Source organism: Jaculus jaculus, chromosome 18 (genome assembly GCF_020740685.1).
Source record: "Jaculus jaculus isolate mJacJac1 chromosome 18, mJacJac1.mat.Y.cur, whole genome shotgun sequence".
Lineage (NCBI taxonomy): Eukaryota > Metazoa > Chordata > Mammalia > Rodentia > Dipodidae > Jaculus > Jaculus jaculus.
This window is the reverse complement of record NC_059119.1, coordinates 48,454,931-48,599,109: the sequence shown is the minus strand read 5'-3', so window position 1 is coordinate 48,599,109 and position 144,179 is coordinate 48,454,931. Positions and strand designations below refer to the sequence as shown.

At 45.4% G+C, this 144,179-nt stretch overlaps 3 pseudogenes; all 3 read left to right on the top strand.

Annotated features, from left to right (window-relative positions):
* Window positions 1-47,140: 47,140 nt before the first annotated feature.
* On the top strand, window positions 47,141-90,610 carry LOC123455765 (annotated as a pseudogene).
* An 8,949-nt stretch (window positions 90,611-99,559) lies between these two features.
* Window positions 99,560-99,677, top strand: LOC123455847 (annotated as a pseudogene).
* A 1,611-nt stretch (window positions 99,678-101,288) lies between these two features.
* LOC105944120 lies at window positions 101,289-102,480 on the top strand (annotated as a pseudogene).
* Window positions 102,481-144,179: the final 41,699 nt, after the last annotated feature.

Below are 144,179 nucleotides of genomic sequence, written 5' to 3'. Positions count from 1 at the left end.
AGCTGTCCACCACATGCAGCAAAAATCACCAAAGGTCATTTTATGGTAGCAATTGTGACATGAAATTGGTGGTCATGCTACATGTCTAATACTCAGCACAGCTTTATAAATGATGGGCCCCTAGCGACGGCTGTCATTAAGTGCTTTCATCATAATAAACTTTAAACTGTTGGCTTTATGAATCGCCGGCTAGCTTCAGCTGCCCGTTGGATGGAGCTCGCGGTGCCTTAAGTGTGGCAAGATCTATTAGGAATTGCAACCATGTTTGAAGCGTACTTGGCTTCCCCACTCCTGGGGTGATTGCTGCCTATTAAACGGCGTCTGGGAAGATTTTCCTCCGGCAATCTCTGATCAAGAGCTTTTTTGGGGGGCTTTGACCTGCATTTCCTTCAAGACTTTCTCCGAGGAGTTTCTATAAGAGCAAAACTCCAAAGGATTTATAGCCACTTCTGATTAATACCTTTCCAGTTTTTCTAGCGACTCTCCCACTGCTGCATAGAGAAAAGCTTTCATTGTTCCTGAGGTGCTTATTTGTGACCTTTTCTCCGCTTCCCCAGTCCCTCCAACGTGTGCTCTCTCTCTCTCTCTCTCTCTCTCTCTCTCTGTCTCTGAAATCCTCAGGGTGGAACCAAGACAGTCAGTGAACTTGTTACAGCTGGAGAGCCAGAGAAGGAAAAGAGGGAGATATATATGTAATATATATGTATGTATATATACATATATATTATACATAATATATATCTTTATATACTTATATATATAAATAATTTTTTAAGGATTCCATGCAGAGCTGGTTGGCACCGCCCCCTCCATGCCTGCTGTGACGTCACCGGCGCCCGTGGGTTCCCAGCGCATCCTTAATGAACCCTCGGTGTAAATTGAGCCGCCACATAAAGATTTCATGATTCAAATTACACTTTCATTAACCTTTAGCACAGGAAGTCTTTTAGTTGCTATAAATCTTACAGTGGCTTACCGTCTTGTCCTACCAACGTGAATAATACATGTGTAGGGAAATGGCTCTCTCTACACCCAGGTATTTAATTTACGAGAGCTAAATACGTATTTCAGACCCACTTAGCATAAGCTTTAGTTCCTTTCCGTGTTTTGTTCTTGACTTGGAGCCTCACACCTCCTTACTACCCCCCCCACCCCTCCAAAAGCTCCTATATATGTACTTCTCATCCTTCTTCCTTTTTAGTTAAGAAATATCCTAAAGATGCCCAAGGCGTTGGTGGCGCCCGCCTTTAATCCCAGCCCAGGCAGAGGTAGGAGGATCGCCATGAGTTCGAGGCCAGCCTGAGACTACGTAGTGAATTCCAGGTCAGCCTGGGCTAGAGTGAGACCCTACCTCGAAACTCCTCCCCTCCCCCCAAAAAATGTTCCCAAAATGGACTGGCTCAGGTGTGACCATTACACAATTGGAGGGATTGGATTAGATCTCAGCAGGTATCACCTGGGGGACTCTCCCCCCGCCCGAGAGCAAGCCGCTCCCTCCCTATTTTATCCCTGCGAAAGCTTAAGTGATGTCAAGCCCAGGACAAATGACAAATGGGGGGGACTGGTACCTAGGCGTGCCCCGGGCGGGGTGCACCAGACCGTGCGCGCAGGGCTGCCGGCCAGGTGCAGGGGTCGGGGGGGGGGGGAGCGGGCTTCTCCAAGCCCCCAGAACAAAGACACCCCCGGAGTGTGAGGGGGAGGGGGAGCCCGTGCAGAGGTCACCTGCTGCCTCCGGGGCAGATTAAAAAGGCCTGGAGTGGGCATTTAGAGGAAACACGTTGGGGAGGGGGGGTTGGGGCTTCTTTGGGGAAATCAATTCGTCCCACCCCTTAACAGGGCATTTCGCCCTCCCTCTTTTGGGAATCTCGGGCAACGTGCTTCCAGGTCCCCGAATCTTTGGCATCCGGACTGAAGAGGTGCCACATCCCCTTGCCTGCGCGCTTCCTACAGCTACCAGTCTCACTTGCGTTTTCTCTGGCTTACTTTTGGGCTACCCCACCCCCACCCCCACCCCTCAATGCTCCCGGCTCTTTCAGAGTGACGCTGGAAGTGGAAATTTCCCCCCAATCCCTTACTGTGATCCGGCTGCACTTCCCTCCCCCCCCCCCAATTCCCCACCAGCTCCCTGCCTGCCAATCTCTGCAAGGTAGGGCCCCTCTCCATTCTTGCAGCCAGCTCCATCCTTGCCAACCCTCCCCCCCACCCCAGGCCCGGGCCTCCCCAACCCGGGTCTCCTCCATCCTCCACCGCAGCCCACCCACCCCACCCCCTCGCCGAGGAAGGAAGAGGTCTTGTTTAAGGGAATGGCTGGTAAAGGAGGTTTTTAATTTATCCCCGGAGCCACAGAGAAAAGACCTCAGGGACAGGGGAGCGTTCCCCACCATCCCCACCCCACTCTCCAGGCAAACTTGGCAAGGCTCTCTTGTCTTCCTGGTGGGCGCTGTCCTGGGCCAGGGTCTATGATGACAATCACCCCCTTTCCCCCCACTCCTGACCCAAGGATCAGCAAAGTCTCTTCTGCCTTCTAGAACAAGGACTCTTGCTTTTGTGCAAGCTCTTTTGTGTTGTTCAAAACCTACCCATGTGAGAAATTTGGAAGTTTAACGTGATGTTTCCATCAGACAGGGTCGGAGAGAGAGATTGAGAGAGAGAGCTCAGGCCAGGGCTGTGTCGACTTGCAATGGGCCCAGCTGATGGTAGATCTCTCCTTGAGCTAGGAGGAATGTCAGCCGGCCATCCTGACCACAGCAGAGGGGGCATTTAAAAGCTTTGCTCACCTGACCTGTGGTTCCACCTCCAGGTGCATTAGCTTCTCACTCCTGTCCTCGGGGCTTTATTTTTAGGAGGAAGAGGCCACAGCACTGACCCCCCAGCCTATGGGGAGTGCTTGTCTCTGCTCCCTTCTCTCTCAAGCTGCAGCTCCGTCTGATGCCCAATGAGATGAAGCAGCTTGCAGTGCCTGGCTTCCCCTCTCTGCCAGGTCAACCTACTTTCAGCCTTGTCGGACCAGACCCTTGGTGGGGTTGAGTGGCGATGCTCGGGGCCACCATGCGTACAATGCACCATGGATCCACCACCCTTTGCAGTTTGGAGGAGGCAAAAAAAAAAAAAAAAAAAATGACGACAATATTTTACAGGTCCTGCACCAAGAAATGGTGTGAATTTCTCCACTAACTGATTTTTAAGAAATTTGGCTGGCATTGGCCAACTAGGTGTTAGTGAGCATGTTGAGGTTTGAAAAAAAAAAAAAATCGGCTACACATTAGAGTTTGCCCTCTCTTAATGCTGTTGAAACCCAGCTTACCTGGGGGAATGGTCAAGCCATTCAGTAGATATGTGGCTGAGTCACACACACCCCCTTACCCCGCCTTGAGCCAAGAGATCCGGAGACAAAGAGTCCCTGCCAGACCCTGTTGCTGTGGTTGGAACTGGAGCTTTGTGATTAGAGGGGTTACCTAGCATGCCCCAAGTCCTGGGAGTCCACTTCCAGCACCACCAAAAATAAAAACAGGGCTGGAGAGACGGCTTAGCGGTTCGAGGTGGTTGCCAGCCAAGCTAACGACCTGGGTAACCCAGTACCCACCATAAAGCCAGATGCACAAAGTGGCGCCATGTATCTGGAGTGCTGGAGGTCCTGGCGCACCCATTCTCTGTCTCTCTTCTCTCTATCTGCTTGCAAATAAATAAATCTTAAAAGAAAAAGAAAAAATAAATAAAAGACTGGAGAGATGCTTAGTGGTTAAGGCACTTGCCTGCAAAACCTAAGGACCTAGGTTTGATTCCCCAATAGTAACGTAAGCCAGATGCACAAGGTGGCGCATGTGTCTGGAGTTTCTTTGAGGTAGCTCAGGCCCTGATGTGCCCACTCTCTCTAATAAGCAAATAAAATAAAATAGTTTTTAAAATAATAGGAAGCAAAGCTATGTCTGTTTTAGTGAGCCAAGGAAATGAGCAAGATAGCTGCCCAGCTGAGGTCAGCCCAAATTGCCAAGTTACAGTATCCTGAGCCTCTAGCCACTGCAAATCAAACTCCAGATGCGTGTGTCCCCTTGTGCATCTGGATAACGTGGGTCCTGGGGAATCGAGCCTTGAACCCGGGTCCTTAGGCTTCACAGGCAAGCACTTAACCGGTAAGCCATCTCTCCAGCCCTTCTTTGGTTTTTCAAGGTAGGGTCTCACTCTAGCCCAGGCTGACCTGGAATTCACTATGGAGTCTCAGGGTGGCCTTGAACTCACAGCAATCCTCCTATCCTAATTTGTGACATTTAAGCAACTAGGCTTTTGGGGTCATTTGTTACACAGCAACACATAACTGATACAATCTCACTGAGAGACTTTTTCTTATGTCATTAATTGTATTACCTTAAGGTGCTAAAACTTTTGCTGTATTTTGCCTAAAATGGGTTGGATTACATGTAGAAAATACGGAAGCAGAACCAGGTGCCACAGGCCTTACTCACCCTTCAGGAAACCAACCTATTACAAAGGCAGACCCTGCTGAGGCTGCTGGGAGAGAAAGCTCCAGGAGAGATGACAAACTTGGGTTGCCTAAAACTCCTTCCCCGGGCGTTCTCAGTAACAACTGTGATTTAAACCAAGCCCTCTCTGCATCTGGGGTTTCTCTTCTGGAACCCAGGGAGAGATGAACAAGATGCTTTGAAGTCCCATCTCATGCTAACTTCTAAAGTATTTGAGATTAAAAACATTCTACAATCAGGACGAGAGGCTCTGGTCACCTCAGGGAATTAGAATTCTCTGGTACTGTCAAGGAGTTGTCAGACATTAGCTTGCCCCCAGAGAATAATTAATTAGTGCTTCTCAGGGGCCTTGCTGGGATGGGTCCCTGTGTGTCACCTTGTTCTGCCCCCAAGCTGAATAGAGAGGAGCTGCCTCAGATTTCACAGTGGGGCAGCAATGAAGGGGCGTGTGCATGAGCTTGTCCATTTCCATTCACTTACGAAAAAAATAAAAATAAATAAACAAAAATAGCCATTGTGGCTGGGCACTGTGCACTGTGGCCACTGCCCAAGATCTAATAGTGAACACAAACGACCCTAATCTAGACCCTATTATATGGTGAGCCCTAACGAGGAAGACAAAATGGCTCTCTGCAGTACATTATAAAACAATTATAAGCCTTACTACATTGTTTGAAAAACAGATAAGGTCCTATTAGTAGAAAAATAATAGACCTCCCCACTTCAGGCAAGATGGTCAGTGAGAACAGGCCAGTCACACAAGAGACCATGTTAGGGAGTAGAATCACACGTGGAACTCAGAGGCTGCCTCCGACATTGCCTCTGAGCAAAGAGTGTGGTAGAGGGCTCAGGCCAGGAGGACGTGATCAGGTGTACTTTTTTAATGTGATGGGGAGAGAGAGAGGGAGAGAGAAGAGAGAGAATTGGTATATCCGGGCCTCCAGCCACTTCAATCCAACCAGCAAATGGTAGGTTGAACCAGGACCACTAGTGAAACCAGGATGAGAGGCACAAGCCAACTCCAAACTAATAGGATTCCTGTGGCTTCCTCATAAGGTTTCAGGTGAAAATATGGTCTGTCAACCAAAAAGTCGGAGCTCCTTGCTGTGGAAATTCATGTCCCTTGGCCTTATTTATAATCTACCTCTCCCCTCCCCGAGGCCCAGAGGAGTGGCTGGGCGAGATAGGAGAGCAGGGCTGGAGAGATGGCTTCGTGGTTAAGCGCTTACCTGTGAAGCCTAAGGACCCCGGTTCGAGGCTCGATCCCCCAGGACTCATGTTAGCCAGATGCACAAGGGGGCGCACGCATCTGGAATTTGTCTGCAGTGTGGCACGCCCATTCTCTCTCTCTCTCTCTCTTTCTCCCTCTTTCTCTGTCTGTCGCTTTCAAATAAATAAATAAAAATAAACCAAAAAAAAATTTAAAAAATATAGGAGAGCATGGAAGCCCCACCCAGTAGCTCTCCAGGCAAGTGTCACAAACCTGGCAGTGAGGTTCTTGTGTCCCCAAGTCTGGCTTTTCCCCGTTCCCGCTCTGAGCGAGGCAGCCCAAGGCTGGAGCCTGAACCCACTTCTGATCTCTTCATGCCATTCCCAGTCTCACCCGTTGGGGTTTCCAGGTAATCCAGTAGTGTGGTGGAAAAGAGCCAGCGTGGTCCAAACCTGGCCTTTGTCCAGCTCATGGCCCCCGGCAGAGCTTAATGAGCGCAGCACAAGTGGGTGACGAGATCTGAAGAGCACGAGAAAGCTTTGAGTGTCCCTCTGGTAGTAGAATTGTATCAAGAAAACATCTGCCCACCCCGCCCTCCTTTGCTCAAGGCAGGACTGAGGTTCAGAAAGACTCCCTTGGGAGAGGGCAGTGTCCTCTGGTCTTTGGAGGTAACGCTTACCAACAGGCTGTCATGGAGTTGGTTTGCTGTTGTGACACGAGACAGGTGGGGGAGCAGAGGACTAAGTAAAGGACCCCAAGAACTGGAGAAAGGAACAGCCATGGGAGGAGCCAAGTGACAAAAAGCCAGTCTTTGGGGCTGGAGAGATGGCTCAGAGGTTAAAAGTACTTGCTTTCAAAGCCTGATGGCCCCGATTTGATTTCTTAGTTTCCATGTAAAGCCAGATGCACAAAGTGGTGTTTGCATCTGGAGTTCATTGGCAATGGCAAGAGGTCCTGGTGCACTCACATTCTCTCCCTCTCTCCTCTCTCACCCCTGGTGTGCCCATTCTCATTCTTTCTCTCTTTCCCCTCCCCTACCTCCCCCATCTTGTGAGTAAATAATAAATAGAAACTATTAAAAAAAAAAAAAGCCAGTCCTTAGCCGGGCGTGGTGGCACACGCCTTTAATCCCAGCACTTGGGAGGCAGAGGTAGGAAGATCGCAGTGAGTTTGAGGTCACCCTGAGATTCCATAGTGAATTCCAGGTCAGCCTGAGCTAGAGTGAGACCCTATCTCGAAAAACCCAAAAAAAAAAAAAAAAAAAGGTAGTCCTTCCTTTCTCTATATGCCTATTTCTCTCTCTCACTCTCTCAAATAAATAAATAAATAAATAAATACATAAATAAATAAATAAAAATTTTAAAAAGGTGAGCCAGGCGTGGTGGCGCACACCTTTAATCCCAGTACTCGGGAGGCAGAGATAGGAGGATTGCCGTGAGTTCAAGGCCACCCTGAGACTCCATAGTGAATTCCAGGTCAGCCTGGGCTAGAGTGAGACCCTACCTTGAAAAACCAAAGAATGGCTGGAAGGATGGCTTAGCAGTTAAGTGCTTGCCTGTGAAGCCTAAGGACCCGGGTTCAAGGCTCGATTCCCCAGGACCCACGTTAGCCAGATGCACAAGGGGCACAAGCATCTGGAGTTCGATTTGCAGTGGCTGGAGGCCCTGGCGTGCCCATTCTCTCTATCTCCCTCTTCTTTCTCTGTGTGTTGCTCTCAAATAAATAAAAAATAAAAAATAAAAGAAAAAATAAATAAAAAATAAAAAGAAAAATTTAAAGGGCTGGAGAGATGGCTTAGAATTTAAGGCACTTGTCTGCAAAGCCAAAGGACTTGGGTTCAATTCCCCAGGACCCTCATCAGCCAGATGCACAAAGGGGTACATGCATCTGGAGTTCATTTGCAGTGGCCCAGGGCCCTGGCGTGCCCATTCTCTCTCTCTCTATCTGCCTATTTCTCTCTTACCTCTCTCAAATAAAAAAATTAAAATAAAAAAAATTGAAAGCTAGTCCTCCATTTCACAGTGCTCCCTGATGTCAGGAAAGCTGTCATTCGGCAGGGCACATAAGTGGCTGCACAGGAAACTAGGAATGAGGCAGCTGCAGGTCCCTGCCCTGGTGGGCAGATCAGGTCCTCAAATAAGACAGATGCCTGTGAAAGCAAAGGCAGAGGGTAGTTTGAGATGGGGAGAGCAATTACGTTATGGGGAAGAGGCAGAATTTGCCTAAGGCCCTGAGAGAACTGCTGGGGTTATGTGTGAAGAGCTAAGGCCCAGGGAAGGTTTCCAAGAGCGTTTGACTGTAAAATAGAGGGTTGAATGAAATAAAGATCCACCCATTCACTCATCCCACGAGCATGTGGTCAGGTTCGCTCGGAATGAGACCAACAGCCTTAGACCTCAAGGTTCTGCCATTCCAGTAGGAGGAGAAAATCATCGCATGTGTCCACAGATTAGACCAGTTTGGGTGGGACGGACGGAGTGAGGACAGCAAAGCAAGCTGACATCTTAAAATATATTTTATTTATTTATTTGAAAGAGAGAGACAGAGAGAATGAACACACCAGAGTGTCTGGTCACTGCAAATGAATTCCACATGCATGCGCCCCCTTGTGCATCTGGCTTATATGGGTCCTGGGGAATTGAACCCAAGTCCTTTGCTTTGCAGGCAAAGCCTTAACCACTAAGCCATTCCCTCCAGCCCTCAAGCTGAAGTTTTAGACAGCCAGTGATCCTCTATAGGGGTGGGGATATGGCTCAGGGTGTGAAGTGTTTGCAGCACAAGTGTGTGGGACTGGGTTTGGATCCACAGAACCTTGGGAGGCAGAGGTAGGAGGATCGCCGTGACTTCGAGGGCACCACGAGTGTACCTAGTCTATTCCAGGTCAGCCTGGGCTAGAGTGACACATCACCTCGAAAACAAAAAAATCAAATTCTGTAAGCACATATCTGTAATTCCAGTGTGCCTATGGCAAGATGGGAAGTGGCGACAGGAAGTTCGAAGGCCAGCTTGCCTAGCGTAGGGAGTAGTGAACAAGAGACCCGGACTCAAACAAAGCGGAAGTCATGGGCTGGACATACAAAGTTGTCCTCTGACTTCTACACACATCGCGGCACATGCAAAGAACGTGAGTGGGTTTCTTTACATACAAGGTGAAGTTTTAAGGTGGCAACATTTGAGGAGAAAACTAAACGGCAAGCAAAGAGCCAATCAATATTGCAAAGAACACCCCAGGCATTGGTCATGGCAAGGGCAAGCCTACAGAGCCCCACAGGGGGGACAAAGGGAAATAGGCAGTCTGCTGTGAGTCAGGGAATGTGCAGCCCCTTGCAGGCCATGGTAGAAAGTTGGCCTTTATCTATAGGAGAAACATCTGGAGGATTTCAAGAGGAGGGTAGGATCCATGATGAGTTGCTTCTGCCTGAAGTTCTCTCTGGCTACTGAGGGGAGGATGGGGTGCGATCCAGGAAGTAGGAGGCCAAGGAGAGGTACCAAAGTGGTTCTGGCGGGAGGGAGTGGGCGACAGCTGAGGCTAGACGGGTGAAAAAGGGGCATGTACCTGGCCCAGAGGACTGGGCTTCCTCAGGAGCTGTTAGGGAGCCTGGCAGAGCTGGGAGTAGAAGCAGACTTATGAGTGCTGGCAGCTGGACTTTTCTTTCCCTGGACTGCTGGACCCCAGAGTGCTGGCCCCTGGGGACAGAGGCAGGGCCTGGCTCACGGCATCCTACACCTGACTTGTGGCGAGAAGTCTCTCTGAAATTGTTGATGGACAGGAGGCTCAGGGGAGGGAGACAAGTGTCACTCTACCCTCTCCCCTAAGCTGCGTTCAGACATTGGGAATGTCACATACCTCCGAGCTGCAGACCTGAAACTGTCTTCAAAGATCCCATTTTCTGCAAAGGGATCGATGGGAAGGACAGAGGTCTTCAGCTGAGATTGAGGAGGACACAGAAAGGAAACCCCAGCAGCGCTCATGGGCCACTTTCTGTACATACTGTGCGTAATGGTTGCTCTCTGGTTGTCAACTGGACAGAATTTAGAATCACCTTGGAAACAAATCTCTGGTCTGGTCCAGTCCTGTCCATGAGTGATTTTCTAGATTAGATTATGTGAGGTGGGAAGACCCACCCTAACTGCAGGCACTATCATCCTTGGCTCCAGGACTGTATAAAAAGAAGAAAGCGAGTTGCAGAGATGGCTTAGCGGTTAAGGCACTTGCCTTGAAAGCCAAACAAAGGACCCAGGTTCAATTCCCCAAGACCCACGTAAGCACAAGGTGGCATTTGCATCGGCTGGAGGCCCTGGTGCACCTATTCTTTCTTACTCTCTATCTGACTCTCTCTTTCTCAAATAAATGAATATATAAAATATTAAAAAGAAGAAAGCTAGCTGAATATTAAGCATTCATTGCTCTGTTCTGTTTCCTCAATGTGATCAACTGCCATCAAGCTCCTGACATCATGTCTTCCCCACAATGATGGACAAGGACCTGAAATAAATCCTACAAGCTGAAGTAATGGAGATGGAGATGGCTTAGTGGTTAAAGTGCTTGCCTGCGAAGCCCAAGGACCCATGTTCGACTCTCCAGATCCCAAGTAAGCCAGATGCACAAAGGTGAGGCAAGTGCAAGGTCGTACACGTCCACTAGGAGGTGCATGCACCTGGAGTTCGACTACAGTGGCTGAGGCCCTGGTGTGCCAATTCTCTCTCTCTCTCTCTCTCTCTCTCTCTCTAAAATAATTTTAAAAAAATTTAACCAAGTAAATAATAGATGGACTATAAGCTGAACCTTCCTTAAAGTGATTGTTGTCAGGTAAGGTTTGTCTCAGCAAGGGGAAGGTAACTGATACGCTAAGGTATATCTCTCATGCATCACCTCCACATTATGGTTCTGATCATCTTGTGACACAGGGCTCAGAGATGTGACTTCACTGTCCTCAGAGAGGTCAGTGGGCTGCCGACTCATCTCTGTTCCTGCGCAGTTTCTGTAGAGGGGATGGTGTGCCTGCTCTGCCTCCTGCTCAGAGCAAGGGCCCGTCGAGCGAGAAGGTATGCAGCTGAATATAAATGTGAAGCAAGTCGGTGCTCAGTTAGAAGGCTGGTAGCCTCGTCAAAGCAAGTGACCCGCTGAACATTGTGTCTGAGCGAAGGGGCCCTAAAGCTGGAGCCGTGAGGCAGCGGCTCTACCATGCAGAGGCACAGTTTGGCCTCCTAACTCCAGATGGACTCCAAGCTAGCCACTTTCTAAAGCAGTATGCCAGCCTCCCACATGGCATGCGTGCACACGCGCATCCCGAGTGACCGGGATGGGCGGTCCAGCTGTTTAGTCTCTAGAATCAACTACATGAGACCCCGGGCCTCCAGCTCACTGTGTATCTGAGCATGATCTTGAAATTCTGATTCTCTTGCGTCCACCTCCCAAGTGCTGGGATTACAGGCATGTACCACCATGCCTGGTTTTGCCCTGGGGCTGGCTTGCCAATCTCTGGGACGGGCACTGGGAAGCTTGTCAAGCCCTTATGGTTTCAGTAGCTGTTTCCTTGCGGGTTCACTTGTGTCCTGCTCAATTGGACTGAGACTAGTCTCAAGGCTTGCCAGAACAGCAAAGCCAAAAGATGCTCCTTTTCCATGTACCTCCCATCCCCTTTTTAAAAAGAATTTTTTTCTTCCTTGGCAAGGTAGAAACCAAGTGTTTGACAGAGAAATGAGGCATGCCAGGGTGACTCACTCTCCCAGGGTGATTAAGCTTCTAGTGATCCTCTCTGCTAGCTGTAAAGACTAGGCAAATGAAGGGAAACAAGATCGTCAAGGAAACGGCCAGCACTGAACACGTCTGATCACAACCTTTGGAAGGCCGGAACAAAAGATGAATCTCCGCCACGAAACGAGAGGTGTAAAGGAGACCAACAACTAGCTGGTGTGCCCTGAGGATGATCCTGTAGAGCCAATGTGGTTTTGCCTCGCGGTGGGAGGGGGGTGCTCAGGAACCCCCACAGCTCCAACTCACAGGTGCTGTCTCCTTGGCAGCCTGGTTGCCAAGTTGACAAGGAAAAGACAGAAAATTCTGTTCCCCTTCCAGTGCATTTGATGTCACCATGGTCTTTATTTTTTTTTAAATAAGGCACATTTAGACATTTCTTTCTTTCGAAATTTTTTTTCTTATTGACAACTTCCATAACTATAGACAATGAACCATGATCATTCCCTCTCCACTTTCCCCTTCACAACTGCCCTCTCTCATCATGTCCCCTCCCCCTCTCAATCAGTCTCTCTTTTATTTTGATGTCATCATCTTTTCCTCCTATTATTCCGCTCTTGTGTAGGTAGTGTCAGGCACTGCGAGGTCATGGATATCCAGGCCATTTTGTGTCTGGAAGAGTGCCTTGTAAGGAGCCTTTTAAGAGATTCTCTGAAGAAGCAAAGGAGGAGAAAGCAGAGTTCACAGCTTTCAGAGGATCTCAGTGCACTGGAGCAGTTGGGGACATCTCATCCTAGGGCCCGCATTGCTTGTGAAAGACTCCAGACGGATCTTAGTTGGTGGTTTATCTGATCAGTAGTCATATCCTGGAATTAAAAAAAAAAAACAAAAAAGGAGTAAGAGGCATTCTTTAACCTCACTGCCATATTAAAGACTAGAAGCTTCCACATGGTTGCTGGTTGCTAACTTGACACCCACAGCCCAGGACTCTGGTCTGTTGGGAAAGAAAAGATACTGAAAGGAGAGGTGTTTGCACAGCTCCTTCCATTGCAAATTAAATATTCAAATTGGGTTTGTTCTGTGGCATTGTGAAGACTTTGAGCTGTAATTTAATGGAAATGGCATTGTCCCCCCTGAATAAAGGTTTCCTTAGGCCAGCTCCCAAACTTTCCCCATTATCCTCTGGGAGGAAACAATCTGGGTGACAGCCTGCCTGTCATAATCCCCTGCTTCAGATTTATGGTGACAAAAGACTCTTAATACTGAAAATGTTTGGGGAGGAGGAGAGACATTTCCCAAACAAGAACTCTCTCCCCTCCCAGGCCAGGTAACAAAGGGGGCAGGAGGAATTCGGTGGGGCCTCCTGGCCACCTGCTAGTTAAGCCCGTGGTCAGTAGATTAACTGCAGATCTGACTAAGTGTTTAGAAAGGCAGGTTACATGGCTGAGCAAACAAAACTCAGACTGCGCTTTACACATGGTAATCCCAAACTTAATAAAAGCCTTACTGCTAGGAAGCCAGAGCCCAAAGATAGCTGAGGTGTGTGGGGTGCTATTGTTAGCTGCCAACAGCATTGGCTATCGGTCATCTGGGCAGCCTCACCAGGGGTCTGTGGCCCTGGCTAAGAGAATTCGAACTGTCCCCTTGGATGAGGCTGTTCTTCCTTCCTTCCAGACTTCAAAGACCTTTGTCCAGAGACAAGTGACACATTTGCTGTTCCCAAAACCCCTGAAGGAGGTTTGGGTGGTCAGAGCCGTGGGAGTTTCTAGCCCTGTGTGGGCTGTTCAGAACCTGACTTTTTGACCACTAGGCATCCCATGGGTGGCCCAGAGGCTCCGATGAGAACCACGGGAGGCGCCATACAGGCTGCAGTGAAGGCTGAGAAGGTTCTAATTGGTTGTAAGATCTCCAGGGTAGAGCATGCATGCAGTTGTACACTGGACTCGTGGGCTACAGCTCAAACGACCATTGGCTGACGGAATGCATGTCTCGTGGCCATCTTAGTGACATTCATTCCATCAGGAGTTGTTTATTAAGTACCTGATTCATGCCAGGCCTTGGGCCTGAGTGCTTAGGAGACCAAAGGGAGCAGAAATCGACATGGCCCTGCTTCACAGGGATGACAGACCGCGACTTAGTATTGTAAAAGGGAGAGGAATCATTCCACAAGCCCATAGGACAATCCTTAGTTCAGAAGAGGAAGGAAGCGATGAAAGCCTGATGCTGGGGTGCTGGGGTCCCTGGGGACTGACTGCCAGGCCAAGGGTATGAGCAGGAAGGAACGAAGAATACAGAGAACTGACCAGTGTCAAGGTACAAGGAAGCAGGCCCACCTCTATCACACCTTCCAAGACTCAGGGTCCCTTGCGGAAGAGGTGGAGGGAAGAATGTAAGAGCCAAAGGAAGGGTAGGACTCCTTACAACGTGCTCCTCCAAATGCAAAATGGCCCGGATATCCATGACCTCACAGTGCCTGACACTACCTACACAAGACCCTCAAAATAGGAGGAAAAGATGATGACATCAAATTAAAAGGAGACTGATTGAGAGGGGGAGGGGATATGATGGAGAATGGAGTTGGGAAGGGAAAGGGGGAGGGAATTACCATGGCTTATTGTCTATAGTTATGTCAGTTGTCAATAAGAAAAATAAAATTTAAAGGAAGAAAGAAAGAAAACATTGAAAATCCATGAATAACAATTGCTGGGACTTCAGGGGCATCTCCTGGCTTGAGGACACACCAAGCTGCTGAAAAGAAAAAAATAAATAAAAAGATCTAACACTGTAAAGGTGGTGAACACAGTGCATTCCTTTGCCTCCAACCTTTCCAGAAAGGCTGTTGAAATCAAGTTTTAGAATCCACCTCCCCCCTCCCAAAAGACATAAACCCATAATGCTAAGAAGAGAAGTAAGTGTTCAACAGATAAGAAATGTCAGCACATTTCTGAGGTGTGTAAAACAAATGGAGAAACTCTGAGGATAGAGCTGACAAGAACCACACAAGATTCTCTGACGGGACATGGAAGCCAGCTCACCCCATGGATGTCCTCCGAAGGGTTAAGGAGGCTCACTCAGGGAAGAGTTATGCTCATGGCTGTGCGGGGAACACGCCTAGCTACAGTCACTATTGTATTCCACATCGTGAGATGACCGACTTCTGGTACATGCAGAGCAATGCAGAGAGAGAACCAAGAGCATGAAGGAAATAACTGAAAATGAGGGCTGGACATGTAGCTCAGTGCCAGAGTGTTTGCCTAGCATGCCCAAGGGCCTGGGTTCAAGTTCCAGTGACTCAAAAATTACTAATAAAGTTTAAAAAAAAGATAAGCAGAAACATCTCACTTTCTGGGAAAACAAAATGTAAGAAACAGAAGGTTAATTTAAATCTCCTGAGGATTTTCAGGGCTGGGAAGGTAATTGTGATAGTTAATCTTGATTGTCAACTTGGTTGGACCTGGATCAATTAAGAGACATGCTTCTGGGTGGGTCTTTATTTGATTTTGGTTTTCATGGTGTGTGTGGTGTGTGTGTATGTGTGTGTTTAAATAGGGTCTCACTCTTGCCTAGGCTGTCCTCAAATTCATATGATTACTTCTTTCCCTTTCTTCTTCCTTTCTTCCCTCCACCCTTCCTTCCTTCCTTCCTTCCTTCCTTCCTTCCTTCCTTCCTTCCTTCCTTCCTTCCTTCCTTCCTTCCTTCCTTCCTACTTTCTTTCTTTTTATAGGTAGGGTCTTGTTCTAGCCCAGGCTGACTTGGAATTCAATTCTGTATTCTCAGGGTGGCCTCGAATTCACAGAGATCCTCCTACGTCTGCCTCCCTAGTGCTGGGATTAAAGGCATGCGCCCCCAAGCCCAGCCTCATATGATGTTTTCACCTCAGCCGAGGGTCACCCTGCCTTGGTTTGGGCAGGTCTTTGAGAGCATTTCTGCAAAGGATTAACTGAGAGGAAAAGAAGACCCTACCCCAGAGTGGGCAGCACCTTCCAGTGGTGGTCCAGATATAAAGGAATCTGAAGAAGACTGGAGGGATGGCTTCGCGGTTAAAGCGTTTGCCTGCAAAGCCAAAGGACCCAGGTTCGATTCCACAGGACCCACGTCAGCCAGATGCACAGGGGGACGCATGAGTCTGGAGTTTGTCTGCAGTGGCTGGAGGCCCTGGTGCACTCATTCTCTCTCTCTCTCTCTCACTCTGTCAAATAAATAAATGAAAATTAAATTAAATTAAATTAAAAAGGTATGCACTACCAAAAATAAAATAAAAGAAGTCTGAGGAACGCACGGTGCGTGTCTCTCCGTTACTGCTGCTGCCATTCCTTGCTGACAGCAGTCTCCCGCTTCCTGACCCTCCCATGTCAGAAACCAGGCATTCTGAGGCCTTCAGTGCCCTGCTGGCACTGTGGAGGCACTGAGCTTCAGGACTGAGCAGCTACCAGGCTCTCAAAGGACCTGGCCCTACAGTGTCACCGTAGGATTCCAGTAAAACCCCTTTTATAATAGATATGCATTCTGTCACTTTTGTCTAATGCAGTAATGCATTCTAAAACTGAGAACTTGAGAAGAGTGTGTTCTTGGAAATTAAAAGTGCTGTTAAAAAAAACATGATAAATGTGAGGGAGAAAAAAATAAAGTAAAAGATATAGGGAATGATCCAATAGCTAATGAAAAGTTATACTAGAAAGAAAAAAAAAAAAAACGCAGGGTAAAGTACATGGAATTATCCAAGAAAGTACAAAGGATAAATTTCCAAAGCCAGAGGAACAGTCCTTAGCATCAGCAGAGCCTCTGTAGTCAGCACAATGACTGGAAAAGACCCACAACAAGACATAGCCTGACAAACTTTCAGGACATTAAGTAGAATAAAAAACAAGGGGGAAGCCGGGCGTGGTGGTGCACGCCTTTAATCCCAACACTCGGGAGGCAGAGGTAGGAGGATCACCATGAGTTCAAGGCCACCCTGAGACCACATAGTGAATTCCAGGTCAGCCTGAGCTAGAGCGAGACTCTATCACAAAAAAAAAAAAAAAAGGAAAAGAAAAAAAAAAAACAGGAGGGGAATCTAAGAAGGTCCAAAGAGAAAGATCAGATCTCTATGAATGAATCATAACATGACACCAGACTTCTCCACAAAACTAGATACCAGCAGGTAATGGGGCAACGCTCAGAACATCTCCCCTGTCATTGTGCTAAGAAGCTATGTGAGCTGCTGGGGAATAGAAGTCACCGACAGTGTGAACAGTGGATCCCGCAAGCTATAAAATCAACCTGCCAGGCAAGATGGACCCACCGCTGGAATAGCGGCATAGCAGTTATGGTGGTCATCAACTGCTCTCTGATCGGATATGAGGCCTGCTCAGGGTGAAGGAATTCATTCCAGGTACTGAGAACCACGTAGAAGCCTAATGCTTGGAAAGTCATAGACACTCCTGCCTCAGCCTCCCATACACTGGGATTATAGGCATGAGCCATCACATCTAGTTTGGAAAATGTAAATCTTAAGCAATGAAATATTTTCACACTCAGAATTCCACCAATAACCGAAAAGTTGGTAAATGGAGAAATAGATAAATAAACTTTAGGTATCGTGTACATGACTGTGCCCATCATATGGGGAATTCACCTGGGATTGCTAGATAAAATATATTATGGGATATTTGTGACCTGTTTCCCACCATTAATCTGGCAACCCTAGATTCACTGAAAATCAGATCAAGAGGTTACCTCTGATCAGTGGACTAAAGGTGGATGAGGGAATATATTATATTTTTATCATATGTGCATATATATACACACTATCTGATTCAAAATCATATATGTATGTTTTTGGTAACATATATTTGTTCAGTGAATTTATGAACTCATTCCCTTATTTTGAATATATGGGAAGAGATACTTCCTTTTTTAGAGCCAAAGTATCATGTATCCTAGGCTACCTTTGAAATCCCTATGTAGCTGAGGATGACCTTGAACTTCTGAATCTCCTGCCTCCAACTCCCATGTGCTGGGATTACAGGCATGCACCACCATGACCAGTTTATGTGTAGCTGGGAATCAAGTTCAAGGCTTCCTACATGCTGGGACAACACTATCTGCTGAGCTATATCGTTGGCCCTAAGGAATGTGATTTTATTTTTTTAATCATTGCAAGTATTTATTTATTTACTTTGGCATTTATGTGTGCATTTATGTGTGAGGACACACGTATGTGCACAGGTGTGCAAACACATGTGTGCATGTGAAGCCAAAGGACAAACTCCGGTGTTATCCTTAGAAATGCTATCCACCTTTTTTTTTTTTATTTTTCTAAAAAGTTTTATTCAACCAGGGCATGGTGGTTCATGCCCTTAATCCCAGCACTCAGGAGGCAGAGGTAGGAGGATTACCATGAGTTCGAGGCCACCCTGAGATTACATAGTGAAATCCACGTCAGCCTGGACTACAGTGAAACTCGGCCTCAAAAAAAGAGAGTTTTCTTCATTAATTTGAGAGAGGGAAACAGGCAGAGAGAGAGAGAGAGAGAGAATGGTCATGACAGGTTCTCCAGCCTCTGTAAACAAACTCCAGATGCACGCACCACCTTGTGCATCTGGCTTATGTGGGTCTTGGGGAAGTGAACCTGGGTCCTTAGGCTTTGCAGGCAAGTGCCTTAACCACTAAGCCATCTTTCCAGCCCTGTCCATGTATTTTTTTTAATTTAATTTATTGGTTTTCTTTTCAGAAAATACAGGCAGTTTGGTACCATGGTTTAGGCTCATCCATGATCTACCCCCTCCCATTGGACCCTCCTTGTTGATGTAAATGGGTCGTGCATTGTGGAGTTAGCCCACAGTTATTGGTACAATAAATGTCTCTGCATATCATAACCCAACATGTGACTCTGACATTCTTTCTGGCCCCTCTTCTGCAAAAGTTCCCTGAGCCATGTTGGGTTCATTTTTGGTCTGCTTCAGTGCTGAGGTGTTGGGGGCCTCTGAGGCTCTGGCTCTCTGATTTGGTAGGAGTTGATTTTTCTCTGTGTTGGTCTCCTTCCCCTTTGTGCTGGTATCCCGTTCATCAGGAAAACAGCACCCTTGCTTGTTTCGCCAATTGTCCTTAGTTTCAGTCGGGCCCCTTTTGAGGTATGTTGGGGCAGCTCTCTCCTTAGGATCTGCATCTATCTGAAAAAGAGAAGCAGATTCTCCAACGGAGAGTAAGTTAGCACCCGGAAAATTGAGATAACAATAACTTTTTTGATAGAGTTTGATAGTTGTAGGCCCTCTTGTAGCCCGTGATTGATGGTAGCTTGATATTGGAGAGTGGGCTTATGTTTGGGTATGGTTCTGACTTGTTTCCCAGCTCCATCTATGGGTCTCGTACCACTGAGGGGATCAGTTAGCCAAATCAAGAGCAGTTGGTTCCCCACCATGGCTGTGTGCCACTATTGCACTTGTGTGGGCATCACATCAGGTTATTTGTTGCTAATTAGGTTAGACAATGAGTTGCTTGCTGTCCACGTATTTTTGAGACAGAGTCTCTCAATGATCGAGAGCTCATCAATTAGGCTAGATTGGCTAGCCAGCAAGCACCAAAGATCCTCCAGTCTGTCTCACCTGTGTTTGTATTACAGGTGTGCACCACCACACCTGACATTGTTAAATGGCTACGTGAGTGGAAGTTGAGCTCAGGTGAGGTTCTCATGCTTATAAGGCAAGTACTTGACTTACTAAGCTATCTCCCCAGACCTATGTAATTTATTAATAGCATTTAGCATGACCCTGCTTCATTTAATACTTTAATTGCAACAGAGTTTCATTATGAAACTTGGGGCTAGTCCAGAACTCACTGTGTAAATCAGGCTGGCCTTGAACCTACTGTGATATTTTTTGCCTCTGCCTCTCAAGTTCTGGAATTAAATAGGCATGTATCACCATGTCTGCGCTTAATACATTCTAAACCAATATTTAAAAGACTATTGGTTAGACAGGATCCCATGTGGTAAGCCTGTCTGGCTGTTATGAATCTTGGGTACTTTGAGTATGCCAATACTATGGCGGGGGGGGGGGCGGGGGGGAGGTCCTTTGAGTCTAGGAATTTGGAGTTTAGATGAAGAGACAAGATATGCATTCTAGATAGAACATTTAACCCTGTGAGTGAAGTTCATTTCTATTACGTGTTTATTACTATTATTTAAAAATATTTATTTATTTAACAGAGAAAGAGAGAGAGAGACAATGGGTGCACCAGGGCCTCTGGCCACTGCAAACGAACTCTAGATGCAGGTGCCCCCTTGTGCATCCGGCTAATGTGGGTCCTGGGGAATCGAACCTGGGTCCTTTGGCTTTGCAGGCAAATGCCCTAACCGCTGAGCAATCTCTCCAGCCCCATCTATTACTATTATGAATGTTATAGGGGTTCAGCAGGGGGAGAAGACTAGAGGCAAGGCAGGGTTGGCAATGGGGATGACTCTTAAAGAAGGAAGAATGGAATTGCAAAGGGAAAAGGAAACACTCCAGGGCTTGTTTTCAACTCCACTTAGGCTGGGGGCATAGTTCAGTAGCAGAGCATGTGCTTATCAGGCATGAGGCCCTGGGTTCAGTCCTCAGCGCCTACTGACTAATATTAGTTAATAAGAAATAGAATACGCTTTCACAAAGGAGCTCCTGCCTCCTCTGCCCCAAGGCTAAATGCATTCCCAAACCTTAGCTAGGATACTCAACCAGTTGTTAAGATCCTTTCTGAAGTGATAAGGCCATGTTCAAAAGATGATGGGGTGCCAGGCGTGGTGGCGCACACCTTTAATCCCAGCACTCGGGAGGCAGGAGGTAGGAGGGTCGCCATGAGTTCGAGGCCACCCTGAGACTCCATAGTGAATTCCAGGTCAGCCTGGGCTAGAGACAGACCCTACCTCGAAAAACCAAAACAAACAAACAAAAAAGATGATAGGTGAGGTGGGGGTTCTGGAGAGATGGCTCAGCAGTTAGGCACTTGCCTGAGAAGCTTAATGACCTGGGTTCGATTCCCCAGGACCCACGCACAGCCAGATGCACAAAGCGGTGCATGCATCTGGAGTTAGTTTGCAATGGCTAGATGCACTGGTATGCCCCATTCTCTCTCGATTTTTCTTCTTTCTGTCCCTCTCTGCTGGAAAAATAAATATTAAAAAAAAAATTTTAAAAGATGATGGGGAACCACGGCTCCTGGGTTGAGTTTCTCAGCCTTGGCAGAGGTCAAGGTTAAGTTGCAGAAGAAAGTTGCTTATTTGATCAGTGAAGTGTAAAGTGTTAACCTTGTTTGGACAAAAATTTGAAAAACTGACTGTAAAAACCCATTTGTAAGGCAGATGAGGAAACTGAAACTCTGGCTCAGTATTTGATAATATGAAACTACTGTCTGGGCGTGTGTGTGTGTGTGTGTGTGTGTGTGTGTGTGTGTGTGTGTGTGTATCCCAACTGTGTGGCCCAGGCTGGACTTGGATAACAGTATATCCATGATACTTGGCTACTGTTGTGTTTTTTTTTAAATTTTTTTTGGTTTATTCTTACTTATTTATTTGAGAGTGACAGACAGAGAGAAAGAGGCAGAGAGAAAGAGAGAGAGAATGGGCATGCCAGAGCCTCCAGCCACTGCAAACGAACTCCAGACGCGTGTGCCCCCTTCTGCATCTGGCTAACGTGGGTCCTGGGGAATGGAGCCTCGAGCCAGGGTCCTTAGGCTTCACAGGCAAGCTCTTAACTGCTAAGCCATCTCTCCAGCCCTGTTGTGTTTTTTTTAAAAAAACTATTTTTTATTTATTTGCAAGCAGAGATGGGGGTGGGGTGGAATGGGTACATCAAGGCCTCTTGCCACTGCAAGTGAACCCCAGACACAACCACTACTTTGTGCATCTAGCTTTACGTGAGTATTGGGGAGTCCAGTGGCTTTGCAAGCAAGTGCATTTAACCACTGAGCCATTTCCCCATGCCTGTGGTCAATTTTTAAGCTTTTTAAAATTTTATTCATTTATTTATTTGAGAGAGAGAGGAGAAAAAAATGGGCACACCAGACGCCTCTAGCTATTTGCAAACGAACTCCAGATGCATGTGCCACCTTGTGCATCTGGTGTATGTGTGTACTGGGAAATTGGACCTAGATCCTCAGATTTTGCAGGCAAGCACCTTAACCACTAATCTCTTTCACTCTCATTCTCTCTCATATAAATAAACAAACAAAATTTTGAGAAAAAGAAGGAAAAAAAAAAAAGAAATAAGACTTGCAGTCAGGTTCGCACTGCTGGCAGAAAACACCCGACCAAGAGCAGCTTGTGTGTGGGGGGGGGGAATAAAGGTTTATTTTTACAGATTCAAGGGGGAAGCTCCATGATAGGAGGGGGAAATGATGGCAAGAGCAGAGGGTGGACATCACCTCCTGGCCAACATCAAGTGGACAACAGCAACAGGAGAGTGTGCCAAACACTGGCCAGGGGAAGCTGACTATAACACCCATAAACCCACCGGACCATGCATGGCATAAAGATAGCCAATCTCTACTTTCTGCTCTGCCATGCAATAGACGTGTGATGATGGGCAAAGACTTCACCTTTCTGAACTTCACAGTCTTTCATCTTTAATACACGGCTTGGCAGGTATGGAAGAACACCCACATTGTCTCATGGGAAGCAGAAAACATGGCAGTTAGATGTATGGCCTCCATATTGGGCCGTCTGGGTCTAAATGATAATTCTGTTGTCTGTGAATTAATGTAACTAAATTTTCTTGTGTCTTGGCTTCCTCAACTATACGGTGGGTATGGCAATAATAGTATCCATATTCACAGACTTCTGGTGAGGTCTAACTGGGGCGTTTCAAGTCCTTAGAGTCAAGTCTGGTGTGTGGTGATATCAGCTATCAATATTCTTTTCATTATTACTCTGTTGATCTTCTTCCATCAAAATACTCATGTTTGTAGAAAGCATTAGAACTTTTTAGGACTATTGTTATTGTAGCCAGGATTTTCATATCTAGAAATTGGGAGCTGTAGGCTCATGGCTTTAAGAACTCTCTTCCTCCATACACACACACAAAATCTCTCTCTCTCTCCTTTCAAAATACAGGCACGTACACAGTCTTACTCCGGGCCCTCATAACTCTTGGAAATTGCTAATACAACTGTAGGTTTAAAGAGCTCCTCATAGTGATCAATGTATTTGAAGCATGTGGGCTTTCTGCCCCCACCCCACACTGTGAGGTAGGCAAGCAAAGTATTGAATGTAATTAAAGGAGATGAGGAAATTTTCAGATGTGCTAATATTGCTCAAGGGCACATGTCATGGAACCCATAATGAAATTGAAAGATCCTAATTTCTAGTCTAAAAATATTTCCTGGATGATTTTCTCTCTCCCATCCTCCCTCCCACCTCCCCCGCCCCCAGCCCCTTTCTCTCTCTGGCAAAGTCTCGGTATGAAACAACGGCTTCTCTGGTCTGGAACTGGCCCTATATCCCAATCCAGGCTGTCCTGGACTTTACTATCCTGCCTCAGCCAGTGATTTTCTGCAATTACGGGCAGAAGCCACCTGCCTGAGTATCTCTATTACCTGTGCGTCCCCAAAGACCTGAGCAGCCACTTGCTGAAGATTCTCCAGGGGCAAATGACCCCTCCTCCTGTAACCCAGAATGAAACCAGTCCTTATCCAGAATGGAATTCCCCTTCCCTACAAAACTGTTGTAATCCCCTCCCCCCCCGTGCCCCACGTGGGGCACTTAAGAAGATCACCCCCAGTTCTGGACAAATCACACAGCTCTCCCCAAAAGGTAGAGATGGCCACAACCACCCTGCGGGAACATTGTCAGAATTAGGTAGAACATATGTGAAGGTACTGAGCAGGTAGTTAAAAAACAACAACAATAATAACAAAACAACTGAAATCCTTTCTCCACAAGGCCAGTGTGGCTGACCCAGCCAGGTGGCTACCCGGGCGCCCCTCAATGCAGGTGTGGGCAGAAAGGCACCAGGCACTAGACAGGTGACTTGAAGGTACGAGGCTCATAGTCTCCCACCTCTGAGAATTCTCACCTGTGAGCGCGCACCTGCTCTCATCAGTGACCAACGCCCTCATTTAGCAAATAACAGGGTTACTTACCAATTTAAAACCACGTTCAGCCCTCTGCTTACAGAAACCACCACCCCTCGGGAATGAGTTTTTAGTTATGTTTTTAAAATTAGCTGGCGCTTGAATTCCATTTTCCAATCCAAGTTTTTTTTTTTTTTTTTTTTTTTTTTTTGCTGTTATCTTTAAGGTCACAGAAACACGCAGGCCACGCGGACAGTCCAATCCCTGATATTATATTTAGGCTTTCGGAATTAAAAAGCCAAAATAAGTAAATAGATCATGCCCCCGGGGGATTTTATTTATTTATTTATTTATTCTGTGCTGAAAACTGGCCCCCAGACCCCTTCCTTTACACATCCAGGTGAACAGCTGAGAAAGAGGAGGGGAAGGGTCTGTCTATTCCGTGCTCCCCCCACCCAACATCCCCCAGTAATAGGGAAGAATCAGAATGCATTCTGGAGGGAGAAGAAAGAAAAGAAAAGGGGCAAAAAAAAAAGAAAAAAAAAATCAAGTGCTGATTGTCCCTTTAAGCCATTCCAATCACAGGCTTCCCACCGGGCCAGCTACCTTTTCTGCAGGCGAGGTCAGGCCCATCCAGGCCTGATGAACCCCCGCGGGCCGGCCTCTGCGCCCCGGCCTTGCTGGCCACACCTGGTTGTCGTCTGGCCCAGCCTTTCCCCCTTCCTCCCTGCCCGCCTGCCAGCCTGCCGGAACAGGAGCATTTAATTAAAGCCGCAAACCAGCCGGGGCTCCCCTTTTCTAAATCAGAGCTGCAGGCAACCCAGAGATAGCTTGGGTGGGTGGGGGGGCGGCTTTTCGGGAGAAGAGGGCTTCTCAGTTAATTTATGGCGCCCACTGGTCACCCCCACTTGGAGCAGCCAAGCTTCCAGCTTCATGGGGTGGGGAGGGGAGGAGGCAGTTGAAGCCTTTGTCTAAACACTTCTTTTGCCCCCAGAATATCTTAATTTTGCTGTTTGGATGTTTAATAAGGTTTTTTCCTCTCCCCCTCTCTCTCTTTAATTTTAATTGGCATGGTGCAGGCTCCCAGGCTTGGAGGGAAAGGACTAGCTTTTTTCCCAAGGCTGTGAGATATGCCAGCCTGCAGGACAGGAGGCTGTGGCGTGTCCCAAATCCCCCCACACCCCAGCACCCCAGTCAGCGAGGTCGGACATCCCTTTGGCCCAGGGGCATCACCCTTTCCTCTTTACCCCCAGCGCCTTAGGCCTGGCCTGGCACCCGCTTTCTTTCTCTCCCTGCAGGAGGTCGGAGGCAGGTGCCACCTCGTCCTGGTCCATCGTGGGAGAACCTTGGGTGGCCAGGGCTGGGCCCAGGCTTATTTCCGGCTGCAATTACAAAGACACGGTGCTGCCTTAATTAATTTCTCCTGGAAGGGGGCTCTGGGTTTTATTTTCCCCCACCCCAGCTGACATCTGAAACCCCTCAGTGGGAATCACGTGGAAACTAGTTTTTTTTTTTTTTAAAGGAGATCGTGGGCCATCCAAGAAAAAGTTCCTCCTTAAATCTGTCCTTGTCATTTCAAGTATGTAAGACCCCGAGTTTAAACACACACGAGAGAGAGAGAGAGAGAGAGAGAGAGAGAGAGAGAGAGAGAGAGAGAGAGAGAGGAGAGAGGAATGCCTTATCCGAATTTCAAGGCTGCCTGTTTTATTTTCCCAGGGTGGCATATCCAGTCATCATGTTGACAAATTAATGGTAGAGAATTAGTTGTACATTAAAAGATCTCAGTGGCGTTATGCGGCGCATTGTCATAAAATGATATAAAACAATAGGAAAATAAATGTAAATGAATTCCAGTTAGTGACATGTACAGCAACCAGACTGACATCTGTACGTGAGCGTCAGCGCGGGCGGGGCGGTGCCGGGGTGGGGGGGGGCGCAGATGCGGAGCTGGGGGGTGTTGGGGGGAGGTGATCTGCGGTGTCCCTCGGGGAGAAGATGCGCTGACCACAGTGGGCAGCGGGGAGGGGAGGAGGGGGAAATCTCCTCGGTGGGTGTGTGTGTGGGGGGGGGGGGAGAATGTGGAGGGGTGCAGCCAAGCAAGGGTTAAAGTGCTCTCCACGCCCCCCACCTCACCCCCCACACCCCCGGTGGTGGATGGCTTTCCAGGCCCCACCGAGAAAGTTTGCATTGGACGAGGCTGGAGCAATTTCAAGGGGCTGAGCTCCTTAGAAATCTTGGGTTGCGGAGGGGGGGGCAGAGGGGGTGCGCAAGGGCCGACGTGACGCGCAGGGATGGAGGGAGGGATGTGTGCGCGCCCTGCCCAGCCCTGGACACGCTAATTACAAGGATTCGGTTTCCTGACTCTGAAGGAATGCATTACCTGCAGCCGAGCAGGCGCGGGGGCCTCTTCTCCCAGTCGGGAAGGGCCCCCAGAGGAAACCGAATGCTCCAGTGAATTCCAGCCCCATGCCCAGGTTTATAGCCACAACCCCAACCCATGCTGAGACACTAATCGCTTGGCCATTGTCTAGGGGGCTGTTGTCCAATCAGCCCCCTGAATAGACAAACTTCACAATGCCCCAGTATGAATTAGAGAGTGGGGTGTGTGGGGGGGGGAACAAATGTGCATGCAGACTTTTTTTTTTTTTTTTTTTTTGCAACAATACCTAACTGAGCCTTTCAGACAGGACAACGGATGTACAAAAAGCTCGACGGAAATTGGAGTAACTTTTGGAGGCCCTTGTGGCTCTCCCGTCGATACGAGCCAGCTCCTTAATGGTGGCCTGGGCCTCCTCCATCACCTCCTCCCCTCCTTTTTTAAAATTATATATATATAATATAATATATATATAATATAATATATATATAATATATATATATATATTGCAAGGTAGATCAATTGTTCGCGAGGTGGGGTCAAATTGTCATAAAAAAAATTGGGCATTTTTGTTGTTTTTCTCTTGGAAACGGTGGTTCTCTTGTCAAACGCCAGCAGCCAGATGGGTTTGTCTCCCTCCCCCACCTTTTTTTTTTTTTTTTAATGTGTATTGTAGATTTGGGTCATTATTGAGCCCACCGTTAGTAAAGTTCTGACAATGTTCCCTCCCTCCTCTGCCCACCCCCAAAAGAACAGAATGCCTTCTTGAGCTATACAAATGTCAGGTCTCTGTTTTAAAATTTAGCTTTGTTTACCCAACAGAATGGAATTCATTACTGCGTAAAAGTGGTTCCATTTTCTGATCTTTTTTATTCGAAATGTTGAGAGTATCAAAAAGCTCATTTGAAGGTCACAGGTTTATGTCTCTATTCTCTTAAGTGTTTTAGAAATTCATATGGAGGACACAAAAGGTGGAAAATGTGAAAACATACTGTTCATTGTTTATCCTAACCTTGCCATGGTTATTAGATAAATGAGTGTGGGGGGGAAAAATGGCATTAAAAGCCATTGTGAACTGGGAATTTTTTTTCCCCCTGAAGACTGTTAATTTTAGCCCTTGATCTGTAAAGGTCAATTTCTAATTCTTTTTACTGTGCAGTTTATATAACTTCTGCATTTCAAGTCTATAAAAAGCTTTTTCAGACTTTTCATAATGTAAGTAGCAATTTATTTCATTACAGTTTGAATTTTTTATGTAATTCCTATGGACATTTTGATGAAATTGTCAGGCTTAAAAGCTGTAGTGCTTTTCACTGGGGGAGAGTTATGGACTCTTTTTTTCCCCCCTCCAATCCATTCTTGCTGGATAATTTAAAATTAGTAAGATTAATCAGTTCAGTGATTTAAAAGACCACACTTCAGTTGGAACAAGGACTGAGGCAAAAATCATTTTATTTTATTTTTTTTTATTAGTAAATGATTTAAAAGGTCTTTCCAGCTAGTTATCTGAAGCCGATATTTAACTGTTACTTATTCCACTAATTTCTATCTTTTGTTAAAAGAACTTCCCAGCCTATGCTCTGTCCCATGCTAATTGCAGCTTACATTATATAAATGGCTTTTGTAAAGAAAACTCTAACTCTGAGCCTTGAAAGTTGCGTGTTTCTATTTGCTCAAACTTGATGCACTTGTTTGAAGAGGGTCATTGCAGGGAGAGCTGTGTAGCCCGTAAGATAACAAGCTTAAACAGAACCTTTTGTTGTGCCTAGTATTCTCTGGGCTCCAAAATGAGGCCTCCTTTTTCTAACTGCGGGGCTGAAGTGGTTCATTACTGCTGTTTCCCCCGGGCCAGGCCAGGGCTCAGCCATTCCCACTACTGAAGGTCTGTAACTTCCTTAGAAAGGAAGAAGGAAAACATGGCCCAGAAAGGTCTTGTTAGCACTTCCTATGTGAAATTAGCAGCTTTCTAAAAGGTACAACTCCAATTACCTCACATTGTGGAGGCAAGCACAAACCCAACAATATGCACAGCCCAGCAAGTGACATTCTGTCTTTCCAGAGTTACTTCCCTAATTACGAATGAAGAAGCTCTATTCTGCTGAGTGCATCTATTTACAGTGGCCACAATGGTTTAACTTGAGCATCCTTCTCAAAGACCAGTGTTAAAAAACACAAGTGCTCTTTTTGCCGAGCGGGCTATGGGGAGGCGACACATTCCTAACGGTTACGCCCTCAGGAAAAAAATAAAAAATAAAAAAAAAAAGTGTAGCCCCTTTGGCAGGATTGTTAACACTTCAGGATTCATTTTCCACAATAACGCTCCTGCCCAGAGAGCTCTGGGAATTACAGTGGACAATGGGGAGGCATTCTTAGGAGGGTCTAATGATGGAATAAAAAGAAAAATATTTATTGCTTTTGACAGTTCCACAAGGGGCAAAAATCCTTGTCGTGGCTAAAGTTTCCCTAGCTGTTGGAGGAAGGCGGCTCACAGGGACTCAAACAGTTCCTCTTCCTTTGTTAGGAGGCTGAGGACCAGGGCCAGGCTGGGAAATTAAAGATTAAGTTCATTAAGGTAAGATAATTGTGTGGAGGCATTGTTGTTGATACAGGTGGAGGCGATTGGGGGCTGCGGTAAGGAAGCCCATTTACATGTAGGGACGACCTATTAAACCAGGCTTAACAGACATTGCAACGCAAATATATTTATTATTTGCCCGGTGGCTGACCCATGCTTTTCATTGGTTCATTAGACAACTGGCCCCCAAAGGAGAGATCCAGCACTCCCTGCCGGGAGCCAGGTGGAAGAATTGCCAAACACTCTCCACAAAAAGCAAAGAGCCAGTCCCAGGGGTTTTGGGAGAAGACCTCCCTTTTCCCTCCAGCGTCCTTTCCACAAACACCCTGAAGGACCCAGCTGACCCCCTGGCCCAGCCAGGTCGGGAGGATAGTGCCCTCCCACCTGAGGTGCCTTTGGATCTTTCTGGACGCTGACAGGTTGAAACGTTTGTGCAGAAGTCCAGGGGGGGGCTGCCCTTTTTAAAGAGAGCACCCAGCTCTGGGCTGAGTAGACTGTCTGAGTCTTCAATCAGGTCACTGCTCAAATGCTTTCCTTCCCCAGGGTCGTTGCCCTCCTCAGAAACTGATCTCTCCTGGAAATCTAGAATGCTTATCTCTCAGGTGATTCCGAGACAAACAAATCAAACACGATCCCCTGCCCCCGACCACCTCCACCACACACACACACACCTCATCCTACACACGCAGATTGGGACCCCTGTGTACTGGTATTGTAAGCAATGGTTGCCTTGGTTGGGAAGAGCTCCTGCCTGTCCCCTCCCCAATGTGGGCATCCTCAAGTACTGAAAAGAAAAAAAAAAAATATATATATATATATATATATATATATATATATATGTATGTATGTATGTATGTATGTATGTACCAGTATGGTAGAATTCTAGGCTGCAGGGGGCAATTCTGCAGGGATGTGGGGATCACCATACAGATCTGTCTGAAGAAAGAAGGTGGGTTGTGGGGGTTCAAATTGTGGTTGATTGGCCGAGAAGGTGTTTGGGCAGTGTTCAATAGTCATTCCCTTGCCAGCTGCCCTGACGTCCCCGTGTCTTGGACAGGAGCAGAAAGGTTTATTTATTTTGGTAGGATGCATAGGCCATCATCTCTGGTACCTCTCTATATTTTTTCCTGTTTCAGCTAATAAATGAAGAATGCAGTTAAGAGATGGAGATGTCTTTGATAACAGATAATCTTGGGAAGGGGGGGTCGCTTGTTAATTTGGAAGATAGGGTCTCCCTTATTATATAAAAACTCACCTGTCTTTCTGTCCCCTTCTGCCCTCCCTCCAACCCCCTTTTAAGGAAAGTATTGTAATGATTTGGATAAATAGAAATTCTTTTCAAAACCACCTGATCATCAGGAGAGGCATTCTGAGAAGACCTTAGGATTTACTTAGTATTGGTGTGTGAAAAAAAAGGGCTTAATTTTAGAGAGGTGTTAAAAAATATACAACCGCACAGTGAGATTTTTCTGGAGTTAAGAATGACCATGTTTTGATTCATTCAGATTAAATCATGTCTCCATACTTCTTGCTTTCTTCTGAAGGAAAGTTACATAAACTGCTGATATCCTGTAGCCTGCCAGGCAGCTATAATATAGAGTGAAAACTGAGTCCTTTGGTTATTTTCTTAGATTACATCAGAGAACTTTTTGAATAAAACATTTTCAGTGTAATGTGCCTGTGTCATTCTTAAGCAACAGTTACCAAACTTCATGGTGTTTTTCTCTTGCTTATGTCAGGAATTCTTTTTATTTATTTTTATAAAGTGTCCTTTGTCTTTGGGAACATTGAATAGACTTCTTTCAAAGTTATCAGAGACCGGCCTGATAAATCAGATGAGAAATTAGGAACATCTGAGTTATTTTCTAAGCTGGGCTAATGAAGAGTTGAAGATTTGCATTTTCTTTTAAAGACCGAATGAGCAAATAAAACAGTAAAAAAAAAAAAAAAAAAAAAAAAAAAAAAAAAAAAGATAGGCAGGCTCCTCCTGGCCGGCACATTGTGGTTTATCAGAAAGCAGAAAAGGAAAATTTGAGACCATCAAAATTCCGATTTGCAGCTTCTTCAGAGTGTAACTTTTTGAGAACAAGTGTATGAACACTGGCCTTTTTACAGTAAAAACTTTTGCTAGATTGAAAATTCTGTGCAGTGTTCACAGAATGTCCCTCTCCATAGACGACCCTTTCTGGTTTAAAGGAAGAGGCAAAGGGGTTGTCCGTGTTCAGAAAAGAAAATGTTATTCTCTAAACTGGAAGAGATTGCATTTATATTCCCAACTCAAGAGTCAAGATGCTTATCTTACTGGGTCATAAGAGCTTGTTACCAGTGTCCTAAGAGAGAAGCAGGGAGGCATTTTGGAAATTGTAAGCATGTGGTCCTTAGAAATACCACCTTGAAGTTTGAACTGGGGTTAAAGTTGGTGACGGGGTGGAGGCATAGGGATGTAGCTGCTGTCTTGTGGTACAGCTGACGTTTTCAGATGGGGAAACGCTAGCGACATCTTTCTCCTTTCCTTCTCATAGCCAGGGCTCCACGCTGTCTTGTCGCCAGTGGCGGAACTGGGGAATCCCAGCCAAGAGCAGCAAGTAGGGTCTGAAAAACCCTGTAAGATGCTTTAAGGACTTAATATTTCAAGCTATTGGAGATGTTGTTGAAGCTTTTAGTTTTTTCTCTAAGTGATTATAAAAATAAATTGCCTGCTCATAAAAATATTTATGAGTTCTCTCTGTATTTTGTAGTTGATATGCAACTATGAGACTATATCATGTTGCATTTGATGGAAAAAAAAATCACTTTTCCCTAGTCTCTGTAGTTTTTTTTTTTTAATTGAAGTAAAATTTATATACTATACAATGAACCATTTTAAAGTACACAATTCAATGGCATTTAGTATGCTCGCAATATTGTGATTATAGTTTACTTTTTAGTAGTGATTTCTCTCATTTGTAGAACCACAAACAAATCTTTGGAGAACAATTGTTAAATACTGATATTCATTCAACAAACATTTCTTGAATGAAGCGTTATAAAGCGGCACCACTCTTGTTAGGGGATTTAAAAATCAAAAGGAGCTGTCAAGATCTCCAAAAAAAGATTTTTTTTTTTTTTTAAAGAACAGCCAAACATGTGCTAAATAAGGCTGCAATGACTTTGGTCTGGGGATATTTATTGATTTCTGTTAACAAACACTATTCAGACTCCAGAGTTTTATCCTTCTAAAAAACATCATGATATTGCTAAATATTTCCCAGCAACAATAAGCAGTATAATGAGACTACAAAGTGTTCAGAATACTTACTGTGCTATTTTTTTCCCCTCAGGGTGATTTTATTTCCTCTGACGTGCTGCAAAGTTTTCAAAACTTTGTGAGTTGAACTTTGTTCAATGTTTGCTTTGATGGGCATTTACTTTGTTTGGGGTGGATGTATTATTTCAGTGGAAAATTTTCTGTGTTGCTGTTCTGAAAACTTCAGCTTGAGGAAAAGACAGAGGAGGGTCCTTGGGGATAGAGAACGCTTACCTTGCTGGACTCCGCGTGTTTCTGTAATGCAGATATTAAAACATCATGGATGGGAAATCATAACGATGACAGAGCCAAAGAGGTGCTCAGTTTCAACTAGATTTGAAAGATCAAAATTACTGCTTTAGTAATTTAAAAAGAAAAAAACAAAACACCTGGATGTTACTGGCATGCACTTGTAATCCCAGCGTTTGGGAAGAGGTGCAGGCAAGAGGATCAATAGTTTAAAGCTAACCTTGAATGCATGGGACCCTGTCTTAAGAAAGCCAGTAAAGAAAAATTAATTTTTTTAAAAAAATATATGATTTAGGGCTGGAGGGATGGGTTAGTGGTTAAGGCAGTTGCCTGCAAAGCCAAAGGACCCAGGTTCAATTCCCCAGAACCCATGTAAGTCAGATGCACAAGGTGGCAGATATTACTTAGTGTAAAAATGAGCAAAAAGAAAGCATGGTCTACTGAAATATTTTTTCTTCAGAAGAATCCTTCAGATCACATCTGTCTTTTGATGTAATGTAACGGTGATGGTGGCAGGAATAATGGTTGTAACGGTGGTGGTTTTGAGGTAACAGAATCGGTGCAGTGGAGATGTGGTAAAGAATTGCTTATCCCTGGTAGGCTAATACAGCTTTGCATCGCTGGCATGCCCCCTCCTAGCAAAGGCTGTGCTTAGCTTCACATGGAGGGGGAAAAACAGTGGTCACAAGAACTCAAGAGCTACGGGTTCCAGTTCTGCCTCTGTCCCTTCATAGCTAAATGCCTTTGGTAATTGCTTGCTTGCTATGAGCCTCAATTTCCTCATCCGGAGGGACAATAACAGCTTCCTTGCACAGCGGCCCTGGGGAACAGCGGTAGTGTGACTTTAAGTCACATCGTCCATGCTCAGTCACTCAGCAATTGGTAAGCGAAATACACATGTCACCTCTGCTTGCTGTGCTTTTCAACCGAAGAACAAAGTATGACATTCTTTTGGTGTGAGTTTTGCAAATCACAAAACATCAAATTAATCTATCATAGTGTATATAACTTCTGGGGAGATAATTTTGACGCTTTCCCATGGAGAAAGAGAGAAGGAGAATTTTGAATGGGACTTTTGACTATCGAATGCCATCTTTTTTTTCTTCTGCCACGTGAACGCTTACAAATATCACCAGAAAATTTATTTCCATTTACCATCAGATTGGAACCATCACTTTATCCCTGAAATATGTCAAAATGTTGGGTGTTTCTACAATGATAAAACTGATTGGAATTTCCATGTTTAATTAAACGTTAATCCACTGTCATCTCACTTGCTCTCTATTTGTAGGGAATTTTCTATTTTCTATTACCATGTCTTATTAATAATGAAAGCCCTCTTAGATAGTGAAAGCCTGATATTAACTAGATGAAAACAATCTGTCAGGAGTGGGGTGAGGTGACCCTGTTATCAGGACAGGATCTTTTAGGTTGAAGGAGTAACTGCAGAAAAGCCAGAAAGACTACCCTGAACCTAAGGTCCTTCCTTCCCAGTTGTCCCCAGCCTGTTCCCTAACTTGCAAGCTCTGTTAACCACAGTAGATCTGGAAGAAATACAAACATCGTTGCCAAAAAGCACTAAAAGTTATATTCGCCAAAAGGGGCGGAATGCCTGATACGGGCCCCTTTTCTAAGAAGCAGTGTGAGGAGCTGGAGGGTTCCAGTGTGGGAAGAAGGAATGCTATCTTTGCTAAGCTTACAGTTCTATTGAAAATGACCTCAAGCCGGGCGTGGTGGCGCGCGCCTTTAATCCCAGCACTGGGGAGGCAGAGGTAGGAGGATCGCCATGAGTTCAAGACCACCCTGAGACTACATAGTGAATTCCAGGTCAGCCTGGGCTAGAGTGAGACCCTACCTCAAAAAACCAAAAAAAAAAAAAAAAAAAAAAAAAAAAGAAAGAAAGAAAGAAAAGAAAATGACCTTGAATCTAAGGAAAACTGGTTTTCTTCTGTGGGGCTGGAGCCTGAAACTTTGCCATTAAGTAATTTATAATATTTCTGCTTTCTTTCTCCCTTCCCCACCCTTTATTTCTCTTTCCCTTCCTATTCTTTCTTTCCTTTCTTCTTTCTTTCTTTCTCTTTTGCTTATGTGTCTGTAATGTGGGGGGGGGGGTGCAGAGCTCCATGGACTTTCCTGCTCCTCTGCAGCGGGGTGCGTTCATTTGCATTGGCAGTAGCAGAAGTTGGGTGTCCAGCCCCATTTCTCTTCCACCCGTTTGCGTTTGAGCTGGGATCTCTTATTGCTTCGGGAGCTTGCTGTTTTTTGTTTGTTTGTTTGTTTTCACAAGCTCTAGGGATTCCCTGGTCTCTATTCCCATAGGATTGCAGTTACAGGCACGCATAACCAGGCCCAGCTACTTGACCAAGTTTCTAGATCTTCAAATCCAGGTGGTCTCAGGCCCCCACACTTGGGCCTTTCCTGCTGGCCGTCTCTCCAGTCTACGTATCTCTGCTTTCTCGACCAGTGTTAAGAGTTTGGATGGGATTCACTCCTGTCAGATTGGCCACCATCATGAAAACAAATGATCATAAATGTTGGCGGGGATGTGGAAAAAGAGGAACCCTTCTACACTGCTGGTGGGAATGCAATCTGTCCAGCCATTGTGAAAAACAGTGTGGAGGTTCCTAAAACAGCTAAAGATTGATCTACCATATGACCCAGCTATAGCACTCCTAGGCATATATCCTAAGGACTCATCTCATTTCCTTAGAAGTATGTGCTCAACCATGTTTATTGCTGCTCAATTTATAATAGCTGGGAAATGGAACCAGCCTAAATGTCCCTCAACTGATGAGTGGATAATGAAGATGTGGTACATTTATACAATGGAGTTCTACTCAGCGGTAAAGAAAAATGAAGTTATGAAATTTGCAGAAAAATGGATGGACCTGGAAAGGATTATACTAAGAGAGGTAACCCAGGCCCAGAAAGCCAAGCACCACATGTTCTCTCTCATATGTGGATCCTAGCTACAGATGACTGGGCTTCTGCGTGAGAATGAAAATACTTAGTAGCAGAGGCCAGTAAGTTAAAAAGGAGACATAAAGGGAAGAGAAAGGAAGGGAGGAGGGTACTTAATAGGTTGATATTGTATATATGTAAGTACAATGATTGTGATGGGGAGGGGATATGATGGAGAATGGAATTTCAAAGGGGAAAGTGGGGGGGGAGGAAGGGAATTACCATGGGATTTTTTTTTATAATCATGGAAAATGCTAATAAAAATTTTTTAAAAATTAAAAAAAAAAAAAAAGAGTTTGCATGGAAGATCCCTGCCCCCTCAAGGCTCTTGTTTTGAAGGCTTAGTCTCCGATGTTCAGAGATGTGGGAAGGCGATGGGATCTTGAGGGGTCTGACCTGGTGGGTGATGCTGAATTCATCATTTGAGGGCAATGGTGGCGGTCGCAGAAGGGCCACTAGGGAAATGCCTGGGAAGGTTACATCTTGTCATTAGCTCCCTAGGGACTCTTCCCCTTCTCTACTTCCATGAGCTTTGCTCTGCCACACGCCCCCTGACATGTTTTCCTCATTCCAGACCCAGGAGCAATGTTGCACGTGCCCTTGGGCGGAAGCCTTTGAAACGATGAGCCAAAATAAATCCTTCCTCCCTCACATGCTTTTCTCAGACATTTTGTCACAGCGGTGGACGGCTCACTGGCGGAACGCTGGCATGGAGAAGTGAGGTCACTGCTGCGACAATACTGGACCATGTGCTTTAGAAGCCTTTGGGATTCGCTTGGAAAAGTTTGGAGAAGCAGCCGAGGAGGAAACTTGGCATATTATAACTGGGGCTTCATGGGTAAGTCTGGTGGGAGCTTGGAAGACCAGAATGCCCATGGTGAAAGCTACGGTTGGTCATATTTTAGATGGAAATGAATGCTGTTGGAAATTGGACTAGAGATCATTCACGTTACGTGCTGGCAAAGAAGTTGTTTATTTTTCTTTCCATATCCTAAGTTTTTTTTTTCATATTTTTTATGAGAGGGAATTGGCATGCCGGGGCCTCCAACCGCTGCCATCGAACTCCAGACGGCGTGTGCCACCTTGTGCACATGTGTGATCTTGTGCTTGAGTCACCTTGTGCATCTGGCTTATGTGGGATCTGGGGAGTCGGACGTGGACCCTTAGGCTTTGCAGGCAAGCGCCTTAATGGCTAAGCCATCTCTCCAGCCCAATGTCCTAAGATTTTGTGTGATGTTGAGCTCAAGGTGATAACTAACAAATCTGGGGAAAAAAAATTTGTTTTTTTTCAAGGCAGCACAGCATCAGGCTATGCAATGATAAATACCAGCTGCTTTTAGCCAGATTTACAGTGAGCATCAAGAGAAAAAAAAAAAAAAAGCAGAGAATTAAAATCTGGCAAACTTGCAGTTGGGCCATAAAATGCATGTAAGTTGGGGCAAAGGAAAGCACAGTTGCTGAAGAGACTGGTGCGAATTCAAAGAAGACAAGTTCTCTGTTGTGACATGGAAAGGTTCACACGAGAGAATCGTAGGAATTGGCCAGATCCCATATCCATCCCGGGCTCAAGGGTTTACACAGAGCCACTCTGCTCACGCCTAGAAAGTTCTTGCTCTAAGATTTATTTCGCTGTATTCAGCCACCAGGCACTGAAAAGTCATTGCTGGTGTGACTCGGGAGTGTTTGCCTGTTGTTTTCACTCGCTTCACACCATCCGTGTGGTTGATGCTGGGTTTGCAGGGATGCAGAAGCTGAGAGTTACGGGGATCACGGACTCTTCCGGCACGATTTAAAACGGAAGCCAGGCAGTGTGCATGGAGGTTAAGGGTCCCCATGGGCAGTCCCTGAAAGGGTGATTCTGGAAGCTGTAAGGGTGAAATAAAAGGTTCGGCATGGATACCAGGGATGCAGACCGTTCACCAAGGAAAGCTACAGGCAGCAAGCAGAACCATTCCAAGAGAATATGTGGGATGCAACCAGGAAGCTTGTTCAACTAGGGGTGCCTGAGCTCTGCAGAGCTCGCTTCAGACCATCTGCTGGACATAGAGTTACAGGAGGTTTCATTCTTGCTTTGTTCCTGTCCCTCTTTTCCTGTGACAACCCACTCTTTAGAATGGGGAATGAATACCCGCTGTCTTGCACTGATGGTAGTATGCAAAATGTGGCTGTGTTTCTTCAAGGGCTCATAGCTAAGAACCTACCTTCAGTCTTGAAGAAATTAAACATAGACCTTATTTTTGGGGGGGGGGAGGGGGTTTCCGACGTAGGGTCTCATTCTCTAGCTTGGGATGACCTGGAATTCACTCTGTAGTTTCAGGGTGGCCTCGAACTCATGGTGATCCTCCTACCTCTGCCTCCTGAGTGCTGGGATTAAAGGTGTGCGCCACCACGCCCAGCAGGACTTAGACTTTTGAGCAATGCTTGAACTATCAAGACTTTATTGACAACTCTTTAAGGTGGTCTAAATGCATGTTGCAATGTGAGGTAAATGTGTAATTTTTTTGGGGGGGGGTAGTCAGGGTTAGTGTGTTATAGTTTGGATTTGAAATGTCCGAATTTGGAATGTCTAAACTCATACATTGAAGGATTGGTCCCCAAATGCCAGAGTGTTCAAGATGGGGTTTTGGAAGTGACTGGATCTTAAAGGCCCTGGTCTCATCTATGGGGTAATCTTATCGATAGTTTCGTAGAGAATGGCTGTTGAGAGGTGGTAGAAACTGTAGGAGATTGGGCCTGGTGGATGAAGTAGGTTACTAGAGATGTACCCTTGAAGGTCATAGTTTGTCCCAGGTCCCTTGCTTTCTCTTTTCACCTCCTTCCTGCCCGGACGTGAGCGGCCTCCTCCCCACCCCCTCTCTCCACCATGATATTCTGCCTTACCTCCAAAGCAGTGGCATCAGCCGACCACGGCCCGAGAGCCAAACCAAGTCTTTCCTCTAAATTGTTTCTCAGTGACTTTTCTTTTTCTCCACAGCGATACACTAACATAGCTAAAGATGACTGGATACAAGAGCAGTCTCCCTTGAGGTAGAAGAGCAGAATACAGGGTTTGCATTAGGGGGTCCTTAGCTAGGACTTGGGGTAACCATAAGGGCCTGAGTTATCTTAGATCAGACTCAGCCCTGGATCAGGTTCCTCGACCTCATCAACTTTCCCATGTGACTTTCCCAGGGTTTGGGGCAGGGGGGTGTCTTCCTCATACTTCTTCCTCTGCCTTTCCTTACCAGTCACGTTGATACATCCTGGCTCCTTGTCCCCCGGGCTCAGATGCACTGCTGCTCCTTGAGGCTCTTCCTCCTGTGACTTCCTTCTCCTTCCTCGCCCACAGCTTCCCTGGTGGGGTTTCAGGATAGCTACTGTCCACCCACTTTCTTCTTAAGTCTTTGACCCATACCCTTTGGAGCATCCTGACACCTTGCCTAACCTGCAGGACAGTTCTATCCGGGTCACAGAAGCACATCAGCCTTGAGACTTGAGGGCCCCGTTGGAGCTGCTTGTTTTGGAGGCTTGCTGTTCCTGAACTTGTTTATTTGGTTGAAGATTTCTTTTTCCAGCTGGGCGTGGTGGCGCACACCTTTAATCCCAGCACTCGGGAGGCAGAGGTAGGAGGATCGCCGTGAGTTCAAGGCCACCCTGAGATGACAGAGTTAATTCCAGGGCAGCCTAGACCAGAGTGAGACCCTACCTCAAAAAACCAAAATAAAATAAAATATAAATAAAAATAAATAAATAAAAGGTTTCTTCTTCCATCTCCCCAGCCAGATCCTGCTGCAGTAATATTCCCTGTGGGACACTTTTCCTGGCTATTCTAGCCTCCTCTAGTTAAGCCTTTTATAAATTAACATAAGAATACATAACAAACTTTATCACCTTAATTGTTTTAAATTGCACTAATTCAGTCACATAATTGCCTTCACCATGAGCACTGCTCATCTCTAGAACAGTTTTCATCCCAAGTTGAACCCCATTACACACTAGCTTCCTCTCCCCCAGCTCTCAATACTTCAATTCCACCCTTTGATGCTAAGAATTTGCCTATTCGAGGTACTACGTCCTAACTGAATTCTGAACATATTTTGTGCCTGGAGTATTTCACTCAGCATTGTTGCTTCAAAGTTCCTCCATGTGTGGCATGCATCATAATTTCATTCTTTTTCCATTTACTTTTTGTTTCTTTTCAAGGTAGGGTCTCACTATAGCCCAGGCTGACCTGGAATCCACTCTGTAGTCTTGCAACTCATGTTGATCCTCCTACTTCTGCCTCCCGAGTGCTGGGATTAAAGGTGTGCGCAACCATGCCTGGGTAAGAATTTCATTCTTTAAAAAAAAAAATTTTGTTCATTTTTATTTTTATTTGAGAGTGACAGAGAGAGAGAGAAAGAGGCAGATAGAGAGAGAATGGGCATGCCAGGGCTTCCAGCCTCTGCAAACAAACTCCAGACGCGTGCGCCCCCTTGTGCATCGGGCTAACGTGGGACCTGGGGAATCTAGCCTCAAACCGGGGTCCTTAGGCTTCACAGGTAAGCACTTAACCACTGAGCCATCTCTCCAGCCCCAGGAATTTCATTGTTGATGAAGGATAAACAACATTCTCTGGTTGGTATATGCCTTGAATGTATTATCGTGTGTCCACGATGGACATTTAGATTTTTTTTCCCCCTTACCTGTTTTGACTAATGCTGCTATGAACATGGTTGTTCAAGTATCTGTTGAAAATACATTTTCAATTCTTTTAGGTATATACCTCGTAGTGAAATTACTCGATCATGTGGTAATTCTATGTTTAACTTTCTGAGGAAGTGCCAAACAATAATCATTTTTATAGTGAATGATAATTCACATTTACATGACACTTTATGGGGTTACCAAGTGCTGGCTGTTCCATTAGCTCCTCAGAAGAAGCCTGTGAGACAAGTACTGTTATTAATGTCACTTCTATGCAGGTGAAGAAGACGAGACTCTGAGGCTCAATGACTTCATCAGAGTCACTCAATGCATGGAGACTTTGTCCTCAAAATAAAAATGTGTGCTATAGTGCCAACTGGCTCTCAGAATGACCTTCCCATGCAGCACGGTCCCCCTCCAATGTCCTCTCATTGCATTGTCCCATTGCCCAGAGACCCTTTGCTCACCATGACCGTGAACTTGTCTTGACTGCCTTTTTAGACCGTCATCCTCAAAGACAGGTATTATGTCATGATTATTTAATTTAGGGAGAGAAATAGGCAGAGAGAGAGGGAGAGAGAGAGAGAGAGCAAGAGAGAGATGGGCACATCAGGGCATCCAGGCACTGTGTGCAAACTCCAGATGAATGTGTCACCTTGTGCATCTGTCTTATGTGGGTCCTGGGGAATTGAACCTGGGTCCTTTGGCTTTGCAGGCAAGTGCCTTAACTGCTCAACCATCTCTCCAGCGCCCCCCTTTTTTGGTGCACCACCTCCCCCACCCTCATAATGGTCTGCACTGACCCGTGACTGGCACTAACATAATATGTCAGTGTTGCAGTCAGGTCCGCATTGCTGGTAGAAATCACCCAACCAAGAGCAGCTTGTGGGGGAGAAAAAAAGGTTTATTTTGGCTTACAGCCTTGAGGGAGAAGCTCCACGGTGGCAGGGGAAAATGATGACGTGAGCAGAGGGTGGACATCACCCCCCGGCCAACATAAGGTGGACCATAGCAACAGGACAGTGTACCAAACACTAGCAACGGGGAGCTGACTATAACACCCATAAGTCCGCCCCCAACAATACACTCCCTCTAGGAGGCATTAATTCCCAAGTCTCCATGAGTTGGGAACCTAGCATTCAGAACCCCTTAAGTTTATGATGGACACCTGAATCAAACCGCCACAGTCAGTAGCATAGACGGACAGGGATTAGAAGAGAAAGATACCATGACCCAATCATCTGAGAGGGCTTCATGGTACCCCCCTCTCTTGCCCCAGAAACAAAGGCAGAGCTGCTATGTTTATAGTGGCGGTCACCTCTGTCCCCTTATCCTATCTGAAATATCATGTCTTGCTCTGAGTTCCCCGGACGTGGACATTCTCATTCATGAGATGTACCGACTTCTCTGGTTTGTAGTTGTTTCAGGCACATGTATGTTTATAGTGTGGTGTGTACGTATGTGTGGCACATGCAGTATGCGTGTGTAGATGTGTGAGCCCTGTGTGCGGAGGCTACAGGAGAATGTTGATTGTCTTCCTCTGTCACTGTTCTATGTTGTTATCCATAAGACAGAGTCTCTCACTCAGCCTGGAGCTATCATCATCATCATCATCATTATTATTATTTTGGCCAGACTGGCTGACCAGCAAAACTCAGCAATTCTTCTGTCTCCATCTCCCCCTACATGACTGGGATTATTATGTTATTTGTTTTTTTTTTTTTTGGTTTTTCGAGGTAGGGTCTCACTTGAGCCCAGGCTGACCTGGAATTCACTCTGTAGTCTCAGGGTGGCCTGGCACTCACGGTGATCCTTCTACCTCTGCCCCCTGAGTGCTGGGATTAAAGGCAAGTGTTCTTACCCATTAAGCCATCTCCCCAGCTCCAATCTTTTTGTACTTAATTAATTAATTACACATATGTGTGGGTGGAGGGGGGGGTCTGCTGGGATCTCTTGCTGCTGCAAACAAATGTTCACCCAGCTTTATGTGGGAGGCTGGAGAATTGAACCTGGGCCAGCAGGCTTTGCAAGCAAGCCCCTTTGACCACTGAGAAAACTCCCTAGGGCTCTCCACCTTCTGTTTAAATGGCCACTTTGCCCTTGCACCTCCCCAGGGAGACTGTGGATTCCTTGACACCAGGCATGGAGCAGATGCTCATCAATGCTATTGCAGGAACAAGCTCTGGATTGAATGGGCCCCTTCATGCATAAGTGGGAAGGTCGTCAGAGGACTGAAAGCTCGATTAAATTCGAATTTCAGATGAGGAATGAATAGCAATCATGCTTATACTAAAATTTATTTGTTGTTTATCTTAAATTCAAATTTAACGAGGCATCCTATATTTAAAATTTTTTTTGTTTTATTTTACAGAGAGTGTGAGAGAGAGACAGAGAGGAGAGAGAGAGAGAATTGGCATGCCAGGGCCTCAGCTACTATAATGGAGCTCCTGATGCTTGCGCCACCTAGTGGGCGTGTGAAACCTCGTGCTTGCCTCACTTTTATGCATCTGGCTTATGTGGGCTCTGGGGAGTCCAACATGGGTCCTTAAGCTTTGCAGGTGAGTGCCTTAGCCACTGAGCCATCTCTCCAGCCCCTGCATCCTGTATTTTTATTTGCTAAATTGGCAACCCTAATCACCTGTTATTAGTTCTTGCTACTTACTGTCATGACCCTCAAATCCTCAGAAATATCAAAGAAAGAGTAGGACACTGTTCTCCTAGAACTGAAAGCTAGCTACATTTTCATTGTAAAAGTACAGAAGGTGGGAGCATTTTCTCCAACGTGAGAAGCGATTCCCCACTTGTAGCCATTTCTTTCCATTCTGTGGCTAAGGCTGGATGCTCACTCTTCAGTGTACCTGCGTGTGACTGTTCCAGGCATTACTGAGGGCTGGTCCACAGGGGTCTTGCTCACCAGCAGGCTTTTCCTGATGTGTGGGAGATTGATCACCTTCCAGTTCTGATCTTTCCTCTGAGTCTGGCCTGCGTATCAGTTACTCTCTTGTTGCTGTGAGCAAATACACAACCAGAAGCAACACAGGGAAGGAAGGAAAGGATTGACTTTTGATTTACAGTTTTGAGGGAGGTTTGTGGCATGAGCAGGGAAACTGGTTCATCCCCTTAGCAGGCAGGAAGCAGAGTAAACAGGAAGTAAGGTTGGGCTATGAAACCTCAAGGCCCTCCCCCAGCAGCCCACTTGTACCAGCGAAAGCCCACTTCCTAAAGGTTCCAATAACCTTCCCAAACAGCCCCACCCGATGGGGCCCAAGTGCTCAAACTCCTGAGCCTATGGGGACATTTTACATTCACACTATAATTGCTATTAAAATCATAAACTTCCTGCCTTCCTGCCTCCCCAGACTTACTTGGGCACCTGCCTTGGATTCCCTATTTAGACTGTAGTCCTGGCAGAACTACTGCCAAATCTCCTGAACTCACTGGAAAGCCTTTCAGTTCTGTGCATGTGATGTAAAGGAGGCAGGATCCAGGCCGGAGCTCTCACTGCCTGTGACCTCCCCCTTGTCTGCTGGGGCTGAACCTAGAGAGGACAGACAGCTAGGACCGTTAGAAAATAGAGGAGAGGGTTGGAGTCAGCTTAGCAGTTAAGGCACATGCCTGCAAAGCCAAAGGACCAAGGTTCGATTCCCCAGGACCCACGTAGGCACAACGGGGTGCATGCATCTGGAGTTCATCTGCAGAGGCTGAAGGCCCTGGTGTACCTCTTCTTTCTCTCTGTATCTGCTTCTCTCTCTCCCTCTAATACATAAAATGAAATAAAAATTCTAAAACATAAAATAAGATAGAGAAGAGATGGAACAATTTGCCCCCCACCTTGTGTGTTGGTGTGGTGTTTGGGTATGTGTGGTTTATGCAGGTATGTGTGCACATGGGCTGCTGCTCCATGCTCACCTGAAGTGAGGTGTGCTCACCTGAGCTGGCAGGTCTACCTTGCCACTCTTCTGCTGCTTCTTGCTTGAGTCTCTTACGGATCCTGGAGCTTGCTGTGTTTTTGGAGCTGCAGCGATCCCCGGGGGCCTCTGCTCCTCTACGGGACTGGGGTTATAGACGAGATCTTTATGTAGGTCCTGGGCTTGAGCTCAAGCAGTCTCTTAGGCCTCCTCAGGCTTACATGGGAGGTATTCTTCACTGAGCCGTTTCTCTCTAGCCCAGAAGCGGTCATTTTTCACGTGGTGTTTCTTATATCCTTATAAACACTAAATCATAACAACCCCCTCCTGCGTCTCTAAGTCACCTGATTTAATTTTTCCAGGAAACAGTGACTTACACGTCTCAGAAGAGCTGGGATGACGAACAGCCACAAATTTGGGGTGAGGGCGTGGTAGACAGAAGGTGGAGGTGGCCTTGGAGAAAGCAGCCGTGTGAGCGCATAGATGCAGAGGAAACAGGGTGATCAAACAGCTCAAAGACACTTTCAAGAGTCTTAGGTTCTGCTCAGAGTGGAGGGGTGAGGGAAGGGCACAGAGGCCCCACCACTCAGAAGTCTTCAAGTGACCTAACATCCTGAATTTGGGAAATTCTTGGGCTGAGGGATCAATATATCTATGTCTTTGCAGGCCCTTAGTTTCTTCCTGCTATAAGAGTAGAGGACAATCCCCCATGACCAATTGGCCAGGACACAGGTGCCTATAGGAGGAGCAAAGAGAAGCTAGCTCTGTGGGACTGGAGAGATGGCTCAGTGGCTAAGGAACCTGCTTGCAAAGCCTGATGGCCTGGTTCAATTTTCACGTAAAGCCAGATGCACAAAGTGGCACGTACTTCTGGAGTTCATTTGCAGTGGCAAGATGCCTTGGTGGGCCCATTCCCTCTCCTTCTGTCTCCTTACAAATAAGTAAATGAATAGATAGATAAAGAAAGGATGAGAGAAACAGACAGAGAGAAGGAAGAAAGGAGGGAAAGAAGGAAGGAAAAAGAATCTAGCACTATGCACAGTTAGGAAAGCAGGTATCATTAAAAGTCAAGTTGGAATAGATCCATAGTGAATAGGGTTGGTGGGTGCCCTTTGAGACACGGCTGTGTACACACACACACACACACACACACACACACACACACACACATCTACAGGGAGGGTAAGAAACATGGTGGTGCAGTGTAGGTTGAACCATTCTTTGAAAGTTCTGCTGCCTCTGGAAAAGATGGAATTTGCCCCATAACCTAAAACCCCTGTTCACTTCCAAGTCACTCATTTGAGAGGATTGGATGGAAACTGGTTGACCCAGGGTAAGACAGTCCAGGGGAAAATCATCCGGTCCTGAGGGACTTGTCACAAAAATCTCCCCAAATGAGGCTCGGACAGAAAGAGTGCACCTCACAGGGACCTCAATATCTAATGCTTTCCCTATCCCATCACTGGAGGAGGCAGCATATGAGGTGCAATTTGTACTTTTAGAGGCCATGACTACAATACTATATATATATATATGGTGTGTGTGTATATATATATATATACATATATATATATATATATATATACATTATATTTTAAAATCAAAAGATACCTAAGAGGAGATCTATGGAGATCTTCTCTTCTGATTACAGCCTCTTAGAGGATTGTATGGAAGATTTGACATGTGCCCTCTGGCCACACAGTCGAGGGAAGGATGCAAGAGGGGTGAGAGACAGCGGTGTAGAGGGAAGAAAGCAGGTTGGGATTGTGGGGACCACTCTCACCTCATAGCTCATCAGGTGAAGCCTCCTAGTGGGTGCAGAGAACCATCGGGAGACTTGCGAACCTCCAGAAAGTGTCAAAGAACAAACCAAGACATCGTCTGTCCTCGTCCTGTACTTGGGACCTTTCCAGGCCAGACTCCTTCCAGATCCACAAAATGTGAGCATTTTTATGACCATCTAAGAGATCAACTTCTAGGGTTGGTAAACTCACCTCCGCAGTTTGGACCCTGAGCGACAAGCTACGTCCATTGCATGTGGTCACCGCGGGGATACTTTGGCGGTGACAGAGCAGAAACACAAAACTGTCATTGAGGGAGCGCCATGGGCAAGTCAAGTCTATATTTGGGGAGCCATCTGTGTGAAGCACAGGGGAGCAGAAGTAGAGATGGGGGCACGCAGGCTGATCAGGACAGCAGAGGTTCTCTTCCTCTCTAAGGTTTCTATTCTTTTTAAATTTATTTTTGTTTATTTTTATTTATTTATTTGAGAGCGACAGACAGAGAGAGAAAGAGGCAGAGAGAAAAAGAGAGAATGGGCGCGCCGGGGCCTCCAGCCACTGCAAACGAACTCCAGACGCGTGCGCCCCCTTGTGCATCTGGCTAACGTGGGTCCTGGGGAACCGAGCCTCGAACCGGGGTCCTTAGGCTTCACAGGCAAGCGCTTAACCACTAAGCCATCTCTCCAGCCCTCTATTCTTTATTCCCTTCAGCTGGGCCCTTCTCTTCCATCCCTTATTTCTTGTCATTTGCAGGTTCATGATCTGGGGATGGCCGGAGGGGAGCCAGCATGCTGGTCTCTTGTATAATCCAATAATTGGCTATAATCTGTGCCTGAAATATTTGGAGATCTGCCTCTACATTAACGCCTACTTGAAGAATAATCACATCTCCACACACAGGCCTTTGGGCCAAACTCTCCCCTCCCACCTCGGGACTTCCAATCACAGCTTCAACTCTACCAGAGATTATTGCAATTGCCCACACTGTTGCACTTTTAACTCACCGTATGCATGTATTTTAAAAATCCATGCTCGAAGAGAAGACCCTCCTGTTGGTATCTCTGAATAAAGATAGCAGTAAAATTCCTACAAGCTGACAGAACGGATGTCTGTTAAGTACAGCGTGCGTGTTCTCAATGGGACTGGAAGAGGGACTTGGAAAAAAAAAAAGTCCTGGGCGTGGGGGTCAAATGTTGGGGAGGGCAAGGGAGTCATAGGTGTGAAACTACAGCAATGCTTCTGGTCGTCATGGAAACAGCACAGGAGGCTGTTTAGATGTGAGAGGGTTGGCAATGGGAAGGCCTGTTACACTTCCTAGAATGGAGCCACAGCGAGCCAAGGACAGGGATGTGAGTGAAGAGCTGAGCCGGTGCTCTATGGTCCCTTCCCTGGGAGCTGGCCTCTGGACCCTGCTTAGAACTGGCAGCTCCGGGTGGGAAACCACTCAAGGAAGGGATGGAATAAGGGCGGGGGGAGAGGGGGGGTAGGGGGAGAGCTGAAACTCTGAGCTCTTCAGTCCTGGCGATGTGTCCATACAAAGAACCAAAGAACGCTTGCTTGTTGGACCCTCAAGGCCTCCTCGGGGCAGGAAACAGCAGCTTGAAGCAGGGCAGCCCCATGGGGGTGCGCTGCTGCTGTTTTGAGTGTGATAGTCCATCCGTGAGCACAGTTATTGGTTCCTTCAGACAGCCTTATAAGGCCAGTGGACCAAGTGATGACATAGCTGATATATTTGGGAGAGGTTCCCAAAGGGTCTTTCCAAATGTTCCCCTAGCTCTTGTCTCCAGGCCTGGAATACCACCATTGGAGTGCTAGATCCTCCTTCCAACGCTTTCTGTTTGCTGCAAATCCTCCTGGGGGGGGGGTGTGGGTATGGGGGGACATCCCACATTGAGTGACTACTGGGGACAAGTTTATCAAAGGCTGTCAGCATGGAGCAGCCTGGAGCCTCGAGGAGCATGAATATGAAAGGGGATACTGAAAGGAGGAGAGGATGGGGAGGGAACAACAAGAAACAAGAGGTGAGGCGTTCCGAAGGCATCTCTATGTATCACTGGGCCATCCAGTCCTTGATGGGTGGCAGCTGGCATGCATAGTATTTCCTGCCATGCTCAGCTTGGCATCTCTGGGGGTTGAGGGGCGCTACTCAAGAGAGGAGGCCTTTGCTACATAGGACTTGTTTATTGGCTATAAGTTCCCAGGTATGAAAGAAGGGAGAAAATGCTGCTCTCTCCTTGCCCTGGTCCCCAGATGCCTGCAAGGAGGAATGTCTGATTAGATGCGGGCACCCAGTTATACTTGAATTTCAGATTATACTAAGCGATTCTTTTTGAGTGTAAATATACCCTATGTATGGCATGGGGCATAATAATTATTATTATTCATTGTTTATTAGAAATTCAAATTTAGCTGGGTTGTTGTATGTAATTATTTGCTGAATTTGGCAACCACGGCTGTGAGCAGCTGGGAACTCCAGGGCTCTGCCTTCCCTTCCTCCAACATGGTACTCCAGGAAAGGTCTCTGGTGCCTTCCAGCCTTGTACCAATCCTTTTCTATCTCCTGTCCCCTCAAATGCTCCCTCCATCCTCTTTCTTTCCCTTCCTTTCTTTTCTTTCTCTTAAGAACAGAAGTTTTGAGCCGGACCGATTTGTGCGTGTGCACGTGTCATATGTACATGTCTGTGTGTGTATGCATGCAGGTGTACATGGATCTCGATGGATATGCGGATGTGCAGAGGCCCGAGGGCAACATCACTTCACTCCATGCCTCAGTTTGTGAGATAGTGTCACTCGCTGAGCCTGGAGCTTACTGGCTCTGCTAGACTGGAAAGTCTTAGGGATCTTCCCGTCTCTGCTTCTCCAGCACTGAGATTGCAGGGTGTGTATGGCCCTGCCTGGCTTTCGATGTGGGTTCTGGGGATCCAAACTCAGGTCCTCACACTTGCATAGCAAGCACTTTATCCACTGATTTATCTCCTTGGCCCAAAGTTGGACACATCTACCTGCAATCTTTTTTAAAAATTTTTTTGTTTATTTTTATCTATTTATTTGAGAGCAACAGACAGAGAGAGAAAGAGGCAGATATATATAGAGAGAAAATGGGCATGCCAGGGCCTCCAGCCACTGCAAATGAACTCCAGATGCGTGTGCCCCCTTCTGCATCTGGGTAATGTGGGACCTGGGGAATCGAACCTCGAACTGGGATCCTTAGGCTTCACAGGCAAGCGCTTAACTGCTAAGCTGTCTCTCCAGCCCTACATGCAATCTTTGCTTCCATGTTTCCTGGCTCCATTACCCTGGACGTGCCACTATAGTCTGTGGCCTTGAAATCCATAGTCCTATGGAGATGCTACTGAAGCCTCAGGAGGCTGGCATAGAGACTGAATTGGGCTCTGTTTGGAAAGGACCAAGTAGAGTGCCTGACGTGCACAAAACCAGTAGGCAGCATTTGAGTTGTCAGCTCTTCTCCCAAAGCAAGTGCGTACTCTATCTGTCTCTCATGCGCATAAGCTTTGTCTGTTCCCATTCTTTTTCAGCTCAAGAACACACTCTGGCTCCTCTTGTAGGGCCCAAAATCCATGCACATATGTGTGAGAAAAACTTGTTAAGAAAAAATGATATGACACACTTTACAGTCAAACCCCTGACCCCTCTTTCCTCCAGCATCGCTGTGAGGTTTCTTCATTGTTTTGTTGTTGTTGGGTTTTGTTTACATCTTCCCTTTCTAATGTGGAGGGCAGCCTCCTTGCTCCTCAGTGAGGATGTCAATTGACTCATTGAGGGTAATAGCCAATTAGGGGCTGGAGAAATAGCTTAGCGGTTAAGCGCTTGCCTGTGAAGCCTAAGGACCCCGGTTCGAGGCTTGGTTCCCCAGATCCCACGTTAGCCAGATGCATAAGGGGGCGCACGCGTCTGGAGTTCGTTTGCAGAGGCTGGAAGCCCTGGCGCGCCCATTCTCTCTCTCTCCCTCTATCTGTCTTTCTCTCTGTGTCTGTCGCTCTCAAATAAATAAATAAATAATTTAAAAAATAGCCAATTAGCAGCTACTTTCTGCTGTTGGTTGTCTTGCCTCACTCTTTCTATGTGGCCTAGCACCTGACTCCTTCCAATGAGACACAACATGCTCCTGGACGGGAGTTCTGGAGGCCTGATTCTCTGCTTATCCTCGCTTTGTGTGAGACTAGGCAGGAATGAGTCTCACGTCTGTCAGGCTTTTGTTGTTTTTCGAGGTAGGGTTTCACTCTAGCTCAGGTTGGTCTGGAATTCACTTTGTAGTCTCAGGGTGGCCTTGAACTCACAGCGATCCTCCTACCTCTGCCTCCCGAGGGCTGGGATTAAAGGCATGCGCCACCACGCCCAGCTATTGCTATCAGTCTTTACCGGCACTTGCTAATGTAGGGGCGGTTAGTGTTAGAGTTGGCAGATGAGGATACAGGGAGGAGGTGCTCAGAAAGGCTCAGCTAAAGAATCTTGGGCTGGAGAGATGGCTTAGCGGTTAAGCACTTGCCTGTGAAGCCTAACGACCCCGGTTCGAGGCTCGATTCCCCAGGACCCAGGTTAGCCAGATGCACAAGGGGGTGCACGCATCTGGAGTTTGTTTGCAGTGGCTGGAGGCCCTGGCGCGCCCATTCTTTCTCTCTTTCTCTCTCTCTGACTCTTTCTCTCTCTGCCTGTATGTCTCAAATAAGTAAATAAAAATAAAATAAACAAAAAAAAGAATCTCACAAGCCAATAAGGAAATGATAAACAGACATGGGCCCTTTATAATGGAAGAATCTTGTACAATAAGAATTGTGGGGGGGGGAGGCTGGGCAGATGTCTCAGCAGTTAAGGCACTTGCCTGAAAAGCCCAAGGACCTGGGTTCTATTCCCTAGTATCCACATAAAGCCAGATGCACAAGTTGGCAAATGCATCTGGACTTTGCAGTGGCTGGAGGCCCCGGGGCACCCATTTTCTCCATCTGTCTCTCTTCTCTCTTACTTAATAATAAATCAATAAAAATATTTAAAAAAAAAAAGAATTTGGGGAAATCCCTACCTTTCAAGGAACTACAAATGGAAACAAAAATAAGAGGTGGGGCTGGAGAGATGGCTTAGTGGTTAAGCGCTTGCCTGCTAAGCCTAAGGACCCCGGTTCGAGGCTCGGTTCCCCAGGTCCCACGTTAGCCAGATGCACAAGGGGGGCGCACACGTCTGTAGTTCGTTTGCAGAGGCTGGAAGCCCTGGCACGCCCATTCTCTCTCTCCCTCTATATGTCTTTCTCTCTATGTCTGTCACTCTCAAATAAATAAATAAAAAATTAAAAAAAAAAAAAAATAAATAAATAAATAAAATAAGAGATGACTCACCACACTCTGCTGTTTGGCCAAATGGTGAAAAAGTCTGACAACTGGAAGGCAAGCCAGTAGGAATGTCCCTGGGTATGGAATGCTGGAGGAAAATCTAGCAGCCCCTCATTCGCTTGAAGCGCACACCCTAGACAATACAGGTCCACATATTGTGGAAAAACAAACACGTATGCGGTGGCCAAGAAAGCTCACGGATGAGCATAGCATTACTGTTTGTAACAGGACTGTGGCACCAAGTCACCAGTCTTTGGCCAAGTTTCAACAAAGGAGTGAGTTAAGATTGCCTGGAGTATGCACTCCACCCCAGCCCCAGCTGAATCCACAGAGGAACTGGGGAAATGAGCAAGAGCGCTGCTCTCTTAGTGAATCAGATATCAATGCAAGGGTGATGAAGATGGACACTGAGGACGCTCAACACCTACCAAAGCAGAGATCCAGAGGCTCCTAAGTGCCCGTCGCTGAAGTAGACTTAAAATGCTCCCCTCATGGCTCAGGGAATTTTACAGAAGAGGGGGTGGGAAGATTGCTAGAGCCACAAGTTGCACAGAGACGTTGCCTCTCCCCCCACCCATATTGCATGACCCACAATCCCCAAGGGGTTGACCTGCATCCCCAGTGAGGAAGGCCACTTCAGAAAAGGGGCAGGGAGGAGGGAAAGGATGGTATCAACATGGTGGGCAGTGCTAAACATGGGCTGTCACTGTGAGAAAGCCTGGGGCTGTTGGACGTGGCTGGGGACCTTGGGCTGTGGGGGTTGCAGCGGGCCTTATCGGGGGGATCCCACTCTGGCACTAGAGCTGGCCCTCCCTTCTTTCGAAGTCCAGGTGTGCCTCATCTTCGCCCAGAGGAAATGGGACCAGGGGGCCCTCCCCCATCTCCAAGCACCTGAGCATACCATAGTGGAAGGTTCTGTCCCCCAACCCAGTTCCTGGCCTTGTGGCCAGCTGCCCAGGAGACCCTTACATGGTAGTAACAGTCTGCTGCCGTAGCCATCCAATATGCGGCTGAAGTCACTTAGCTTTCCTGGCTGCTTCTGTTATCTCCCTGGAAACTTCTCTCTCACAACTTCTGCCTTCCTACCCCAGCCAATTAGATAGCAACCCATAAACCTATGTATCCAGTCACCTTATAGGCTGCATGTGCCTTCTAAACCCACTCCCCTTTTGAATAAATGAGAAAGAGCACTGCCCATCAGACTGTCTACCACCCTGCTCCCCCCAACTCCTCCTGCGCCTGGGACGTCAGTGGCCAACGACCCCCAGGGATAGCGAGGACCCTCACCATCATGTGTTGTTTACATACTAAATATGTCTATATCTAATTAAACAATAAAAATAAAAAAGGTTGCCTGGAGAAAAAAATATCAGAAGAATATTTTGTGTCATGTCAAATAATGTCATAACAAATTGTTTTTAGAACAGAGCAATACTCGATTTGCAAACTAGTTGTATGTATGTTTTCCTCTCTATTGAGTTAAATGATAGGGCCAAACTATTTCAGGAGATCACAGGGCCCTAACATATTACTATTTGGCCCTTTACGGAAAAGATTGCTGACCCCATTCTAAAGTATGGGTAAGTGAACAGTGGTCCACTTTGAGAACAGAATATCGAACAGAAATGACACATCTATCAAAGGGACAAATCTCTGAATATAAGTTGAATGGACAAAAGGAATTTTCAAAGATCTATAAACATGGCATTTGTCATATAAAATTTCAAGCCCATGAAAATAGCATATATTATTTATAAACATGTACCATAAGCTCTCTTTTAAAATGCCAACTTCAGGAGTCATCTTTGGAGGAGAAAGAAGGGGAAAAGGTGAAAAGACAGTTTTAGCTGATTGGTAACATTTCACTTCTTTTAAAAAGGACAATGTTGGGCTGGAGAGATGGCTTAGCGGTTAAGCGCTTGCCTGTGAAGCCTAAGGACCCCGGTTCGAGGCTCGGTTCCCCAGGTCCCACGTTAGCCAGATGCACAAGGGGGCGCACGCGTCTGGAGTTCGTTTGCAGTGGCTGGAAGCCCCGGCGCGCCCATTCTCTCTCTCTCCCTCTATCTGTCTTTCTCTCTGTGTCTGTCACTCTCAAATAAATAAATAAAATTTAAAAAAAAAAAAAAGGACAATGTTGCAGTCAGGTTCACATTGCTGGCAGTAATCACCCAACCAAGAGCAGCTTTTGGGAATAAAAGGGTTTATTTTGGCTTACAGACTCAAGGGGAAGCTCCATGATGGCAGGGGGAAACGATGGCACGAGCAGAGGGTGGACATCACCCCCTGGCCAACATAAGGTGGACAATAGCAACAGGAGAGTGTGCCAAACACTGGCAAGGGGACACTGGCTATAAGCCCGCCCTCAACAATACACCGCCTCCAGGAGGTGTTAATTCCCAAATGTCCATCAGCTGGGAACCCAGCGTTCAGAACATCTAAGCTAATGAGGATCACCTGACTCAAACTACCACAGAGAATAAGAGGGCTGGAAAGATGGCTCAGAGGTTAAGGAGTTTGCCTGCAAAACCTAAGGACCTGAGTTTGATTCCTCAGTATCCACATGAAACCAGATGCACTAAGTGGAGCTTGAATGTAGAGTTCCTTTGCAGTGGCTGGAAGCCCGGATGCAGCCATACCCAGCCTCTCTGTCTCTCTTTCTTTCCAGTATGAAGTAACTATGCTATAAAGTTTATCTGTAGTGCTCGTGACAAATACTTAAGTGCCTATATCTATAAAGACTACATATAAAATGCTTCGTAACTAAGCTAAGACATTTTAGAAAGGGATTAACTTACCCACTCAAGGTCACCAGCTGATATAAGCCAGTTTTGAAGAGACTGGATTGGAACTAGGTCAGATCCCAGATGTAAAATCTTAACCCAATACCCTATCCACCTTAATTTACTGACACAAATGTTCAACACATGCCTCTTTGTGTGTGTGTGTGTGTGTGTGTGTGTGTGCCTGCGGGCGTGCATGCCTCCTATAGGAGTTCACAAGTAAGATTAGAGGCTTCTGCTTCAAATCTGCTAACATCCTTCCCCTCTCATTGTGGGGGGCCAAACAAAGTAGGAGGGCTCCCGCAGGTGCCACAGACCCTTGGCGTGGCATACACAGTAAAATACTTGAGCCACCACATCCTATCTTTCAGGATGTTACAGTGAAGCCCAGACATTTAGATCTCAGGGTTCCCGCTTTTATGTCTTCACTGTTTCCAGCTCCAATGATCCCCTCTCTTCCAAAAACACCTCTTTTATCTGCATTATCTGTTCTATTTATCCTTTAAAGCCCCCCTTTTTTTTGAGGTAGGGTGTCACTCTAGCCCAGGCTGACCTGGAACTCACTATGTAGTCTCAAGGTGGTCTCGAACTCATGGCAATCCTCCTACCTCTGCCTCCCAAGTGCTGGGATTAAAGGCATGCGCCACCACGCCTGGCTAAAGCCCATTTAAAAAAATTTATTTATTGATTTATTTTAGAGAGAAAGAGAAAGGACACATTGGGGCCTCTAGCCATTGTAAACACACTCCAGACACATGCACCCCCTTGTGCATCTGGCTTACATGGGCCCTGGAGAATTGAACCTGGGTCCTTTGGCAGTGCAGGCAAGCGCCTTAACTGCTAAGCCATCTCCAGCCAGCCCTAAAGCCCCTTTTACGGTTAACTCCTCCAGAAGTCTGCCCACATCTCCAGCCTATCCCAGCCTCTCACTGCGGAACCTTAGGGCTTTTGGTCCAGCGTTGCCATGGATTCCTGATGCATGGCTCGGATGTATGCCTGACCTCTATGAGTGTGCTGGGGGAGTGACTCGACCTCAAGGCCTACATTCCTTGGCGCAGTTTCATGATATCTAATCCATGGTTACGTATTCGATACACATTGTAATGAAGCATATTTGAGTAAATTGGCATGAAGTTCCCAAGGAGAGATAGATAGAGGCCAAAATAGGTAGGTAAGTCAGTCTGCTTCAGTCTGACTTCCAGAAGGACCCCTCCATACCAGCAGCCTGGTGGGGAAGGGGCTGCTTTTTGCTGGACCTGAAGGGCAAGAGAAAGAAAGGGTCATGTAACCCTCAGGTGGATGTGGACTCAGTAGGTGCTGGGTTGAGAGGGGAGGGAGCCTTGACATTGACTTCTTTCATTATATTTGCCTTCATTTTTCTGTTTGGGCTCAATTATCTCAGACAGCGCCCCCCACGCCCCATGCCCTGCTGCCAACCCCCCCCCCCCAAATGGCTATCAAATGTGAAAACAGCTGAAGAAGAAGACAAAAAAAGAAATGGAGGAAAAGGAGGCAAACAGACAGACTTCCCTTTTCATAGGCCTGCACAGTCCCTGGGTTGGAGAATGAAGTTAAGACACAAAGACTTTGCACCAACATCGTGGGGGAAGGCACAGGAGCGAAGCTGGACAGCCATTAAAGCAATTAAGAGAAGATTAAGGTCGCTGGTGGTGGAAGGGGAGAGAGAGAGACCTATTAATCAATAGGCCAGAAATCTCAGCAGGTTACAAAATTATAAAACTAAGGCGAACTGAAGAACTACACAGGCTCACCTCTACCACAGTGCGTGAGTAACTCGAAAACAGAAAACATTATATTCATTTCTCAGGCTTGGAGAGGGCGGGGTGGGGGGGATGTAGTTCTAAGAAGAGCCCTTCCCTTTTAATCAGCTAATGGAGACATCCTGATGTGGAGGGGAGTGGGGGAGAGCACCATTGATTTCACAGCAAATTCTAAAGCATCATCGTCTGAGGAAAAAAAAAAAAAAATTGTAATCATGGAAGATCACAGTATTTCTAGCGAAGCTGTGTAATGATTCTAGAAAGGGTCCCAAGGACAGTTCTACCATCATTCATAAATATTTGCGGCCCCTTCCGGGGAAGACCACACACACCCTGCCCACTAACGGCAGGTGTGGTGATTCACACGGCTTCAGCAATTAGATGTCCTTTCTGGGCAGAAGCTGGAAGAGCCCGGGACACATGATTTGCAACAGCGAAGGAGAAAGTTCTAGATAGATTCTATAATGCGAAGCCAAGATGCAGCAAAGGCTTAGCTAACAGAATCTTGGTGGGGGTGAGGGACTTTATTATTATTATTATTATTATTATTATTATTATTATTATTATTATCATTATTATTATTGGTTTTTCTAGGTAGAATGTCACTTTAGCCCAGGCTGACCTGGAATTCACTATGTAGTCTCAGGGTGGCCTCGAACTCATGGAGATCCTCCTGCCTCTGCCTCCTGAGTACTGGGATCAAAGTCGTGCGCCACCACGCCCGGCTCATTGTTTTAAGCTATGGAGAATGGGGAATATTTATAGTGCTATCTGTCATGATTACTTTGCAATGTGTCACTGCTGCACATTGGCTCTCTATTTCTTTGTAGTTACATATTTGTGTCCATACGTATGTATATATATAAGAATGACATATGGGGCTGGAGAGATGGCTTGGCGGTTAAGCGCTTGCCTGTGAAGCCTAAGGACCCCGGTTCGAGGCTTGGTTCCCCAGGTCCTACGTTAGCCAGATGCACAAGGGGGCACACGCGTCTGGAGTTCGTTTGCAGAGGCTGGAAGCCCTGGCGCGCCCATTCTCTCTCTCTCCCTCTATCTGTCTTTCTCTCTGTGTCTGTCGCTCTCAAATAAATAAATTAATTAATTAAAAAAAAAAGAATGACATATGTACACATATGTATGTATGATCAGTACTTGTGTGTGTATGGGCACATACATATGTGGAGGTCAGAAGATAACTTCAAGGTGTCTGCCTTCTCTTTCTACCTTGATTTTCTTTTTCCAAGGTAGAGTTTCACTCTAGCCCAGACCGACCTGGAAACTCACTGTATAGTCCAGGTTGGCCTCAAACTCATGGCAATCCTCCTACTTCAGCCTCCCTAGTGCTGGGATTAAAGATGTGTGCCCCCACACCCTGGCCCTTCTACCTTTCTTTTTTTTTTTTTTTAATTTTTTACTTATTTACTTGAGAGCGACAGACACAGAAAGAAAGACAGATAGAGGTAGAGAGAGAGAATGGGCATGCCAGGGCTTCCAGCCTCTGCAAACGAACTCCAGACGCATGCGCCCCCTTGTGCATTTGGCTAACATGGGACCTGGGGAACCAAGCCTCGAACCGGGGTCCTTAGGCTTCACAGGCAAGCGCTTAACCGCTAAGCCATCTCTCCAGCCCTCTACCTTTCTTTTGAGACTAGATTTCTCTTGTCTGCTTGCTGTGTGTGCCACACTAGCTGTCTCCTCCAGCTTCCCGATTTTTCTGGCTCTGTCTTCCATTGCCTTAGGCATGTTGCAATCAGATACATACACCATTTTGCAACCTGCTTTGTGTGAGCACCGAGCAGGATTAAAACAGGTTGGCAGGTTATGTTTACTTACCAAGTATCTCCCCAGTCCCTGGCTCTGGATTTTTTTTTTTAATTTTTTTGTTTGTTTATTTTTATTTGAGAGTGACAGAGAGAGAGAGAGAGAAAGAGGCAGAGAGCAAGAGAGAGAATGGGCACGCCAGGGCTTCCAGCCACTGTAAATGAACTCCAGACACGTGCACCCCCTTGTGCATCTGGCTAACGTGGGTCCTGGGGAATTGAGCCCTGAACTGGGGTCCTTAGGCTTCACAGGCAAGCGCTTAATCGCTAAGCCGTCCCTCCAGCCCTCTTTTTATTTTTTTAAGGTTTTTCTTCTTTCTTTATTTATTTGCAAGCAGGGAGAGATAGAGAGAAGAGGGACACAGAGAGAGAATGGGCATGCCAGAGCCTCTACTTGCTGCTAATGAACTCCAGACACATGTGCCACCTTGGGCATCTGGCTTATGTGGGTACTGGGGAATCGAATCTGGATCCTTAGGCTTGGCAGGCAAGCGTCTTAACTGCTAAGCCATCTCTCCAGCCCATCTACTTCTTTTTTTTTTTTTTTAATTTGTTATTTATTAGAGAGAGAGGAGAGAGAGAATGAGCACACCAGGGCCCCTAGCTACTGCAAATGAACTCCAGACCCAAGCACCACCTTGTGCATCTGGCTTGCATGGGTTCTGGGGAATCAAACCTGGGGCCTTAGGCTTCTCAGGCAAGTGCCTTAATGGCTAAGCCCTCCGCTGTCCAGCCCTGGTTCTCTATTTCTTGTAGGCTACATCTTGAACTTTGCTACTACATTAATCCCCTCCCCCGATCCACCTTATGCTCTCTTCATTTCTTACATGAGTGGCTTCCTCTTTGCAAAACTCCCTCCCCAGCCTCTGATACTTTGCTGAACACGTTTTAGTGAATTAGGTTCCCTGTGTTAAGAGATCTGAATTCCTCAGGCCCTTAATCACATCCTCTCTGACACCTACTGTGTGAAGTCATTTTGAATCATTTCCAACTCAAAGCCATCCCTGAGCCCACAGCTTATAAAGGGTACCACTCAGATAGCACGTGCTCCTGTTGAACGAATACATCATCAGTACTTACTCAACTGTGGGCATAGTATTCATATCTTTATATATATTAGGACATTTAATTCTCACTTAATCCTATAAACACGGGGGAAAGAGGGCTGGGGAAATGGCTTAGCGGTTAAGGCGTTTGTTTGCCTGTGAAGCCTAAGGACCATGATTCGATTCCCCAGGTCCCACATAAGCCAGCTGCACAAGGGGGCACATGCATCTGGAGTTTGTGTGCAGTGGCTATAGGCACTGGTGTGCCCATTCTCTTTCTCTCAAATAAACAAATATAAATTCATTTTTTAAATTTTTTTGTTTATTGGGCTGGAGAGATGGCTTAGCAGTTAAGCGCTCGCCTATGAAGCCTATGGACCCCGATTCGAGGCTCGGTTCCCCAGGTCCCACGTTAGCCAGATGCACAAGGGGGCGCACGCATCTGGAGTTCGTGTGCAGAGGCTGGAAGCCCTGGCGTGCCTATTCTCTCTCTCTCCCTCTATCTGTCTTTCTCTCTGTGTCTGTTGCTCTCAAATAAATAAATAAAAAATGAACAAAAAAATTTTTTTTTGTTTATTTTAATTTATTTATTTGAGAGCAACAGACAGAGAGAGAAAGAGGCAGGGAGAGAGAGAGAATGGGTGCGCCAGGGTCTCCAGCCACTGCACACAAACTCCAGATGCATGTGCCCCCTTGTGCAGCTAGCTAATGTGGGTCCTGAGGAATCAAGCCTTGAACTGGGGTCCTTAGGTTTCACAGGCAAGCGCTTAACCACTAAGCCATCTCTCCAGCCCATAAATACATTTTTTAAAAAGGCAGGGAAAGAAATAGGAAAGGATTTACGCACGTGCTCAAAGTTGTTTTGATTTGGACACATGCTCAATGTTGTATTTACTTGCTCTGGAGCCTCTAAATGCCTTCTGGGTTTTCTAACAGCCAATAGACAGAGGAATATATTAGCTACAGAATCAAAGTGGGGCTGGAGGGATGGCTTAGCAGTAAAGCCAAAGGACCCAGGTTCAATTCCCCAGGACCCATGTTAGCCAGATGCACAAGGGGCACAGGTGTCTGGAGTTCGTTTGCCCTGGCGTGCCCATTCTCTGTGTCTCTCTCTCCTTCTTTCTCTGTCAAATAAATAGCTTAATTAAAATAAAATGTATTTAGAATCCAGGCTTCGGAGGAGTTGCTTGGAAGCAGTGGCAGCTTGTAGTATAGGGACAGAAACGGTCGCTGCAGCGTGAGTTCAGGGAGGTCAGGACCCGCACATCAGAGAACAGGGCTGTGTGTCACGGATCTGCGTGAAGGTAGCATTTCACCTAAAACGGTTTGTAAGGAAGATTCCAGTGGGGGCCGCTACTGGTCCTGAGACTGTCTGATGCAATGAGAGCCTTGCCACCCTCCAGAGACCAGCTTACCTCAGGGGCATCGCAGACAGGCTCACCTGTTATCAGCAGCTCTCTCTGCTGATCTGGCTTGGCCAATTTTTTTTTTTTTTCAGTATATAAGTACATTTTTCAGCCCTTGGAAAAGGAAAGGAGCCCTTTGTGCTTAATAATAAATAAGTGTAAGATATCTCTCCCCGTGGGGGAGCCCAGGACAAATACAGAGGAATGGGGAGCTGAGGAGCACATGCTGGGCAGGAAGTGGGGGGGTCACCCATGTCTTCTCCCCGTTGTGAGATATCAAGGCAGCTTCTTGTGGAAGCTGAGTTGCTTAAGACTCACCTGTCAGTTTCCATCCACGTCCCCCTTCAAGGGAGCCCAGGAGAACTACTGTTCTTCGGGAAGCACTTAGGGCTGAGTCCAGCGCAAGACACGTGGTGTTCCAGTGAAGAGTCCTGGGGTCTCCTTCTGATGGTGAGCCAGACTGTCTAGCATGTTTTCTACAGCAGGTGTAACCAGATCTCCAACCACAAGCCTGCCAAGAAAGGCTTCAAGAATGTTTGCCCAGACTGCCCCACACTTCCTGGTGTGTCCCTTGGATGTACTGCATGGAAAATGAGCGGCACTGTAACCCCATGGCGTGGGAAGCTGACGTTGTATAATCAGCCCGCGTTGCTTTCAGAAGAGTCTTTCTATTTCCATTCTTCATGGTGATAATCAACAAAGAAAACCCACGGTCTGTTCAGGCCATTCCCAGAACACCTATTTCCTAAGTACCTGCACCGCAGAGCCAGGGCTCCTAAGCCAGCCTCTGGCCCCACCACCTCCCAGATGGGCAAAGATTTCAGCTTGCTAAGCTTCTGCTTCTGAAGGGGAGGGGAAAAATATATCGATAATGATTGACAATTTGCTCGCTTCACCAGCACGTTGTGGGAGAATGCATCGGTGGACTTGCACACAGCATGAATATTCCTTGCTGACATTATTTGTATGAACGTGGTAGCATCTCCACCATGAAGTCATTCTTTCTATTTTTTTTTTAAAAAGAGGGTAGTTTCTTTTTAAAAATATTTTTGTTTATTTTTATTTATTTATTTGAGAGCAACAGACAGAGAAAGAGGGAGAGAGAGAGAGAGAGAGTGGGCGCATCAGGGCCTCCAGCCACTGCAAACAAACTCCAGACACGTGCTCCCCCTTGTGCATCTGGCTAACGGGGGTCCTGGGGAACTGAGTCTCGAACCGGGGTCCTTAGGTTTTATAGGCAAGCGCTTAACTGCCAAGCCATCTCTCCAGCCCAAAGTCGTCCTTTTTACTTTCTGTCCTCCACACAGCTCCCGTGTGACTTCCCTCCTCCAAGCCTTGGAGTGCTGTCATTGCTTCGGTACTGAACAGCGAACCCCCTTTTTGTGGCACCCTCCTCCCCCCCATCATGTACCGCTTCGGCTCTGGCATCAGACATTCTTCCGGTCAGATGGTTTCTCAGATTCTGGGGTGTTGTCATTGAGTGGAGTGGGGTGGAAGGCTAGCAGCACCAGGACCCTTCTGAGAAGGGAATCCCCCCTCCTCACCCTCTCCAGTTCCCTGCCAACTCCCAGAGAGAGTGAAAATTGGGATCAGCTGATCCTGAAGGATGAGCTTGGGGAAAATGTCCTTCCAGTCTCACTTCATTTAAAAAAAAAAAAAAAAAAAAGAGGAGCCAAGCATGATGGCGCACACATTTAATCCCAGCACTCGGGAGGCAGAGGTAGGAGGATCGCCATGAGTTCGAGGCCACCCTGAGACTACATAGTGAATTCCAGGTCAGCCTGGGCTAGAGCAAAACCCTACCTCGAGAAAAAAAAAAAAAAAAAGTCAGATCATCCTTTGATCTGTAGCATGGTGGAGATTGCAAGGGCAGATTTAAGGACGTTTCTGCCTTTACTTTCGGGGACCCAGTCACCCTAACTGCCTCATCTGTTCACTTTTAAGAGAATGTTAGGTTGGCCAGTGTGGTGGCCCATGCCTTTAATCCCAGCGCTCAGGAGGCAGATGTAGGAGGATCGCTGTGAGTTCAAGGCCACCCTGAGACTACATAGTGAATTCCAGGTCAGCTTGGGCCAGAGTGAGACCCTACCTTGAAAAACAAAACAAAACAAAAAATTAGCTGGACGTGGAGCCGGGCATGGTGGCACACGTCTTTAATCCCAGCACCGGGGAAGCAGAGGTAGGAGGATCGCCATGAGTTTGGGTCCACTCTCAGACTACATAGTGAATTCTAGCTCAGCCTGGGCCAGAGCAAAACCCTACCTTGAAAAACAACAACAACAAAAACAAAAACGGGTCTGTGAGCTGAGAAAGGCTGGTTGTTGATGACGTTGTATGGAATGAGACAAGTCATTTCTGAAATGATAAGGGAGACTCACGGGCCTCTATTAAGAGCAAAAGGAAAAGGCCGCAGGCCAGGGTGGGGGAGTGCACCCCTGCCTTCCTCAGGCGCTCCTCTGCCCTCATTAGCATGCCCACACTGAGAGCTGCTGGGAGCTATACTTTATGGATTATCGAGAGCTAAGAGTAATCCCCAAATTCATGAACACAGGCTCTAGGACTTAAAAAAAAATAAAAGATGAAAATTGGGCAGCTAGGCGGAAGGGGTTCTGACTACTTCATAGGCAAACATGTCCCCATGACAAGTTTCTCAAGCTTTTTGTCCACAGAACATCTTTTCTCCCTCTTCTGTGTGGCCACGTAAGCTGTAACTGTTGATATTGATTGCGGTAGAAATCTGAGAAATGTTACAATATTTCATCACGGACTTTTTGACATAACAAATTAAGCCCATCGTGTGTTAGCATAAATGCTCTGTTTTATGAAAAAAAAATTAGCTATATTTTTTATGGTGGGGGGGCGGATATCCGGGGAGAAGAGTGACAAGAGATTTGGCAAATCTCTTCTGTGTGTGGCTTAGCGGACGACAGCTGGACTCTGGTATCTGTGTCTCTGCAGCGGGTCTCTTGTGAGATCGCATGTTGCGTAGTGTTTGGAGAACGCCATTGTGTATTCCTGAGAGGGTAATAGTGAGTGGCAGATCATGTCTCAGTAGTATTATGAATACAATTTTGATGTCGGGACTCACTGAAAGGGTTTCAGGGAACCCCCCCCCAAGGGGTCTCCAAACCACGGTGTGTGTGTGTGTGTGTGTGTGTGTGTGTGTTTTCATATGTGTGAGTGTTTGTATGCAGACACCAAGGTACATTTTATGGAGGTCAGAGGACAGCCTTGAATGTCAGTCCTTGTCTTCTAGTTCATGCTGCTTAATGCCACACTTGCCTGGCTAGCTGGTCTACCAGCTCGCAGGTGATCTGCTTGTTTCCACCTCTCTTCTTGCCCTAAGTGCATTGGGGTTACGGACTCCACAGCTTCCAGCTTTACATGGGATCTGGGGATCCGAACTCACATACTCACTCCAGTAAGGCAAGTATGTTTTATGTTTTGACACTATTTCTTTTCTTTATTTTTTTGTTCATTCTTATTTATTTGAGAGCGATAGACAGAGAAAGAGGCAGAGAGAGAGAGAAAGAGAGAGAGAATGGGCGTGTCAGGGTCTCCAGCCACTGCAAATGAACTCCAGGTGTGTGCGCCCCCATGCGCATCTGGCTAACGTGGGTCCTGGGGAATCAAACCTTGAACCAGGGTTCTTAGGCTTCACAGGCAAGCACTTAACCGCTAAGCCATCTCTCCAGCCCTTGACACTATTTCTATAGGCGACTAAAACCAGGACTAGAGAGACTAAGAGTCTTAACTAAGTCTGTGGCTGGTACTCAAGCTCGAAGTTCTTGGAGAGAGAGAGAGAGAGAGAGAAGAAAAAGGGAATAGAAGGGAAGGAGAAAGGGAGGGAAGAAATGAGAAAGAAAGAGATATGAAATGGCATAGCTGGACAATCCTTTCCGGCCCTGGACTTCTGGGAAAGTTCTTGGTGGTCTTGTCCCATGCAGAGTATAAACTACATGTTTGGCAGGCTAGCAACTCCCTTCTAGGAAATTTCCAGTGTGCTATCCTACAGTAGAATGGTGAGCCCAGATCTGCTGTTAAAAGTTCACAATACTTGGGCTGGAGAGATGGCTTAGCGGTTAAGCACTTGCCTGTGATGCCTAAGGACCCCGGTTTGAGGCTCGATTCCCCAGGACCCACGTTAGCCAGATGCACAAGGGGGCGCATGCATCTGGAGTTTGTTTGCAGTGGCTAGAAGCCCTGGCGTGCCCATTCTGTCTCTCTCTACCTATCTACCTCTCTCCCCCTCTCTCTCTCTCTCTCTCTCTCTCTCTCTCTCTCTCTGTCACTCTCAATAAATAAAAATGAACAAAAAAAATTAAAAAAAAAGTTCACAATACTTTCATAAGATGAGGCTGAGAGAAACTTAAAAAAAATTCTTTTTTTCTGTAAAGGAAGTCAAAAGGGTGGTGCATCTTCAGGGTCACAGAATACTTCTCCATTGCTGCTGTGTCACCCTTGCATTCAGAGATCCTTGGGTGGGGAGAAGGTTCCACCTCAGCCCCTTTGCATTTCCTGCTACAAGGTACAAGAGCAGTTCCTTGCAAAGGAGTAATCAATGGCATAGTAAAGAAGCGAAAGCACATATCGTCTCTAAGCAGAATTGGTTCAGGCAGGTGCAGTGGAAGATGAATGAAATGGGAGACAAGTGGGAGGGGAAGGAGAGCCTCAGAAGATGGAGTGAGGCTGATTGAAAATCCATTCCTTGTAAATCACTCCTTCTTCGTGGAGACTCTGGTGTGTGTGTGTGTGTGTGGACAGAGAGCGCTACACCGTCTAGGGAAAGCTATCCTCCTCACAAGCTGGGGAGAGACACCGAGTGTGTGTGTGTGTGTGTGTGTGTGTGTGTGTGTGTGTGTGTGATGAGATAAGAGCAGCATAAAAAGAGAAATAGATCAACAGAACAGTGGGGGCCATTTGCTTTTTCCACCTTGTTCTTTTTTTTTTTTTTTTTTTTTTTTTCCTCTTTCCCTGTGGGTTCTGATTAGTTCCGTGGCTTGCTGGGTGATTTAACAGATTCTTTTTTTTTTTTTTCCTAAACTTACTGACAAGGAAGCTCTAAACTTCCAATAAACCTGCCACTGAAAGTGAGCTGAGACCCAGGGAGGGAGCCACAAGCGTGGTTGTGACTGCTTGGCTCTCTAGGGAGGCCTGCTGAGGGTCCCGACGCAGTGATCCTCTCTCAGCGTTTCCAGTGACAGTCTGGCTGGCCTTGTCCTGTCCTACAGGGCAGCTGGAGTTTGGCCAAAGGAGTCAGGGAGAGAGAGCTGGAGATGTGAACTGGTCTTGAGCTTTGCTCATTACCCGAAGCTATACCTTCAATGCAGGACCAGGCTGTACCTGATCATTAGCCCAGGTAGCTGTTATCTTGACCAGTGTAGAAAGCTTCATGTTGCTGGGATGAACAGCTAAAACAGACATGGTTTATGGGGTGCAGGGGGTTACTTCAAGCTTACAGATTCAAGGGGACGTTCCATAAGTGGCAGAGGAATCTGCTGCCATCCGTCCAAGCACAGAGGAACAACAGCCAGTGAAAACCAAAAGGAGCAGCAGTGAACTGGCATCAGGCAGTGGGGCCCCCACCAGAGCTCAGATTGCTCTGGATACCTTAGGACTGGATATCAGAGCTGCCCCCAAACACACCTTAGGACTGGACCCCCGGATTTACCTGCAGTGACATTTCCTCCAGCCAGGTGGCTCAAGATCCAAGTTATAAGTTTTAACAAAATACCTGAGTCAGCCAGGCGTGGTGGCTCACACCTTTAATCCCAGCACTCGGGAAGCAGAGGTAGGAGGATTGACATGAGTTCAAGGCCACCCTGAGACTATAGAGCGAATTCCAGGTCAGCCTGAGATAGAGTGAGACCCTACCTCAAACACACACACACACACACACACACACACACACACACACACACACCTGAGTCTATGGGGGAACATATATTAAAACTATCGCATTATGCTCCTGGCCTCAAATAGATTCATGACCTTCTCACATTGCAAATTGTTTTCAGCCCAACTTTGAGGTTCCCCATAGTTTTCACTAACTTTAAAATTGTTCCAAAATACCAAGTTTCATCTGAGATCTAAGACTGTCTCTTAACTGTGAGTCCTTTAAAATCAAAACATTATATATTTCCAAATATAATGGTAGAGAGTCAACATACCCATTGCTATAAGGCATCACCTGGAGAGGTTAGACCAATGCAAAACCATTAACAATCAGGTAAACAACCAAAACGTCTTCAGTTCAAGTTCTAAATCCATAGCCAGTGATGATGATCTCTGGATTTTCAATTTCCATCCCTCCAAACTGGGGCTGAGTAGCCAGGGAAAACTTCCATCCCAATCCAACAACACTTGGCAGCCCCTCCACAGTCCTGGTATTCCAAAACATTTTCAGGCCTCTATTGCAAACCATGGTCCATCTTACAAGGGCCTCATTGGTCTCCAATAGAGGGACATCGCCCTGTTCCATATGCCACATCTCAGCAATGGCTCCTGGAACCATGTACACTTTGTGACCCACTTCCATCATTTTTTTATGCTTCTATTAATACCAGGTGTGTAAAGACACAGCTATAACATTAATTCCTGGGGAGAGGGGAATAAGTTGTGACCTTGAAAAGCAGGTTCCTTCCTTTGTAAAGTGTTTTTGTTTCTACCATTCAGTTTTTCCTGAGTGGCATCACCTCAGCCATCCTCTCCATTGTTTTAATGTACAGTACTTCAAGGTACTAATCTATTTGACAATTGTAGCTTTAGCAACCTAAAACCAGTCTCTGTGCCTGGAACTTTATACATTTATGATTTTCCCCCCCAACTTTATATCTTTTAATTCTATATCTTCCATCAAGGACACCCACCAGTCCATTACTTTTAAATTCAACCTTGATCAAACTCTCTGAGTGTGGGCAGCAGAATGCAGCCAGCCTTTATGCCAGTATCCCAGTTCCAACAAAGTTGTCTGTGGTCCTTTCTTCCCCTTTGAAAGTTTTTAAGCCAAGCCTCCAAATGCCATTCTCTCTGCACTTAGCAGTTTCAAACTCTCACCAGAAAAGCCCATAAAACTTAGCTTAGCTCTCTGGAAGGCGTCTTCAGTTGCAAGTACCAAGCCCATGCACATTCCTCCAGAACAAAAGTTCAAAAAAAGACCCAAATCCACATGGTCAGATTCATTGCACAGTAATTCCCAAATCTTCATCAGCTGGGAACCTAGCCTTCAGAACATTTAAGTTTATGGGGGACACCTGGATCAAACCACAAAAGCCTTCAACATCAACAGACAGAGTGGTTAATGTGGTAGTTTGATCCAGGTATCCCCAATAAACTTAGGTATTCTCAATGCTAGGACCTCAGCTGGTGGCAACTTGGGAATTGAAGCCTCCTGGAGGCAGTGTGTTGTTGGGGGCAGGCATATGGGTGGTATAGCCAGCTTCTTCTTGCCAGTGTTTGTCACACTCTCCTGATGTTGTTGTCCATCTGATGTTAACCAGGACCTGATGTCCACCCTCTTCTTGTGCCATTGTTTTCCCCTGCCATCATGGAGCTTCCCCTCAAGCCTGTAAGTCAAAATAACCCTTTTTACCCCCATAGCTGCTCTTGGTCAGGTGTTTTCTGCCAACAATGCAAACCTGACTGCAACAGTAAAATTGGTACCAGAAGAGTGGGATTGTTGCTGCTAGAAACCCGATTGTGTGGCTTTTTCCATTTTGGAGCTGATTTTTGAGGAAGAAATGTGGAAAGATTTGAAATCTTGGTCTAAGAGACTCCTTTCAGTGCTGTAAGTACAGCTTGATGGACTATTTTGATCAGAGTTGAAAGACCTGAATGCATAAGAACTATGGACTGTGAGGTTTAGTTTACGAGGGTGAGAAAGACCTTTGTCTGGACTGGGCTAGAAGCAGTTTATGTGAGAGGCTTGCTGTTAAACCTGTGTCCTGAGAACTTGTGCAGAGTTGCATTGCGTGGAAATGGGCTGGTGTGAGTAGAAGGACATGGCTCAGAAATAAAATCTTTGGGCTGAAACATCTGCCTGTTCAGCTGCAATTGTAAGAGAGATTACAACCTTTGAGCTTAGGCCAGCTGACTACATTGGGACAATAGGCAGAATGCAGGCTTCAAGAAGGGGCCTGAAAGGTCAAGGAGTGCCCTGTTTTTCAAAGTCTGCTTTACTCCTACCTGGATTAACAAATTGGCAGCCCACCTGGTATTATGGAGTATAATGAATGCAGGGAAGAGAGGGTCATTGAATTTGCAACATGGATTTGTTTTTTGGAAATGGCCATGGGCAGTGTGAAGCAGGCTTGTTTGGATTACTTGCATGTAGACCCAATGGAGCCATGAGGATGGACCATGGGTTGCAGTGGAGACCCAGTGGAGATGCCAGGACTATGGGATGGCTGCCAAGGAGAGCTGCTGGCACCAGATGAAGTTTTCTGGGACAGTGAGTAACCTAGCTGGAGGGGCAGAATTGGAAATCCAGAGACTTGTCACGGGTTAGAATTGTTGGACTTGGAGACTTGGAGACTTGTCACTGGCTAGAATTGTTAGACTTGGATCTGCAGAGTTTGATGTTTGTCCTGTCTAAATTTTGTATTGGTTGAAAATGTCTTTGCTATGCCCAATGCCATATTTTGCAGTGTGAATATTTACATTCTATACCATTATGGTTTGTTTGTTTGCTTGCTTTTTTTTTTTTTTTTTTTTGCTATTATGGCTCAGTTAAAAGATCTTGGACAATAAGGATGTTTGAATATCATTGGGATTGATAAAAACTATGGGACTTTTAAAGTTGCATGGAATGCATTGTATTGTACATCATATATGGTTATGAGTTTATGGGAATCGGGGTGAAATGTGCTGGTTTGATTCAGATGTCTCCCATAAACTTATGGGTTCTGAATTCTAGGTCATCAGCAGGTGGCAGTTTGGGAATTGAAGCCTCCTAGAGGTGATGTGTGGTTGGGGGCAGTCATGTGGGTGTTATAGCCAGCTTCCTCTTGCCAGTGTTGCTGTTGCTATTGTCCACCTGATGTTGATCAGGAGGTGATGTCCACCCTCTGCTTATGCCATTGTTTCCCTCTGCCATCACAGAGCTTCCCCTTATGTCTGTAAGCCAAAATAAACCTTTTCCCCCCACTACAAGCTGCTTTTGGTCAGGTGTTTTCTGCCAGCAATGCGAACTTGACTGCTCGAGAAACATTTTCAATGCCCTCTTGTCTTCTTGGAGACCAGGTGCGCTTCCCAAGGGTGCGGCCTTCATTTCTACTTCTATGACCTGCTTCCACGTACTTCTGCTGACCAGGCCTTTTGTCAAGCTTCTGTCCCTGTGACCATTGAGTTCTGACTCAAACATGATCTTGGCCCCTGTGGCAAAATGGGCAGCTTAAGAGAGTAAAGGTCAGCTTCCTCTGTGGAGGGAAGCAGGCAGGCACTGAGGGACAGACCCAGGCGCAGGGTCTAAAAATTAGAGACAGGGCTAGGCCTGGAGAGATGGCTGAGCGGTGAAGGTGCCTGCCTGCAAAGCCAAAGGACCCAGGTTCAATTCCCCAGGACTCATGTAAGCCAGATGCACAAGGAGACACAAGCATCTCGAGTTCGTTTGCAGCTGGAGGCCCTGGCATGCCCATTTTCTCTCTCTCTCTCTCTTCAATAAATAAATAAAAATGTTAAAATGTTAGCAACGGGGCTAGAGATATGGATCAGCAGTTAAAGGTGCTTGCTCACAAAGCATGAGACCCTAGGTTCAATTTCCCCAGTACCCACATAAAGGCAGTAGCACAAAGTGGTGCATGTGTGTAGTGTTCTGAAATGTTTTTTCTTTTTTGCAATGGCAGGAGGCCCTGGTGCACTCATACTTTCATTATCCGCCCCCCTCTCTCAAATAAGTAATAACTAAATGAAATTTAAAAATGAGAAACAGGTTATATGTGGAAGTCTGGCAGTTTTCAGTTGAAAGGAGATGGCAGGGAGCTGTGGCACAAGAAAGGGCACAGGGCTGGCGAGATGGCTCAGCAGTTAAGGCGCTTGCCTACGAAGCCTAAAGACTCATGTTCAATCTCTCTCCAGATCCCACATAAGCCAGGCACACAAAGGCGAGGCAAGCTCAAGGTCTCACGTGCCCACGAGGTGGCGCAAGCATCTGGAGTTTGATTGCACTGGCTGAAGCCCTGGTGCACCAATTCTCTCTTTCTCCCCCCACCCCCACCCCTCTCTCTCTCTCTTGCTTTCTCTAAAAAAGTAGGGGAGGGAACATAAGGGGAGAAAGGAATTGGCTATACCAAGATAAGATTCTAGTTTTGGAAATAGTTGATTGGGATTCATGCAAATGGATTCCATCACGAGAACTGGGGCCACCATCTTTTAAGGAGTCTCTCAGAAAAAGAACACCTTTAAGACAACCAGAGGGACCAGGGAATGGCTTAGTAGGTAAAGCACTTGCTTTATTATTATTATTATTTTTTTCCGAAAAGACTCTCATAGTTAAGTCGTACATGTAAGTTCTTTTTCAGTATTGGAACTTGAACCTAGGGCCTCATGCATGCTAGGCAAGTACATTGTATCACCAGCATGATTGAATTTTTAAATTTTATTTATTTATGCTCTTTTGGTTTTGGTGGGTTTTCGAGGTAGGGTCTCACTCTAGCCCAGGCTGACCTGGAATTCACTATATAGTCTCAGGGTGGCCTTGAACTCAGGGTGATCCTCCTACTTCTGCCTCCTGAGTGCTGGTATTAAAGATGTGCACCACCACACCTGGCTCTGCTTTGGTTTTTGTTTTCGTGGTAAGGTATTGCTCTAGTTAAGGCTGACCTGGAATTTACTATGTAAGTCTCAGGTTGGCCTCGAACTCACAGTGGTCCTACAAGTACTGGGATTAGAGATGTGTGCCACCTTGCCTGGTGGTACATCATTGCATTTTTTTTTTAATTTTTTTTTTGGTTTTCAAGGTAGGGTCTCACTCTGGCCCAGGCTGACCTGGAATTCATTATGTAGTCTCAGGGTGGCCTCAAACTCATGGTAATCCTCCTACTGCATCATTGAACTTTAACAGCACAATATCTTCTGGAACACTAAAAATAACTTTGAGAAGTACTGCCTTACTGAAGAAGCATTTTAGCGTAAGTAATATTTAAACTTTGCAAATGAAAACAGGAAGGAACATCCAATTCCCTCACATGCTTTGATTATTGGTACAAAGGAGTTGCTATGGCTAACTCATTTCCTCTAAGGATTAGGAAGCTCCAAGTCCAATCCAACGTGGCTGGAACCTCCTCTGTTTCTAGCCAGGCCTGACCCTGCTTAACCTCCGAGATCAAATGAAATTGGACACATTCAGGGTGCCATGGCCATGAACAAAATTATGCAGCAGCCCTTGAACTCCTGATCCTTCTTCTGTCTCTGCCTCTTCAACAATTTCCTACTAGTTATGTGCCACTACAACAGCTATCTAACAGACATATTCCTCTTTGGCTGTTAAATCTCATTATTTATAGAAGTTCCATGCTATAAAATTGTTTTTGACATCAAACTAGCAAATACTGAGCCATTGCTCTTAAGGGAAGGTCTCAGCTACTTTCTGTGTGCTATAGTAAAATGCCCAACACAATTAATTTAAGGGCGGGGGAGGTTTATCCCACTCACAGTTTCAGAGGGATTTCAGTGCATCCTGGCAGAGGACCAGTCTCCATAGCAGCAGGAGTATAGAGTCACAGCTTCTCACATGGTGACCGGACCAGGAAGTAAAGAATGGGTTGGCAATAGGCCAAGGCTCTAATCTTCAAAGGCCTATCACGTCATAGGTCCAGTGACCCACCTCTGCTAGCCAGCTCCATTTCCCAAGGGTTCCGTAACATCCCCTTCTCAAAAACAAACAAACAAAAACAAAAATAAACAGTCAAAAAAAAAAAAAAACAGCACCACCAGCTGGAAATCAAGTATTCAATTACATGAGGCTGCTAAGGCCATTTCACATTCAAACCGTAACAGGAAGGTTAGGGTTACTTTTCTGCAAGCATCTGGTCACTACATTTTTCATTAACCAATCAACACACAGCTCTGTTTTATGCATGCTTTTGTTTAGAGATGCCTCATTTAATATATTATTATGCATTCATTAACACTGAATGCACTGCCAGTTTATTTAATGTATGCGTTTCTATAAGACACCGTTGGTTCAACTGTACATATAGGTATTTCATGGGTTTTCCCCATTTCCAGGACTGGCTGCTATTTCTGCTGCTCTGAATACTCTCTCCAACTCTCCCACTTCATGCTTTTCCAACGGTTTACCCTGCCCTCGAATGCACTGCCATCTAGGGAGAATCTACTTGCTTTTGAAACTTGGCTCCAACACTGCCTGTTTTGTGAAGGTGGGGCTGAAAATCCAGAGACATTGATTCTTCCTTTCAAGCTTTCCCGACACTGGCGTTAGAACTTTCACCACACTGGTGGCGAAGTTCATGTGTGTTCCTCCTCAAAACAATGTGAGTAGCATGGGTTAAAGGTGCTGCATGGGTGACTGGGGGAAAATGACCAATATCTGTCCAAGCAACTCATGGTCTAACCTACATAGCAGCAAATAACCTGTTGTGATGCCCACACAAGTGCAATAGTGGCACACATCCATGGTGGGAATCCAGCTGCTCTTGAGTCGGCTAACTGATCCCCTCAGTGGCACGGGACCCATAGCTGGATCTGGAAAACAAGTCAGAACCATATCCAAACATAAGCCCACTCTCCATTAACAAGCTACCACCAATCGTGGGCTACAAGAGGGCCTACACCTATTAAATTCTCTATAAAAAAAGAAAGGTTATCTCATTTGTCTGGTGCTAACTTACTCTCCACTGGAGAATCTGCTTCTATTTTTCAGGTAGATGTAGATCCTAAGGAGAGAGCCACCCCATCATACCTCAAAAGGGCCCCAGCTGAAACTAAGAACAACTGGCAAAACAAACAAGGGTGCTGTTTTCCTGGTGAACCGGGTACCAGCACAAGGGGAAAGGAGACCATCACAGAGAAAAATCAACTCCTACCAAATCAGATTTTCAGAGACCCAGAGGCCCCCAACACCTCACCACTGGAACAGACCAAAAATGAACCCAACATGGCTCAGGGAAATTTTGCAGAAGAGAGGGTGGAAAAAATGTCAGAGCCACATGTTGGGTCATGATATGCAGAGACATTTCTCCTACCCATGACTGTGGGCTAACTCCAGAATTCATGACCCATATACCTCAACAAGGAGGGGCCAGGGGGAAGGGGGTAGGACATGGATGAGCCTAACAATGGTACCAAACTGACTGTAGTTGCTGAGTACAAAACTAATTAATAAAAAAAAAATAATAAAAAAAAGAAAGGGGATAAGTATAGTTATTCAAGAGACTCCCTTCCCTCCAAGATAGGTTCTCACTCGACCCCAGGCTGACCTGGAATTCACTATGTCATCTCAGGATGGCCTGGAACTCACAGCGATCCTTCTACCTCTGCCTCCCCAGTGCTGGGGTTAAAGGCGTGCGCCACCACGCCTGACCTCAGGAGACTTTTATTTATTTATTTACTTTTGAGAGAGAAAGAGGCAGGGGGGAGGGGGGAAGAATGGGTGTGCTAGGGCCTAAGCTACTGTGAATGAACTCCAGATGTGTGTGCCCACTTGTGCAAATGTGTGCTTTTGCATGCTTGCATCAGTGTATGCCTGGCTACATGGTACCTGGAGGTTTGAACATGAGTTCTTAGGCTTCGCAGGCAAGCGCCTTAACTGCTAAGCCATCTCTCCAGCCCATCAAGAGACTTTTTAAAAAAATATATATTTTATTTTTATTTATTTATTGGACAGAAAAAGAGGGAGAGAGATTAAGAGAATGGGCACACCAGGGCCTCCAGCCACTGCAAACGAACTCCAGACACATGTGCCCCCTGTACATCTGGCTAACGTGGGACCTGGGGAACCGAGCCTCGAACCGGGGTCCTTAGGCTTCACAGGCAAGCACTTAACTGCTAAGCCATCTCTCCAGCCCTCAAGAGACTTTTTGATGGCTATAGCCCTCTTCTTAGCCAAAGCATTCATGAGGATCCCACAGTGAAAACCAATAACCCCCCTGAGGAGGGCCCTCAGTGGAACGGAGGGAAGGGAGAGGGGATAAGAGTGTATCTGATGGGAATATAACCAGCCTGCAATATGTTAATATAGTAAAGTTCATAATTAATTTTTTAAAAGGGGTTTTTTTGGAGAAGAGAAAATTCTTATAGCAGTAGGGTAAACATCATACCTGGTTCCCAATAATCAATAAATACCCAATGTTGGAACAACAGATGCAGGGAGGGTAGCTGGTTATGAAAGTCTTCAGTGGACTAAATAGCGATTCTACTTAACTGAGTCTCAGCAAATTGACACGGATCGGACTTGGGCCTATGAGAGGCTGAGCTTGCAGAACGGGATCTGATGAAAAGAGTAGGGTAGAGACCTTGGCAGGCCTGGCCTGGAAGCTTCGTTCTTGCAGATAGAGGATCCAGGGACCTGCCGTGGAGGGGCATTCATGTCCGCTCACAGCGTGGACATCCAAGTTGTAAGCATTGGATAGTTACTGAGCTAGTGAGAAGTCAGGGAAGTGTTCCTTCTGGAAATGGACAAAGTGCTTGCATGCAAACGCACTGACATAAAAGAGCAGAGGAATAATTTGCTCATTAACATAATAATAACTCTGCCAGTTGCATTCCTTGGCAGAACACTGTTCCCATCAGCAGGGAAAAGGCCCAGAGGTCCTTCTGCCTCATGGTCAGTGCTTGCCAAGTGGACATTCTGTGTCTCTGGGTCTTCCTCCTCTCTGTTACGTAGGACAGCCTGTCTCACCCGACTGGATGGAAGCACCTTGGCCCAGGCACCAGCGAGGGAGGCCTGAGTGACAATTTCTGGCATCGAGAGCCCATGGCTCGGCTCCAACTCCTGTGCGAACCGTCTGTGAATTTCTGAGGTTCATTTACCTCTGAGACCTCAGGTTCCCTCCTGTCTGGACAAATGCTTTCTGTGAGGCCCTGGAACCTGGCTGTGGAGAAGCACGTGGCTTTGCTGACTGGTCCCACCTTGAGCCTCTCACCATGAATCTCAGGTGGGTCCTCAGAACCATCTGGAAGTTCCAATAGTCTTCCAGGCTCTTCCTTTCCCTTCTTCCAGAGGATTTATTTTCCATTGCCTCTGCTCTCCCTAAAGCTTACCCCTGGTCATTACTCTCAGCTAATAATAATAATAATAAATGCATATATTTAATTTTTTGTTTTGTTTTATAAACTATTTATTTATTTGAGAGCAAGAGAAAGAGGCAGATAGAAAGAGAGAATGGGCACGCCAGGGCCTCCAGCCGCTGTAAATGAACTCCAAACACATGCACCACCTTGCACATCTGGCTTATATGGGTCCTGGGGAATTGAACCTGAGTCCTTAGGCTTTGCAGGCAAAATGCCTTAACTGCCAGGCCATCTCTCCAGCCCTAATATTTTATATATATATATAAAATATATATATATTAGTTATCTGGAATTTTCTTTTGGAATGGTGTCTTAGTATGGCCGTTCGTCTCACACCTCTGAGTAAATCTCACTAGCACATTAGGTTCACAGCCAGTTTACCCATCTTTGAAAAACAACTGCTCCACCTCGCATGCCTTCCGTCGCCCCCTTGTTCTTTTTTTTTTTTTTTTAATTTTATTTATTTATTTATTTGAGAGTGACAGACACAGAGAGAAAGACAGATAGAGGGAGAGAGAGAATGGACGCGCCAGGGCTTCCAGCCTCTGCAAACGAACTCCAGACGCGTGCGCCCCCTTGTGCATCTGGCTAACGTGGGACCTGGAGAACCGAGCCTCGAACCGGGGTCCTTAGGCTTCACAGGCAAGCGCTTAACCGCTAAGCCATCTCTCCAGCCCCCCTTGTTCTTTTGCTTGCCTTTTTGGCTATGCTAGCAGCTGGCCAGGCCTCATCGCCAGCAAAGTGCCCCTCTCCTCAGGCAGGTGTCCACCATCAGCAACAAGAGCCGCGTGCCCGTGGGCCGTGATGGCTCACCGATGTGAGCCACAGCTTAGTGTGTGACATCCGTGAATACTGAGGGTCTGACGCGCAAGGCTCATTTGGTTGTGGGTTGGTCACTGTTTTGCAGCAGGTGTCTGCCTCCACTCATCGGTGCATCCTAGAACCGTGGGCTCTTAGTCAGAACACCATACGTGTCCAACGAGTGAGCAAATAACTAAATGCAGGCATGAGTTACAGGCTCCAACCACAGTGGCTACACAGGGGCAGCGCCTCTCTGCACTCTCGCTTTGGCGAGGTACTTACGTAGACTTCCGTGCCACATCTCCCCTATCTATTGCTGTGTGACAATTTATCTCCCTCGTGGTCTTTATTCGTAAAGCTCTCTGGTCCTCTGTGTGTAGCCTGTGCCCTCCATAGCATCTGCAGCATTCCAGTGAAGATGTGTCAAGCACATTAGCCAGTGGCATAAATTATGATGCTCCTAATGGGAACTCTCTCATGTTTCTATGAAGAAAATCATGACCCCTTATAGGATCTCAAACCATAAAAGAACAATGGGGACTGGGGGAGATGGCTCAGTGGTTAAAGACACTTGCTTGCAAAACCTGCTGGCCCATTTTCAATTCCCTAACACCCATGTACAGCTGGAAACATAGAGTGCTGCATGCACCTGGAATTTGTTTTCAGAGGCAAGACTATGACATGCCTATACTTTCTCTCTCTCTCTCTCCCAAATAATTTAAAAAAATAAAGAAAGAAGAAGAAGGGATTAAATAAGAGAATGATAGAAGCCCTTTTTCTTTTTCCCAGTGTCTCAACTATTTACCTAGCCAAAGGCTCAGGGCTGACAACCTTTAGGGGAACCAGAGGGAGCTGGAAGCCAGCAGTGACAACCACTGCCCAATGCTTGGGACATGGAGTCTTCTAGGTTTCCTGGTATATTTGGGAAAGAAAGAAAGAAAGAAAGCGGGCCTTAAAATAGAGGGACAAACCCGGGCATGGTGGCACACACATTTAATCCCAGCACTCAGGAGGCAGAAGGTAGGAGGATCGCTGTGAGTTCGAGGCCACCCTGAGACTCTGTAGTGAGTTGCAGGTCAGCCTGGGCTAGAGTGAGACCCTAACCTCGAAAGCAAAGAAAAATTAGAGGGACAGAGTGAGTCTGCCCTTTGTACATTCTTCCCAAATGTCTCTTCCTCTGAGGTTTGGAACATTTGGCTTTGGTACAGCAGATTTCCTACCAGAGCATCATTTCAGCCCCTGCCCAGTTAGATTGGGTCTCTTCCTATTTTGTTCCCTTAAAACACTGGCCCCTCACACCTGCATCGTTCCTCCCCCTCCCTGCCTCCAGAGGAATACCCGCCGAGTCACTTTGGTACCAGCCTCCAGAAGCCTTTTAACCTTCCCCATCCATAGCCTCCATTTTCTCCTCCCCCCCGCCCCCCCGGGAAAGGGCACCTGCAGCCCCACAGCCATCCTGGAAGTCAATTTGTGCGGCTGGTTGCGAGCATTTTAGCATATTGAGTGGTCCAAATATTTAAATATCTATGATATAGGAAGCATGGAGACCATTAAAAACCACTTTCTCCCTGCTGATTGCAAGAGAGGGAAAACACGGCTCCTGCTCTGCTTCGCCGTGGCAGAAACTGCTGGCCTAATCATATTGCCTATGTAAAAGAACCTCTCCTGCCTTCTCTAGCCTGGCTTTAGGTTACTTCGACTGTAAACAAAGATGTAGGGTTTTTTTTTTTTTTTTGGTGGGGGGGGCGGGTGCTGTTGGATGGAGTTTATTGTTTATGTAAATCTCTCCGAATGTGACTTAGCAAGATAGCTTCCTGTGTCGTGTTGATCCACATTTTAGGCCAACAGCCAAAGTATTTTATCTTTTTTCCTTCATTATAGTGATCTTCCAATTAGCCGTGGTCTGTAATACCCTGATTTTGGTGGCGGTGGTTTGGACAGGATTGTTTGATAGTTCTGCTCGAGAGGCAAAATAAGGGGCCTTATTATGGAAGTGCAGAGGTTGTGCAGAAACTGAGTTCTGTTGCAAAGTTTGCCGATAAGGGGAAAACCGGCCCTTAAGCGTCCATTCTGTTCCGTATATTAGCGCTTCTAATCTGCACTGCTGATAAAACTGCAAGCCATTTGCCTTTGGAAGAATTAGTTCTGCCTCACTTGTGAAACCAGGCGATGGTGATTAACCTTTAAACTGTCCAATATTCCCAGCAGTCTCCTGCTCTAGATTAGAAACTATTTAGTTATGACCAACTAAATTAACAACACTCTCTCCGAGCTGTGGAAGGTGGATGCACGTTAAGGTGGAAAATGTGTTTAGAATTGGTGATCCATCCTCCTAAGGTGTTTATTTCCCTGTCCTTAAGGTGCAGACTGCCACCCTAGGGATCGAAGGTTTGCCTGGCGGAAGGGAAGGGAGACTGGAAGGGAGGAAGAGCAGTTGTCCCGGTTGGGTTTGCAGATGTAAGGTTTCCTGAGCACAAAAGAAACCTGTCTGGGTTTATAGTTCCTTGCTTGTGAAAGGGGGGACTTTATAAGCAAAAGGCCCTGGGTTCAATCTCCAGCACTAGAAGAAGAAGAAAAAAAGAAATTTTTTTAAAAAAATGGAAGAAAGAAAGAAAAAGAGACAGAAAAGGACTTTAGCTCTGCTGCCAGACCCAAGCCACGCTAATAGCAAGATTGAACATTGGTTCCTAATGGGAAGATTAAGAAACAAAGCAGCTCCCTTACTCCTCATTTCTTCCTGGAGTTGAATGTCAGAAAAAGATGTGACACTAACTTCCATGTTCCAAACTTAGGGATCTGACCACCGCAGGTGGCAACTACCCACGTGAACTGCAGCCGGGCTAGCCATTCTAGCTCAGCCCTCTCCTATGTGCCCATTTCAAATATATAATTTATCAGTCGAAACATACCCTCGGTGGTGAAGGCCAGGCAATTATGTAATCGTGTCATGCCTCAAATCCCCAAATTGTTGGTCCTCCCAGGATAACAAATAAGATGGAGCAGCAATCCCCATTCACCATCCAGGGCTGCAGTAACCTTCTCTGTTTTACCAGTTTCGTATTAGCTACCTCCTTAAGAACTGTTCATCTAGATATTACATTAGTAGGAATGTCAGTCAAGCCACAGTCCATGGCGAAGCCTTCTTCATATACCCAATTTAAATCATTCATGGTCTTTTCTTTGGCATTATTCAAAAGATCATAATAATTTTCTTGTGCCCACAGCACAAAAAAATCAATTATTTCCCCACAAAGACTTGAAAGTACTTAGCGAGTGCGGCAAGAAAAGCTGAGGGTGATATCAAATTGAAATTGCACTCATTACATACAACACAATTAGTTGCCACTAGCCTGGCCGGGCTTTAATTCTGAATGGCATATCTTTATTATTACAGAAACAAGCATGCGAATGGCATTGTTCAGGATTTGCCGAAATCAATAGGATATAGTGCTGTGTGTTTGGTGGCCGCTGTCACTTATGCTGCTGTGGATGTGAGATAATGTGTGTGTTTGAATTAATGAAGGGAGCAGGAGACATCATAAGTGACACCCAAATAAAAGAAATGGGTACATGATATTTGTAATTATTCTACTTGTGTTTTCGTTGTAAATACTTGTGCTTTTTGTTTTTTAATCAAAGGATTAATTGCATTTTAATAAGGCATTATGATTTGCAGAGCTTTAGTTAATTAAAACTTGTAGTATATAATTATGAAGTGATGCTGAGATTTTTCCTAAAGATCACCCATATGTTTAGAATATGTATAATTTTTCTGTTAAGCAGTGAAAACCTTCCCCCCACCCCACCCCCGCGCACCTCTTTTTTTCTTGGTTCCTCCCCCACTCACAAAAAGGCATGGGTAATGTATATGAGATATTGGACTGCCGATTCAAGGTACACTTTTCTAAGTACCAACTCGAACCTGAATTAGATGATCTCCTTTAAGCTTAAAATGCCTCCAAGGCAGCACTCGTGTGATAAAGTACGGCCGAACACTTTCTGATTGGCATTTATTTGCCTTCTGGTTGGTTAATCATCTCCAGATGTAGTGCCTGAAAGGTTTGGGGAAGGTGAGGAAGAGATAGAGAGCCAACAAACACTGGGATTTGAGACTTGGGCAAGGTCATGCCATTGAGCGGTAGGCGCTGGTTGTTTCTCTGGGGCCTTGGGCAGGAACCCAGGGGAGTTGCTGAGTCCCAGCCTCATCTCCTGTGCCACACAAGGGCTGATGTGGGAGGAGCGGGATGGGAGAGGGGATGCTGAAAGTCAAGGGAGTTTGGAATTCCCTGGTGTTCCCACATTAGTAATTCACAGTGGAATCCAGCCCAGAGACGTGTAATCGTTTGTCTCCTGTCGGTGTGTGTTAGATGAAGACTGATGGATTAATTGCTAGATAGATGGAATAGAGGTAAAGGTAAAACATTATTAAAAAGTTTTTAAAATCTTAATGTAACATCTTTTTTTTTTTTATGAAGTTTTGCTTTGGGGAATTTCTTTCATTTCCGTCTCCTTCTTTGCCATTTTCTCTGGGATGATGGTTTGCATTGTCTTTCTGAGAGCTTGTGGTGAGGTGGCTTCTTATTAAGGCTCCACGAGGGCCGGGAGATGCTAGAGCTGGTGGCTGAATTTTATGTGGCCAGTGCTCTGATTGGATAAACCCACTGTAAAATGCTAGGCCTCACTTACCCTGTGGATGGTATTGTGTGACCACCAACAGCCTCAGTTGCCCTTTCTCTACACAACCAGATACTGCAAGAGAAACATCAAGAACATTGACACGCTATCCACAAGGCAAAGTGAAGAAGGATGACGTTGAGGGACAAGACTCCTGAAATGTTCATGGCCCTGAACTTTTTTTTTTTTTTTTAAAGAAAAAAATTTTTTTTTCCATGATGCCCACAATAGTACTCTAAGTAGGATGGCCCAACACTGATTTAAAATCTAATATGATTGGGTTGGTCACGGTTTCCTATTTTAACTCTGAACACCTAGAGCTTGAAAAAAAGAGAAAAAAAAAAGGTGGTTTCATTCAAAGCTTGCTAAAATATTTGCTCAGCAGCACAATGGCGTGTGATGGAAAATAAACTCTTGTGGCTTGCTTCCTCCTATCAGCCTCGGCCGGCAGCAGGGAAAGAATGAGGGAAGGTCAGTCAATTATGTGTGGTAATCACCGTAGGCATATTATCTGAGACACAGATGTCTTCTATGACCCCACACGACATGGCTATTAACCTCGGAGCAATATAAAAATGGAGTAGGCCTGGGGGGGGGGGCAGTTAAACCAGGCTTTTCAGTGTATCCTTGTGCATGAGCTCAGGGAACGGAAAGTTCTGGACATGAAGACTTTTTTTTTTTTTTTTTTTTAAGGAACTAAGGCCAACAATCTGACCCCTGCCCACTGTGGTCAGATCCTGTCATCACCCTCCTTCTCAGAGACCTTTCTGTGGGTTTTGTCTTGTGCATAAAGTACTTGTTGTATCTGAAAATGGGGCTGATACAAGTGTCATCTCGGGTACACAATGATCCTGCAATGCTGCTTTTCTGTCCACCAGAGGAGAAAGGAGTTAGGGAAAGGCAATTGGAGTATTCGGCGTGTGTTTAAATAAGTTTCTTTGCACTCCCCCCCCCAAACCCCGCCAAGTCTTGAATGTGAGTGGGGAAGAAAGACAATGGGTCACCCAGGCAACCAGGAGGGGACCCAACTAGTTCACCCAGGGGACACGGACTGGAAGTCACTGTTGTTATTTATTTATTATTTTATTTATTAGAGATGGGGAGCGGGGGAGAGAGAGAGAGAATGGGCACTCCAGGGCTTCCAGCCACTGCAAACAAACTCCAGATGTATGTGCCACCATGTACATCTGGCTTACATGGGACCTGGAGAATCGAACCTGGATCCTTAGGCTTCACAGGTGTGCACCTTAACTGCTAAGCCATCCCTCCAGCCCCAGCATCATTATTCAACTGTAATGGAATTTTTTCTTGCCCCTGTATGTATCTCCAATTCTATGGTCTCTCTGAAGAAGCTCATAGTGGAGGCTGGCATGGGACAGGGTACAGGGTGATTAAGGCTCCCTGGTCCAGGATTCACACATATTTAGGGAAATAGCCACCCTGTGGTGCACACTGAACCAGGCTCTGAGAACCCAACACTAAATACAAAGAGGTCCTGCTCTGTATGAACTCCTAGCCCATAGTGGGGGAGGGGGCAATGGGAGTAAGCTTAAGTAAAAGTAGCAACATGCCACAGATAGCGGAGCGGGCATATACAAAGGGTCTATGTAGAAATGAAGGGATTCTGATCGAGTGAAGGGCTTAGAAAATTTCCCTTTGGTGTCTGGCTAAATGTATATACTATGCTTATCAAACTGCCCAGTAAGCACTTTTGTTAAAGTTCATACCCTTATATTAATGCTACTCTCACTTTTGGTTGAGAATCTTCTCTTTTCAGATGGCAGTGACCTTGGGACGACTCAGAAGGTACCATGGTGCTGGAAAGAAGTGACCACAGTGCTCAGTACTGCAATATCTCTATCACACCTTCCAAGGCTCAGGGTCTAATGCGGAAGAGGTGGAGGAAAGAATGTAAGAGCCAAAGGAAGGGTAGGACTCCTTACAACGTGGTCCCTCCAGACACAAAATGGCCCGGATATCTATGACCTCACAGTGCCTGACACTACCTACACAGACCATCATAAGAGGAGGAGAAGATCATGACATCAAAATTAAAAGAGAGACTGATTGAGAGGGGGTGGGTATATGATGGAGAGTGGTGTTTCAAAGGGGAAAGTGGGGGAGAGGGAGGGTATTACCATGGGGTATTTTTTTATAATCATGGAAGTTGTTAATAAAAATTTGGAAAAAAATTTTTAAAAAAATGAAAAGTTAAAAAAAAAAACCAAGAAAATTTCCCTTCAGGAAATGCTGTTTGAGGTGGGGTGCACTGTCCCAGGCACTCCCCTTGGGCATTGTCCATGTCTCACCACAACCCTTCAAGCAGCACCTGATCCCGTCAGAGGCTCGGGGTTTCGAGGATAGAGGTCTTCCAGCTGGCCAGTGGTAATAGGAAGATCAGAATCTGGCCCGAGCAGACCCAAACTTCACTAAAAAAAGGATGGGTTTGCCTGGCTGAGAGAGACTGCATCTGAGCTGAAGGGGGGTATGCAAGCAAGAGCATGGCATGCCCTGAAGGACGGGGCCAGCTGTGACCATGGCCAGGCGGGAAGGGTGTGGCCAGCAAGCTAGAGAGGCGGGCTGACCCATCGCCCTGCTGGCCACAGAGGGATGGCACTGCTTGATGTGTCTGAAGATTCGAAACAAGCACCAGATACGGAGCACTGTAGCAAGTCTGGGTGCAGATGGTGACATAGGCAGGGAGAATGTTCTAGAAGGGTCTAGAGGCACTAGCAGGAACGACTACAATAATGAAGAGGCTGGAAGGAGTTTGGACGACTGAATCCTTCCCAATCCCTTATGTGTCTTACACTAGAAAATTATTGGCATCTCCTTTTTTTTTTTTAACACAATATGAGAAAAAGAAATGCAAAAACACATAACACACACACACACACACACACACACACACACACACACACACAAAGATTACAAGATTAAGCCACTTGTCCAAGATCAGATGGTTCATGTTTTGTTCAAGCAAGCTTGCAGTTAAGTTCCTGGCTTTGCAGGCAAGGCTCTCAGGCTTTTAGCAGCTCGTCTCCACCAGTGCATGTATGCATATATGCATATACGTGTGTTCATGTGTGTGTACCCATGTACACATGCGCATATGTGTGTGTAGAGAGAGCACTAAATTTCTCCTCGGACATTGATAACCCACAATCACCTGCCTTTTCCTATGCTTCCTCTCTTCTTCCCTTCCCTAGGACCTCTCTGTTAAAAAAACTCAGTGAGGGCTGGAGAGATGGCTTAGCTGTTAAGCACTTGCCTGTGAAGCCTAAGGACCCCAGTTCGAGGCTCGGTTCCCCAGGTCCCACGTTAGCCAGATGCACAAGGGGGCGCACGCGTCTGGAGTTCGTTTGCAGAGGCTGGAAGCCCTGGCGCGCCCATTCTCTCTCTCTCCCTCTATCTGTCTTTCTCTCTGTGTCTGTCGCTCTCAAATAAATAAATAAATAATTTAAAAAAAAAAAAACAACTCACTGAGGTGTTATCAAAATGGCAGTGGTAGCCCCAAGTACTTTTGTATTTTTAAGCCACTATGAACAGATGATTGTGCCAAACTGAGTTATAGAAGAGACCACACGGTAATACGTTTTAGAAGAAACTTTAGACAGCCTGACATGAATTGAGTTTTAGTTAGTATACCATGACGTGGTATGTTATAGATGACCTTGCTAAGTATTCTTTTATAAATCCATAGCTGACACAATTAGGTGTCTTTTCAGCATCCTCTCTACCACCCTCACTTCCCTAACAGAGAGGATTTTTAAAAAATTGTTTATTTTTATTTAATTATTTGAGAGTGACAGAGAGGAGGAGAGAGAGAGGAGAGAGAGGAGAGAGGGAGAGAACGGGCACTCCAGGGCTTCCAGCCACTGCAAACGAACTCCAGACGCATGTGCCCCCTTGTGCATCTGGCTAACGTGGATCCTAGGGAATCGAGCCTCGAACCGGGGTCCTCAGGCATCACAGGAAAGCGCTTAACTGCTAAGCCATCTCTCTAGCCCCAGAGAGGATTTTTTTGTTTAGAGGAATACCCTACTTCAAGTAGCCTTAAATTCAAAGGGAGCAGTTCTATGTTCCTCCATAAGGGAAAGTCTTGACTGGTCCAAACTAATCATTATTGTTTCCATAGCTATGAGCAGGTGACAAGGGAGATGCTCAATGAGACATGGGTAGATATACAGGGAACCTTCTGGAAATCGTTTGCTCTCTCCTAAGGAAACTTAGGTCTGTCAGCGTAAGCTACTTTAACACCATACCTTACACTGGGTAGTTGATAAGTTACACAAATTTATTATTTACTGTTCCGGATGCTATAAAGTCCCAGATCAAGGTGCCAGGAGGTCCAGAGCCTAGTCTGCATGTGTGATACCTCTATGAGTCCTTATTTGGTGGAGGGGCCTAAGGGATTCCCCATGCCTCCTTCATAAACACATTCATCTCGCCCGTGATGGCTCTACACCCTCATGGCTTCATTACTTACATAAGACCCCATCTTCCGGTGTCATTCCCTTGGCCATTAAATTCCAACATATGAACTGGGGAGAGGACATCCAATTCACAGTACGCCACTCTTGTTTCTCATGTCACACTGGAGTGCGTGTCTATAACTGGTGCAACCACCCTGTGGCCATGAATAGAGCAGGTTACACATGCAGTGATGGCCTAACAGAAAGACGCAGTGATCTGGGGTGACCGTGATGTGATCCCAGAAACTGTGGGTGACCTCTGGACCCTGTGTGGCATGTGGCACAACTCCTGCATTTTTACATGTGTCATTTTAAACATTGTGATTAAAAAAAAAATCATTTTAAATGTAATGTGCATTTGGGGGCATTAAAAACATCCACATTGTTGTACCTTTAGGACTTTAACGCCCCAAAACTGTAACCCTGTTCCCACTAAACAGCTCCCTTCTCCCAACTACCGGCAGCCACCATTCCATTTTCTGATTCTGAATTTTTTTTTTGTTGTTCATTTTTATTTATTTATATGAGAGTGACAGAGAGAGAAAGAGACAAATAGAGAGAGAGTGAGAATGGGCGCGCCACGGCATCCAGCCTCTGCAAACGAACTCCAGACGCATGCGCCCCCTTGTGCATCTGGCTAACGTGGGTCCTGGGGAATGGAGCCTCGAACCGGGGTCCTTAGGCTTCACAGGCAAGCGCTTAACCACTAAGCCATCTCTCCAGCCCTGATTCTGACTTTTGACTAGTAAGGAACCTTAGAGGAATCAGATGGAATCCGGGTCTCTGACTTACTGTCTGGGAATTTGTTGTTGTTGTTGTTGTTTCGGTTTTCCAACCAAACAGTCTCGCTGTGGCCCAGGCTGACCTGGAATTCACTATGTAGTCTTGGGTGACCTCGAACTCAGAGCAGTCTTCCTACATCTGCCCCCGGAGTGCTGGGATTAAAGGCGTGCGCCATCATGCCCGGCTTCTGTCTGGAAATTTTAAGCGAAAGGGAGAAGCTAACAGCCAGACCCATTTGCTTTGTCCCCCAGCTGTTCTGGAAGGGACTCCAGCCAATCCCTGCTTTAAAGCCCACCTCTGTCCCTACAGAGCTGCTTCGTGACTGACTGAGGAGGCCAGGGTGAAAGATAGTGTGAGAAGGTTGAAGATAGGAGTCAGAGACACTGGGAGTGAATGTCTGTCTCGAGAAAACAAAGCAAAATAAAAACAAAAGAGCCTGCCTTCCAAGTGTGCCTTTTCAAGGTGAGATCTAGACCCAACCTCACAGCGCACGGAAATGTGCATTTGGGGTGTGGTGAAGACATCTCTTTGGGTGAGCCCCATGTAGCTGCCAGTGGCAGGAGGCGTGCAAAAGCAGTTTTGGAGACCAATTCCTCGCCATCTACTTGACAAAAATGTTCCTATCTACAGGCTAAGGCCCAGAGTGACTGTTGCCCTCCGGCACCCCAGCTGGACAGAAGGGAAGCAGACTCGGGTTTTGCTTGTGGGAGGGAAGAGAGAGGGAGCAAGAGCCACTAACCACAGAACAGCTTTCTGATAAATGTATATATGGTGGAGGGACAAGAAGGAGATAAAAGATTAAAAATGTAATAGAAGATTTGCTTACAGTTCTTGGAATGGTAATTAAATTTATTTATAGTTATAGGAAATTTGGGGAAGGAAGGAAAAGCAATTTAAATTCAGAGTTTTCACAGGGCAGCTGCAAATGGCTTGCTTTAACAACGCCTTAGGAGGTTAACAGACAGGCAGGGAGGTCGGACCGAAGTGCATATGATAAGTGACAAGTGTTAACATGGCAAATCATGTATTTAAAATTACTCTCAGCTTTATCAAATGTTTCCTCTCGAAAATAAACTATCCTGCAAGGAAAGGTTAACAGAGAAAAGAGTGTTAGTCGGGTGTTCCCGTGAAGGCTAGCAAGAGGAGGAGAGAGCTCTGTAATATAAGAGAGGTGGTGATAAATATAAATAGGTTGGTATGTTATTCATGGTGAGGAAACAAAAGTATTCCAAACTTACGCTGCACTATGAGGAATAATAAGAAAGTGTTCCTTTTTCTGTCATTCTTCCTACTTTCTTTTAGCAAAGCCGCTTCCTCATTAGCCTCCCAGATGGGAAAAGAGGGCAGAGCAGTGAACGCTGGTTAGCTAACATCTCCCTCCAGAGCCGTGACTGTCTGCACATCAGTAAGAGGAAGTCACAGGATCCTCTGGGAGCTCCTGTCCACTGTTTCTCTTGCCCGCTGTCTTGGTCTATTCCTGCTGTTATAATGGAATCCAGAGATGAAGTAAGTGAACAAGAATAGTGGTTTATTTAACTCCTTTGGAAAGTTCAAGAATGAGGGGGCACATGACGTGATGAAATTCATCATATGGCAAAATAACTCACAAGACAGACAGCTTGTATGTATAAACATAGCTTGCATGTATGTGTATATGTATGTATAAATTAAAATTTTGTTTTGTTTTGTTTTTCAAGGTAGTGTCTCGCTCTAGCCCAGGCTGACCTGGAATCACTATGTAGTCTCAAACTCATGGCGATCCTCCTACCTCTGCCTCCCGAGTGCTGGGATTAAAGGCGTGCGCCACCACGCCCGGTTTATTTAAATTTTTTGAGACAGGGTCTCATGTAGCCTAGGCTGGCCTTGAACTTCTGATATTTCTACCCCCACCTCCCTAGTGCTGGAATCACATGACTGTGCCACCACACTGAGTTTTGTTTTTTTTAAGAGAGCTCACATCCATAATAAAGCTACTCCTGTGATAACCATGCCTCTCCCAAGACAATCACATTAATCTATTCATGAAGACAGAGCTTCTGGACTTACCAAACCTCTTAAGGATCCCACTCCTTTATAATACCATCACAGTGGCAATTTAATTTAACATGAGTCTTGGGGGGGCCATTTAAACTATCGTCGCTGGTCTCCAAGTCTCACAGGCTTCTCTGTCACCTTGCATGGGGGGTGAGGGAAGGAACAAAATGGGCAGGTAAGCAAAGTAAAGGCATGTTCACAAGCCAGCCTAACTGATAGCACAAGCTACCATCCTTTAGTGAGGGTCATGGGCTTGTCTCCATCTTTCCCCCTGTGCTCCTCATCTTACTGGACCCAAACTTCAAGTGCTTAGATAGAACAATAGAGACAGTTTCATTAAAATCAGAAACATCTCAGAGTTCCCTGTTTTGACTGGTTATTAATAATTCCCAGATAGGGGACCTAATGAAATTACAAAGATTTTGCACCGCAAAGGACACAGTGAAAAAAACAAAGAGGCAACCTACAGAATGGGAAAAAATCTTCGCCAGCTATATATCTGATAGAGGATTAATATCTAGGATATACAAAGAACTCAAAAAGTTAAATAATAAGGAATCAAACAAGCCAATCAAAAAATGGGCTATGGAGCTAAATAGAGAGTTCTCAAAGGAAGAAATACGAATGGCATATAAGCATCTAAAAAAATGTTCTACGTCACTAGTCATCAGGGAAATGCAGATTAAAACTACATTGAGATTCCATCTCACTCCTGTCAGATTGGCCACCATCATGAAAACAAATGATCATAAATGTTGGCGGGGATGTGGAAAAAAAGGAACCCTTCTTCACTGCTGGTGGGAATGCAATCTGGTCCAGCCATTGTGGAAAACAGTGTGGAGGTTCCTAAAACAGCTAGAGATTGATTTACCATATGACCCAGCTATAGCGCTCCTAGGCATATATCCAAAGGACTCATCTCATTTCCTTAGAAGTACATGCTCAACCATATTTATTGCTGCTCAATTTATAATAGCTGGGAAATGGAACCAGCCTAGATGTCCCTCAACAGATGAGTGGATAATGAAGATGTGGTACATTTATACAATGGAGTTCTACTCAGCGGTAAAGAAAAATGAAGTTATGAAATTTGCAGAAAAATGGATGGACCTGGAAAGTATTATACTAAGTCAGGTAACCCAGACCCAGAAAGCCAAGTGCCACATGTTCTCTCTCATATGTGGATCCTAGCTACAGATGACTGGGCTTCTGCGTGAGAATGAAAATACTTAGTAGCAGAGGCCAGTAAGTTGAAAAGGAGACATAAAGGGTGGAGAAAGGAAGGGAGGAGGATACTTAATAGGTTGATATTGTATATATGTAATTACAATGATTGTAATGGGGAGGTAATATGATGGAGAATGGAATTTCAAACGGGAAAGTGTGGGGGTGGGGAGGGAGGGAATTACCATGGGATATATTTTATAATTATGAAAAATGTTAATAAAAATTAAAAAAAAAAAAATTCCCAGATAGGGCTGGAGAGATGGCTTAGCGGTTAAGCGCTTGCCTGTGAAGCCTAAGGACCCCGGTTCGAGGCTCGGTTCCCCAGGTCCCACGTTAGCCAGATGCACAAGGGGGCGCACGCGTCTGGAGTTCGTTTGCAGAGGCTGGAAGCCCTGGCGTGCCCATTCTCTCTCTCTCCCTCTATCTGTCTTTCTCTCTATGTCTGTTGCTCTCAAATAAATAAAAAATGAACAAAAAAAATTAAAAAAAAAAAATTCCCAGATAAACTGTTCAACACAACGGATGCAACCAGTAAACAAAACGATTGTTCCCAGTTAAGAAAAAAATATTCCCTAAAATAATCTATATATCCCAATAAAATAAATGGTTTTGCTATAGGGAGGATTATCGGACAAACTGACACTAAATTTCACAGGAATGAAAAAAATGAACAAGCAAGAGTATCAAGAAAAAATCTATAAAACCGATGAGGGAGAACTAGACAGGCCAAGCTGTTAAAACATATTACAAAGCTACAACAAGAAAGCAGACTGGTGCTAGCGTGTGAGTAGACTTAACTCTAGAAGCACACACAAGGTACTGTTTGGAAGCCTGTTTGTAATAGCAAAACGGGAAACAACCGAAATGGTCCTGACTACAACACTGGTTGAAACCATTATTGTTCTTCTAGGCAGTGCTATGGAACAATCCTCAAGATCTGGTGGTCAGGGCTGGAGAGATGGCTTAGCGGTTAAGCGCTTGCCTGTGAAGCCTAAGGACCCCGGTTCGAGGCTCGATTCCCCAGGACCCACGTTAGCCAGATGCACAAGGGGGCGCATGCATCTGGAGTTCGTTTGCAGTGGCTAGAAGCCCTGGCATGCCCATTCTGCTCTCTCTCTCTCTCAATCTCTCTGCCTCTTTCTCTCTCTGTCTGTTGCTCTCAAATAAATAAATAAAACTAAAAAATAAAAAAAATAAATAATAAAAAAAAAGATCAGTGGGCAGGGGCTGGGAGGAACCCACCTGTGGTTCTTAGCTGCCAGACTGTCAATATCATCAATGCATACCTGCTTCTGGGAAGAGCCTATCCCAGTGGACTCTGCCCTATCCCTGTACTGCCTCCACCTGGCTGAAGTTGACATCTGACAACATGAAGCAGCAGATTTTTTTTTTTTTTATTACTTATGTACACAGTAACGTTGGTACCATCATTAGCCTCCTCCCTGTCTTCCCTCCTTCTGCTGGGACGTTCCTCATTGGGGAATATGGGTCATGCATTGTGGGACTAACCATCACTTATGGGTAAGAGGCAATGACTCTGTGCAGAATGACCCAACGTGTGGCTCTAACATTCTTTCTGCCTCCCCGCCCCCCAACCTCTTCCACTAATTTCCCTGATCCATGTTGGGTTCATTTTAGGTCCGAGAAGCAGTAGATTTACAAGCTGGCCAAGACAGACCTTACTCCCTCACAAATAGCTGTGATCCTGGGGGACTCCACATGGTTTTGCACAAGTATGTTTTGTGACAGGCAATGCAATTGAGAATCCTTAAGTCCAAAGGACTTGCTTCTGATCTTCCACCATTGAATTGAGAAAGTATTTGCTGTTCACAAGCATCTTGAGAGGAACATGGAAGATAAGGATGCTAAATTCTGTCTGATTCTCAGAGAGATGAATTCATGGATTGGCTCATTGCTAGAACACCAAGCCAATCCTCTCCTATCCACTGGACTTACAAGCCATCCACAGCCACAGTGGCATAAATGTATCTCTTATGTACGTGACCCAGTAAACTCACTTTAAATAATAACAATAGCAGAGTACTACATTCAAAGACATGCGTGAACCTTTTAAAATATAACATTGATTAAAAAATTTTAAAGGACACAAAATATATACAGCATGATGCCATTACTATAAAGTTTCAAAACAGGCGAAACCAAACTTTACCATTTGGAGATACAGTCAGATGAGGCAAAACTATAGAGAAAAATCAAGAAAATAAAAATACAAACATGCCAGGTGTGGCGGCGCACGCCTTTAATCCCAGAGCTCGGGAGGCAGAGGTAGGAGGATCACCGTGAGTTCGGGGCCACCCTGAGACTCCTTAGTGAATTTCAGGTCAGCCTGGGCTAGAGTTGAGACCCTACCTCAGAAAACCAAAAATAAATAAATAAAATAAAAAAATAAAATCACCAGCATGAAGATAGTGGTCCCTTCTGTAAGTGGATGCTGGGTGAGGAGAAGACAGGAGGATCTGGAGTACTGGGGCCTCCGATTCCCTGCACACAGGTGTAGCCTTTGTAGTTATGTATTAACCGCAGTAGATACTTTTGCGTCATCATGACAAAATACTGGATAGAGGAACTGAAGGGAGGAAGGATTATTTTGGCTCACAGTTTAAGAGGCTCTCAGCTCCTCATGGTGGGGCAGGTATGGTAGAAAGTAGCAATTCAGCCTCTGGGCATTTATTTACAACATCACAGGGCTGGGAAAATGGCTCAGTGGGTAAAGCACTTGCCACACACGCGGGAGAAAATGCATTCAGATTTCAGAACCCACGTAAAGCCATCTTCAGGTGCTAACAAGAGACACTGCTTCAAACAAGGTGGAAAGTAAGGACCATATACATGCAAACCCACATAACCCTCCCTCCCCACCCACACTGTTTAAATAAAAACAAAAGAACATTAGGCTGGAGAGACGGCTTAGTGGTTAAGGAAGGCCAAATGAGCCAATGGGTGCAATAGTGCCACATCTGTTATGGGGAAAACCAACTGCCCTCTAGTTCCTTTGTTTTTTTCTGCGGGGGAGGGGTCTTTTTGCGATGTTTGTCTTTTAATTTTCAGTGCTGAGGACTGAACCCGGGGCCTTGCGCTTGCTAGACTCATCCACTGAGCTAAGTCCCCAACCCCTCAACTGCCCTCCAATTGGACTGGAGGCCCGCTCCATGGGAAAGGATACATCCCTGATACTGAAAACCTACAACAGGGGCAGTCATTTTCTGCTGTCTGGCTAAATGTATATACTATGTTCACCAAACTGCCCAGTAAGCACTTCTCTCAACGTTCATACCCATACGTTAATGCTGCTCTCACTTTTCGTTAGAGAAGCTTCTCTTTTCAGATGTCAGTGACCTTGGGATGACTCAGAAGGCACCAGGGTGCTGAGAAGAAGTGACAGAGGAGTGCTTGGCACTGAAATATCTCTATCACACCTTCCAAGCCTCAGGGTCCATTGCAGAAGAGGTGGAGGAAAGAATGTAAGAGCCAAAGGAAGGGTAGGACTCCTTACAACGTGCTCCCCCCAGACACAAAATGGCCTGGATATCCATGGCCTCACAGTGCCTGACACTACCTACACCAGACCATTGTAAGAGGAGGAAAAGATCATGACATCAAAATAAAAGAGAGACTGATTGAGATGGGGAGGGGATATGATGAAGAATGGAATTTCAAAGGGTAAAGTGTATGTGGGTGGGGGGGATCACCATGGGATATTGTTTACAATTATGGAAGTTGTCAGTAAAAAAAAAAAAAAGTAAGAAAGAAAAGTAAAGAAGAGGTACTGCTTCAAACAAGGTAGAAAGTGAGGACCATGTACATGCATACCCACTCAGCCCCCCCACACACCATTTAAATAAAAATAGAAGAACAATGGGCTGGAGTGATGGCTTAGGGGTTAAGGCATTTGTCTGCAAAGTCTAAGGACCCAGGTTCTATTCCCTAGTACCCACATAAGCCAGATGCACATGCTGGTACATATATCTGGAGGTTGCTTGCAGTGGCTAGAGATCCTGACATGTCCATTCTCTCCCCCCCCCCCTTTCTCTTTCTTTCTTTCCTTCTTTCTTTCTTTCTTTCTTTCTTTCTTTCTTTCTTTCTTTCTTTCCTTCCTTCTTTCTCTCTCTCTCTCTCTCCTTCTAATAAATAAATAATATTTTTTAAATACAATAACATGACAAAACAGCTGAACAATAATAATCATGATAAATGGTCAACTCAACTTAAAAAAAAAAAAAACTACAGCTGTCACATTAGACTTGTAAAATCTACATATGCACTGACTCAAAATAGAACCCAAGGGCTGGAGAGATGGCTTATCAGTTAAGGTGTTTGCCTGCAAAGCCAAAGGATCCCAGTTCAATTTTCCAGGACCCACGTAAGCCAGATGCACAAGGGGAAGCATGCATCTGGAGTTTCTTTACAGTGGCTGGAGGCCCTGGTGCATTCTCTCTCTCAAACAAATAAATAAATAAAATATTTTTTTAAAAAAATAGAACCCAAACCAAAATTATAGATATATTGAAACCAAGTGTGTGTCAAAAAGTATATTGAACAAATATTACTCAAGATAACCACATCAGACAAATTATAATTGAACTCAGGAAACACAAATAAGAGGCATAATATTGCATAATAGAAAGGCCAGTTCTCAAATAAATATGGCTCACACCCCTTATCTGAAATGCTTGGGACCAGAAGTGTTTCAGACTTCAATTTTTTTTTTTTCAGATCCTGGAATGTTAACATATGTGTAATGAGATATCTCAGAGATAGAACCTAAGTCTAAAAGTGAAATTCATTGTTTCTTATGGACCTTACAGGCTGGAGGTTACTGATGGAGTATTTCCAGGGCACATATTCTTTCTCTGTGACCTACCAAAGTCAGGTTTGAACTTTCCACATCATGTTGGCATTTTAAAAGGTTTAGAGATGATTTGATGTACCTAATAATTTATATTTGTGGATTTGAGATGCTCAGCTTGAATAATTTTTATTGAAGTGGATAAGTTAATTGACATTCACCTCAAAAATATATGAAATTAAAACCCAACAGTCATTTTAAAAATACATAATTTAGGAGCTGGAGAGATGGTTCAGTGATTAAGGCACTAGCCTGCAAAGCCTAAGGATCTGAGTTCGATTCCACAGTACCTATGTAATGCCAGATGTACAAGGTGGCACATGTGTCTGGAGTTTGTGTTTGCAGTGGCTGGAGGCCCTGACGTGCCCATTCTCTATCTGCCTCTCTCTCTCTCTCTCTCTCTCTCTCTCTCTCTCTCTCTCAAATAAATTTTAAAAAATACAAAATTTGATGGCTGCAGAGATGGCTTAGCAGTTAAGGCACTTGCCTGAGAAGCCTAAGGACCCAGGTTCAATTACCCAGATCCCACATAAGCCAGATGCACATAGTGGCTCATGCATCTGGAGGTCATTTGCAGTGGCTAGAGGCACTGCCATGCCCATTCTCTCTTCCTCGCTCTCTAATAAATAAAAATAAAATATAAAAGATACAGACTTTGAGGAAGTTTTAGTTACTTCTATCAGATTAACTGGTCAAATGGAAAACAGAATATACAAATAATAGTATTTAGTGGCAAAGGGGAACATATTATAAATGCAAAAGAAATTTACAAGTCATTAAGTAATTTGTATATAACTTTATGCCATTAAAATTGAAAACTTAGATAAATGGAAAATCATCAAAACTAACTCAAGGAAAATTGATCATTTAAGGGATATAAAATCATTTTCAAATAAAGGAAATTAATACTGATTAAGAACATCTTCTAAGTAAACTACCAGAGAATGGAAAATTATTGTATAAAGTTAGTTTAACCTTGGTAATAAATCTGGTACAAATGGTAGAGGAAAAATAGAAAATCATATGATGGTGTTACTTGTGAACATGGATGTAAAATAAAATACTAACTCAAATGAAATTCAGAATTGGTTAAAACAGGCTGTGGAGATGGCTTAGCAGTTAAAGGCACAGTTTGCAAAGTCTGTGTGTCCATGCTTGATTCCCTAGTGCCCACATAGAGCCAGATGCACAATGTGGTACACGTGTCTGGAGTTTGTTTGCAGTGAAAAGGGACCCTAGGGCACCAGTTCTTCCCACCATGCAAGTAAATAAAGCATATTTTAAAAATATTCTTCTATTAATCTTTTTTAACACTTTTTAAAATTTATTTATTTGAAGGAGAGAGAGAGAGAGAATGGGCATGCCAGGGCCTCCAGCCACTACAAATGAATTACAGATGCATGTACCACCTTGTGCATCTGGTTTATGTGGGTCCTGGAGAATCTAACCCAGGTCCTTTGGCTTTGCAGGCAAGCACCTTAACCACTAAGCCATCTCTCTAGCCCAGTTAAAAAAAAAAATTTAAAAAAGAATTGCTTAAAACCAGAAACATATTGTGTGAGAAGGATATGCATGAAGGTATCACTCACGAGAATAAGATATAGCATTGCATCCAGGCGTGATGGCACATGCCTTTAATCCAAGCACTCAGGAGGAGAGGTAAGAGGATTGCCATGAGTTCAAGACCACCCTGAAACTACATAGTGAATTCCAGGTCAGCCTGAGCTAGAGTGAGACCCTACTTCAAAAAACAAAACAAAAAAAAAAAAAAACCAAAAAAAAAGATATAGCAGTGCAATTAATCACTCACTAGATTAAAGGAGGGAAATTAAAAAAAAAAACAAACAAAACAGCATCATCCAGGTATATGCAAAGCATATGTGATAAATACTACACTGACATACTTATTAACTAGAAATCTCATAAGCAATATCATCTAAAAATATTACAATGATATCTTATCTGATGTTCAAGTATCAGCAGGACGTTTTAAAGTCAAGAATAAGCAATGAAGGCAAGAAATGTAGTTCAATGGAGGAATACTTGTTTAGCATGTGTAAGGCCCTGAGTTCAATCTCCAGCATTACACGAAAACAAAAAGTCACAGCGAGATGGTATGGCAGCACACAACTTTTTTTTTAAAATTTTTTAAAAATTATTTATTTATTTATTTGAGAGCGACAGACACAGAGAGAAAGACAGATAGAGGGAGAGAGAGAGAATGGGCGCGCCAGGGCTTCCAGCCTCTGCAAACGAACTCCAGACGCGTGCGCCCCCTTGTGCATCTGGCTAACGTGGGACCTGGGGAACCGAGCCTCGAACCGGGGTCCTTAGGCTTCACAGGCAAGCACTTAACCGCTAAGCCATCTCACCAGCCCAAAGCACACACCTTTAATCTCAGCACACGGGATGCAGAAGAAGGAAGATCATCATGAGTTCAAGGCCATCCTGAGGATACATAGTGAATTCCAGGTCAGCCTAGGCTAGAGCCAGACCCTACCTCAAAAAAAGGGGGGTGCTGGAGAGGTAGCTTAGCAGTTAAGGCGCTTGCCTGTGAAGCCAAAGGACTCACATTCAACTCTCCAGATCCCACATAAGCCAGACACACGGTGACAAGCATGCAAGGTTGCACGTGTGCACAAGGGGGCGCATGTGTCTGGAGTTCAATTACAGTGGCTAGAGATCCTGTTGTACCAATTCTTTCTCTCTCACTCTTGTATTAAAAGAAAAGGGGGGCTGGAGAGATGGCTTAGCGGTTAAGCACTTGCCTGCGAAACCTAAGGACACAGGTTCAAGGCTCGATTCCCCAGGACCTATGTTAGCCAGATGCACGCGTCTGGACTTCGTTTGCAGTGGCTGGAAGCTCTGGTGCTCCCATTCTCTTTCTCTCTCTCTCTCTCTCTCTCTCTCTCTTCCTCTTTCTCTCTCTGTCACTCTCAAATAAATAAATGAAAACAAACAAAAAAAAATTAAAAGTACAAAAGAAAAAGAAAAGGGGAGGCAGTCTATTGGGCTTGCCAGCATTTGGGAGGATGAGGCAGAAGTTTTGTCAGTTCCAGGCCAACCTGATCTACATAGCAAGACTCAGTCTACCTCCAAAAATGAACAAGACATAAATCATTATTGTTCTTCTTAAACAGTATTATACAGGCGATCATAGAGAATGCGGTAATATTAGGAACAAAATAAGCTTAGAAAGAGAGAAAACATTTTATTTGTAGACCTCATAATTATCTACATAGAAAATCTAAAAATCAAACTCTAAGTCAAAGCATTTAGCTGCAGATAGCACCAATACATAAAATTATTAGCAATTTCTAGACACAGATAATAGCCTATTAACAGTGAAGACTTAATATTTGATAGAATTCCAAAGTTTGAGTGGTATTTATTCACAATATTTAATCTGATTCTAAGATTTATAAGTATGTAGGAAACCAAGATAAGACTGAAAAAGAAAAAGAAAAAGGATTTGCTCTGAAAGCTATCAAGACATATTATGAGGTTGGCTGCATTCACCAAACACCAGTTTGTCAAGCAGCCAATTCAATGAATGCCCAGTTTGCCAAAAGCCAATTTTCCAAAAGTCAATTTGCTGAAGGATTAATTCCACAAATGACTGATTCACAGAAAATGTGTTTTAAGAAATATTCTTGACATTTACTTATTCTTAGGTATTCTTAGAATCCTAAGCAAGAATATATCTAACATTATAAGTATCATCAAAGATATAGTCAAGACATACTTCAGACCTATTCTTTTTTTTAAATTTTGTTAAGGCATTTTTAAAAGATTTATTTTTATTTATTTATTTGAGACAGAGAGAAGGAGAGGAGAGAAAGAGTGATATTGGGCACACCAGGGTCTGTAGCCACTGCAAATGAACTCCAGAAGCAAGTGCCATCATGTGCATCTGGCTTATGTGGGACCTGGAGAATCAAACCTGAGTCCTTTGGCTTTACAGGCAAGCACCTTAACCGCTAAGCCATCTGTACAGCCCCAGACTTATTCTTTATGAATATAATTAATGACTTCAAAGTAAAAAGTCCCACTAACATATCCTTATAGGCAATGTATACAAGATCAAATATACACATGAGCAATTAAATATTTCATATTGAATATTAAGTGTTGCTGAGGCCAGGGGTGGTGGTGCATGCCTTTAATCCCAGTACTCGGAGGCAGAGGATTGCCATGAGTTCGAGGTCACCCTGAGACTACATAGTGAATTCCAGGTCAGCCTGAGCTAGAGTGAAACCCTACCTTTGCTCTAAGAAAAATATAATTTACAATATGCAACATGATTATATGTGATTATAGTCTCAAGAATATTTTCATATTTTAATCTATTCAAAAAGGCTATTTCTTTAAAATTTTTTTTGGTGTGTCTATGTGTGCACATGTGTTCATGTCTGTGAATGCAAGTACATATGTGCCACAGCGTTCATGTGGAGGTAAAAAGCCAGCTGGTGTCAGTTTTGCCTGAGGCAAGATCGCTTTTTGTTCGTGGCAGCATTTTCCATATGAGCTTCAGGGAGATTCTCCTGTCTCCACCTCCCATCTTGACTCAAGCTAGGATTAGAGGTACTTAGTCTACTGCATCCAGTTCTGTGTGTGTTATGGGGACATGAACTCAGGTACTCAGATTTGCCCAGCGAACATGTTATCTACTGAGCCATTTCCCCAGCCCTTATTTCTTTTAAATTTTTTATAAATTCAAACATATGATAAGTTTAGCAACTTGGACTTTAGGTAGAGTAGCTTACAAACTGGTTTTCGCAGATGCAAATGACTGTACATTATGAAATTCAGTTCATAGAATTTGTCTAGGCAAGGTCAATGGTAGAGAGTAAGTTGATTGGGGCTGGAAGGGGCTGAGAAGAGTGGGAACTATGTCCAGAGGGCATGAAGGAGGGTCCCAGGGTGTTGAAATAGTCTAAAGCCAAGTTGTGATGATGGCACAAGTGTATAAATTTATAAATGCACACTTATGATGAGTAAAATAAAAGTATAACTGGATAAAGCTCTTAAAGTGGAAAATGATTTTCTTCTTCACATGGACGTGTCTCAGCCAGACCAGTGTTTACTACGTGTGGACGTGTCACACTCAGACTAGTATTTAGGTGGTGTGCCAAAGTCAGGATTTTTATTTACCTACTTACTTCTCTATTTTAAGATGAGTCTCACTTTGCAGCCCATGCTGGTCTGCAACTCAAGCTGCTTTTGAACTTGCCTCTTGTCTCAGCCTCCTCAATGCTGAGATTACAGGTAAGAGCCTCCATACCTGGCCAAATTCAAACTTTAGAACATTGAAAATGGACAAAATCTTGAGAGAAGCCACTTCAAGGGATATGCATCAGTTAGGATAAATGTGAAATCCAACCTTTTCACAAACCATTCTAGAAGAGAACAGAGTGAAATAGAGAAAAACCAAGGGGAGCCCTCACCAACCCAGAATTCTGTATCCTGCCCAGGACATTTGTTTCCAAGTACATTTGTAGTCAGATCCATGTGTTGCTAGTTGAACTGCCATGCTAAATGCAATGTTAAAATATTAAAATAAGCTTTCAGAAAAAAAGGAAACATGAAGAAAGGAAGCACATAAAAGCAGAATAAGTCAAAATAAAAGCAAAACCTTTCTTTTTATTTATAACTGAGCTAATAAATAATTTTCTCAAAATGACAGTGATATATTCAATTATACACATGTATGAATCTAACATGCTATGTATGTGTGTGTGTAAAATGAAATGAATGACAGCAATGACACAAGGGAAGCAAAGTGGTATTTAAAGTCAGGCTGGGGCTGGAGAGATGGCTTAGCGGTTAAGCGCTTGCCTGTGAAGCCTAAGGACCCCGGTTCAAGGCTCGGTTCCCCAGGTCCCACGTTAGCCAGATGCACAAGGGGGCGCACGCGTCTGGAGTTCGTTTGCAGAGGCTGGAAGCCCTGGCGCGCCCCTTCTCTCTCTCTCCCTCTGTCTTTCTCTCTGTGTCTGTCGCTCTCAAATAAATAAATAAATAAAAATTAAAAAATAAATAAATAAATAAAATAAAGTCAGGCTGTAGTCTACGGCCATACCACCTTGAACACACCTATCTCATCTGATCTTGGAAGCTAAGCAGGGTCAGGCCTGGTTAGTACTTGGATGGGAGACCGCCTGGGCATACCGGCTGCTGTAGGCTTTAAACTTAATTTCTTTTCCATTTGTACAGGGGTAATGCATGGTATTAAACATATGAGGTCTTATCTACATGGGTTTGGTTACAGAAACTAATAAAGTATTCTCTAAATTAAAAAAGTGGACTTTAGTTAGTTGTAAATGTATATTGAAAACTATAGGGTCACTACTAAGGAAGTATAAAAGGAACTAGGATTAATAAGCTTAAAAATAGAGATAAATGGGACTCTATAAAATGCTCAACTAAGGGCTGGAGAGATGGGTTAGCGGTTAAGCACTTGCCTGTGAAGCCTAAGGACCCCAGTTCAAGGCTCAATTCCCCAGGACCCACGTTAGCCAGATGCACAAGGGGGTGCACGCATCTGGAGTTTGTTTGCAGTGGCCGGAGGCCCTGGGTCGCCCATTCTCTCTTTCTGTCTCTCTCTGCCTCTTTCTCGCTCTGTCTGTTGCTCTCAAATAAATAAATAAAAATAAACAAAAAAATTTTTAAATGCCCTATTAAAACCATAAAAGGCAGAAAAAGTATGAAAGACCAATATTAGGAGCAAAGAATAAAGGCAGCAAATACAAACCAGAAACTCAGATATTTTTTATATCAACAATTATCTGTAATGCCAATGGCCTAAGTATGCTAATTAAAAAGCAAAAGTTGTCAGTGTAGATAATAATAATGACCTAAGACCCAATTATATGTTGTCAATAAGAAACCTATTTCAAATATAATGCAGCACATATAGATAAACATGAATGAATGGAGAAAACTATATCATGCTAATACTAAGCAAGGAAAGTAAGTATAGCTATAACAATTTCATAAAAGGCAAACTTCAGCGCAATAGAAGTAACGAGAACTGTAGAATACAGAGGGATATAATGATATCAACTCTAATTATTATTAGCAATAAAATATTAGTAATATTGTGCATGAAGTCTTAAGTTTGGATCTCCAGTGCTTCACAAAAAAGAAAAATAAATTCCTGGGACTCATAAGGGATTTCAGCAGCAAGACTGTAAAATACAAAGGTAATATACACATTTCAATTGCTTTCCTATAAACCAGTAACCAACAAGTGAAATTTGAATTTAAAGATACATTAGCATTTATATTAGCACCTCCAAAAATGATACATGATAGGGATAAATCTAAGAAAACATGCACAGTGGGAAAAACCATAAGTCTGATTAAAAATATAAAAGAGAAACCGAATAATAAATACATCAACTCTGACAACTGAGGACTTTCAATCAAGCTACATTAATAAGACAATGTAGAAGTTGTGGTGGGTTGGGGAGACAATAGGTTAATAGGACATAATACAGAGTCCTGAAATAGTCCCACAGAGAGCTGGGACTGTTGTGCCCTCTTGTAATCCCAGCACTCGGTAAGTAATGGCAGGAGGATTCCAAGTTCAAAGTCATGTTGCAAATTCCAGGCCAATGTAGGCTACAGAGTGAGACTACTTTCAACAGAACCCAAAAGAAAGAAAAGGGGAAAATGAAGATTAAAAAAAATGTACTCGTTTTCGACAAACAAGGAGAACAATGAATTCCAGGTCAGCCTGGGCTAGAGTGAGACCTTACCTCGAAAAACCAAAAAAAAAAAAAAAAAAAAATTTGTACTGATACCTTCCACCACCAACTCTTCCATCCAGAACAGCTCATCACAGGCAAGGAAGATGCTGCCAATAACTATGCCCATGGGTGGGCACTAACTACACAATTAGCAAGGAGATCTTTGAACTCATCTTAGGCTGAATTCATAAACTGACTGTCTAATGCACACACCTTAGGGGCCTCTTGGTTTTCCACAGCATGGAAGGGGGTATGGGCTCTGGTTCAGGTGTCACCTCCTTACCAATCAAATGTCTATTTGATTATGACAAGTAGCCCAGTCTGGATTTCTCCATTTAACCAGCACCCCCTCCAGGTTCTCACTGCTCTAGCTGAGCCCTACAATTCTGTTCTCACTACTCACACCACCCTGGAGCATGCTGACTGTGGCTTCACTGTAGACAACGAGGCTGTCTCTGAAATCTATTGTAGAAACCTCAGTATTGAGCTCCCCACCTACATTAACCTGAACTGCCTTGTTAGCTAAGTAGTGTTGCCCGTCACTGCTTCCCTCAGATTGGATGGAGCCCTGGAGGTTGATCTGATAGAATTTCTGACCAACCTGGCGCCCTTACCTGGAAATCCATTTGCCTCTGGCCTCCTAAACCTCTATTATCTCTGCTAAGAAAGCCTATCCTGAACAGTTTTCTGTAGCAGCCATTTCCAATGCCTGCTTTGAACCAGTTAACCACACGGTGAAATGTGACCGTTGCCATGGTAATTCTCTGCCTGTTGTCCCACGGTGACATGGTCTCCAAGGATGTCAGTGCTGCCATTGCTACCATCAAGACCAAGCAGAGCATCCAGTTTGTGGACTGGTGCCCCACTGGCTTCAAGGTTGGTATTAATTACTAACCTCCCACAATGGTACCTGGCTAAGATATACTGGTGAGCTGTATGCATACCATGACCATTGCTGAGGCCTGGGCATACCTGCACAGCAAGTATGATCTGATGTATGCCAAGCATGCCTTTGTGCACTGGTATGCGGGTGAGGATATGGAGGAAGGAGAATTTTTTCTAAGGCCTTGGAGGACATGGCGGCCTTAGAAAAGGATGAGGAGGAGGTCGGTGCGGATTCTTTTGGAGGAGAGGGTAAAGAAGAAGGAGAGGAATACTGGTCATCCATTTCTTTTAGCTGTGTAGCCCGCCACACTCCCAGAACCTCAGATGCAACATTAGCAGACAGCCATTAATGTTTTCTGATAATCTTCACTCTGATCATGTCTTTATTGGCGTGGATCTACAAGATTTTCCCATGATGTCTCAAAGAAAGTGTATTAAGAATAGCAAACACAGGCTGGAGAGATGGCTTGGCGGTTAAGGCACTTGCCTGAGAAGCCTGAGGACCCATGTTCCACTCTCCAGATCCCATGCAAGCCAGATGCGCAAAGGTGAGGCAAGCACAAGGTCACACATTCCCACTAGATGGCACAAGATCTGGAGTTCAATTTCAGTGGCTGAGGCCCTGATGTGCTAATTCTCTCTCTCTCAAATAAAAAAAAAATTAAAAATAAAAAAGAATAGCAGATACTACAGAGAACTCACCAAGAGAGCCTGGATTTCAATCTGGTGTGGCTGTGTGAGATTTTGAGTGTGTCTTCCTGGTGATAGGCATGAATACATTTTATTAAAGTTATGAACATACTTTCCACTGAATGTGTGGACAGGTGTATTCCCAGCACTGGGGACATGGAGACAGAAGGATGAGAAGGTGAGGTCATGCTCGGCTACATAGTGTGTTCTAGGCCATCCTGTGCTACATGGGACCCTGTCTCAAAAATAAGCAACCAAACTCGTTAACTGGATACAAATAAAATTCACTGCAGTGGTTGCCTAGGAGATGGATGTGACTTAGAAGGTATATTAGAGAATCTGATAAAATGATCCTGCTATATGAATATTTAGGGGCTGGGGAGATGGCTCAGTGGGTAAGGCTCTTGCTGTGCGAACATTGCAAACCCAAGTTCAGTTCTCCAGCAGCCATGTCAAACGCCAGGTGTGGCAATGCACGTCTGTAATCCCAGTGCTGGGCGACAGACACAGGAGAATCCCTGGGACTTGCTGGCTGGCAACAGTAGCTTAAGTGGTGATCTCTGGGTTCACCGAGAGACCTGTCTCAAACGGTAAAGTGGGAAGCAGTCGAGTCAAACACCCAGGGTAAACCTCTGACCTCCATGAGGACATTTGTGCACACGCAGACACATGGACACACAAGGCAATATTCATGCATACACCCACGCTCATATCCACACACATGCCACACAAACGTGCAAAAAGATAGGAATTAATATGACCAAATATTTTCCTGGTTGGGATGACATAGTTCTCTGTGACTTTTTTTAAAAATGATTTTGAGAAGGAGATGGGACCCAAACGATGGCCCATGGATGAAAAATCAACCAAATGATGAGAGTGGGGCTGGCAAGCAAGGGGCTGCAGCTAAGAGGTTTCTTAAGGCATAGTGTCTCAGAATGAAGAGACTGGATGGCCTGTGGGTTAGCTCTATCTCTATCCTCTGCTCTATTCCTCTAAACACAGTTCATGTTCCTCCCTCTCTTTACTAAACTATGGCAATTCTGAAAGCCTGACTTGTATATCACTAACTCTTTATTCCATGAGCTCTCAGGCATTTTACTTGCTTGTTTCCAGTGCTGGGAACTGAACCCAAAGCCTTATACATGTTAGGCAAATGCTCAACCCCTAAACAGCCTGTCTAACGCCCGTAAGTTTTAGATATCTTAAAGCAATGAGGCCTAAAATTCTATGAGAACTGCTGGAGTTTGTCAGGAACTGCACCCCAAGCACATAGTTTGGATTAGCTAGGAACTCTGGTAAAGGTTACCATTTCGGATTGGGCCTTACTGTTTTATAGTCTCCCCCCAGTCCAAGGCCTCTCTATTGCTTCCCCAACCACAAGCCCATTAAGGAAGAGAGTCTCAAACATCACTTGGCCAACAGCACGCAGCTGGCAGACACCGGCCCATTTGCCACAATTCATCAGGTCCGGCTCTCAGCTCGGATGAGCCCTGATCCCTGCAGAATGCATTTTTCCTTTTGTGTGGTATATGTAAAGCACCACTAATGTGAGAATCCTTGGAGAGAGCTCACACTGCCCATCTAAGTGTTTTTTTAAAGAATTGAGCTCTTACCTTTTAAAATTACACCGGGGTGGTATTGTTCAAATATGTAAGACTGACTACTCCAGAGAGTGGCAACAACAGGATACAATGCACTAATTTTACCCCACTTTGACTTAGAAAAATATAATCGGTACTTAGAAAAATTGTAAATACTAAAAGAATCAAGGGAATAGGATTATTCTAAAATAGGGCGCTAATACATCAAGCAAAATAGCTTTTGCTAGTCTTAACTGAAGGCTATTATCTGTCAGAGGAGATATACCTCTGGCCCTGATAATGTAAAGAAACACAAATGACTAAAGAAACCCACCAATATTTCTGGGACTGGGAGGAAAGGAAAGAGTGGGAGAGGCCGAGTGATTCCACAGAGTAGAGTAGGGGACCAGTGTGCTGGAGAGGGTGAAGGCCCTACCCAGTTTAGTTTCCCAAATCCTAAGAGCTCTCCACCTCTCCCCTCTAAGGTCTTCTGGGATCCCTTATCTGTCACGGTGGTGTACAAATATCGTATGTTGTCCCAACTACTATGAGGAGAAAGGATGCTTTCTATTCCTCCCCTGTGTCAACTCATATCATCTACTCCCCTGCCAGCAAAATCAACTCAGATTGGCCCACACAGTAGCCTTCAGCCTAGAGAAATAGTCTATCTCCTCATCTTTCTTTCTGCCTCCTCCGATATGTGGAAAGGACTTCGAGGCTATCTTCCATGCAGTTGCAGTGAGATATAGCCCAGTTGTCTCCCCGAAGGGATGCAGACATGAATCGGAGGGGTCCGTTCTGAATTTTAATTCCAAGGTAGTGAGGTAGGGTATTCTTAATGTGAAGTAGTCTCACTGGGAAGCACTACTGAGGCACATAGCAGATTCAGTGTCTAGAAGTCAATAATTTGATTGTAGCAGGGACAGAAATTGGTGGGGAGTCAAAGGAAATGTGTGCAGAGAAGGGTCCTCATCACATTGTCAGAAAGTTGAAGGTCATTGGCAATGACCAATGTTAAAATCTTTTATACACAAAATGCACACATATGTGTTAAGCAGGTAACTTATTTAAGAGCATTTGAATATGCTAGCCATGTGAGGTGGAGATCCGAATGAGGGTTACCTATTGTGTCATAGAGGCTTTAGGACCAACAAAGATTCTGGGTGACCTCTGCTGTAAGTTTCTGTTTTGGTCCCATGCAAGACTTATGTTCCCACCAACTTTGTGTGCATATGTGTATGTGTGTGTTAAAATACATATCACAAAATTAATCGCTTTAATCATTTCATGTATTTTTAAAATAAATACAAACTAGCACTCATATAACTTGTGTTACTTTTTTGGTTTTTCCAGGTAGGGACTCACTGTAGCTCAGGCTGACCTGGAATTCACTATGTTGTCTCAGGGTGGCCTCGAACTCATGGCGATCCTCCTACTTCTGCCTCCCAAGTGCTGGGATTAAAGGCACACACCATCATGCTCAGCTTAATTTGTATCACTTTTTTTTTTTTTTGGTTTTTCGAGGTAGGGTCTCACTCTAGCCCAGGCTGACCTGGAATTCACTATGGAGTCTCAGGGTGGCCTTGAACTCGCAGTGATCCTCCTACCTCTGCCTCCCGAGTGCTGGGATTAAAGGTGTGCACAACCATGCCTGGCTCAATTTGTATCACTTTTAAGGCACTTTATGATCATTCCTTCTCTGCATTAATCTACAACTTATCTGAGTTTTTCTAAGATGGCAAGCTTGGCAAGGTAGAGTCACTCATTTCTTTTCTTTCGTGAGTTACAAGGCTCAAAACAGAGCTGAGTACTTAATAGGGTTTCAAAATGTGCTAAGTAAATGGATATATGAGTAAATGACAGAAATCTCAATGAGGTGCTTGCCTCATGTCATGTAGTGCTAGAGAGTTCCAGAATGCCTTTCAAACTGCTTCGTAAAGGGAATGCCATTTTACCAAACTGATTATGGTGGAGGTGTTCTGGGTGATCATAGGGGGTGGAATGGATGCCTTCACCTCTGAGTTTCTGCAAGCTTCTGTAAATTTCTCCAGACTAAAGAAAATGTCCTCTAGGATAAAGCCTTCCTATGAAAGACATTTCATTTTTCCTGGCTATTGGGACATTGCTGTGTGTTCTAACTTCCATCTCTAGCCCTGTAGCAAAGAGTTGATCACAAATCGCGAGATACTCCTTCCGTCAGGGCAAACAAATCCCAGCCATTTACCTTTTCCCTTGGAACACCTTCTAAAAGCAGTAACACACCTTGCCTCTCCCAGCCCCTGTCATGGTTCTCCCAAACGTTTGTACTCTGCATTCTGCACAAGTGCAGAGAAAGACTGAAATCGAGGCCAGGATTTGAAATCAAGTGTGTGGGTCCAAATCCTATCTCACTGCTTATGTGACCTTGGACAAATTGCTGCACTTTTATGACTCACGGTGCCCTTTGCAAAATGGAGTTGATGACATATACCTCTCAAGGTGTGGATAATGTACTTGATACTACCAGCTACATGGTAGATGCCAGATCGTGCTTGGATGTCTCAGTGTCACTTAGCTTTGGCCTCTGCTTGTGGTTTTCTTGCTTTTGGATGTCCTTTCTGATCCCCTGTGGTTCTTGGTGAAAACAATGTTAAGCTATGGTCACTTCAAGAATGTTGTTTTGGGGGCTAGAGAAATGGGTTAGTGGTTAAGGCGCTTGCCTGCGAAGCCTAAGGACCCAGGTTCGATTCTCCAGGTCCCACATATGCCAGATGCACAAGGTGATGCATGCGTCAGGAGTTCACTTGCAGTGGCTAGAGGCCCTGGCATGCCCGTTCTCTCTCTCTCGCCCTCTCTTTCTTTGTCTCAAATGAAAGTAAATAAAAAATTAATAAAAAAAAACCATGTAATGCTTTTAAGCCTGTTTAAAAATTAAAAAAAAAAAAAAGAATGTTGTTTTGGGCTGGTGAGATGGCTTAGCAGTTAAGGCACTGTCCTATAAAGTCAAAGGACCCTGATTCAATTCCCTAAGACCCACATAAGCCAGATGCACAAGGAGGCAAATGCATTTGGAGTTCGTTTGCAGTGGCTGGAGGCCCTGGCATATCCATTTTCTCTTTATCTGCCCTTCTCTTTCTGTTTTCTTCCTTCTCTATCTCTCCTTTCTCTCTCTCTAGTAATAAATAAAAATTAGCTATTTTACTAAAAGAATGTATGTAGCGTTGAATCACTGACATATTTTGTCATATGTTGGTTTCCTTCTTACAGATAAGGGTTTAGATTTTTGCTATTTTCCAAAAGGCAGTTGGTGAACAGACTGTTAGATTAAGTTACCTGACTAGTGAACTTGCTGTCCATGACCTGTCACTTGCTCTATGTATGAGAAGCAGTACAAGGGCAGATATGCATGAGTTCTCTGGGGAATAACAAGGGGCTTCATAGAGTTCAGGTTGGGAAAACTACACAAAGATTGTTAAGGAGTGATAGTCTTGGGGCTGGAGAGATGGCTTAGTGGTTAAGGCACTTGTCTGCAAAGTCTGAAGACCCAGGCTCAGTTCCCTACAACCCACATAAGCCAGATCCACAGGGTGGTGCATGCATCTAGAGGTCATTTGCAGTGGCTAAAGGCCACTGGCGCACCCATTCTCTCTCTCTATCTGCCTCTCTCTCTCTCATAAATAAATAATTTTTTTTAAAAGAGTGACATTCTTATGACATGTAGTGGGAAGTATACTGGAAACCACATAAAGTGGATGTAGGAGACGGCCTAACATTGTTGGGATGAACTTCCAAACCAGGCACAGTTGTGGAAGGAAGGAAATTTATTTGAAGCTTGCAGATCCAGGGGAAGTTCCATAATGGCAGAAGAAGTTGTCCCCCTTTACACAAACAAGCAGAGAGGGGGAAAAAAGCCAAAAGCCTCCACCAACACCATAAGCAAGCACACTTTAAGAACTCAGGCAGAATGCCCAGCACCTGGCATATCTTAGGTTGGAATTTAGATCCACTCCCAGTGATACCCCACAGGTAGCTGGAAATACCAGAAGCTTTAGCAAAACTCCTGAATCTATTGGGAGACATCCATTAGAACTACCACAATGAGGGAAGGTAAGATAGGGAAGAGATCCTTGCTTCCAAAGCAGACCAAACAAATGCAACACAGGTTGATTAACCATCACATCCTTTTGCCATCCCTGCCTCTTTTACTGTCACCATAGATGATTCTGAACTCCCCAGGACAAGATCAGCTTCCTGGAAGGTTTTCTCTCTTTCTCCTTTTTCCTCTTTATTTTCTTTTTTGTTTTAGCCAGAGGAAAGGTTAATGAGGAACTCCATCCTTGAAATCTCTAGCAGCTTCTTAGAAATCATTAATTATTTATTAAACAAACATGTATTGCATTGTGGTTTGAATGTGAAGGTATGTCTCCCCCATCCTATAGCCTCAGGGATTTCTGATTAAAGCTAAGCTTCCTGCTGAAGTCGCTAGCAGGTGGAACCATACTAGAGGTGAGTCACTAGGGACGGGTCTTCAGTCCAGCTCTACTGGGAGTACACAGAGGCAGGCTTGAGCTCTGGCTGTTCATGTTTGCTGCCCATTGGTGGGATCTCTCCGCTCTGGGTCTATGGAAGTTAGCCAATGATGATCATGCTTCTGAATTCTGTCAGCCTGAAACAAACCCTTTTCTCCCATAAGCTGCTTCTGGCTGGATGTTAGGCCCCCAGCAACGAGAAAGTTAATGGAAGCACGTTGAAAGATAAATGGGTGGAATAAGCAGATCCTGTTTCAACTAAGAAGTCAGCCTGACTGCTTCAGGTCTGAAAAGGAAACTTTCCTTCTACTTTTTGGCCTTACCAATTTTCTTCTTCTGATGCTATCATAAACCACTGGATTCTAAATTTCAAATCAACTTAATTCCAAGTTGCCCGTGAGGTACCTTGTTAGGCAGCATTATATTTAAATCATAGCTACCAGAAGATTTCAGAAATTCATTTTTCAGCTTTATAACACCTCCAGTTGCAAGGAGAATGGAGGAAAGGTGGAGTGAGCCGGTAAGAAGGCGGGCTCTGGGACAGGATTCAAAGATGTGTAGAGTTTGTTTTTTTTTTAAGTTGTTTTTTAATATTTTATTTTTATTTATTTATATATTTGACAGAAAAAAAGGGAGAGAGAGAGAATGGGCACACCAGGGCATCCAGCCAGTGCAAAAAAACTGCAGACATGTGTACTCTCTTGTGCATCTGACTAACGTGGGTCCTGGGGAATTGAACCTGGGTCCTTTGGCTTTTCAGGCAAATGCCTTAACTGCCAAGCCATCCCTCCAGTCATAGAGTTTGTTTTAAGATGGAATATTTCAAGGGAAAGAATTCATGTCTGGTGAAGAGGAAAACTGAGGAGAGGGCAAGAAGAATGGCTTATTTGAACTGAACTGGAATGGACATGCTAACTAACAAGGCATGATGCTGATATTGGGCTGGAGAGATGGCTTAGCAGTTAAGGTGTTTTCCTGTAAAGCCAAAGGACACAGGATCAGCTCCCCAGGACCCACATAAGCCAGGTGCATAATGTAGCACATGCATATGGAATTTGTTTGCAGCATCGGGAGGCCCTGGAGCACCCATTGTCTCTATCTCTATTTCTCTATCTGCCTCTAACTCTCTCTCAAATAAATTAATAAAAATAAGATATTAAAAAAAGAAGGTGTGGTGTGCATAGGAACTTGAAGGACTGTTTACAGGAATCTGAATTTGAGCATACAGATAGAGGAAATGAGGGAGATATTCTTGGTAATTAAGCAAGTTAAAAAAATAATCTAAAATTCCTGTTCCTATCATCATAATCAGTATGCATCTATTAAATGGTGATCTACCCTCAGCTTTTCTCCAGTTAAGATTTACTAATATGCTACTACTGTGATAATTACTGACACGATTTTACTGACTTGATAGCTTCAGCTTTAGTAGGCAGTCCGAGAAATACAGGATGTTTTAAAAGCTAGAGGATACTCATTTTCACCCAAGAAATCTATATATAATTAAACTATCAGTTAAACAAAAGTATGGAATAATATCTTCATTAATGTAAGAGCACAAAAAGTTGACTTTCCCCTTATCTTAGCTCTGCCGTGAAGCTTCTGACAGAGAAAAACATTGTCACCGTCAGCTTCACTTTGCCGGCAGAAAACACCCAAGCAAAAGCAGCTTGTGGGAGAAAAGGGTTTATTTTGGCTTAAAGACTTGTGGGGACAGCAGGGGAAAACAATGACATGAGCAGAGGGTGGACATCACCTCCTGGCCAGCATCTTGTGGACAATAACAACAGGAGAGTGTGCCAAACACTGGCAAGAGGAAGCTGGCTATAACACCAATAAGCCTTCCCCTCAAGATACACTGCCTCCAGGAGGCTCAATTGTCAAATTGCCACCAGCTGGGGACCTACATTCAGAACACCTAAGTTTATGGAGGACACCTGAATCAAACCACCACAGCCACAAAAATGAAAGCCATCGGATTCTAGGTAAATGGAATCTAGTGTAAGATGAAAGCTAATGGGGTCACCAGAACTATCATAGGAAAGATTTGCATAGCCTAAGAAACAATTAGTACAAATTGAAGAAGAATGGCAAATAGCTATGCAATGGAGGTCTGCAGGAAAAAATAAAATGATTAAAATTCATATTTTGATCATATGCAGAGAAGATATAACATTTAGGAATTAATTAGAATTATCTGGAAGATTTTGTAAAAAGAAAAAGTAGATCTACTCAAAACAAAGAAAACAAATGAGAAATAAAAATGTAACCAATAGCTCCACAATAAATAATGTTTTTAAAATTTTTTTTTCTTTATTTGAGAGAGAAATAGGCGGGGGGGGGGGGAGAGGGAGAAGGGGAGAGAGAGAGAGAATGGGTGCACCAGGGCCTCTAGCTGCTGCAAATGAACTCCAGATGAGTGCGCCCCCTTGTGCATCTGGCTGACGTGGGTCCTGGGGAATCGCACCTGGGTCCTTTTGCTTTGTAGGCAAGAGCCTTAACCTCTAAGCCATTTCTCCAGCCCTAAACAATGTTTTCACAATCCTAGTAATGTAGACCCAAGCCACTGACTCTATGGAATATTATGACTACGTTGTGAGTTATGGGAACAGTAAAAGTATTGGTAGATAGAGGAAGGACATGCATCAAAGAGGTTGTGGGGGGGGGGAGTGGTGTGTGTAGGAAGGCAAAATCCTCGTAGTCTTTAGCAGAAAGTAGTAAACAGTGTCTAAGACTGGAAATCACGTTAGATGTGTGGGAGAGAACAATAGAGGGAGCTTCGAAGGAGTGTGAAAAGGGAGTCAAGTGTCTGGCCTTACTGCATTACATGGCTCACATTTCAGTGATACACCAGTGTAACTGAATGAAAATTACGTTTCACAAAGGTTTATAGTAAATGTTTTAGGTTTGGCTTTCTGATCACAGGTTTCCTGTCCCCAAATCTCTGCAAATTCTAACACACTTCTATATATGAGCCGCCAGCTGTTTGCTAGCCATTTCTATGAAACCACAGCCTCAGGAAACCAATAAACTGCTTCTGTGTGTGTGGGGTGGGGGGGAAGATTCAGGAAAGCACAGTCACATTTCTAAATGTTCCCCTGGCTGTGTTCTATGTGGCAAGACTTCCTTTTGAGCTCTATGGATTTTGTCTGTTTTCATTCAGGAGAGCAGGAAAGCCATTTGTTCAATATCAGAAATTTAGAAAATGTTTCATTTTTCTGAGCTCCCTGTTCTTTGAGAAAAAAAACCAAAACATGATTTTCTACAATTCCTTTCCTTCTTAAGCAGCATAATGCTCCAGTAAAAGGCAAAGATATTTCCTTGTCTGAATGATTGCCTCCATGAATAGATGGAAAAAAAAAAAATATATATATATATATATATATATATATATATATATATATGTTTGTGTGTGTGTGTGTGTGTGTGTGTACATGTAATATTTTTTTTCTAGGTAGGGTCTCACTCTGGTCCAGGCTGGAATCAACTATGGAGTCTCTGGGTGGCCTTGAACTCATGGCGATCCTCCTACCTCTGCCTCCCAAGCGCTGGGATTAAAGGCATGCGCCACCACGCCTGGCTTTATATATGTAATTTTATCTCAACCAGTAGAATCTCAGTCCATGGAGGGGCATTGAGTTCAAGGTTAAGGGCATTCTGAGTCTCCAAACCCAGAGACTCATAAAGCTCTGGTCATTGCTCCCTGTTGGAAGGGCCAGGAATGAACATGTGATATTGCTGCAAACACCCTTGGCATATAGGTTCACACGAAATAAATGCAATCAGATAGCCCACGTGTGGGCGCAACTTAAATAATACAGCTGGCAATATGTGAGGCTTTAAGGGGTGTGATCTCAAGGTAGAGTACTTGCCTAGCTTGTGTGAAACTCTGGGTTCCACATCCCCAGCACTGGCAACAGAAAAAAAGGAAGAAAGTGAGAGAGAGAGAGAGAAGGAAGAAAGGAGGGAAGGAAGGAGGAAAGGAAGGAAGGAAGAAAAGAAGGAAGTAGGGGAGGGAGGGAGGGAGGAAGGAAAGAAATAAAGAAAGAAAGAAAGAAAGAGGAGAGAAAGAAGGGAGGGAGGGAAGAAGGAAAAAGAGTAAGTAGGAAAGGAAAGACCACTTTGGAGTGAAACTGGTCAAAGCTCAGCTTAAAGTGAGGTAAGCCTGTCTCCTTATCATTAAAACAGGGAAAATAATAGCGCCCACACTAGAAAGTCTTATGAGGATGCAATGACACCCTGAAGCCTTGAATTTAAGGGTAGTCCAAGTAGAGGAGTGTCTTACTGGGCTGTTTCACTCCCTTAGGGAAAGCTCTAGCACTTTGTTCTCCTTACTTCATGCCAACCACCATGAAAGATTCTGGAAGGAATGTCCCAAATGCCCAAGTGACAGAGTGGGGGAAAGGTTCTGATGCCCTTTTCCAACCCAAAGCTTAGCATGTGGGCGGAGCCCAGGTGCCAGGATGTTTGGTCCCAGAAAAAAAAAAAAAAATTAGCATCTGGTGGCCCCAGGGAGGAGGTCCTTACCAACATGCCTGATAACACTGAACAGGCCTTCAAAGTGAACTCTACCATGTCGGACCAAGCTACAGGAGGGAACCCCTTTTCCATCACAGACTGACGAGTCTGGGCTGCAGTTTACACAAAGAGTCCAGGTTATATAGCAGCTCTTGCCACCAAGCAGTTTCCAATTCACCCCGCAGAATAGCACACGCATATATTAGCAGGCGGCCGATGAATTATTACTTGGAAAATACTGCTGGGGTCTCCGATGAGGGGCGTGGTTCTAAGGACACGACTCTGTCCTTGGGGGCATACCTTCTAAACTGTCTGGCAGCGGTCACACCAACAAGAGGCGGAGAAGGATCCCATGTGGGTGGATGCGGGCACAGCCCAGGCTGGCCTGGGGCTGTCACACCCGAGCTTTCAAGGGGGCAGCACTTTGACCTGGACTCGGGGAGACAGCAAGTGGTTGAGAAGTGAGGCGCTGAGGGGAGCAGTCGCCTTGGGCAGCTGGTAAGCAGTGGGTTCGTCTTCTCGGACCAGCAGGTCTCCGTGAGGATGAGATGGACGACGTGAGCTGACAGGTGGCCAGGAGTCTGTAGGGGCCACAAAGGGGAAATCCGCATCTGTCAGCAGTGGAGAGGAGTGAGTCGAGGGCTCAGAAGGTGATGGGAGCCCAGGTGTGGGATGATCACAAGGGATAGGAGACGGTGGGGACGTGGCTGAGGGCCATCGGGACAGCCTAGATCAAGGAGATGTTAGCTGACACTTGGTGAAGGGAAGGGCTTGAGTGGTCAGATAGACTGAGCGGCAGCTCCAAGTGTGATCGCTGGAAAGTTACTTTACCGTGTCTGACCCAGTTGTGGCCCTGTTTCACACAGAAAGCGTCCAGGGTGCCAAGAAATGGCTGGCACGTAGGAACTTTCGCCTAAGACGACTCGTAGATCAGTGCTGTTGTTACAGGTTCAGCACCCCTAATTTGAAAATCCAAGGCCAACGTGCCCCGCAATTTCAAAACTCGTTGAGCGTCGACATGAAACCTAAAGTGAAAAAAAGTCCACACCTGACCTCATCTAGCCTGAGACTATTTTCAGGTGCTGTGTACAGAGGTCCAAAAGCAGTCCCTGTGGACGTGGAATGCCTTTCCAAGACATCTCATATATATGTACATTGACTGACAAGCGCTTAACCACGAAGCCATCTCTCCAGCCCAAGTCACTGGAGCTCCCTGGCCAGTCGGTCTAGCCTCATTGGCAGTTCTAGGCCAGTGAAGGACCCTATCTCAAGACTACAGAGTGAGTTCCAGGTTCGCCTGGGCTAGAGTGAGACCCTACCTTGAAAAAACAAAACAAAAACAAACAGCAACAACAACAACAAAAAAGCAAGAGTATTCTGTACTTGAGGTTGTTTTCTGGTCTCTCTACACATGTGCACCCTCCACCCCCACACAAAAGAAAATATACATATATATGAGATGTCTTGGAAAGGCATTCCACGTCCACAGGGACTGCTTTTGGACCTCTGTACATAGCACCTGACAATAGTGTCAGGCTAGATGAGGTCAGGTGTGGACTTTTTTTCACTTTAGGTTTCATGTCGACGCTCAGCGAGTTTTGAAATTGTGGGGCATGTTGGCCTTGGGTCACTACTTCTCCCCTCTAAGCTCATCATGACAGTCTTCTTTGTTGAATGTGGATTTCAAGAATAAGGGGGCTGGAGAGATGGCTTAGCGGTTAAGGTGTCTGTCTGCAAAGCCAAAGGATCCCGGTTCAACTCGCCAGGACCCACGTAAGCCAGGGAGCGCACGCATCTGGAGTTCGTTGGCAGTGGCTGGAGGCCCTGGTGTGCCCATTCTCTCCCTCCCTCTCTTTCTCTCTCCCTCCCTCTTTCTCTCTCTCAAATAAATAAATAAATAATATATTTAAAAAAAAAAAAGAAAAAAGTTCAGGATTGGAAGGATGCCTTAGTGGTTAAGGCACTTGGTCGCAAAGCTAAAGTACCCAAGTTCAATTCCCCAGGACCTACCTAAGCCAGATACACAAGGTGACACATGTGTCTGGAGTTTGTTTGCAGCCGCTAGAGGCCCTGGCGCGCCCATTCTCTCTCTCTCTCTATCTCTTCCTCTTTCTCTCTTTTTGAAATCCATAAATAAAATAAAATAAAAATAAAATGCAGATCTTCATGCTTTCAAGCAAGCAAACTTGACTGACTGGGTCATCTCTCCAACCTAAATATGCAAATATTCTATAAGACAAAATCTGAAGACAGAGTTGAGGACATGGCTCAGTGGTTAAAAATCACTTGCTGCACAAGCCTGACCATCAGGGTTTGGGATCCCCAGAGCCCACGTTAAAGGCATGGGTCGACAATCCCCATGTCTCCATGGCAACAGGAAGGAGAGTCAGGAGAATTCCAAAGCTCAGAAGCCAGATGCTCTGGAGTTCGCAGGGGCCAACGAGAGGCCTTGTCTCAAACAAGGTGAAAGGTAAGGACCTTCAGCCAAGGTTGTCCTCTAGTCACCATGAGCACACCGTGGCCCACCTGTACACACACACACACACACACACACACACACACACAACAATACATTCTGAAGTCTTAAACACTTTTGCGCTCAATCATCCCAGACAAGAGGTATATCCAGCCTGTGTGGTTTTCACTTTATTTATTTATTTATTTGTTTGTTTGATGGGGGATTTCAAGGTAGGTTCTCATCTGCTGGGATTAAAGGCATGCTCCACCAGGCTCTGCCCAAGTTTTTGCTTGTTTGTTTCGGGGTAGGGTCTCACTCTAGTTCAGGCTGACCTACGTAGTCTCAGGGTGGCCTCGAACTCACTGTGATCCTTCTACCTTCGCCCTGTGAGTCTAGCTTCATTGGCAAGTTCTAGGCCAGTTAGAGACCCTGTCTCAAGACTAGGGTGAGTTTCAGGTTCGCCTGGGCTAGAGTGAGACCCTACCTTGAAAAAAGTGCTGGGATTAAAGGCACGTGCCACCACGCCTGGATTTAACTTTATTTTTATTTATTTGAGGGAGAGAGAGTGGGCGTGCCAGGGCCTCCAGCCACTGCAAATGAATTCCAGACACCTTTTGTGTCTGGCTTACGTAGGTCCTGGGGAATCGAACCAAGGTCCTTTGGCTTTGCAGGCAAACGCCTTAACCACTAAGCCATCCCTCCAGCCCTGTATTTTTATTGATGTAGGAAGGAGGAGTTAGTGACCTGAGACTCGGAGTCGGTGAGCCTAAATAGGGGACGCACACATGGTGCTGGTTAGGGAAAGAGATCTACAGCCTCAGTGTGCCCTGTGGGAGGCTGAGGTGGGTGAGTCTAAGCCTTTGCAGAGTGCGTCTTCAGAGTAGAAATCCCACCCTAGTTGGGGAGCCTTCCCTTCCTCCCGCTTGCAACCACCCTGCCTCTAGCTTCTAGAAATCCAGCTTCATTCTCAGTAGGATGAACACGTGGCTTCTTGGAGGAATCAAATTCAACCTGAAGAGACTTTATTATTATTATTATTATTATTATTATTATTATTATTCTTTCTCCCCATACAAGGCTGGGATGGGGGTGAGGGAGGGGTGTCTGTGGAACCTGGAAATGCTAACATGAGGCAGCCCTGGGGGCTCTGCCCCATGCACTGCCTTGCAAGACAACTGGAAGGTTTTTTTCCCCTGGAAGAGTCAGTTTCAAATATGAGGTTGATTTTATTTTCCCCCGTTGCAATTAACTGAGAAAAAAAAATATTTCAAAGCTGTATAATTAAAGGCCGGTGTTTTATTAGGGTTTAAAATCGTCGCTATGAAATTTGCTCCTGCCACTGGTAATTACAGAGTACATCTTAATATCCCCCCGCTTGCCAGCCCCGAGATAACAGAACCGCGCACTACATTTGGCTGTGCAGAGAAGGTAGAAATCCTTATCTTATCTCCATCTGCACACAACAACCAGCCTCTCTTCCAATTCAACCCTAATCTTCTTAGTAAATAATACTGATATTTTCCACCATAACAAAATGGAGCCAGTGCCAGATTCTCACTGATAACACCTCTCCTTTACACACCATTCTCTGTCCAAATCGGCCCGATGTTTCTTAATCTCTTTAACTTATCAAAAAAAAAAAATACTTTTTTTAAACATTCGGCCATAGTAAATTCTTTTCCACAAAATAATAATATTATAAATAAATCCCTTTGCCTGCAGCTGGCTCATTGGAAAGACACTTAGCCCCCTCATTTTCTTCATGAAGGGAAATTTTCTGCTCTTCAGTTTTGCTCCAAGTTTGAGGTCTGCACCTAGGGAATTGTTCCCACATAGGCCCTGAGCCATCTTTGTATTTTCTCTGGGTGTCAGCATGGTTCAGGGCTGCGGGGAACAGTGCTTTCTTTTCATTGTCTTGGCTCCCTTCTCCATCCATCCACCTCCAGCCGGTGCCACTCAAAGAAAATGGAGACTTCAGGCCAATCCTGATGGGCTTTTCCTAGGCCAGTGGACAGCCCTCACATGGGGGGGGGGTGCAGCTTTTGCTCAGAGCCCCAGCTTGGCACAAACCAAGAACCACTGCTCTCTCCTTCTGCCTTCCAGTGCGGGTTGCCAATTTGTCATGTAACCCTGGAAGGGAAAACTCTGAAGTGTTCCTCATACCGTGGGCATTGATTGAGCACTTACTGTTTGACCATTCCAGGACTAGCCTTGTAGGGATTCCAGAGATGGAAAATTGTAACTGTGAGCCACCAGGAGCACATTGGATATGCAGTAGGCTTTCTCTGAGCAAGAAGAAAACTTCTAACATAGGAAGACTGGAGTTTAAGGCACTTAAGATATTACAGGGAAAAATAGGATGGAGGCAGGAAAGATGAGAAAGGACCCTAAGGGGCCTTTTGAATGTTTTGAAATCAATCAGAAAGAATGAGACGGCAACAGACGTTATCAATGACATTTTACAGTCCAGATGAAGAAGAATGGGCACTGTGTGTGGAGGTTCCAATGTCCGTTTCCAATTTCCCTGGGCACCAGAAGCTTCCGGCGCTTTCCCTCTCCTGCCGCTTCCGTAATGCGCTTCTAAGCGTGCTTTCCTTGGTCGCGGAGAATGAATGCCAACTGGGGCTTTTCGTCCCTGCCTTGGTCTTTCTGTGGGTCCAGTGCTTTGCATTTTGTCAGTCCCCAAGAGTTGGCAGCCGCCTCTTGTCTCTGCAGCCTGCACTTGCCTGGAGTGGGGTTCTCCCCACCTCCACCCTGACCTAAGACCTCAAAGAATGCACATACATGCTTGAGATAGGAAAGATTGGGGCTTCCTAGTGTTTTCAGCTTTTTTGGACCCACCAGTGCAGGCTCTGTCCATGGTAACTTCTTTTTTCTTTTTTTTCGAGGTAAGGTCTCACTCTAGCCCCGGCTGACCTGGTAGTCACTATGGAGTCTCAGGGTGGCCTCGAACTCACGGCGATGCTCCTACCTCTGCCTCCCGAGTACTGGGATTAAAGGCGTGCGCCACCACGCCCGGCTCATGGTAACTTCTTGCCAAAGTGTGTGGTACCCAGTCCTCCACGCAAACACAAGGGTGCCTACCTACAACAAGGTTTGCTGTTTCTTTTGTAAGATGCTTTTTGTCTTCCTCTTTGCCTTACATGCCCTTTCATTCTTAGCACCTAGTGGCTTCATCATCTAGGGGGTAAGAGTGTATATTCATTAAGAATCAGGCCAGGCATAGCACTTCTTTAATCCCAGCACTCGGGAGGCAGAGGAAGGAGGATCACCAAGAGTTCGAGACCACCCTGAGGCTGCATAGTGAGTTCCAGGTCAGCCTGAGCTAGAGCGAAATCCTACCTCACAAAACAAAACAAAACAAAAATATCAGGACCAGGGGCTGGGGAAATGACTCAGTGGGTAAAGTGCTTGCCATTCAAGTATTAGGAGCTGAGTTCAAATCCAGATTCAGTGAGAAACCCTGTCTCAAGAAATAAGTTGAGGAAGGATTGAAAGAAACACCCAACATTGATCTGTGGTCTTCACACACATATGCACATGTACCTACGTAATGTAAACATGCACATATACATAACATATGCCACACACACATACACATGCGATAAAAAAAGAAAGAAAACATTTTTTTTTCTTTTTTAAGAATCAGTACCAGATAGACCTGGATTCAAACCCTAGCTCTGCTGTTTGCCTGTTGGTGACTTTGGACAAGTTACTTGGCTACTCAGAGTGTCTGTTTACTTACCTATAAGACAGACATAATAATAGAACCTCCCGGGAAGCCAGTGTCAGATATTTTAGCAATCATCTCCGCATGTGTATGTCATGGTGGAGACATAGTAAGTGACACCTGTGGTTAATGATGATGTTAACTGTCACTCCCCATATAGTTTTCTGCATGATGGTCCTTAGCTGGGAATCTATTCAGAGTGAATGAACATGGGTCATATTAAACCGGACATTTTTAAAAATTTTCTTCAGTTGACAATTTTCATACATGGACACAGTGTATTTTGATTATTACTTAAGCCCCTGTCCATATAGGCACGTTCTTAAGAGACGTCCTGACATCTTAATTTGGGGACATCATCAGAAACATCAGTGTTTGCTGGACCCATTGACTTTTCTTTAACTTTTATGTATTTATTTGCAAATCAGAAAGGAGAGAGAGAAAGAATGTGGACACCAGGTTCTCTTGCTATTGCAATCATACTCCAGACACATGTGCCACTTTTTATGTCTAACTTTATGTGGACACTAGGGTATTGAACCTGGCCCAGTAGGCTTTGCAAGCAAACACCTTTAACCACTAAGCCATCTCTTCAGCCACTGCTGGTAACACAGGCAGTGTAATAACAACATTTCCCCCGTTGCTGTTGATGATGATGATAGTAATAATAAATGTGTCATGTGTGCCCTTTAAAATGAACTTCTTTCTAATCATGATAGAGGTCCATTTAACCTAAATCATACCTACCGTGCTCTCCAAGGTCTTGCAGCTGCCGTCCACAAGTTTTTGCAATTGCACTGAAATGAAGTTAGATGTTGGTGCTAGATCTATATCTTTCCCTATCTTTATAGATACTCCTAGGCCTTCCATACAGCCACAGGATGGGCCCCACCCCTAAACCCTCTCCAGTAGCTTCTCAGAGATTTCTTCCCTCCAGATGCACATGGGTGCATCAGGTGATATGATAACCCAGTGTGTCAGAAGCTCACTGGTAGCTGCTCCTGGCCAGCTCATAGCTGCTTCTTCTATACCAGGCACCAGGCCCTGGATTATTGTCTGTCCCTCTCTCTCTCTTTGGTTTTTCAAGGTAGAGTCTCACTTGAGCCCAGGCTAACCTGGAATTCACTATGCAATCTCAGGGTGGCCTTGAACTCACAGTGATCCTCTTACCTCTGCCTCCTGAGCTCTGGGATGAAAGGCGTGTGCCACCACGCCAGGCTGGATTATTGTCTCTTTAATCATTTTACAAGCCTTTTACATAGGTAGGTCAATTATTCCAGTTCTGGGGTGACAAGTATGCCACCTCTCCTGGCATTTTACATGGGTACTGGAGACCTGAGCTGTGGTCAAGTATGCCACTTCTCCTGGCATTTTACATTGGGACTGGGCACTTGAAGTGAAGTCCTTGTGCTTGCCAGGCAATAATTTTACCCACAAGGTCCTCTCCCTGCCCACATTTTGTACTTTGAAAACAACCCTTTACCAGAACACTACACTCCAAGTTGGAAACATTTGCTTGAATTAGTTTGACAGGAAATTGTCCTTGATAGCCTTCGTTATGCAAACATTGTGAGACCCTTTAGTGACATCATCTGTCAGGGGAAAGCCTACCTTCCTCACAACAGTTTTCTCTCCCTTCCTTAGAAAAAACTTGTGGACAGCAGCTGCAAGACCTTGGGGAGCACGGTAGGTATGATTTAGGTTAAATGGACCTCTATCATGATTAGAAAGAAGTTCATTATTTTTTTAAATTTATTTTTTATTTTTATTTATTTATTTGAGAGCAACAGACAGAGAGAGAAAGAGGCAGATAGAAAGAGAGAGAGAGAGAGAATGGGTGCGCCAGGGCCTCCAGTCACTGCAAACGAACTCCAGATGAGTGCACCCTCTTGTGCATCTGGCTAACGTGGGTCCTGGAGAACCGAGCCTCGAACCGGAGTTCTTAGGCTTCACAGGCAAGCGCTTAAAACCGCTAAGCCATCTCTCCAGCCCAAGAAGTTCATTATTAAGTGAGGGAACCCGCAAGGTTCCCTCACTTATCCCCCCACACACACTCCTTAAATAGCTGCTATATCTATTAGATTTCAACACTTGGAACTTCAACTAAACAGGATCCTCCTATATGTACATCTTGCCTTAAAATGAAAGAAATTGCCTGTGGAGCTCTGGGGCTTACAGACTTGTCCTGAATCTGGACCTTGTGTGATGAACAGCACCTGCCCCAGGCTGCAGAATGACGCAACAGAAGGAGGTGGCTTGTGGGAAGCTGTGTGTCTGGGTGAAAAGGTGAGGGGCATCTGGGGCAGAATAGGGCTTCACTCAGCTGGATGGTCCTGGTGGGTGGCCACCCACTTCCTCAGGCAGTGATATAACTCGATGGTCTCCTGAACAGTCATCCGGTCTCTCTGATGCCCTCTGCATTTTATTCCTGGTCTCTATTGTTGTCTCCTGCAGCCCTCCACCCGGCCCTCCATTTCCTTCTTTCTGTCCGTGTGAATATGTATTTAGCTGAAGAGGTTTGCATGCATACACGTGTGCGTGTGTGCGTGCGCACGCATGTGTGTGTATATCATGTGTATGTGTGTGTGCATGTGGAGGACGAGGCTGAACTGCCACTTGAGATATGGTTTTTTTTTTTTTTTTTGAGGTAGGGTCTCACTGTATCCCAGGCTGACCTGGAATTCACTATGTCGTCTCAGGGTGGCCTCGAACTCACAGCGATCCTCCTACCTCTGCCTCCCAAGTGCTGGGATCAAAGGCGCATGCCACCACGCCTGGCAAGATTTTTTTTTTAATGACCACATGAAAAGTGTTTTCCAATGGACTCACATCACTGTGAATAGATCTCACTGTTGACCTGGCTCCCAGAACCACAGGGTAAGTCCGGGTGCTGAAGAGCTCACTTCAGAGACCTCCTGACCCTTTCCAGTGATGCTAAATGAACTTCGGTCCCCAGGATCTTCAGCTCAGAGGTCCCATGTGGACTTCATCTCTTGGGCAACCTTCCTTGCTTAGCCATCTTTTATCTGTACCTCTCCTCCCTCTGCTTACCTAGTATTTACCGATGGGGAGGGAGCGGGGCTGTACTCACTGCTGTGTGGTACTATGATGGGCCACTATGACTTCCTGTGATCTATCGTTTTGTTTTTTTTTTTTTTTAAGAAAGAGAGAGAGAATTGACAGGCCAGGGCCTCAGCCACTGCAATCAAACTCCAGACTCTCGCGCCACCTAGTGGGCATGTGTGACCTTGCGCTTGCCTCACCTTTGTGTGTCTGGCTTATGAGGGATCTGGAGAGTGGAACATGGGTCCTTAGGCTTCCTAGGCAAGAGCCTTAACTGCTAAGCCATATCTCCAGCCCCTGTGTTCTATCTTATTTCCTACAGTTGATCACAAGTTTACTAATAAGAGTAAACATCCCTTAGGTGACTCTGTTTAGCATTTGGCAAACGGATCTCATTTATATCCAAATTACTTAAAAAGGAAGTTTACCTCTCCATTTTACAGATGACAACTGAGCCTTGGTGGAGGCAAATAACTATTGGAGCACTATACTATAGTCTCATTCATTCATTTAATTGGGACAGAGTTTCATGGAACCCAGGCTGGTCTCAAATTGGTCTATGTCTATGTCTATGAGGTAGTGAAGGTTGACCATGAACTCTTAATCCTCCTGCCTCTACCTCCCAAGGATTGGGATTATAGGTGTGTGCCACCATGCCCTGCCTAATTGTCCTCTTCTTCCCAGTCTCTGCAAGAGCAAGTTCTGTGTTGTGGAAGAGGTAGCAGGAAGAATATAAGAGCCAAAGGAAGGATAGGGCTCCTGACAATGCACCCTTTAGACACAAAATGGCCTGGATATCCATGACCTCACAGCGCCATCCACCAGACCTCCACAAGACCATCATGATAGGAGGAAAAGCTGATGACATCAAAATAAAAGAGAGACTGATTGAGAGGGGGAGGGAATATGATGGAGAGTGGAGTTGCAAAGGGGAAAGTGGGGGCAAGGATTTATCATGGTCTATTGTCTATAATTATGGAAGTTGTCAGTAAATAAAAAAAAAACATTTTAAAGAAGAATTAAAAAAAAAACAAGAGCAAGGTCTGAGCCTCCATCCTCTGACTCCCTTTATCCAAAGCTTTCCACAGCCCACTCACCTGCTGCTGGACTGTGCACCCCACCCCGCCCCCAAGTCCAGAAAGCTCCCAATCCAAGTCTGCTGATGCGTATCTCTGCCTTCCTGTAGCCGTCACGGAGTGCAGAAATGTCAGCATGGTCCTGCCCCTTACACGCTGGCCCACGGTGCGTCCCCAGGGTAACACGCAAGGTGGTGAGGGACAGCAAGGGATGGAGGGGAGACTGCAGATAGACCTGGGAAGTGGTGTTTGCTTCCATTGAAAGGTGAGGCTTACCAAACATCTAAGACTGGAAGCTGGCTGGAGTGGTCACTGTGCCCGTAGCAGCTGCAGGAGCCTCAGCCTGGTACTGCTGGAGACTCGCTCGGAGTCAAGGGCTAAACCTCTCTAGCTCTGCCGTCCCTATCAAGTGTGGCCCCGCCCTGTGTGTGGCAGCCTTAATTGGACCCTCATTTATTATTGTAATGAGGAACCCTTTTTCTAATGCGTTTTCCTAGCCCTCATGTGGTTGAACTGTTATTTTTCTCACTTGACTTTTTTCTTTTTTTTTTTTTTTGCCTATGAAATGTTTTGGATAAATACGCAGCTGAAATGGCTTGTTACTGACTGTGTACATTTTCGGCTGAATGAAAAGTAAAGAAATACAGCATTTCGCATATAAAATATTCCGTTAATGTTATATAATTTGGCTGTGGAGTATCATTTTGCTTTTATGAAAGGGTTTGGTGAAACCCTGGGGAATAGCAGATGGCTAACATGGGGTAATTATTGGTTACTAAATATCACTCATATCATACTGATCTATTCATACAAGCATAGCCATGATATATAGATATATGTATGTATGTATGTATGTATGTATGAAGGATATATATAGATATATGTATGTATGTATGTAGGAAGGACAATGTGTAATGGGAGAGCAGGGTTTCAGGAACGAGGAGGATCTAAGGTGTAAGAGATTTTCAGAGCCTTGTCTGGCCACAGCTGAACCCACTACTCCACTCTGCCCTTCATTCCATCTCTCTGCCCCTGTTCTGGTTTTATTGCAGGAGCTGGGCTCTGCCTTCCCACAAACAGCTGGGTAGGGCGGGAATGTGAGGAGGGATATAGCCAAGAGGTCAGCACTTGGGCAGATGTTTTGAATTCCCTGCCTGGAAGCGGGTATGTAGGACAAGCCACAACTTCCATTCTTGATGTCATTTCTGTCTGGCTGTGAGGCAGTGACAGGCTGGTTGCTGCATAGTCTCCGGATGATTCTTATTCCCCAGACAATGCCCTTGGAAGATCACAGGCCTTCCAGTTCCCCTGTCCCTGCTTCCTTGAGTACATATGTGCCCCCCCCCCCCCACTGCACAAAGCTGCCTTCCTTTCCAGTCCTTGTCATGTTATGACAAAGCTGTGTGTGGAGAGCGAGGGCGGGGGCGGGGGCTGCCCAGCGTCAAGCTATTTGGATCTTTCAGCCACCAGGATCAAGAACCAAGTCATCTTGATTCCCCAGGACCCATGTAAGCCAGATGCACAAGGGGGCGCACGCATCTGGAGTTCATCTGCAGTGGCTGGAGGCCCTGGCACACCCATTCTCTCTCTCTCTCTCTCTATCTGTAGCTCTCAACTAAATAATAAAATACCCCCCCCCCCAAAAAAAACCATTTTGGGCCTGGAGGGATGGCTTAGCGGTTAAGGCGTTTGCCTGCAAAGCCAAAGGACCCAGGTTCGATTCCCCAGAACCCACATTAGCCAGATGCACAAGGGGGTGCATGCGTCCGGAGTTCATTTGCAGTGGCTGGAGGCCCTGGAGCGCCCATTCTCTCTCCGTCTCTCTCTCTCTCTGAAAAATAAATAAAAATTTTAAAAAAGAACCAAGTCGTCCTCTGTCCTGTGTAAGGTGCCAAGCAAGTACCATATATATATATATATATATATATATATATATATATATATATATATATGTGTACAGACCCACATAAAAAATCTGTTTAACAAATATGTCTGTGTGCATGTGCACATGTATGCACATGCATGTGGAGACTAGAAGACATGGATTAATTTTGTTTTTTTGTTTTTGTTTTTGTTTTTTTTTTTTTGAGCAAATTCTGCCATTGGCCTGGAGCACATTAATAAAAAGAGACTAGCTGGCAAGTATGCCCCAGGATCTGCTTGTCTCCACCTCTCTAGCATTGGGATTACAGGCAACCTATAAACACCAAGCATCTTGAATGAGTTCTGGACATGAAATTCAGGTCCTAACGCTTACACAGCAATTTTTAATAATATATATAAATATATATAATTTTTATTTATATTTGAGAGAGGAAGAGAAAGAGACAGATAGGAGAGAGAGAGGGGGAGAATGGGTGCACCAGGGCTTTCAGCCACTGCAAATAAACTCCAGAAACACTCGCCACCTTGTACATCTAGCTTACGTGGGTCCTGGAGAATCGAACCTGGGTCCTTTAGATTTGCAGACTTGCGCCTGAAGTGCTAAGCCATTCCTCCAGCCCAGGTCCTTTTTGGTTTTGTTTTGTTTTGTTTACTCAACGGAGTCTTTTCCTCAGCCCTAAATCATTCTTCTTCTTCTTTGGAATGTGCTTGTGTGTGAGTGTGTGCGTGTGTGTGGTGGGCCTATATGTATACATATATGTATGGGTGAGTGTGCATGTGTGTGTGTGCACATGTATGTAGAGACCAGAGGTTGAAGTGAGGCATCTTCCTCAATCACACCCCACGCTGTTTCACAGAGGCGGGATCTCTCACTTGAGCCTAGAACTCACAGAGTGATGTGGTCTAGCTAGCCAGCTCACTGCAAGGATTCATTGTCTTCTGCCTCCTGAGTGTCGGGATTGGAGGAGGGCTGCCGTGCCCACCCAGTGGGTGCAGGGCATCTGAACCCTGGTCCTTCTAGCAAGCGGTTCACCCAATGAGCTGTCTCCCCAGCATCTCACGAATGCCATAGCTTCCTGTGACATGGACCCAGCGAGAGCGCCCACTCCAGGGGAGTGCTATGAATGTTAGTAAGCAGAGATGGGGGTGCTCCTGACCATGGGTGCACACGGAGGCAGGTCCTCCTCAACGGGCAACCAACTGCTGTCATTTCTAGGCCCGCTCCTGGGCCACCGTGGGCTTCTTGGCAGAGTTTCTTTCCCTAAGCTTTACTAGCTCAGATGTTATTCCATTTTGGCTATTGGCATTTGGTCAATATTGGTCCCCTTCAACACCATGGTGCCCCATCCCTCCCCTACACGCCCACATTCTTTCCTCTCTCCTGTATGGTTGTCCCTACATGGATGCAACAGGAAGACAGGGGAGAAATAGGAAGGAAAAGGAGGAGGAATAATTTGGAGAAGGGAGGGATCAAACTAGACAGAGGGAGATTGCCTTTTTGTTTGTTTGTTTGTTTTTAATTTTCTATTTTATTTCCATTTGTTTATTTGAGAGAGACAATGGGCATGCCAGGGCCCCCAGCCGCTGCAAATGAACTCCAGATGCATGAGCCACCTTGTGCATCTGGCTTACGTGTACACTGGGGAACTGAACCTGGGCCCTTTAGCTTTACAGGCAGTACTTTAACCACTAAGCCATCTCTCCAGCCCCCACCCCTCTTTTTTTTTGAGGTAGGGTCTCACTCTAGCTCAGGCTGACCTGGAATTCACTATGGAGTCTCAGGGTGGCCTCGAACTCATGGCGATCCTCCTACCTCTGCCTCCTGAGTACTGGGATTAAAGACATGAGCCACCACCTCCAGTGGGAGGCAACCTTTTGAAGTAGGGAGTAGGATGGATGAGAAAAAAAAAAAAAAAAGTACTCGGAGAAGTCTTAGTGGAGGACAAGCAGGAGGAAGGTGACTAAAGATCCAGGCAGGTGGAGCTGTCAGGGAGGCTGACTGAAAACGGCTTTGCTCTTGGGACAGGCTCTCTGAGGGGGACCTGACCTCTACACCTCACAAGTTCAATCCTATACACTGCTCAGTGACCTGGTCTCTAACCCAGCCTCTCTAGTATGGTTTTTAACCACTGGCTAAAAGCTATGAGCACCAAGTTCACAGGCCCCAGGGGCATGGCCCTCCTTAGACACCCTTAGTCTCTCTGACGATGTTGGGTGTTCTCAGTGCCAGGGTGGGAGTGAGGGTCAGAGGCCAGGGACTGACCAGTCACACTGAGATAGTGATAACTACTGGAGTCTCACCCTTGTTCTCCCGTGGAAGCACCAGGAGACCTGGGAAAAGAATCCGTCAGCCTCTCTGAACCCCTGTTTCACACTTTTTTTAATGGAGGAAGTCACACCTGCTGTAATTGATTCCACAAGTTCACAAGAAAGGTTTGGAGAATAGCAGGGGCCACCCCAGTACCCGAAGTGTTCGCTGCAATAATTTATTTGTTCTAAAAAAAAAAAAAGAGATGATAAAATTTCAGACTGGAGAGCTGACTTAGCGGTTAAGGCGCTTGCCTGCAAAGTCAAAGGACCCAGGTTCGCTTCTGCAGGACCCACGTTAGCCAGATGCACAAGGTGGCGCATGGGTCTGGAGTTTGTTTATAGTGGCTGGAGGCCCTGGAGTGTCCATTCTTACTCTCTTCCTCTCTCTTTCTCAAATAAATGAATAAAAATATTTTTTTAAGTTGATACAGTTTCAAGCCAGGATAGAAAACCCTTTGGAGAGCTCTTCCTAGCTTCCAAATACAAAGGCGCTGTCATAACTGGAATTAAAGGGACAGTGGAAGATGATCAGGTGGGTGGAGGGAATAAACTCTCCCGGGAGATGTGAGGGGCAAAACAAGCCAGATGGTCTGCAAACAGTGAGACCGGGTTGAACCTTTGCCCCTCTCTGAACTTCCTCCTTTAAGGCCTGCACAGGAAGACCAGATCCTGAAATACCCTAAGAATAGTGTCTCTCACTCCTCTCCAGTCCAAACAAGGAAGCCGGGAAATCTTGCCAGGGCACGATTTAGTTCAAAGGCCTCAAGTCCAAAGAGCGGATTAAGTTCAGCACAGTCAGGAGTCAAGGCTGGGAGGGTTCCTGGTTGCCCCTGCCCTGGCTTGTACTGTCCTCCCAGACGCCTTTGCTCTGAGAAGGCCCACTGACCACATCTCACCTGTTGACTTTGGACCACCGATAATTCGATTGGTTGACTCAGATGCCAGTCAAGTCAGAAAGTCGAGGTGGGTCAGCACACAGCTTGCTTCAATGTGGAGTGTGTAACAGTGAGGGAACCCATTTGTTCATTTGACCACTGGCTATCAGTGAGTCTTACACGCCGTAGACTGCCACAGGCTGCTGACTGAATGGGCAGCTACAAGGATGCTGAGTTCCTCCCAGAGTCTATGCCCACATGACCACAACCAGGTATTCCTGGAAAGGGGAAACCAAAGAAATAAATGGGGCTTTTGGACTGCTTGAAATGCATTCTATTTCAAATCACCCTTTCTAAAGGTAATCACATTTTCCTGTTTTGAAAATTTTTACTGGGACTGGAGAAATGGCTTAGTGGTTAAGGCACTTGCCTGCAGAGCCGAAGGACCTAGGTTTGATCCCCCAGGGCCCATTTAAGCCAGATGCACAAGTTGGCACATCTGTCTGGAGTTCATTTGCAGTGGGTGAAGGCCCTGGAATGCCCATTTGCCCTCTCTCTCTTTCTCAAATAAAAACCAGCGCTTCAACCACCAAGCCATGTCTGCAGCTAGTAATAACATTTCTTTCTTTCTTTTTTTTTTTTTTTTTTGGTTTTTTGAGGTAGGGTCTCACTCTGGTCCAGGCTGACCTGGAATTAACTATGTAGTCTCAGGGTGGCCTCGAACTCTCGATGATCCTCCCACCTCTGCCTCCCAAATGCTGGGATTAAAGGCAAACATTTCTTTTTTAAAATTATTTTATTTTACTTGTTTGAGAGAGACAAAGAAGGAGAGGGAGAGGGAATGGGTGCACCAGGACTTTCAGCTGCTGCAAACAAACTCTAGATGCATGCGCCACCTTGTGCATCTGGCCTATGTGGGTCCTGGAGGATTGAACTTAGGTCCTTTGGCTTTGCAGGCAAGCTCCTTAACCATTAAGCCATCTCTTCACCTCACTGGCAATGACATTTCTAATTGAGCATACAAAAAAGTTCCCTCAAGCATTCTCCCAGTCAGTACTGCTCCTTTCTCACCAAAATACGACCTCTGTCACCAAAGACTCATTTCTCCAGTCTTTTTTTTTTAATACTTTATTTATTTTTATTTTGAGAAGGGGGAAAAAAGGCAGAGAGAGAAAATGGGTGTGCACCAGAACTTCTAGTCACTGCAAACAAACTCCAGGCTCATGTGCCACCTTGTGCATCTGGCTTACGTAGGGACTGGGGAATAAAACCTGGGTCCTTAGGCTTCGTAGGCAAGCTCCTTAACCGCTAAGCTATCTTTCCAGTCCCCTTTCCCCTACTCTTGATAAGTAGCCTCATACTGCGTGTATGCTTCTATATTTGGCTTCTTCTACTCACATACAACCAAAGCCGTAAGGCTTGTGGGCCCTTTTATTGCTATGTAATATTCCATTCTGTTGTGGGTGGACATTCCAGTTGTTTCCAGTTTGAAACTATGAATAGAGTAGCTCTGCAGGTCATGTATGTGCTCCCGTTCACATACATGCTTGTAAATTTCAGGTATAGGCTCAGTCTGAATCTCACCAGGTTGAAATGGGTCTTTGGTGCATTATCAAAAGGTCTAGACCAGAAAACATGCGAGGCTATCAATGGAATGACTGCTTCTCTTCCTCCAGAGAGATATGAAATTGGCTTTAAAAACAAAAGGCCGAGGGTATGCTTCCTCCCTCCTAATCAAAACTTGTTCCTCTGGAAATTTCCATTTCTTATCCCTTGAAAGATATTACGCATAACTCACTGAAAAGCAAAATCTTTTGTTTAAATGCAGGGTTGTGGCATTATTATATTTAATCACAAAGAGGGGCCAGAGGAGCTGAGATTCTTTTCCAGGTTTGTTCCTCCTGCCGGGGTCCGCTAACTGATCTGTGGGGCGTCTCTGTCAGGTGTCGATCATCAAGTCAGACCCCAAGTATTGTCTGAGGACATCACAAACAGCACAGGCAGAATGGCTCAAAAAGAAACCGATGGTCCTAAAAATAGCAAAGATAAGTTCTTAGAATAATGTCTTCATAGGAAAAAGGGGAGTGGGGGTGCTAAATGATGGGTTGCATTGTAAAAGTCAAGTGTTTTAAAATGTCTACAGAGAAAGACAAGCACCAGCTTATTAAAAAAAAAAAAAAAAAAAAGGTGCACGCAGACACACGGGATTCTGGTCTCCAGTGGAGCAGGGCATCCCATGAGAGGACTCACTGCTGGCTCCAACTCCTTACTGAGTCCTTCCCTTAAGGACTACTGGTAGGGAAAGAGGCAGTCTTGTGATTGTAAGACTCACTCAGGCAGCTGGGGTGTAACAGGTACAGTGTTCGCCTAGTAGACATGGGTTTGATCCCAGCACATATAAAACCTGGGTGTGATAGCTCACACCTGTAAACCCAGCACTGGGGGTGGTAGAGGCAGGAAGATCAGAAGTTCAAGATCATCCTCAACTCTATAGTGAGTTTGAGCTAGCCTAGGCTACATGAGACCCTGCTGCAAAACAAAACAAAACAAAATTGGCACGGGGGAAAATCATCTAGGAACTGGGTATGAAGGCATACTCCCAGAGTCACCATAGGCGGAGACCAAGGCAGGAAGGTCCCAAGTTCTAGGCTAGCCTAAGCCACAGAATGAGACCATATCTCAAAAAATAAAAAATTTTAAAAAAAGAAAGTGAGAGAGAGAGAGAGAAAGAAAGAGAGAGAGAGATAGAAAGAGAGGGAGACAGAAAGACAGAAAGAGAGAGAAAGAGAGAGAGAGCCAGGCATTGTGATACATGCCTTTCATCCCAGCACTCGGGAGGCAGAAGTAGGTGGATCTCTGTGAGTTCAAGGCCACGCTGAGACTGCATAGTAAGTTCCAGGTCAACCTGGACTAGAATGAGACCCTACCTCGAAAAATAAAATAAAATAAAATAAAGAAAGAGAGAGAGAAAGGAAGAAAGAAAAACAGAAAGGAAGGCAGAGAAAAGAGGAAGGAAGGAGAGAGAGGTGGAGAAAGGAAAGAAGAAAGAGAAGGACGGGAAAGAGCAAAGAAGGAAAGAAAACTGCAGGAAGGAAAGAAAGAACAAAAGAAAGAGGAAGGAAGGAAGTTGCGCAGCAGCTGCCCTCTGAGGAGGTTCACGTGCGTGTGCATGGGTGTGCATGAGTGTGCACACGCAGCTTCAGCTCTAGTCTGGGGCGCTGGATTGGCTGTGCAGTGCTGCGTGGCTCTGGATGGATTTGGTTGCACTGTGGTGAGTCCACAGTTGTCCTCGTGTGGATGCGAAACAAGTGGATAGTCCCAATTTCAACCCAAGACTAGGGGTGTCTTCTAACAAAAAGAAAAAAATCTTGAAGTGCGACGCGTATCAGCTTCAAGGGGTCCTTGGCATTCACTCCATCTATCTGACCCTGTTCCTTGGCTAATGGCCGTGGCACAGGGAAATGCTGGTGGGTGTGCCCTGAAGGCGTGTTCCAGCAGAAGCTCTTGTCCTGTGGGGCCCACCCCACCGCTTCCCCCCCCCCCCCCACGGAAGCATCTCCGTTGACACGCTGTGGCCACTTTAACACAGGAAAGCGGTCACCATTGCCACAGATGATTGTCTAACCTGACCTCCTGAAGGTCACACACTTGCTGCCAGCTGTGCTAAAACACCTTACTTGGCATAAGTAACTTCATGATCAAGCAGGGATAAGTTTTTTTGTTGTTGTTGTTAATTGTCAAGCTGCAGGGCATGTGGCTCTTTCATGGGGGAGGTATCTTAAGCTAGGCATCCCTAGCAATTAGGAAGCTTTTGTCCCCATGTAGGAGAAACCAAAACAGTTCACTGATCTCAGCGCATTTGTCTTATTTGGGGAAATGGAGAGGTTGGTGAGCGATGGTTGCCTCAGCAGCTCAGCACAGTCATCAGGGGCTCTCCTTGTGTCCTCATGGTGATGGGATGGCTTCCGCCGCTCCTTAACACAAGCACATGAAGGCAAAAAAAAAAAAAAAATCTTTTTAAAAAGGCAAAACAATTTTCTCCCTATGTTGCTAGTTTGTCGAGAAAGAAAAAAAAAATTTAAATTTCCCACCAGATGTGGTGGAGCCCGCCTTTAATCCCAACACCCAGCGGGCAGAGATAAGAGAATCAATGTGAGTTGGAGGCCAGCCTGAGACTGCATTGTGAATTCCCCAGGTCAGTCTGGGCTGGAGTGAGACTCTGCCTCAGAAAACTAAAAAGACTTAAGAAAAGAAAGAAAGAAAGAAAGAAAGAAAGAAAGAAAGAAAGAAAGAAAGAAAGAAAGAAAGAAAGAAAGAAAGAGAGAGAGAGAGAGAGAGAGAGAAAGAGAGAAAGAAAGAAAGAAGGAAAAGAAAAGAAAAGAAAAGAAAAGAAAAGAAAAGAAAAGAAAAGAAAGGAAAAGAAAAGAAAAAGAAAGAAAGGAAGGAAGAAGAAGTTTCCCAAAAGCCCCACAAGATTTTCCGCCACATCCTATTGAGAGTTGGAAGAGAATAGGAGGTCTTATTCTTGGACTCTCAGCCAGGTTCTTCCACTGTGAGAACCTGGGGACTTTCTCTGTGCCTCAGTTTCTCTCTCCCTCTCTCTTTCTATGTGTGTGTCTAGTACATGCATGTGTGTGTATTCATGACCTCACAGAAGCTGTCATTACCTGCACAAGACCTATATAATATTGGGCCCATCAACATTCCATCATGGATAGCAGAGAACATCCCCCCCTACACACACACACCCTAAAAGAAATATCAAAATAGAAGGACAAGTTGAAAAACAAAAAGTTTAAAAAAATGTGCGTTCCCAGTTCAATTCCAACTCTTGTCACAAACAGATTGAGTGAAAAAATGACTATCAACCAGCAGGAGAAGTCAGAAGAGCAGAGCCAGGCCCTCCTTGGCAATAGTTCAGAGAGAGAGACTCAGGCCCCTTGACTGCTGGAGAAATTACCCTTCCTTGTCCCTGGAGGGAATGAATATTGTAGCTGCACTTAGGAAGCTAAGAGGAATGAATATGGCTGGTGCTAAGCTCGCTTTTGTTTGTTTTTTTGAGGTAGGGTCGCACTCTAGCTCAGGCTGACCTGGAATTCAGCATGTAGTCTCAGGGTGGCCTTGATGATCCTCCTACCTCTGCCTCCCAAACTGCTGGGATTGAAGGTGTGTGCCACCACAACTGGCTTCCCCCCCCGCCCACATTTTCCTTTATTTTTCAGTCAGGACTCCCAGTTGATGGAACAGAACAGCTCACATTTAGGGTGTCTTCCCACCTCAATAAACTCAATCTAGAAACTCCCTCCCAGACATGCCCAGAGATTTGTCAAGCAGGTGATTTTAGATCTAGTCAGTCAAACTGACAATATTAGTCACAAGTCCGTCGTGAGAAAGAAATGCGTTCACGAGTGACTCCTGGTTCACCAGTGTCCAGACACTCAGATGACCATCACATCTGTGGCTGTAGGGGTAAACTGAGACCACTGGGACATACACATAGTCTGTCGATGAAAGGTCATCATGCCACACAGGACTGTGTGTACAATTTCATGAGCTGTGGACAGTGAAGCCAGGCAAGGTCCTCTTTCCTCATGTGACTGTCACTTGTAGCAAACAAGGGCCACCAAGAAGCAGACTTGCTGCAGCAGCTCCCCAGCATCCATTCATGTGGGAAGGGGCTTCCTGATTCCTGCCAGTGCCCATTATTTGTTCTCATACTGTGTTGTTTGGGTTGCTGGGGATAGAACTAGGGACTTCACACACTGGGCAAGTGTCCTGACCTCTCAGCCACACCCCTGATCTGGTAACCTGCTGCTGGGCTAACCCTTGAGTGCCCACCAGACCATCCTCCCCTGTCCCATGGATGCAGAAGCAGCTGCCCTGTCCTGTGACGGCATTCTGGGAGTCCTTTTGGATGCCCAGGTGTGAACCCAGCTGCTGCAGACCTCTAACAGTTTCATATAGGCGTCCCTTGTCCTTCATAAAGCACACCAAATCGCTTATATCTCCTGAAACTCAGTTCTGTCTGGTAGAGGAAATAAAAGGGAGCCTATTGCTTCATTAAAGATAGCTTTAGGGCTGGAGAGATGGCTTAGTGGTTTAGGAACATGCTTTCAAAGCCTAAGGACCCACGTTCGACTCTCCAGGTCCCACAGAAGCCAGATGCACAAGGAGACGCAAGTGCTCAAGACAGCACATTGTGCATAAGGTGGCGCACACGTCTGGAGCTCAATTTTAGTGGCTAGAGGCCTTAGCACACCAATTGTCTCTCTCACTCTCTTGCTTCCTCTCTCTCACAAAAAAAATTGCAAAAAAAATATTTTTTTTTTTTGAGGAAGGGTCTCACTCTAGCCCAGGCTGACCCAGAATTCACTATGTTGTCTCAGGGTGGCCTCGAACTCATGGTGATTCTACCTCTGCCTCCCAAGTGCTGGGATTAAAGGCATGCACCACCACGCCCGGCTTTGCAAAAAAAAAAAAAATTTCTTTTTTTAAAGGTAGCATTAAAGGGCAAAAGCATTCCTTGGGGCCTACATGGAATTCAGTACACAGAGTTAGTGTTTCAAGGGCAAGTGGCAGAGTCTTCTTTCTGGACTAAAGCATACAAAATATCTGAACCTTCTCCAGTAAGCAAAACCACATTCTCTTGCAGAAAATTCCGACGTTACGTTACATTGGGCACTTTACCAGGTTATGCGGCATTTCACTAGCATGTCCTTAATCCATCATTACATTCTGTCACTCTGACAGAAGTAAGAAATGAGCCTGGGATTATAATCCCTATTTTACCAATTAAGATTCTAGTGTTCAGGGAGATGGTCCAAGGTCTCCTGATAAATATATTACCTGGGATCCCCCATGTCAGGTCTTTCAGCCCCTGTCATTCCACCACCAGAGACCCAGTCATCCAGGTTAAGCACCTAAAATCAAAAGCTCCAAGCTCAGGGATCCTGCACTGTACTCCCGATACGCCACTATATATAATAAGCATGCGGCTTTATTCCTCATAATGAAGGGAGGGGGCATTGTGGCAGTCTCTGTGCCTTCTTTAGGAAGATACACAGGAGCAGAAGAGTTAGAAGAGTCAGTGTGACCAATGCCAAAGTCAGTCTTTGGACACCCTCACCAATCCTGCGGTCACCCATTGTTTTGCCTCTGCGTGGGGAACCAAGTAAGTCACAGGTTGACTACAGAGCCGGCCATCGTAGCAGAAGGCTTGGAGTGAGGTGTAGAGTGGCTTTGCCAAAAACTTGGCAGCATCGGACCCTAGGAAGCCCTGCGTGGCCAAGGCCTACTAGAGAGGAGGAGCCACGGATTATCTAGCACAAGTCCATATTCTCTATCAGGACTGTTCATAGGAGCAGCCTCACCTGCAGAGAGGCAGGTTCGGGGCCACGGCTGACGATATGCAGGGCCAGCCCAGCAGCAGCCCGTCCAAGCTAACCCCGAAAGTAGCCGCACAAGCGCTGGCAAGTTAGAGCAGCCGAAATTTCCATTTCTCCTGTTTATTCATGTTTCCGGATGAGATGCCTGACTGCGCGGGGTGGGGGGCGGGGGGCACAGGGGAAGGGGAGGAAAGGGGTCCGCAAAGGAATTTGATAGGAAGATGTGACACCTCGTTTTACATTCCCTCACCACATTTCTGAAGTTGACGGGGTGTCGGGAAGTAAGGCTGATAAAGTCCGCGGTCCCTTCCAAGTGGACTAATCGGACATGAAGTCTAGGCAAGAGATAACAGGGTACAGGAGAGCCAAAATGACATCACATCAAATCCGTTTCAGATCCTGTACACACCAGTGCCTATCACTGCTCCAGGTGTCGGCCATCCTCAACACACAAGAGGTATTTTCAGGCCAGGATGTCTGCCCCCCCTCCCCCACCTTGACCCTAGAGCTGTCATTCCGGTATATGCCGGGGACACAGTTGTCACTACATGTAAAGCCACACACATGAAGAGGTGGCCACTTCAGAGGTGACGCTGGTTCTCCCAGCCTTTGTAACAGGAAGGACTTGCCTTGGGCATCGGAGACAGAGCCTCAGCCCTCACCCAAATATAGGACAAGGCTTTCCATCTGCCGATGGTTCACATCAATAATGAATTGCAAACAACTCGTTCACTTTAGGAGGAGGAGGCGGTTGGCATAAGCCCTCGCCACTGCTTTGCAGAGATCGTTGATTTCGTGTAAAGATGGGGGGAGAGGAAGAAACAAATGACAATTTGAGCAGGTTTGGAGGTGACTGTGAACGCCCCATCAGTTTAATTATAGCTCCGTCTTTAGCTGACATGGATTCTTTCCTCTTTGAATTAAAATATCCAAGCAACTTGAAATGTAACGGTGATGAATTTTTCATGTTCCGCTCCCAACCTCGCCTGCTGGCTCAGGGTACTGTTACCAGCATACTTGGAGCTTTCTTCAATAGATAGTTAATGTGACATGCAAGAGTCGTCTGTGTGACACAGATAACTCAGGAGAAAGGCACAAAGTAAATGAGATGCATAAGTGTCTGGGTGAGAGCTGGAGATAGAAGTTCTCAGAACTTCTTGTTTAATTTATAGGAACGGATTTCCCCCTCACGTGTTTAAGATTTCAAAATAGTAATCATATTCCAAAGAGGACGCCTCAGGTGCTAATATCAATATGGAAAAGAAAAATCATTAACTAGATGTACCACTCAGTGGCACTTATTATATGTCAACAAGCTAACTGAGGTGATAAAACAAACTGTTAGTGGAAATTTAATTACTAGCCATTGAGATTTGGGCAAGGGCTGGGGATTCTAGCATCATCAGGCTGGTACCGAAGGCTGCTGGAAGCAGCCATCCACCTGGAACGAACATTTTTAATAGTTGTTTTCCTTCACTCAGAAACATCGGTGCACCAAAGGTCGCTGGGAAACTTTTCAAAGCCAGTTCCTCCTGGATGGCGGTAGGTAAGGAAAGCTAGAAAAAAATAAATAAATAAATAAAAACAAAGGAGGCGAATGAAACTGTTTCCAACCACAAGCCTAGGGCTGACAGGGATCTGCAAGGTCATTTTATAAGTGATTTCTGCACACTTAATTATGTCAGACTCCTGGCCTACAGTCACCGGCCTGGTTTGTCATTTATAATATGATATAAAACATGACCCTGCCCTCCACCCCCGAGAAGCTGGCTAAGCCTGCGCCCCTTCTCCAGGTGCCATGCATGTGCCAGTCTTGCTGCCCCGGCCCTGGCTCACCTCAAGACCTCCTCACAAGCCTGCTCTGCAAGCACTTCAGACTCCCATTCCTTTCTCACTTCCACCTTCTTCATTGCCACTTGGCATAGGTACAGGCGTACTGTCTGGCAAAGCAAAGACGGCCAGTGAAAGCTCGAGTGTAGGAAGGATGCCAACATGACTCAGCTGCCACCTGGGAGCTGCCATGTTCCAAAGTGTAGATTAAAAAAAAAAACAAATGGCATCGTACCACATCACTTTCCCCAAGCCCAAAGCCCTCCCTCTACAGAGTATTTGCAAATTCTTGTGGGGAGAATGTATACCCCCTCAAGGCCAGATCGGCCTTGGGGTGGTGGGGGGACTTGCTGGCATCCCCAAATCTTCTCCAATCTGCTGGGAAAGTTAGTCACCTTGTCAGGCTCTGAGGGAAAAGCAATTCGTGAGCAGCAGTTTGAATCGCTAGACTTTTGGAAAATCAGAGAGCCATGAAATAGGATGCTGTAGACTTTTAAGAACTGGCCCAGCCCTGCTCATGTTGGTCCTGGGCTCTCAACTGACGGCTCTTCTGCAGTCCCAGTGTAGAACATTCAATTCCCCTCCTTATGTGGGCCAACTGGGCTGGAGGGGAAAAAAAAATTGTCACTGATCTCTGGCTGGGTGCGAAGGATTTCCAGAGCATCCACCTGGGTGGTGGCTTACCTTAAAGCAGATTGTCCTAGTGCTGAAAGCTATCAAGGAAATGACCGTTTTCTCCTTGTTTTATAGGATCTTCCTCCCTTGCTCACCTGGAAGAGCCCGGGTCTGTCGTTAGCCTCAACCTTGGCTGAACCTTAGACTCTCCCGCAGAGATTGCAAACATCTCCATAGTCAGGCCTTAACCCATGATAAATAGATTCGGGACCTACAGGGGTAGGGCTTGGGAAGCAGATCTTCATAATGTTCCCAGATGGCCACAGCAGAGGGACAAGGAAGTGAAGGGGTCTTTAAAGTTGGGCTCCCTTTAGCTGCGTTCAGCAACCCAAGCTTAGAAGACTTGAACTAAGTCTATGTTTTGGTTCAGTGAATGATGTCAAAATGTATCATGCTTCTATCTGCATCAACTGATTGTGGTTTTTGTTTTTCTTTCTTCTTTCCAGCCTTGTTAAAATAGCAAAACTCGTTTTATTGTTTCCCTTGTCTCTTCTTAAATGGATGAAAGGGATGAAAATGTAGCTCACGTGGTAGGAGTGCTTGTGTATAACATGCATAGAGCCTTAGATTCAATCCCCAGTACCACTGAAAAACCAGGTGTGGCGATGCATGCCTGTAATCCCAGCACTGGGGAGGCGGAGGTAGGAAGGTCAGAAGTTCGAGGTCAGCCTCAGTCACATAGTAAAAGATCTTGAGTCAAAAAAAAAAAAATAAATAAGTAAATAAAATAAAATGTTATTGCAATTTTCTTGGCAGCTGGCTAGAGCTGAGTGACCCCTCAGACAATCTAAATGCAAATGGCACAAAGTCTTAGGGCTTGGCAACCAGGAGACCTTTTGTAAGGAAAGGCGGTTGCCACACTGAGTGAGTTTACTGGGTGACCTTGAGCAGCCCAGGTAGCTCTCTGGCCTAGTCACTTGGCTGTAAAGCAAGCCCGAATAATTTTGTCAGTCCTTTCCTTTCTGAGCTTCTGACTTGTGTGTCTGTAAGCTCTCTCTAGGAAGCCCCACCGAGACTCTCAGACTTTGGAACCCTGAATCTTGTTTTGGTTTTTTTTTCTCTTTCTTTCTTTCTTTCTTTCTTTCTTTCTTTCTTTCTTTCTTTCTTTCTTTCTTTCTTTCTTCCTTCCTTCCTTCCTTCCTTCCTTCCTTCCTTCCTTCCTTTCTTTCTTTCTTTCTTTCTTTCGTCTTTTTTTTTTTTAATTTTTTTTTAATTTTTTATTTATTTTATTTGAGAGCGAGAGACACAGAGAGAAAGACAGATAGAGGGAGAGAAAGATAATGGGCGCGCCAGGGCTTCCAGCCACTGCAAACGAACTCCAGACGCGTGCGCCCCCTTGTGCATCTGGCTAACGTGGGACCTGGGGAACCGAGCCTCGAACCGGGGTCCTTAGGCTTCACAGGCAAGCGCTTAACCGCTAAGCCATCTCTCCAGCCCTCTTTCGTCTTTTTTTGTGTGTGTGATGCACACGCATGTGTGTGCCTACGCAACACCTCATCCTTTTGCTGTGGTGCTGTACCCTCACCTGCACTGGCAGGAGCAGAAAGTCAGGTTTCCAGCTCTACCGTTCTCCCTCCTGGTTTCTTAATAATCCCACAGGTGTTTTGTTTTGTTGTTTGTTTTTTTTTTTTTTTTCCAGTCTATTGTAGTTGCCTTCTCATTGCTGGGACAAAGCACCCGACCAAGTGCAGATGATGGGAAGAAAGCTTTTATTTTGGCTTACAGTCTCGAGGGGAAGCTCCATGATGGCAGGGGAAAGCATGGCATGAGCAGAGGCTGGACGCCACCTCTGCCACAGCAGGTGGCAGGCAGCAGCAGCGGGAGAGTGAGCAGGTAAGAGTTGACAATCAGCGCCCATAAGCCCTACTCCAACGACGCACCTCCTCCCGCAAAGCTCCACCTCCCAAACGGCCATCACATAGCTTCTGCTCTCCTCCTGTACAGGACTGGGGTTACAAATACCCATGGCCACACTCACTACGTATGGGGGTTCCTGGGGAACCAAGCTCCAGAGGTCTTCTCAGGCCTCGGGCCCTGGGGCTTGCGCAGATAATGCTCTTTGTTGCAGAGCCATCTCTCCAGTCCTGTTTGGTTTGGTTTGTCTTTGAGGCAAAGTCTCACTCTACCCCCGGCTGAAACACATACCAAGTCTTACGTATGTCTGACTTTAATGAGGCATCTCCTGCTGCTGCTTTGGAAAGGGGTGGGGGGAACTCAGAGAAGGTTCCAGTGAAGACATATGAATCTGGGTGCCTCCGTTTCCTCACGGGATGTGTTAGAATGACTCTGTCCATATGTAAAGAGTATGGGCAGAAAGAGATAAAGCTATCTATTTCACTTATTAATTCCACAGAGATTTATTGACCCCTTAGTGCTGAGAAGAATATGAATAAGAAATGGCCCCTACCAATAAGTTAAAAAGGAGATATAAAGGGAAGAGAAAGGAAGGGAGGAGGGTACTTAATAGGTTGGTATTGTACATATGTAAGTAGAATGATTGAGATGGGGAGGTAATTTGATGGAGAATGGAATTTCAAAGGGGAAAATGCGGGGTGGGGGAGGGAGGGTATTAACATGGGATATTTTTTATAATCATGGAAAATGTTAATAAAAATTGTGAAAAGATAACAAAAAAAAGAAATGGCTTCGACCTTCAAGGTGCTTGCAGTTTAAGAAGTGTTCAGAAAAAAAAAGAAAAACTATCAAAGGACTCTACATAGTGAAGGGTGTTATAGAAGGTTGAGAGAGCACAGTGTCATTGAACAGAGCTTTCGAAAGCTGATGTGGTCATGTGGCACCTAGACCATTTGAAGTTCATCCAGACGGGCAGATTATGATGGCTGACCTTGGTAATATAGCTAGCAGTCACTATAGTTCTAAAAAACTCTGGAACCCTTTGCTGACGTGTCGATTGCATATCTTTAACTCTTCACCAGTCTTCACTGGAATAGTTGAAAGTGTCTGTCAGGGTGAGTGGAAACAATGGGTCAATTTCACAGCTCAGTCATCTGAGGGCAAAAGTAAAGTTTCTCCCCAGCTCTTCTCTATCCCATCATTCTACATGGTGGTCTCCAATACACATGCTACTGTCTCAGCTTGCTTATCTATTTGTAGATTATTTTCTTCTCCTACTAAAAATGGACAACTTGGGAGCTGAAGAGATGGCTTAGCACTTAAGGTGCTTGCCTGCGAAGCCTAAGGACCCATATTCAACTCTACAGATCCTACATAAGCCAGATGCATAAAAGTGAGGCAAGTGCAAGGTCACACATGCTCACCAGGTGGCACAAGTGTCTGGAGATTGATTGCAGTGCCTGAGACCCTGGCACACCAATTTTCTCTCTCTCTCTAAAATATGTGTGTGTGTGTGTGTGTGTGTGTGTGTGTGTGTGTGTGTATTTAGGGCTGGAGAGATGACTTAGCAGTTAAGGCATTTCCCTACAAAGCCAAAGGGTCCTGGTTTAATTCCCCAAGACCCACATAAGCCAGATACACAAGGGAGCACATGCATCTGGAGTTTGTTTACAGTGGCTAGAGGCCCTGGCATGCCCATTCTCTCTCTCCCTCATTCTTTGAAATAAATAAATTTTATATATATATGACATTTTATTTATTTGAGAGAGAGAGAGAGGAACAATCAGATATAGAAAGAGAATGGGTACATAAGGGCCTCCAGCCACTGCAAACAAACTCCAGGCATATGCACCCCTTGTGCAACTGGCTTACATGGGTCCTGGGGGGTTGAACCATGGTCCTTTGACTTTGCAGGCAAATGCCTTAACTGCGAAACTATTTCCCCAGCCCCAAATAAAATATATTTTAAAAATAATATATTTTTAAAAAATTTTATGGACAACGTGGGCTTAGTGGTTTAGGCATTTGCCTGTAAAGCCAGAGGATGTTGGTTCAATTCCCCAGGACCCACGTAAGCCAGATGCACAAGGTGGCATATGCATATGGATTTTGTATGCAGTGGCTAGAGGCACTGGTGCACCCATTGTCCCTCTCTTTCTCAATCTGCCTCTTTCTCTGTTTCTCAAATAAATAAATAAAATAAAAATATTTTTAAATGGACAATTTAAACAAAAACTAAGATTCCATCTCATGCTCAAATGTATCTACTATGCCTGGAACAGGATTGGCACATAGGAGGTGTACAGTAAAAAATATATATATATACTGGATAATGGATATATTTGTCCTCTCTGTAAGATAGTGACAAAAGGCCAGGTCAAAGAGAAGGAAAAGCATGTCCTAGCTCTCAGAGCAAAACTCTGGGCCTCAGCTTTCTCACCTGTGAAATTGGACAGCTCCACCCAGGAGTGAATCTAAGAAAAGAGAGGCCGAGGACCAAATGAGAAAATGGTGGCGAAAGTACTTTGACAAGTGAAAATGTGAGTTAAGTGGGAGATGTTATTATCTTCCGCCATCTGCTTGACTCTAATCTTTCTCCCTCGGTGAGTGGACCTATTGATTGTAGCTTGCTGGAGGAAGCTCTCACTGTCTAATCACTGCCCAGTCCAGCCTGTCACTGTGTCCTCTACAGTCAGCACGCCCTGACACTGACCCCTGATACCACAGCTCTTTGAAGAGCTGCTAGCCCTGGCACTCTGAATCCAACATAGAGGTACAGGTCTATAGGGACAGGAGAGATGGCTCTCCTTTTGTGGAGGGGGGGGGGGCGGCAGTTAAAGCCCCAGCTAGATAGGCAGCTCTGCTGGGGACAAGCCAGGGCCTAAGTGCTTGTGGCAACAGACGCAGGCCAAGAAATGCTACAATCCCCAGGAGCCAGACAGCTTCCTGTCCTGTGAAGACAGACTGACCAGCTATCTCAGACCAGGGAACTCAAAGAATAATACCTATATCCTTATTCTGGCCTGGGATGTGCTTACTAAGGGAGATGGAGAAAGAATGCTATCTCTAACACTGGACAACAACCATAATTAGTAGGTGAGGTGTGATATTAGTTCAAGTTCAAGTTCAACCTAGCGTTCTCAACCCTCCAACCACACAGACAATCACACTCCTCAAAGTGCCATCCCTGGCTATTGAATTTAAATTAGTCCCAAAGATATCTGGACTTCAAGAGCAATCTTAGGGCTGGGGATTTGGACTACTGGTATACCAGTTGCCTAGTATGCATGAGCCCTGAGTTCAATATCCAGTATTTTTTTGTTGTTGTGTTTTTTGTTTTTCAAGGTAGGGTCTCACTCTGGTCCAGGCTGACCTAGAATTAACTCTTTAGTCTCAGGGTGGCCTTGAACTCACGGCGCTTCTCCTACCTCTGCCTCCCAAGTGCTGGGATTAAATGCTTGCGCCACCACGCCCGGCATCCAATATTTTTTTTTAAAAAAAAAAAGCTGTTAAAGAATTGTTTTCATGTTTTTATTCATTTATTTGCTTGAGAGAGAGAGAGAGCGAACAGGTGCGCCAGGGCCACTAGGACTGCAAATGAACTCCGGAT